The sequence below is a fragment of the Vigna angularis genome, chromosome 11 (genome assembly GCF_016808095.1).
Source record: "Vigna angularis cultivar LongXiaoDou No.4 chromosome 11, ASM1680809v1, whole genome shotgun sequence".
Lineage (NCBI taxonomy): Eukaryota > Viridiplantae > Streptophyta > Magnoliopsida > Fabales > Fabaceae > Vigna > Vigna angularis.
Window position 1 is genome coordinate 10168091 of NC_068980.1, and position 144179 is coordinate 10312269.

The 144179-nt window shown below is 33.0% G+C and overlaps 10 protein-coding genes, 1 non-coding gene and 2 pseudogenes across 12 annotated transcripts in view; 8 read left to right on the forward strand and 5 right to left on the reverse strand.

Moving 5' to 3' along the window:
* The first annotated feature begins 15956 nt into the window (after positions 1-15956).
* On the forward strand, positions 15957-21332 carry LOC108334026 (disease resistance protein RPV1-like; annotated as a pseudogene).
* A 3152-nt stretch (positions 21333-24484) lies between these two features.
* LOC108334027 (cyanidin 3-O-galactoside 2''-O-xylosyltransferase FGGT1) lies at positions 24485-26521 on the forward strand. The gene has a single exon (XM_017569608.2). It carries the CDS (start codon positions 25005-25007, stop codon positions 26403-26405), a length of 1401 nt encoding a protein of 466 aa, XP_017425097.1. The 5' UTR covers positions 24485-25004; the 3' UTR covers positions 26406-26521.
* Positions 26522-30478: 3957 nt separating this feature from the next.
* On the reverse strand, positions 30479-32071 carry LOC108333491 (cyanidin 3-O-galactoside 2''-O-xylosyltransferase FGGT1). The gene has a single exon (XM_017568957.2). It carries the CDS (start codon positions 31927-31929, stop codon positions 30526-30528), a length of 1404 nt encoding a protein of 467 aa, XP_017424446.1. The 5' UTR covers positions 31930-32071; the 3' UTR covers positions 30479-30525.
* A 10841-nt stretch (positions 32072-42912) lies between these two features.
* LOC108332847 (cyanidin 3-O-galactoside 2''-O-xylosyltransferase FGGT1-like) lies at positions 42913-45217 on the forward strand (annotated as a pseudogene).
* Positions 45218-45887: 670 nt separating this feature from the next.
* On the reverse strand, positions 45888-51236 carry LOC108332848 (homeobox-leucine zipper protein PROTODERMAL FACTOR 2). The gene is made up of 8 exons (XM_017568147.2): positions 51171-51236; positions 50392-50904; positions 49142-49240; positions 47206-47406; positions 46922-47093; positions 46559-46824; positions 46361-46456; positions 45888-46265 (listed from the first exon to the last, which is right to left on the reverse strand). Exons 1-8 carry the CDS (start codon positions 51231-51233, stop codon positions 45888-45890), a joined length of 1788 nt encoding a protein of 595 aa, XP_017423636.2. The 5' UTR covers positions 51234-51236.
* Positions 51237-66799: 15563 nt separating this feature from the next.
* On the forward strand, positions 66800-68010 carry LOC108333767 (vascular-related unknown protein 1). The gene is made up of 2 exons (XM_017569242.2): positions 66800-67187; positions 67672-68010. The coding sequence occupies exons 1-2, from the start codon at positions 66879-66881 to the stop codon at positions 67792-67794; spliced, it is 432 nt and encodes a 143-aa protein (XP_017424731.1). The 5' UTR covers positions 66800-66878; the 3' UTR covers positions 67795-68010.
* Positions 68011-77070: 9060 nt separating this feature from the next.
* TRNAG-CCC (transfer RNA glycine (anticodon CCC)) lies at positions 77071-77141 on the forward strand. The gene has a single exon. It is a non-coding gene; the product is annotated as a tRNA-Gly (tRNA).
* A 1288-nt stretch (positions 77142-78429) lies between these two features.
* On the forward strand, positions 78430-86531 carry LOC108333548 (protein disulfide-isomerase 5-4). The gene is made up of 15 exons (XM_017569012.1): positions 78430-78684; positions 80000-80090; positions 80231-80325; positions 80888-80945; positions 81576-81760; positions 81909-81966; positions 82377-82417; positions 82508-82582; positions 83797-83853; positions 84305-84371; positions 84515-84658; positions 84934-85155; positions 85869-86021; positions 86108-86185; positions 86265-86531. The coding sequence occupies exons 1-15, from the start codon at positions 78644-78646 to the stop codon at positions 86340-86342; spliced, it is 1443 nt and encodes a 480-aa protein (XP_017424501.1). The 5' UTR covers positions 78430-78643; the 3' UTR covers positions 86343-86531.
* An 846-nt stretch (positions 86532-87377) lies between these two features.
* On the reverse strand, positions 87378-88967 carry LOC108333339 (early nodulin-like protein 1). Its single transcript, XM_017568752.2, has 2 exons — positions 88698-88967; positions 87378-88187 (listed from the first exon to the last, which is right to left on the reverse strand). The coding sequence occupies exons 1-2, from the start codon at positions 88894-88896 to the stop codon at positions 87664-87666; spliced, it is 723 nt and encodes a 240-aa protein (XP_017424241.1). The 5' UTR covers positions 88897-88967; the 3' UTR covers positions 87378-87663.
* Positions 88968-106518: 17551 nt separating this feature from the next.
* Positions 106519-115043, forward strand: LOC108334447 (uncharacterized). 2 transcript variants are annotated; one of them, XM_052870990.1, is made up of 12 exons: positions 106519-106602; positions 106796-106974; positions 108286-108381; positions 108822-108925; positions 109230-109492; positions 109791-109913; positions 110683-110771; positions 111665-111770; positions 112035-112132; positions 112381-112644; positions 114431-114514; positions 114711-115043. In XM_052870990.1, the coding sequence occupies exons 2-12, from the start codon at positions 106885-106887 to the stop codon at positions 114723-114725; spliced, it is 1332 nt and encodes a 443-aa protein (XP_052726950.1). In that variant the 5' UTR covers positions 106519-106602; positions 106796-106884; the 3' UTR covers positions 114726-115043. The 2 variants fall into 2 exon arrangements, with proteins under 2 accessions (XP_052726950.1, XP_017425790.1); XM_017570301.2 differs by lacking the exon at positions 108286-108381 and having other exon boundaries at positions 106547-106974.
* A 5754-nt stretch (positions 115044-120797) lies between these two features.
* On the forward strand, positions 120798-123544 carry LOC108332849 (COBRA-like protein 10). The gene is made up of 2 exons (XM_052871000.1): positions 120798-121487; positions 121902-123544. The coding sequence occupies exons 1-2, from the start codon at positions 120850-120852 to the stop codon at positions 123292-123294; spliced, it is 2031 nt and encodes a 676-aa protein (XP_052726960.1). The 5' UTR covers positions 120798-120849; the 3' UTR covers positions 123295-123544.
* Positions 123545-135358: 11814 nt separating this feature from the next.
* LOC108334473 (mitochondrial import receptor subunit TOM9-2-like) lies at positions 135359-136018 on the reverse strand. Its single transcript, XM_017570336.2, has one exon. It carries the CDS (start codon positions 135884-135886, stop codon positions 135590-135592), a length of 297 nt encoding a protein of 98 aa, XP_017425825.1. The 5' UTR covers positions 135887-136018; the 3' UTR covers positions 135359-135589.
* A 3880-nt stretch (positions 136019-139898) lies between these two features.
* LOC108334148 (DDRGK domain-containing protein 1) overlaps positions 139899-144179 on the reverse strand; it is a 7674-nt gene continuing 3393 nt past the window's right edge. Inside the window, exons 7-8 of the mRNA XM_017569811.2 lie at positions 141539-141575; positions 139899-140411 (exon numbers count right to left, since the gene is read on the reverse strand). Of these exons, the coding sequence (XP_017425300.1) occupies positions 140206-140411; positions 141539-141575 (243 nt within the window). The 3' untranslated portion in view covers positions 139899-140205. The remainder of the gene's footprint in view (positions 140412-141538; positions 141576-144179) is intronic.

Here is a 144179-nt window from a genome sequence, read left to right on the forward strand (position 1 = left end):
AATGAAATCACTAACATGTGAACTTATATGGGTGAAACAATTCCTTCAAGAGGTTAAATTCTGTGACATCCATATTATGAAGATGTATTTTGACAATCAAGCTGCTCTCCACATTGCATCAAATACAGTGTTTCACGAGATGACTAAACATATAGAAATTGATTGTCATTTTGTTTGTGAAAAGTTGTTGAATAAAGAAATATGTATTGAGTTTATTGGGTCAAACGATCAACTTACAGATGTATTGACCAAGTCATTAAGGGGTCCTCGGATTGAGTTTATTTGTTCCAAGCTTGGTACATACAATTTGTATGCTCTAGCTTGAGGGAGAGTGTTAGGATATTTATCCTAATTTATCATGATTATATTGTGTCTAGGTTACCCTATTTATCATGATTATATTGTATCTAGGATTATCCTATTTATCATGATTATATTGTGTCTAGGGTTACCCTATTTATCATGTACTTTTGTATCAATTTATTCTTATAAATAGAAGATTATGAGAGGGATCAATCAAGTCCTCTAGAATTATTTTTTAGTTTAATTCTCAAGTAAACGCATTCTTCCAATTAACTTTCTTTAAGAAAATAACTTATTTTTAATCAAATCTATAAAACAAATAAACTATACGAGATGACCCCCGGACGGTACATAAAAAATACCGAGAACGAACGGATTGTACCAAATGACCTCTACAAAAGAGGACTTTTGGCTCCTCTTCTGAAATGTTTGAACCGCTCGGAGGCGATCTATGTGTTGGACGAGCTTCACAACGGCGTTTGTGGTTTCCACACCGGCCAGCGTACCTTGAGGGTTTGCGTCATTCGAGCCGGTTACTATTGGCTAACAATGGAGAAAGACGCTAAAAACGTTTTTCAGAAATGTCAAAAATGCCAGGCTCATGCCAATATCCCACAAGCCCTGCCGAGCAAGCTACATACTCTGGTTTTACCCTAGCCATTCGCCTAGTGGGGAATGGACATCGTGGGACCTTTCCTCCCCGACGAGCGCAAAAGAGGTTCCTCCTAGTCGCCATCGATTATTTCACTAAGTGGGTAGAAGCCGAGGCTCTCGCAACCATAACAGCCCAACAAGTACAAAAATTCGTGTGGAAAATAGTATGTCGATTAGGGCATCCACGGACTGTGATGACCGACAATGGCAGACAGTTTATCGATAGGAAGCTGGGGTTGTTTTACCAGAATTTTGTTTGTGTAATCGTGTACAGGGTCCTTGTAATCGATTACAATGGCCAAAAAGGCCTACACTTGATTACCAAGGCATAATTTAAAAGGTCTTTGATCTAGATTCCAACAAAACAAGAATCAACTCATTTGGAGTTCGGTGAAGAAAGTTATGAGCAAAACAACCAACAAAGGTCAGAGGTGGCAAGAATGTATAAAACGTTAACTTTAATGAATTAACTGTACTTATTCAAAAGTCCAAAATTTACAAATTAGTAGTCATTGGAAAGCTTTTTGAGTATAGTTTCTAATAAAAAAGGAATCACATCGTTTGGAGGTCGGTGGGAGAAGTTATCATTAAAATAGCTAGCAAAGGTCAAAGTTGACAGCATGTTATCTCAATCAAATTGCCTTTGGCTACTTATGTGCCCACAACTGGCTCCTGCAGCACAATTTTTTGTACAAAACCAGATTTTTATTCGTGTAATCGTTTACAAGGCCCTTGTAATCGATTACAAGGCACAAAATGGTATGCACTTGTTTCAGGACTTGAAGCAACTTGGTCTTGTCACCAACATTGGGTCTTTCCTTCACCATAGATTGCCCAAACCTCAGTTTCCTCCCTCTACTCACACTTAAACACTAAAAACAACTTGCATCCACTGAAGAAATGTGAAAAAAATAACGTAAAATGTCTTTGGCTACCTATGTGCCCACAGGTGTTTGTACCAAAACCAGAAATTTTTTTTGTGTAATCATTTACAAGGTCCTTGTAATCGATTACAAGGCACATAATGGCCTGCACTTATTTAAGGACTTGAACCAACTTGGCCCTTACACCAAAATTGGGTCTTTCCTTCACCATGGACTGACCAAACCTCAGTTTCCTCTCTTTTGTCACATTTAAACACTAAAAACAACTCTCATTCACGGAAGAAATATGAAAAAATAACGTAAAATGTCTTGGGCTACCTGTGTGGCCACAACTAGCTCCTACAGAACATATTTTTGTACAAAACCACTATTTTGTTCGTGTAATCATTTACAGGCTCATTGTAATCGATTACAAAAGAAAAAATAGGCTACACATGCCATAACTGCAATGAAAATTGGTGATATCATTATTCATGGATGGTACTCAATCCCATTGGCCACTTTTTTTATTCACATTCCAAACAACAACACATTTGACAATGACAATACCAAAGACATTAAAACTTCAATTAACATTAACAATAACCAATTGAAGTAAAGTTTCATCTTTTATTTCATTAAAAAATTTGGCTACAATAAACTTATTTGTTCATCTATGTACAATTTGGTATTCCTTTCTATAACAATTCAATACAAAAATCACTCGTGTTTCGCGATCCGACCCTCACAAACCTCTGCACACTAGGTTGGTTGCTATACATGCCTCCTGGGCTTACAAAGGCAGTGTTCATGTCGGATTCTGCACGAGGCGTACTTTATACATTTCTCCTTTTATTCTCCTCGACAAGTGTAACCGAATCGTATCAAGTAATAAACCTGGTAAGACCAAGTATCGTTCTCGCAAAGGACTCACGACCTAGACAGTTGTGTGATTTGTTGATTAGCTAAGACTTGCAAAACCGATTGATTAAGATTTAAATGCAAATACTCAAAAGTAAATATGAATGCATGGATTGATCAATGGTAAGAAGAAACAAAACACATGAATTGAAATATATGGATGATTATGTTGTTGGGGTTTATCAATTTCATCCTATATACTCTCATGTATTCAGGAATTCATCTTTCTTCATTAATTGTTAATGCCACTTTCTAAATTACCTTAAAAACGATGTCTCGGCGAAGAAAGCCTAATCATAATCACTAGTTTACAATGTCTTGTCTCCCTAGCAATTAATCATGCATTATACTGAATAGAAGCTTAAAGGAAACCAACCATCATACTCCTATGCCTAGGTTTATAGTACTATTGGGAGAGATTCCCAGATCTAGATTTCCCCATATGTGTCCATATCGACAAAATCAATGATCATGACATCGAATGAGTTAAACAATGCATGCTTTGAGTAAAGAGGAAAAACCCTAACAATTAATGAAAGAAATCATGTATCTTAAAGAAGATTTTGAAGAACAAATTCCATACATGAGAGTTTAAAAAGGATTACATTGATTCCCCAACAACAATAAATGTTTAGTTCATCATATTCATGGTGAAACTATATGAATTACAATGAAAGAGTGAAAAGATAAAACCCTAGAAAGTTGAGAAAGGAGTTGTAGCATCCAAAATCCTCCTCCAAGGGGTGAAAGAGTGTGTTTTTGCTTCGTTCCAACCAAAGATACTTGACCTACGTTAACTAAAACCTTATATAATATTCTAAAAATTATAGAAAAGTGAGCCCAAGCCCATCAGAATGCCGCTCAGTGGTAAATACCGCTCAGCGGTAAGTGCGTGAGTTCTATTCTGCCCCTCAGCGGTGACTGCTGGTCTTCAAAGTGTCGGTCAACGGTAAATGGCGTTGAGCGGTACTTGTGGCTTCTTCCTTTTTTGCACGTTTTCTTCCTTTTCTGAATCCAACTCTTAGCTTCTTCACTTCCTTCACTCAATTCATCTCAAAAACCTGCAAAAACAAGGAAATCAAGCATAAAACCTGTCCAATTCTCTTATTTTCAAAAATATAGGCAAAAGCATGATTGCAAGCTAGTTTCTAAGTCATAAAGGTTGTTTTTGATATCAGTTTTAAGTTTAAAAATAACAGTTTTTCAACTGTTATCATCTTCAAAGCATATACTTTGTTGAAAAAGAATGACAAACGCATAACTGCATCAAAGGGACCAAAATAAGAAAAGGCCAAATCCCAAAAATGAAAAAAAAATTATCACAACCCCAAACTTAGAACTTTGCTTGTGCTCAAGCAAACAAGATGTAACTCAATCTTCTTCCAATCCATACAGTGGTTCACCATATTCTAAATCCCTTCTTCCAAGACAAGTAAATACTCAAATTAGCTCTTCACAAAGACTTCAATCAAGATGTGCACATGCTTTAGTGTTCACGCAATCAAATAATATCCAACAAATGCTATTTTCATGAATGATCAATCAACTAAGCATAGATGTTCCTTTGTGTTCATGGAATCTTTCCTCACTAGATAAAGTGTATAAGAGGTATTCACTCATCCACTCTACTATCACAATGTCACATGAATTAACTTTGCCTTCCATTTAACTACAGTCAAACGCATTCACAAGTAAATGTCATCACAAGGACTTTTCTATGGCTTATAATGTGGCTGGGCTAACAAGAAAATTGGTTTTTCTAGGTCACAAAATCCTTGAGTCAAGTGAATCAACTAAACAAAACCATTCTTCCTTCTTCTCAACTTTCTTTTGCATTGAGCCTTTTTCTTTTTCTTTCTTTTCTTCCTTTTTCTTTTGATTTTCACATGCTTAACTCTTGGCTCAATGCTTGTTATTTTCCCTTTCTAGATTTTCCAACAACCCCAAACTTGAACATTTATCAATATCACAAAATATTCTCAACTCAACTTAAGGTAAAGCCTTTCAAAAAGGATTTTCAAATCATGTTCAAAGCTAAAGGTTCAAAGGATAGAACACATAGTGTTCTCTTTTAGTGGGCTTAAAATCATGCATCTTGGCTAAAAAGGGTTACCAACAAATGGCCTTGATCATCTGACACATACAAGCAAGTGATTCAATCATAGAAAACTTGGGCAAAGTCATTCATGCTTTTAATGTAATAACATTCAATCAAAACTCTGGATCTCAAAACCTCACACATAGGCTCATTTTTCCATTCCACATATACATCCTGCTTAGCATCAAAATCACAATCACAACATCATGCATTTGTTCACAAAGCTTGTGAACGACCTGTATCTTAGAATATAATGTGCACATTCTAACCATCAATCAAGATCAAAGCAGCATCAAACATTACTTATCACACATAATCACAAGCAAACCATCATAATAGATAATGTATCTTCCTCCTCTTCATCATCTTCAGCATCCTCAAATGCGTCATCATCATCATCATCATCATCTTCATCTTTCTCCATAGCTGAAGCTTCAGCTGCTCCAGCTCTACTGCCCTGTGCGTTCTCCTCTGGCCATGCCACCACGTTATGGAACTCGTCCATAGTCCACCTTTGTGTTGGGGTGTATCATACATCCCAATGATCATCTCAGCAGTGGCCACCTGCCCTCTGTGGATGGACTACATCTGGGCATCTATAAGAGACATATACATGTCCCTCATCTGGAATGGCTCTGCCTCATGAGTCTCTACAGATGCCTGACTATGTGTTGGTCCTCTCCCTCTGCGAGGATGGCGTGGTGGAACTGACTGAGCTGCCTCCTCACCTCCATAGTACTGTCTATAATAGGCCTCATCAATGGCTTTCCTCGACCTCTCAAATGGTGGAGTAGAGATGTTTACTCCAACTATCTCACACATGTGCGTAATCAAGGAGGGATACCCTAAAGGTGCCTTGTTGTTCATAGTGTTGGCACACACCTGTATCTCATTGGCTATCACCTGAATAATGTTAATGCTCATATTTCTGAGCACACAATAGAGGAGAAATGCCCTGTTGACAGTGATGTCTGAAACATGGGAGCACGGCTGAATGTTGGCATGACAGAATGTCATCCAATACTTTGCCAGAGGAGTTAAATTAGTCCTCCTAATGTTCACCACTGCATCATTTCTGTTTCTCTGGAAGTGTCCTCCAGGTACACATAAAACACTCTCCACATCATCAAAATCAGTTCCTTCCTCCATATAGAGAGCGAACTGACACTGCTCACGAGCCCATTCAGTACCAAAATATTTGTTGATAGAGTCAGGATCATACCGAATAACATGGCCTCTAACATAGCTTAGGTAATCTTCAGCGGGATGATCACCCAACCTCCTTGCGTTAGTGTAAAATTCTTTCACCACTGCTATGTTAGCTGGTGCAGGGTATGTGGCTAATCTCCTCTAGTTTCTGCTCATTAGTTGCTCACCAAAATGTGGAGCAAAGTTAGGAATCAGTCCAGCTTTCCTTTCTATCAAAAGTCTCCTATCTTGGACAATCTTAAAATGCTTCTCATGCTTGCGAGAAAGGAACCTGCTAGAGTGGGTGTGTTCTGGTTCCTTATCCTTTCTCTTGGAAGTTGTAGTCTTGAATCTTTTGCTTGAAGAAGAGGTCATCCCTACATTAAACACAAATCACAAAACCACAAAACATGTTGTTAACCATTAGTAAACCATAAACATCATCCCAAAACCATGCTAAACCACCGCTGAGGGAAAACAGAGCCCCTCAACGCAACCTGCAAGCAAACCAGCAAGCAAAAGAGCCTCAAAAGCACCTCTGCAAGAATTGCGCTCAGCAAAAATTTCCGCTGAGCGACGATTCTGTAGATTTTTCAAAACTCAATTTTAACCCTTCCTAACTCCACCCACATGCAATCTTTCTACTTCCAGACCCAAATCAAGCATGTTAATTAGTTCAAACAACAATTTATTCATCAATTCATGCATAAAAATCAAAATCACTAAAGAATCATGCTTAAACAACCATGTTCATGCTTTCAAGAACCTTAGAATGAAAATTGCTTGACTTACTTGGGTGGAAATGCTAGATAAATGGAAAATGCTTTAGGAATTTGAAGAAAATAGTCCCCCAATTGTTGTGATCTCACTAAACCCCAAACTTGGATGGAACCCTAGTAAGAAAGTGAGGTTTTTGTAAAGGGGGAAGAGGAAAAGTGGAGAGAACACTTAGAAAAGTGCTTGAGAGTGTGTGAGAAGAGTGAGATCTGAAAATAGAACCAAAACCGCACCCTAGGGTATAAAAATACCTAAATGGGCCTAATCCCGCTTAGGGCAAATAGTCCAACCCAAGTCTGCAGTGATACCGCTCAATGGAAATTTGCGCTGAGCGGCACTTGCGTGACTTGCTTTCCCTCTTCCTAGCTTGCCCTAGGTGCCTTGTACTAATGCCCCTCACTCACTCCATGCAATTAATTTCTCACTTCATTCAAACATTCAATCCCTATCATGCAACTAAAGCAAAATCAAAACAAATAACAAAGATAAAATGAATCAATTGGGTTGCCTCCCATGTAGCGCTTGTTTAACGTCACGAGTCTGACCCAAAATCCACCAACACCTATCAATAGGTGTAACAAACCTGTTTAATAAACCTAGTATCCTTCAGTAGATACTTAACCACCTAGCATTTGATGCTATACCCAAAAATTTCAGCATAAAAATAATGTCCAAAGTTTATAAAATTACATCACCAAAATCAACAATAAAATAAGAATTAATGTTCTGAAACCACTAGGGTGCCTCCCAGAAAGCGCTCTTTTAACGTCATTAGCTTGACCCAATAAAGTTCAAGTTCCATATTCAATGTTGGTGTTCATCTTTCTGTCATCACACCAACTCATCAGCTGCTTCCGGTCCACCTCCTTGATTCTTCTCGAATGTGGAGATTCAATCTTTATCACTCCATCCTCTTTATAGTCTTTCACAACCCACAACCTGTTTTTGAATCTCACATGTTTACTAGGTTTGAGTTGTCCTTCCTTTGCCATCTTTTTCTTCTTCCCTAACCTGAAACAAGAAACAGTTTTTACCTTTATAGTCCGACTTTGCATCTTTAGGACTAGTTATGGGTACATCATGACATGTAGCTTTATGACTAGCCTATTCCTTTTTCATCTGCTGCTCTTCTTTGAAGATATTAACAACCACCCTTTCTTCTTGGTCTTGAAGCACCACTATTCCTTCATCTACATCAATGATGACCTTGGCCGTTTTCATAAACGGTTTTCCAAGAATCAAAGGAAGTCTTTCATCCTCCATCTTCATCACCACAAAGTCCACCAAGAATTGTAGTTTGCCTACACAAACCATAACATCTTCCACGACACCATAAGGCTTCTTTGAAGATCCATCCGCTATTAGCAAAGTCATCTCTATTGGCTTGACTTCAAGATCCCCAATTCGCTTAAATATAGATAGAGGCATCAAATTGACACTTGACCCTAAATCAAGTAGGGCTTTCCTTATCTTTTCCTTCCCTATGATGCATGGAATGGTAAAACTTCCTGGATCCTTTAATTTTGGAGGAAATGATCTCTTCTTAGCAGCTTTGCACTTATTAATCTCCTCCTCTATATATCTTTTTCTTTTGGAGATTTGATTCATATGATTTACCTGGGCTGAAAATTGTTGCCATGCTTCATTTACAAGTAGATCAACATCCATTTGATTGAAGATATCTGTACAAAGCCCCTCTTGTCTCTCTTTCTCTATTCTCTTATCATCTCTTTTTTTTCTCTTTTTTTCTCTTTACTCTCTCTTCTTTTTCTTCTATTCTCTCTAACTCAACTTTTTCAACATTCACACTCACTAAAACTTTACACTCTTCCTTAGGGTTAACTTTAGTATTAGTGATAATGTTGAATTTTACCTATATTTCTTTTATGAATAAGAAAACAAAATCAACTCTTTCTTAGATTTCCACCTTCTTTATGCCTCATTTTATTGTGTTTCTAAGTAGTTACATCTTGAGTTGTATTGATTTAATTTCATCACTAATCTCCACTTTTTACTTGGAGATCACCCACATGAAGCTTACGCGCCAATCCAAAGAATCAAAGAACCATAGAAGCAAGAAGAAGTGTGAAAAGAAGAACATTGAACATAAGTGATGTGGCTGGGGTGCAACTGGCGTGCAACTGAGCCCCATTCATCTCGACTTGCTGCCACTAGGGTGTAGTTGGAGTGCAGTTGAGCGCCTGCTCTCCGGACTGCTGCCACTGGGGTGTAGCTAGGGTGCAGCTGAGCGGTCTGTTACTGAAATGCTGCCGCTGGGGTGCAGTTGGGGTGCAGCTGAGCGGTGGCGATGCTGATGTGTCAAATTTTGTCTATTTAGGGTTGAAACTCGAAGGGCTTTGCATCTTTTTTGATCCATACGCGTTTTCTTTCATTTGGAGCACTTGGAGGTGAGCTAGGAGCTGTGGGAACAGTCCATCTTCTTCCTTGGGTCTTCTTTGTTCTTCCATTTTCATCCTTATTGTAAGCTCAAGCTCTCCATTCATGGAGAGCTAGTTTCATTGTTGTTGGGGTATTGATGCAAGCACCAAACTCGTATGTATTGCTACTGATTTGAATGTATTTTATGCTTCTTTCGTGATTACTAGTATTTTGTTCCTTCTCTTAAAGCTTGTTGTGACATTGCTATCCATGGCATGATTTTAGGGTTTGCTTGATGTTGGGAAATATTGTGTGAACCTAGAACTGGAACAAATTACCCAAAGGGAATTGTATCTAGGGATAGAACTTGAACTTTTGGTTGTCTTAGGTCTCAAGTCTTAAAGCGGATTAACTTGTTAGGTTTTCCAAGGAATTGGAGCTTAATAAGGAAGTCTAGGCTCTCTCTACCTAGGGATTGGTTTTGAGTAAATTAGAAGATTGACATTAGTAAGTAAATGAAGAAGGTGTAAATTTGCATGCATCAGAGTGAAGTAACCCCAACAATATCAATTCATATCACTTCTAATCTTATATGTTTTCAAGTGTTTGAGTCATCAAAGATCGCTTTTACTATTTATGTTTCATCGTTACTTTAATTGCATAAAAACCCAAATTATGGAATCATTCTTTAGTCTAAAGTAGTTAGAAATCATACGATTGTTTGGTGACACGAGTCTCTTGGGAAACGATATCCGGTCTTACCGGTTTTATTACTTGAACCATTCGGTACACTTGCCGAAATTTCCTTAACAATTAGCCCCAAAACTCTTATCAGGCATATCTTCCAACTTCTTAGATATTTGGCCAACTTCTATCTTCAAGTTTCTAATAGCCGCTTCAGTGCTTTTTTGAGTGGAAATAGTTACCTGCATAAATTGCTTAAGAGTTTCTTCCAACTTTGTATGTCTTTCATTGAATGTAGACACTTGTTGCCATAGTGTTGGTTATTGCTGTGGCCTATTAAATTTTCCTGATTGCCTAGTTTATCTAGATTGTCCTTGACCTTGACCCATGCTTGGGTAAGGTTTCCACCCTTGGTTGAAATTACCTTGGCGGTATGGAAATTGATTGGCCATGAAACTTACATCTTCTAGGCCTTCAACTTGAAAAGCGCTTTGACCATTGACATGGTCACCACCACATAGTTCACACATCTGTTGTTGAGTGCAACAGTCTTTAATTCCTTTGGAATTGAGCAAGTGTCTTTGTTAGATTCTCCAACTATTGAGTTATAATCTTATTCTGAGCAAGCAAGGCATCATTTGATTGCAATTGTAGAACCCCTTTCTGTCGAATAGGAGTTCCTCTTTAACTGTGCAACTCATTGTCATTAGTAGCCATATTCTCTATCAACTCGGTTGCTTCCTCTAGAGTCTTTCATTTAATATTACCTCCTGCTGAGGCATTTAGCATCAACTTGGTTTGTGAACCAAGACCTCCAAGGAAAAGTAAGACTACTACTGCTTCATCAAAGCCATGCGTAGGAGTTTTTCTCAACAAACTTTTATAACGATCCCATGCTTGACCTAATGTCTCTTCCATCCCTTGTTTGAAAGAAGATATTTCTTACTTCCCTTTATTGACTTTAGATTGTGGGAAGTATTTGTTTAAAAACTTTGCAACCACAGCTTCCCACCCTGTAAAGCTTCCTTCTAGAAAAGAGTTTAACCATAACTTAGCATTGCGTCCCAATGAGAAAGGAAACAAGCTAAGCTTGATTGCTTCATCCGACACCCCATTTATCTTCACGGTGTTACAAATTTCATTAAAGGTAGTGAGATGCTCATATGGACTTTCATGTGATAACCCATTATTGATTACTCTTTACCAGTTGTATCAATGTTGGTTTCACCTCCATGTTTGCAGCATTGACCCTCGACCTTGCTATACTGTTAAAATGTTGAGGGCCAACCACAGTGATGTAATCTACAAGAGTTCGTCTACCCTTATTCTCTTCTGCCATATTTTCAGTGCTTTGGTTAGACCTTTGTGGTGAAGGTTGTAAGAGTGCTTCTAGAAGAGGGAAAAATTCTCTAGATGTACGGATTCTTCTCCTCCATTTACTCTCGTCCAAGCCTTCAAGAAGAGGTTCTGAATTTTTCTTGCTTCTAGTGCGAATTGCTTCATGCATACACAAGAAAACAAAACCCTAGAAAAATTTGTTAGCACAAAAAGATAGAGAAGAAAAATAAAAAGATAGAAGATAGAAAGATAAAACAAATAAACTTAGGAATACAAAAAAATAAAAACAAAAACCAAAAAGATAAACTTAAAGATACAAAAATAAAAAGATAAATAAAAAATATATAAATCAAGTCAAAGTTAATAAAAAATCACACAAATAGACTAGTTAAACCACGAGTCCCCCGCAACGGCGCCAAAAACTTGTTAAACCCTCGGCAAGAGTAACCGAATCATATCAAGTAATAAACCTAGTAAGACCAAGTATCGTTCTCCCAAAGGACTCACGGCCTAGACAGTTGTGTGATTTGTTGATTAGCTAAGACTTGCAAAACCGATTGATTAAGATTTAAATGCAAATACTCAAAAGTAAATATGAATGCATGGATTGATCAATGGTAAGAAGAAACAAAACAGGTGAATTGAAATATATGGATGATTATGTTGTTGGGGTTTATCAATTTCATCCTATCTACTCTCATGTATTCAGGAATTCATCTTTCTTCATTAATTGTTAAACCCGATGGCTCGGCGAAGAAAGCCTAATCATAATCACTAGTTTACAATGTCTTGTCTCCTTGGCAATTAATCATGCATTATACTGAACAGAAGCTTAAAGGCAACCAACCATCATACTCTTGTGTCTAGGTTTATACTACTATTGGGAGAGATTTCCCAAATCTAGATTTCCCCGTATGTGTCCATATTGACAAAATCAATGATCATGACATCGAATGAGTTAAACAATGCATGCTTTGAGCAAAGAGGAAAAACCCTAATAATTAATGAAAGAAAGCATGTATCTTAGAAGATTTTGAAGAACAAATTCCATACATGAGAGTTTAAAAAGGATTACATTGATTCCCCAACAACAATAAATGTTTAGTTCACCATATTCATGGTGAAACTATATGAATTATAATGAAAGAGTGAAAAGATAGAACCCTAGAAAGGTGAGAAAGGAGTTGTAGCATCCACAATCCTCCTTCAAGGGGTGAAAGAGTGTGTTTCTGCTTCGTTCCAGCCAAAGATACTTGACCTAGGTTAACTAAAACCTTATATAATATTCTAAAAATTACAGAAAAGTGAGCCCAAGCCCATCAGAATGCCGCTCAGCAGTAAATATCGCTCAGCGGTAAATACCGCTCACCGATAGTGTGTGACTTCTATTCTACCCCTCAGCTGAAGTTTTGCCCCTCAACGGTGACTGCGGGTCTTCAAAATGCCGCTCAACGGTAAATGGCGCTGAGCGGTACTTGCGGCTTCTTCCCTTTTTGCATTTTTTCTTCGTTTTCTGAATCCAACTCTTAGCTCCTTCATTTCTTTCACTCAATTCATCTCAAAAACCTGCAAAAACAAGGAAATCAAGCATAAAATCTGTCCAACTCTCTTATTTTAAAAAATATAGGCAAAAGCATGATTGCAAGCTAGTTTCTAAGTCATAAAGGTTGTTTTTGATATCAGTTTTAAGTATAAAAATAACAGTTTTTCAACTGTTATCATCTTCAAAGCACATACTTTTTGAAAAAGAATGACAAACGCATAACTGCATCAAAGAGACCAAAATAAGAAAAGGCCAAATCCCAAAAATGAAAAAAAAATTAAACACAACAACGAAAACCCAATGCCAAACCCAAACACTAGTGTAGAAAAGGCTTTTAACGTTTGTTATTTTGGGCCTTTTACGTCTGATTCTGACCCGACATCTTTATGGGTGACGTCAAATGGGAGTCGGTTTGCACAGTCAGATGTCTTTATAGACACCGGACACTATAGATCAGTTGTTTATATAGACGTCTGACCCTATAGATCAAACGTCTAAAATGTCGCCATATTTGATTGGATCTTTTTCCGCTTGAGGTCTCTCGGATTGCTCCTGGCTCATGGTGATTCGAGTTTACAACTTTATATTTTAGTTGAAGAGAATTGATTGTAAGTTTTTTTTTTGTATTGGATGGTTTTAAAAACGTAGTGGAGGGAATTGGAGGAGTTCAAAACACAAGAAATCACCGCCCAAGAATGCCGCCCAAGGACACGAGCAAAACTACACCAAAACCCAACAAAAACGCATTTTAATCGGTTCAAATGAAAGATAATTCATCAAAGAGTAATGTAATCAGAGTATAATTAATTTAAAACGGTGCAAAAGTGAGAAACGAACCTGAATAACGTAGCCCGTGGAGAGAAAACGTGAGGAAGATAATGAACAGTGAGTGCGCGTAACGCATTCGTGGTGTTTTAATGTAGACATTTAGAAGTCGATTCCCCTCATAATAGACATCTAAATTGCTTTAGAAGTCGGAGTGGCGGGATCAAACGTCTAAATGGAGTCAAAAAGTGACTTTTTAAATTTCTGGGCTAAGTATTTAGAAGTCGGTTCCCCCATAACAGACGTCTAAATGGTTTTAGAAGTCGGAGTGGCGGGATCAGACGTCTAAATGGAGTCAAAAGGTGACTTTTTAAATTTCTGGGCTGAGTATTTAGAAGTCGGTTCCCCCATAACATACGTCTAAATAGAATAAAAAAATTAATCTTTTTAAACTTTTTCGTTTAGTTTTGGCGTCCATTCGGGGTAGCCGACGTATATGAGTATTTAGAAGTCGGGGCCCCCCACAACCAACCTCTAAATAATTGTTTTACTTACGGAAAATGCCACCAGTCATTTTTTACGTTGGATATTCTAGGGTCAGACGTCTAAAGGGTGCGTTAAAGACCTTTTCTCTACTAGTGAAAATGCAATGAAGAAAATGGATAAACCCATTTACCTTGCTCGAACCACCATGATCACCGGAGAATGTCATTGCGCACAATTAGGAATATGAGAGTGAACGAAATGGAGGACCAAAATAAGAAGAGCGGACTTCGGGTTCGTCCCACGCAAATGAAGACCTTCGCCAAAGGTTGAAGCTTTGGGTTCGTCCCTCGCAAATCACGAGCTTCACCAAAGGTTCAAGAGAAGACAAAAATGGAGGGAGAACGAAAATGAGGAAAGAGAACCAAAATGAAGAGAGAGAACGAAAATTGGGGAATATGAGAGAATGGAGAGGTCAAACACGGTGAGGAATAATTTTGGAATGAACAATCTCTAAACCCTATGACCTTTTTCACGTCACATTTTCATATTTTAATTTTATTCAAAATGGACCATTGAGGCGCTGACACATGTTAAAAAGTTGTTAAAATATAATTGTCAAAATATCGAAATCCGAAATGGAATACGGGCAACCAATTTTTTTTTCGAAAAATATTGTTTTAATAACTTTTTGACAACAGTTTATGTAGTAGCTTGTGATTATTCCGTTTCAAATATACATACCAATAAAATAAAATGAGACATAATTATTCTAAAAAAATTGTTAAAAAAATCTGTTAAAATATTTGACCAAAGGATTTCCGCACTGTGCTCTCTAGGAAACTCTTGCTTCACTTTTTTTCTCTCAATACTCAAAAGCTGGTCAGAATTGGTTCTAGAAGATTGAATCTCTTTTTAAAACAAACAAAAAATTTATGACTGACAAATACAACTAAAGAAAACACCAAATGAAGAAAGACGTTATTTTAAAATTAATTTTTGTTAAATAATTAGTATTACTAATAAAAATTCTTTTTGAATATAAACAATAAATTAAAGAATTTTATTTAAATTAATATTAAATGTCGTTGCTTAGTTTTACTTTTAATAAAAATTGTTATGTTTAAGAATTATTCATAAAAAGTTTTAATAAAGCACACAAATAAAGAAATTTAAAATTATTTGGTATTTAAATAATTAATTAAATTAGCAAATTATTATCAAAGAAAAAACTTGAAATCAAGAAAATTAAAATTAATTAACAATTTCAATTATACTAGCAATAAATTTAAAATTTTATCAACGATAATGAATTTAAATTAATAATAACAGTCAATTACATTGTTTGTCAACAATTATAATTGAATTACTAAATTACTATTTTAATACACAATAATAATAGTTTTTCAATTACTTATCAGTACTTTAATTTTTTACATTTTAATTTAATATTAATATTTTATATTCACATTAATTATAAATATTAATAATTTTATTTTTTATCTTAATAAATTTTTTTAAGATAACTACTATTTATTATTTTCAATACTACTAATTATAGATCACAACATTTTTCATAATACTAAAAATTTAAATTAAATTTTAATAGCCATTAATTATTTTATATAGTTATATTCATTTTATAATAATATAATTTTTAAAATTGTTTTAGTAGCATTAATTTTATATGTACATGTTTTTTAACAATAAAAAAATCATTACTTAAATAAATAGACAAAAATTTTAAATTTTTATGATATTTATTTAGTATAAAAGAGAATAAAAAACAAAGAGACCTGCACATAAATACAGTAACCAAAATTTCGTAATTCCCTCTCATAGGGTACCTAAAAGTTCATATCACTAAACTTGGTAAAAAATAATAATAAAAAAAGATTAAAAGGTATAAGATGATTAATGGAAGAGGCAGAGCATCTTGAAAAATTTCCTATTCCTTAATTTTGTCTTTAATCCAATGTTAAAATAGGAATATCATATGCCACTTTACCAAGTGATGAAGTTTCTGAATGCTTATCTTTTTCTAGGGATTTCCATTACTGCAACTCATCTCTACTCCATTTGAGTTATGTAATGTGTCTCACATGTTTTTGACCATCTTTTGAAAGAACTCCATGTTCATCCTCTTAATGGTTGTGGTATGAATTTGAAGGAACAGTCACTACCATCCACCGATGCCAAAGAAGAAATCAGGGAGGAGATGGTTTTGGAGCCATTTCTGTGGTCGATCATCTTCTTCCGATGTTATCTCATCAGTATCTACTTCTTCTACCTATCACTCATCCGACACTATCCAAAATCAAGACTACAGATACGATGTGTTCATCAGTTTCAGAGGCCCTGATACCCGCAACTCTTTCGTCGATCATCTCCACTCTCATCTTCTCCGGAAGGGTATTTTTGTCTTTAAAGACGACCGCAAGCTCCGCAAAGGAGAATCCATTTCATCACAGCTTCCACAAGCAATCAGAGGTTCTCGAATTTCTATCATCGTTTTCTCCCAAGATTATCCTTCCTCGTCGTGGTGTTTGGACGAAATGGCCACTATAGCTGATTGCAAATAGCAATCTAACCAAACTGTTTTCCTGTTTTCTATGATGTTGATCCGTCTCACGTACGACATCAGAATGGGGTATACGAGAAGGCCTTCGTTTCGCTCAGACAGAAATTCAAAGGAAAGCCAGATAAAGTTTATCGATGGGAGAGAGCTATGAATTGGTTTGGCACGTTAGCTGGTTGGGATGTCAGAAACAGGTATCTGTTAGCTATGGCTATTGTCTCTGTTTTCTATATTTATGCCTCTTATATATGCATTTTACTATTTTTTTAAAAACATTAGAAGGTTTATCTCCATAGAATTGTTGTTCTAAACATTGGAGTGTGACTGTAATTTAAATTATTTACATCCTTTTTGAGCTGAAAGCAAATAATTATTTTAAGGAATGGGTTCAAAATGGTGAGTGCAAGAAAATAAAGAAAACAATATTAGTCATTTGAGAAACTACGAAGACTAAAAAAACAAACTAATCTTAATTTTTATCATCAAATCGTTTGAAGAGATTGAGAGCATTTTAAGCTTATTTCTTTCTTTATTTTTTTTTTCTTCCAGGTCCGAATCTGAAGTAATTGAAGATATTGTACAAACGGTAATAAAAAATTTGGGTCATAAATTCTCTTGGTTTGTTGATGACCTTATTGGGATACAACCACGGGTACAAGCATTAGAAGATAAACTAAGATTAAGCTCAAACAGTGATGTTGTTCAAGTTTTAGGAATTTGGGGAATGAATGGAATAGGAAAGACGACTCATGCAGCTGTCCTATATGACAAAATCTCTCATAGGTTTGATGCTTCTTGTTTCATTGAGGATGTGAGCAAACTTTATAGGGATGGTGGCCATACTGCTGTACACAAAGAGATCATCAATCAAACTTTACGTGAAAATATAGATATGAGTAGTCCTATTGAAATATCAGGGAACCCTAAAAAATAGGCTTTGCAACATAAAACTCCTCATAGTTCTGGACAATATTAATGAATTAGAGCAATTGGAAAATTTGGCCATAAAGCCCAAATGGCTTTTGAAGGGAAGTTGAATGGTTATTACCACCACAGATGAGCATATTTTGAAAGTGTACGAGGGTTATGTGTTGATACACAAGGTTCCATTATTGAATGATAAGGATGCTGGTGAATTGTTCTATAGAAAGGCTTTCAAAAGTGAAGAGCAAAACAGTAATTGTGCCGCAATGATTCCTGAAGTACTCAAATACGCTCAATGTCTTCCATTGGCAATTAGAGTGTTGGGTTCTTTTTTGTGTACTCGAGATGCTGATGAATGGAGAGATGTGTTGAATAGATTGGAGAATAGTCCAGATGACAAAATTATGAATGTACTTCAAATAAGTGTTGATGGACTACAACGTGAGGAAAAACAAATATTTTTACACATTGCTTGTTTCTTTAAAGGGGAGAGGGTGGATTATGTTAAGCGAATTCTAGACGGTTGTGGGTTACATCCTCGCATTGGAATTTCAAGACTCATTGAGAAATCACTCATCACTATTAGTAATGAAGAAATTCTTATGCATGAATTGTTACGAAAATTAGGAAAGAAAATGGTTCGTGATGAATCACCAGAGGAGCCAGGATCATGGAGTAGAATATGGCTTCATCAAGACTTCTTTCAAGCCTTGACGAGAGAAACGGTAACCACTTACATTTTAAACTTAGTGAGTCTTGTGAAATGTTTTTTTAATATCTAGCAACATAGTTAAGAGCATTGGGTATTCTGTTTAGACTAAAAGTTTATTTCCTTAACATTAACATAATCATTTTATTATTGTAAATATTTAAAGTTTTTGTATATATTTTCAACTCGGTGGAAATCAAGTTTGAACTTTTTGAAGTAATTATTGCATTTTTGTTTCATAGATAGAAAATATGTAATTGAATCTGAAAACTTTTTTATTACAAAAATGTCCTATCGAATATTTTACATAAGTAATATGATTAAAAAAATATACTTCAAATACAGTTATTTAAATTAAAACTTCACTATTTCTTTTTAGAAAGGTGTTTCGTGTTCTAATGACTGAAATGATTCAATTAAGTTTTTCTTATACATGTTTATCTTTGCGTTTCGGGGACAGAGAGGGTGAGAGCCATCGTTTTAAATAAAAAGGAAGAACTGTCAGAGTGTAATGTTAATGGATTGTCAAGAATGAAGGAGCTCACATTGCTGATATTATATCACACAAAACTTTCAGGAAGGTTGGAATTTCTTTCTGACAAATTGCAATATGTTCTATGGCATGATTATCCTTTTGCTTCTCTGCCTCCATATTTTACAGTCTCTAATCTTGTGGAGTTGAATATGCTTAACAGTCACATCACACGTTTATGGGAAGGCCACAAGGTATTATAATTACATTCTTTCCATTTTCTTCTCCGTGATTTGAAGAAATCACGGAAAGATAGACTATCTCCATAACTTCCCAAAAGAAGTGGCGGCAATGCATTAGTTTTTTCTGTGAAAGATAGTTAGGAGAGTATTATTCCATGTGATAATAATTTTAGAATTAAAATCAGAGTAAACATTATTTTAAAAGTGAAAACATTTTAGAGATTATTTTAATTATCTTTCAGTGTATTTTTGTCCAGCATTTAATTATTTAATTGTTGGTTATTATAGAAGTTTTATTAATTTACGTGACTATCATCGTAATTCATCCTTTTGGATGACATTATAATGTTTTTCTTTTTCCACTAAACGAACCTAAATGAAACTTTTCTTTTTAACTCTTTAGTGTGTCTTTAATTTTCAATGCATACCAAAGTAAAAGAGAAATAATAAAATTGAAGTTTTAAGATTAGATGCTAATAGGTGGTTTTTTTTTTCACAGAGCTGCCCCAACTTGAAAAGGATTGGTTTAAGCAACTCCAGTTATCTAATTGAGACTCCAGATTTTTCCAGAATCATAAAACTTGAAAGGCTAGATCTTTCTGGATGTACAAGTTTATCACATGTTCATTCATCAATTGGTCTTCTTAAGAAGCTTGCTTTCTTGAGTTTACGAAATTGTTGCAATCTATTTATCATTGACTTTGGCAGTGTAGGGAACATGAGTTCTCAGAGTCCTACATCTCTCTGGTTGTAGTAGGCGTGAAAGCTCGCCAGATTTTACAAGGACAACACATCTTGAGTACCTTGACATGGATGAATGTACAAGCTTATCCACTATTCATGAATCTATTGGAGTCCTTTCAAGTCTTACTTTCTTGGGTTTGAGAGGTTGCACAAAGCTTATCAGTATACCAAATGATATTAATTCCTTGGTATCTCTTCAAACTCTATATTTATGCCGTTGTTTTAAACTTACAAATCTGCTCCCAAGACAAGCTTCTAAATCTCATTTGGAATGTTTGATTTTTCTAGACCTAAGTTTTTGCAATCTACTAGAAGTACCTGATGCTATTGGAGAGTTAAGATGTCTGGAAAGACTGAATCTACAGGGAAACAATTTTGTTTCTATACCTGACTCCTTCAGGGTGCTTCATTGTCTAGCATATATAAACTTGTCGCACTGTCATGAGCTTAAATCTTTGTCTAACCTTCCATTTGAAGGAGCTGCATCAGGGGGGAAGTATTTTAGAGCAGTATCCGGATCTCGTGATCATAGGTCAGGCTTATATCTTTTTAATTGTATCAAGATGGTTGATATATTGTCCAAACCTTGGGATTGTTGGAGTTTGGAACTTGCATGGCTTTTCAGACTAATTAAGGTTCACATTGTACTACCTTCTCTTTGTCTTTTTGGATGACATATTTGCCTAATTTGTCATTAGGAGTGTCTTTAAATATTGTTTGTAAAAAATGCTTTTATTAACTACCTATTATTTTTGTACAACTAATTATAATAAAATTGTGATTTTCTCTGTGGTGACATCAGGAATCCTGTCATTTTCGATGTGGCTTTGACATTGTTGTTCCTTGGGGTTTGGAAATTCCACGGTGGTTCACCAAAAGATTTGAAGGGGATTCAGTTATAAGGATAGAGGAATTCAATGTGGATGAAAACTGGATGGGCTTTGCATTTTGTGTTATATTTGAGGGAAACATTGCTCCTGTTGTTGGTGATTCTTCATCGCACCCATTATATCTTTCTTTCGTAAGTAAACATATACAGAAGAATACTGTGATATGCCACATTATTTGAACACGCAATATCTTGCTAAATCAAATCATTGTTGGATCATTTATATCTCGAGAGAGCATTGTCATTTTGTGAAAACAGGAGCACGTATCACATTTAAAACCCTATCAAGGGTTAAGATCCATGCATGGGGGATGAGGAGTATATTCAAAAAAGATGTACATGACTTTAAAAGGATGCAACAAGGACAACCTCTTCCATTCCCTCGCAATGAAGTACACCCTTTCAACTTTGTTTTTGTGAAAAAAAGCAAGACCAACTCTGGTCCTATATTCCGGCTGCCCTACAATTGGTTACTCACAAGGGAAGATGAAGTTGAGAAACATGATGCAGAAGTAAAGGAAAGCAACTTGTCTTATGCGGGGTTTTGAATGCGCAACCAAAGATACGAGAGGCTCACGAACATGCATCTTTTGGGACCAAGGTAATCATAATATTTTCTAAAACAGTAGGTCCTAATTAATCATTGATTCATTATTTTTCTTATTAATTGTTCTTAAAATTAATAGTGAAATATACGTGTTGGTGTAGTGCATTGAGAACTTGTGGTCAACTTAGACATGTGTAAAGATGGGCTGTCTGGCTACGTCTAGTCCTTTTATGGTTGGTGTGTTAAATTAATTGGCCTATTTAATTTTTAAAACAATTATAGTTTTTTTAAAAAAGTTCTTCAATTTATTTTTTTATATAAAAATTAGAACGAAATTTTAAATCAATGATTGCTCCGGTGAAAACTCCTCTCCATATGCTCATATTCACAGGGTGATCATCGCAAGGAAGAATATCGAACGAACAACATGACAAGATATGAAATAAGGGTAAGCTAGAGTAATTTAATTAATCCAATAAAACATATAATTCAAACAAATATAAGAGTAAATAAAAACTAACATGTCAATCATGCAACAACCGAACAAACATTTCCAACAACGACCGAACGTATAATACATGCGATGACCGACCACTTGACTTAGATATCCGGATTGTATGAATTGTGTAGCTACGACGTTTGTGCACTTGGATGGTGTAGTAGTTGGGATGCCCTCAACAGTTGTCACCCGGGGTTAGTCCATTATACCTCGTCCAAGTTACCCATATGGACTAGGATCTCCTGTCATTCTCACACATGAGTTACTTCTCTTTACGTGAGAATGAGTAATCACGGAATATTAGGATAAACGCCAGCTAAATAATAACCACATTCATACTTTACAATTCCATAACCATCCATGAGATATTCCTCCTTGGAATTCTCTTTCATATCCATATTACACATATCATACCATACTTCAATACCAACATACTTCCTTATCCATAACACATTTAAGTAAAATCAAACCGAACAGTAAAGCAACCACCACCTTGAGCACGACCGAACGTAAACGATCAACATAACCTATGAACAAGACTGAACGGGAGAACACTCCCAATATGTGAACATGACCGAACGATCATTTAAAGAGTAAAACTCAAGCATGAGCCGAACACGATTTTAGGGTCGAACACTAGAGCAACCAAATACTAAAGTTAAACCGAATAATGGAATCTTAGGCTGAACACTTAAAGCTTAGGCCGAACGCTATTGGCTTAGACCAAACAATATTGGCTTAGGCCGAACATTGGCTGATACCGGATACTACTATAACACCGATCAGACCGAACGCTATACTAGAAGCAATACCAAAACATACCCGAACGCTATATTCAATCGAATACTAACAATAGGACGATCTACAAAAGCAGAACTCAGTTAAGACCGAACACAAAAGTAAGGCCAAACGGTCAACAAAGAGCCTTCAGCGAAACTACTTGTAATGCCCCGACAACTTACCAAAAGGTCACCCATCCCTAAATTACTCTAGGCTAAGCACGCTTAACCATAGAGTTCTTATGGGTTAGGCTACGAAAAGAAAATGCATTTTGGTGATATGAGTAGCCAAATCAATCCCTTTAAACTATCCTTCAACTGTATAGTCCCATACCTATACAGTCTCTAGATCCCCCATTCCGGTGTATGTTTGATTCATCCATGTGTCCCTTCCACTGGAAGCCTGCTAGGAGCCGCTCTTTGTTTGTGTCTCTTGCACTTCGTGCCTCTTGTACTGGCGATCACTCCCCATCCTCGTCAATGCCCGGGTGTCACATGCCCACCAGCTTCTGCTTGGTTTGTCCTCGAACCACACCGTACTTGGAAAGGCTAGGCTCTGATACCTATCTTTACCAATTTCCTTCATTCTTCCTAACTTTTAATCCTCCAACTTGTATTATACAAACCTATACACTTCTCTAAGAACATCTAAACATTCCTCACAATACACTCGTCCATAAACCAGAAATTGTACAAAAAAACATTCAACATGAACACAATACATTCCAATATTGCCGAGCACACAATCATTCAATTTCACATACATGTAGAACCATCAAATAGTATTTTCATACATCATAAACAAATCTATTAAATTAACTAGCTTCCCTTACCTCTTAACTGGACTGCACAACTTCTTTCTTTCCAGACATTTGCTCACAACACCAGAAAATCCTAAGAATATATATAACTCGTCGATTGGTGAGAAGAGACCAAACAAAAGACCAAGAGTGAAGTTAGAAAGGGAAAGAGAAGACTAATGAACACATGCAAACAACAAGGCTTTCTTGCATGTGCCACAAATTCTAGAAAATCACCAGAATCTAAGAAACGAAACTTACCCACTTAAAACCCGAAATTGATCGGTGGAATAGGAAGCTCTTGATCTCAAGATCGCCTTGGGGCTTCTGATCGCGGATTAGATGAACCACTGGTGAGAAATTTTAGAGAGAAAAGAGGAGATCAAAGTTTTGAAGAAAGATGGTGTATTCAGATAATAGAACGAAACTTGAAATTTTCGTTTATATACCACTCTTAAAATCACTTGGTCCTATCCTGTGTATACACCTGTCTTCTCCAACTTCTTTAATTTTCTCAGCTCTTACAACAACAAATTATTTTGATAGTACGCCTACAATAATAACCATGGCATTTATGTTAATGTATTTGAAGAAATTGATGTGAGACGTATGGAGTGTGGACACTAGAGGTGGTAGAGGAAGAAAAACACTTGAATTTAGAGATTTTGATTTTGAGAGAAAAGAACCGTAAGAGAAAGAAAAAGGAAAGCTTTAGTGAATTTTTGTTTATACATACATAAATACAATATATATATATATATGTATATATTTAAGTTCTTATACTAAAATTAAATTTAAAGTTTAAATAAACGATTTAAATTATGATGTAAGATAATTTTAATTATAATGACTACTTTATTAAAATTTTGAAACGGTCAATATGTAAAACATAATAGATTTAAATCATACATGGATTGAAAAGTATAACCTATATCTATATATATTTGTAACTAGATATAAAAGTAATACACTTTTTATATATTTTTTTTCAATTTTACTCTCTTAATTACTATAGTTTAAATTTAAATAATTATTCAACATAAAAAATTGTTTTTTAGTTTTATCATTTTAGTAACTGAATTCAAATAATTACTCTTTAAAAAAATATTTACTTTTTTTATCATTTTAGTAATTATATTTTAAATGTGAATTATTATTTATAATAAAAAATCATTTATAGAATATTACTTATAATATTTTTTATTTCAATTACTAAAATTTATTTTATCTATAACTATATATTTATAATTATATACATATTTTGTTTTTCAATTTTATCCTTTTAATTACTACTTTTAAAATTTAAATAATTTCTATATTTAAAAATTGGGGGATGTTTGTTGTTTATGGTAATATATATAAAAGAAATCCTTTCATACTCATGTATTTTTATATCTTTATATGCAAGTATCACTAACAAATACAAGTTTCCATTTAGTATTATTACCCACCAATATTTGGCAGTGGATTTTTCATCCCTATTTCTCCACTTCCTTTTAGAAACTCCATCAATTGTCCACCGTCCGATGGACCAATCAAGTCAAACTCGCAAATCCTCATTGCCAACTAGTTAAATCCACGTCAACCCCTCATACCCTGTGGACGTGCCACGTCACCACCAACGTCGAGCACGTGGTTTTATGCGAAGATGAGGGCAATTCTTAGGCCGGATTGAAAATACCTTTATCCTTTGGTTCTGTCTGATTTCTTTTACTATTTAATGATATAATGTCTTCATGAAAGACACCAATGAAATAGCTCAGTTGTTGTTTTTCTTATATATATATGGTTCTATTAGTGTAGTAGCAGTCTATCACCACGGCAAATGACTCAAGCAACCATGGATGCTACTGCAAGTGCTGCTCCTTTGCACATAGCAATATTTCCATGGTTTGCTATGGGACACCTCACTCCTAATCTTCACCTCTCCAACAAGTTAGCAGAGAGAGGTCACAGAATATCCTTCATAGTCCCACAAAGAACACAAACCAAACTACACCATCTCAATCTGCACCCTCATCTCATCACCTTTGTCCCCATCAAAATTCCTCATGTTCATGGCCTTCCTCACCATGCTGAGACCACTTCAGACGTCCCCTTCTCTTTAGCCCCACTTATCGCCACCGCCATGGATCGCACACAGAACGACATTCAACTTCTCCTGAGGAATCTCAACCCACACATTGTTTTCTTCGATTTCCAACATTGGCTACCCAGCTTGACTCGGAGCCTAGGCATCAAGAGTGTGATGTACCTCATAGTTCACCCATTATCAGCAGCATACCTTGGAGATGGACCAAGAAGAAGCCAAGGAAGAGAGTTATCTGAACTTGATCTAATGGAACCTCCTCCGGGGTTCCCTGATTCATGCATCAAGTTTCAGCCACATGAACTTCGGTTCCTCGTTGCAGTAAGGAAACTCGAGTTTGGAAGTGGTGTTCTTCTGTACGATCGGTTAGACAATAGTTTCTGCTCGGCGGATGCAATTGGATTCAAAGGTTGCAGAGAAATTGATGGGCCATATGCAGAATATCTAGAAACTGTGTATGGAAAACCTGTTTTGCTTTCAGGGCCTCTTTTACCCGAGCCACCAAACACTACCTTAGATGAAACATGGGTTGCTTGGCTTGGGCAATTCAACCCTGGCTCTGTTGTTTTCTGTACATACGGAAGCGAAAGCGCGTTAGCACAGAATCAGTTTCAAGAGTTGTTGCTTGGTCTTGAACTAACATGTTTTCCATTTTTTGTAGCATTTAAGCCTCCTGATGGATTTGAGTGTATTGAAGAAGCCCTGCCAGAAGGGTTCAGAGAAAGAGTTAAAGGAAGAGGGATTGCATACGAAGGTTGGGTGCCACAACAACTGATATTGGAACACCCTTCAATTGGTTGCTTCATAACACACTGTGGAGCTGCTTCTTTAACAGAGGCCATAGTGAATAAGTGTCAATTGGTGCTGCTGCCAGGACACAGAGGGGGTCATATCATCAATGCAAGAATGCTGAGTAGAAAATTGAAGGTTGGCGTGGAAGTGGAGAAGGGGGAAGAAGATGGTTTGTTCAGCAAAGAAAGTGTATGTAAAGCAGTGAAAAGTGTGATGGATGATGAGAGTGAGGTTGCAAGAGAAGTGAGGCAAAATCATGCCAAACTCAGGAACTTCTTACTGAGCGACAATTTAGAGTCCTCATGTGTTGATCTTTTCTGTCAACAACTTCAAAAGTTACTATAATTTCCAACCTTCCACCATTACCTTTATAGTACATGAATAAGTTGATATGACTTTGTTTTAACTTAATCTGCTCTAAATTTTGGGGGATTTTGTTTATTTACTTTACATTATGGATCCTTTAATTTCTTCTTGTTTACTTTATCTTTTAATTGCTTTCCCTTCATTTTATTTAGATCTGATTTATTAATTACTTTTTAAAATAATTTTACTGTTTCTGGTCGTTTTACTTTTTTCTTTCTAATGTGAATTGGAAAACATTCGGTCAACATTAATTAGGATTGTTTTTTTTTTTTAAATATCAACTAGGGAAAAGTTGTAGTCAATATCAATATAAAAAGTTGGAAGTAAACTTCTCAACCATCAACATTGTAAAAATAGTTTTGATGAGTCATCTTAAATAATTATTGTTGTGAAAAGTTTAGAAAATATCAGTAAAAACAATCTTTACTGGAAACTTCAATTGAAAAAAAAGAAAGTCAGTCAAGATTTTGAGACAAATCATCATTTACAACAATTATGAAACGTTGTTCTACATCATATTTTGGATCTAAACATATATTGGATCGCAAAATCAACTTTTTCACGTGCAAATCATTGTTTATAACAATTAACCTCTGGTCTGCATCACCTTTGCTGTATGCAATATCAACTTTTCCAGCCGCACTTATTGTATATCACTCCTTTCTTGAGTTTTATAACACCTAACAATCTTGTTATTAAGGAAAAATAAAAAGACCATAATTGTGTCATACTCACTTTATTTCAACATGGTTATATTTATGTTTTTTTATTAAATATAATATGTTATATAAATTTATTCACAACTTATTACTATTTGAATTTACCAAACATTGAATTTACTTCATATCCAATAAGGATTGTCAAGAAATTCAAATTATAAAATTCAGTCCATAATAATCTAAATTTATATTAGTTTAAATCTAATTAAATAAATTTATCCCAAATTTAAATTTATATTTTTAGATTTCAAGTTCATTCCATTTATTTGGATTCAAATTAGATCTAGATTTTATTAAGGTGTGTTTAAGTTAATATAAGATAATTGAAGACTAGGTTGAGCCAAATTGGTTCGAGTCCTAGGTTAAGCCAAATTGGTTTGAGTCCAAGGTCGAGCGGAGTTAGCTTGAGTCGAAGGTTAAGTAAAGTCGGTCTAAAACGAATGTTGAGTCAAATCCGCTTAGATAAAGTTGTGTATATTCAAATTAAAGGTCGAGTCAACTAGAATCAAAGAATTGAGTTAAACAATCAAGTTGAGTAGGCCTGTGTTAAATTGTCAAGTTGAGTCAAAGGTATAAACGGATTAACATGTGTTGAAGGTCGAGATGGTATGCTCATAGAGAGGTCAAGACTATGGATAACAATGCAAAGTCGGTCATGTGGGATTACCTGTAGGCTCGTAAGAAAAGTACAGGACGAGTTGAGTATTTTAGTTTGTTGGTTTATTTAAACTCGTCCTACAAAACTTATAGTCCAAGCAGGCCAATGATGAGATGACCTACATAAACCACATTGACTTAAATTTCTAAAACCAATAACACTAGTATTACATGTCATTTGTGTTTCTTCTAAGCAACTTTCACATTCACATTTCTTCTCCAATCCATCTAAAAGTAGCTCACTCATTTATGTTCAATTCATCCAAAAATAACTTCTTCATTCGTGTTTCTTCTCATGTTTCGATGCAGGTCATTTTTATTTATAATAGGCTTGTACTCAAAAGTTAGAAATTATAAAAGTATGAATATTACTTATTTTGAAAAATAGACTTATAGAAATTATTATTTCTACTAATTTAATTAAATATAAATAGTTAATAAAATCCTGATTATAGAAAAGAATTACAAAACAAATTATTTCTTATGCTACCCACAAGTCGGTCTTTAAACCTGTAAGGTGAGCCAAATAAATTACCCTACATTTCTTATGTGGGCCAAAAACGTAGGCCAAAAGGACATAGATTGGCTCACATTGACATCCCTAGTCAAGAAGAGTTGACTCGCATTAAAGGTTGAATTGACTCTAATCGATTCGAAGCTTGACACAAGTCGATAAATTTTGAAAGTCAAGGTGATTCGACCAAGATCGAAGGCCAAGGCTAAGCGGTCCACCAAAAATCGAGGTGAGTCGATCTAGGTCGAAAGTCAAGACAAGTTGACCAAGTTCGAAGGGTTGTGCCGAGTCAAGTTGAGTCGATTGGACTTGGACCCTAAAATTGAGTTGAGTCGGGTTGAACTGAGTCGGCCCAACCGAGGAATTAGGCCAAGTTGGTCTAATTCGAAGAATTGAGCCAAGTCAATCGATATGAAGGTTGAAATGAGTAAGCTAACATTAAAGAATTAAGACAAGTCAATCCATATCAAAAAATTTAGTCTTGTTAACCTAGGTTGAATAATTGAGTTAACCTAGATACTTGAGTTGAGTTAGCCTAGAACAAAGAATTGAGTTGAGGTGACTCGGACCAAAAAATCGACATAGAGTGAAGGTAAAGGCATGTCAGTTTCGAGCTGAACATTGAGACAAGTCAATCAAGTTGAAGGTCAAGTCAAGTCAACCTACGTCGAAAGGTAAAGAAAAGTTGGTCTAGGCAAAAAAATCGAACTAAGTCGACTGAAGCTAAAAAAATCAAGCCAAGTTGACCTGGGTCTAAGGTTGAGACTATTCATGTTAGGCTAAAGGTGCAATTAAGGTGGCCCATACTAAAAATCAAGACAAGTTGGCCTAGGTTAAAAGGTCAAGATTAATTAACCTAGATTAAAGATCAAAACTAGTTGATTTAGGTTAAAATTCTGGATGAGTGGGTCTCTAATGAAGGTTGAGTCGAGTGGGCTTGAGTGAAAGGGTTGAGCTGAGTTGTGATGGGTTCAGTTCAAACCAAGTCAGCTTGGGTCAGTTAGGGGAGCCAAGTGAAGCTAGAACTAGGTGGAGTTGAGTCGACACAAGCTTGAGTTCAGTGAAGTTGGTTTGTGCACATGTTGACTTAAGTCAACTTTGACTGATGTTGAGGTGAGGCGGCATAGATAGGAATGGCAGCGGGTCAGGTTGGGTACAGATAGTGTTTACCCGCAACTCGACCCGACAAGAAAAAATCCAACGCTACTTGACCCGCTACCCACACGGATACCTGCTAAAAAATATTTGCGGGTATTTTAAAACCCGCGGATAACCCCAAATATTTAAAAAAATATCTTTTTATAAATTATTAAAATAAAATTTAAATAAAATTACAAAAAATATATAAAATATACTATAAATTTAATTAAATATAAATTAAAATTTTATTTTAATTAAATTTAACCTTATAAAATAAAAATTAATGTTAATTTTAATTAAATATAACTTAATAAAATATAAATTAATTTTTTATTTTTTGCGGATAGTGGATATCCGCGGATACGAATAATATAATATTTGCATTCGATCCGTTTATAAGCAGATATTAAAATATCCGCTATTTGCAACACATGGTGGTTATAAGTCAGGTCGAGTTAGCCTAACTCATAATTTATAAACCTAATTGTTAGATATATTATATTAATCTTATTGAATTTAATTTGATTAAAAAACTGAATTCAATCTTATTTTAAATTAGAGTTATGAAATTACAAATCTAGTTTGAATTAGTTAAAAAGAAATTTAAATTATAAATTCTATGGTTTACTAAATTATAAATTTAATCTATTTTATAATAGTAGATTAAATCTAGACTGAATTTAAAAAAAATAAAATCTAATCCATAAAGTTCTCAGCATTCACTAAAAAAACAAAAGTTCAAGCAGAAGTAATTGTAAAGTATTATACTTATGCCGGCCTAGACAACATCCTTATTTTGAAAAATAAAAAGAAACAACACCATTTTCTTGAAACGCAGTTACATAACACAAAGATTTCGATCATTTCTCCTATAATTAAGTAAAAACGTATTTAATGTATTAAATACTAATTATTGAATCTCACCATCAAGAAAAACTTATCCAAATTTTTACTTCTAAGAGAGAAATTCAAATTAACGATAACCTATATTTAAAAGAAAATTAGGAGTAATGATTGTGATCTTGGCCTAAATATTTCTTTGGTACATACATATTTATTAGAACAATTTTCAAATTCGGGAATCATTACAAAGATCTCGTAGCTGTTGACAGAAAGTATCAAGACATGAGGATTCCAGATTCTCGCTGAGTAAGAAATTCCTGAGTTTGGCATGATTTTTTCTGACTTCTCTGCCAATCTCATTGCCATCATCATCCATAACAGTTTTCACAGCTTTGCATAAACTTTCTTTTGTGAACAATCCATCTTCTTCACCTTTCTCCACTTCCACTCCAACCTTTAAGATCATACTCATCATCTTTGCATTCATGATATGATCACTACTAAGTCGTGGTAGCAGCACCAACCCACACTTGTTAACAAGCGCTTCTGTCACAGAAGAAGCTCCACAGTGTGTTATGAAGCACCCAACAGAAGGGTGTCCCAAAATCAATTGCTGCTGCACCCAACCTCCATATGCAATCCCTCTTCCTTTAACCCTTTCTCCAAATCCTTCTGGCAGAGCTTCTTCAATACTCTCAAATCCATCAGGGGGCTTAAGTGCTGCAAGAAAAGGAAAACCAGTTAATTCAAGACCAAGCAACAACTCCTGAAGCTGATTTTCTGATAACTGGCTTTCGCTTCCATATGCACAAAAAATAACAGAACCAGGGTTTAATCCCCCAAGCCATGAAATCCATTTTTCCTCTAAACTAGTGTTCGGTGGCTCAGGTAAAAGTGGCCCCGAAAGAAAAACAGGCTTCCCAAACACAGTTTCAAGATAATCCGCATATGGCCCATCAATTTCTCTGCAACCTTTGAATCCAATTGCATCCGCCGAGCAGAAACTATTGTGTACCCGATCGTACAGGAGGACACCACTTCCAAACTCGAGTTTCCTTACTTCAGCGAGGAACCGAAGTTCATGTGACTGAAACTTGATGCATGAATCAGGGAGCCCCGGAGGCGGTTCCATAAGATCAAGTTCAGTTAACTCTCTTCCTTGGCTTCGTCTTGGTCCGTTTCCAAGGTATGCTGCTGATAATGGGTGAACTATGAAGTAGGCGACACTCTTGATGCCTAGGCTCCGAGTCAAGCTGGGTAGCCAATGTTGGAAATCGAAGAAAACAATGTTTGGGTTGAGATCCCTGAGGAGAAGTTGAATGTCCTTTTGTGTGCAATCCATGGCGGTGGCGATAAGTGGAAATAAAGAGAAGGGGACGTCTGAAGTGGTCTCAGCATGGTGGGGAAGGCCATGAACATGAGGAAGTTTGATGGGGACAAAGGTGATGAGATGAGGGTTGAGATTGAGGTGGTGTAGTTTGGTTTGTGTTCTTTGTGGGACTAAGAAGGATATTCTGTGCCCTCTCTCTGCTAGTTTGTTGGAGAGGTGAAGATAAGGGGTGAAGTGTCCCATAGCAAACCATGGAAATATTGCTATGTGCAAAGGAGCAGCACTTGTAGCAGCATCCATGGCGGTTGCCTTTGAATTAGGTATAAATCTGAACCCTTATCTACTCTTGGGTAACTTCCTTATCTACTCTCTCTCTCTCTCTCACACACACACACATGCAGTCAAGCTATTTTCATGGAGAATATTATTACAGATATATCAATATTTCAGCAATATTTCAGCAAAGTGTACAGATAAGTCTGCCAATAGCTTATTATCACCCATTCCTTGAATATGATGTCTTGCACAATGAAACAAGACTACGTCGGATTTGTCATGTTCTCCTCTTGAGATGGACTTTTGAAATTGTTTCTCTCTAACGCTTTGTCTTTAACTTTACCTCTGTCCTATCTAATATTGTTGAATTAAGTATTAGTAAAAAGGTTTCAATACTTGCTCCTCATTTCATCATGCGAAAGAGCATCAATTTCTTTTGATTCTCTATAACACATACGACAAAATTAAATTTGGATGCTAAAGGTCATATAATATTTTCAATACCTTTTGTTTTTTCAATTTAATCTTTTCAATACCTTTTGTTTTTTCAATTTTGTAACCATAAGTGAGCATCGTCATCAAACGTGAAATTCGTGATGATTCTCTATATTTCATCCGGATTGTTTCAAACTCACCACAAAAGCTTGAAACTACTACCTCCTTACTCTTGTAATATTCTTGATACTTTTTCTTCATTGAATCTCATATATCCTTAGATGTTTCTTTATTGAGAAAGGTTTCCATAATACACCGATCAATTGACGAAACAAATAATTTTTGTTTTCAATTGTTTTAGCTTTAGTGCATCCAATTTCTTTTATTGTTGATCAATTATTAATTGTAACTTATTAGAAGTTTCTAGAATATTTTTGTAGAAGAGTATAAGATGTTAGTAGCTTCTAAGAAATTAGAGAAGATGCAAAAAGGTTAAAAAAAATATATCAACTCACTTAATTAACTCAATATTAAGCTAGTTGAAATCATGTGAAGGTTGTAACTTCTTTTACATGTCAATTTCATAACACGTAATATTGTAGTATGTCACTTTTAAGAGTAACTATTATGAATCACCTCTAGCCGTTGATATATTTATAAAAGTTTCGTTCTAAAACTAGATATCTTCTTGTAAGCTTTCTTTCTGGGTTGTATTAAATATCTTTTATACAATATTTTATACAAACTTCTCTTTTTGAAAAAAAAAAGTTATGATAACGTAGCTTAGTTTTATTTCATCTTAATAAAATTCAAGATCGTACGATAATGCAATGATAAAAGATTATCCTTAGAATTCATATTAATTTTATTCTTAAAAGATATATTTCAAGAAGTTAAAAAAAAACGTATATAAACTACTTTTAATCTTAATTATTGATGTGAGATGTGTATACCTCCTTCTATTTGAGTTGAAAAATAATATTAAATAAATATAATTATAATAAATATTTCTTTAATATCTTACAAAATGTCTTTATTATTGTCGAAATAAATAAAATTGTATAGTGTATCACAAAACATTATACCATAATAAATATAACTATGTTACTAATCCCATTAAATATGATAATTGACGCATATATATATATATATATATATATATATATATATAATTGATAAATTAAATAGCATAAACTTTATCAATTAACTTTATTAGTCAATCAGTTACCATTTTTATATGAAGTACGGATTCAATCTCATTTTTTTTTTACTTCTTCATATCTCTTGTATTTTTCTTGACTTGAGTATTGAATTTTTTTTTTACAATTGATTCTTCTTTCAATTTCATTCACATATCAACAATCAGTCTTTTCATATCACTTTAAAAAATTTCACTCTTTCTCAGTATATAACATGGTGTAACTTTGAGTGTTTAAAAATAATTATCGTTTCAAATTAAGAATAGGATTTTAAACCTATTTTATTGATTGAAAACATGCAATTTATTTTTATTAAATTCGTTTAGATAAAAAAGAGAGAGTCAAAAGTCAACTTTCAAATAAAAGCGATATTAAATACAATAAGAATCATATGAAAACTAAGTCTTACATGTGTAAAACAAATAAAAATATAAATTTTTTTTAGGCTCATATTATAAAGTGCAAAATAATTTTATAATTTATTTGTACTGTTTAATTACAAAATTATGTTTATGAATTTGTTCGACAATCATGTGTTACGTATTTATTCATATTTTATATTATTTAAAAGTCATATTGTAGTGACAAACGTTCGTATTAAATAAGGTTAAATATGTTTTTTATCCCTTAAGTATCACACAAATTTGGTTTTAGTCTCTACTCGAAATTTTGATGGTTTTTAGTTCTTGTAGTTTTGAAACTCTTACTATTAGCCCTTAAAATTGGACGACGTTAACTTTTAGTAGATGTGGCAAACGGCAAGGTCACGTTTTATGACAGCTGCCCTCTTCACTCTCTACCACGTTGGTTGTTTAAGTTTTGAAATGAGATTAAGAGTGTTAAGTGTGCATTTGGTTGAAAATAGGTTAAGAGAAGAGAAAAGGGAATCTGAACACTAGAAAGAGGCATCTACGAAAATTTGAAGATTCCTTTGGCCACCGATCTCGATTCCCCTCACTCTCATTTTCCATCATTCAATCTCACACTCCTCTCTATCAACTCAATAGAATCACCCCATCCGAAACCAATCCCTTCATCACGCACACACACACAATCCCCTACCTACTTATTTTTCCCTTCAGCCAAAAACACATCACTCTTCACTCACGTTTATGCTTTCCTGGCACCCAATAACGCTACCTACCAACGGGACATTCCAAAAAAAACTCCAACCTTCATCACCCATTTCTCACCATTTTTTCAATCACCAAGCCAAACTCTCACAATAGGAAACCTGAACCTCTTCTTCTTATTTACCTCCGCAAACATTTATCATTTGGCTTCATCCATCTAAATTCTTGAAGCATCAAATCCTCTCTTCCAGTTCATCACACATACAGTAGAATACATACATCGATCAAACAAAGAAGGAAGCCTCAAATCTCACCATCTTCATTGTCAATATATAATCAAAACAGAGTTAAGAGAGGAAGGAAGGTGGTGTCGCCAACATCTGCTCCATTCCCAGTGGTGGCCTTGGGCGGCGACTAGGGGCGTCGATGGCGGCGACGACGTTGTGGTGTGGCGGTATCGCGACACTGAGCAGTAGCACGGACGAGGATTTTGTGTCTAAGGTAGGTAATTGTAGCGGCCTCGTCGGTGGCGCGAGTGTGGTTTCTAAAAGGAGGTGACACAATCGCTGTAGTTGGTTGTGTTTGCGAGTTCGAGGAAGAGAAGGAGAAGAAGGGGAAACCCCTGCTTTCGAGCCGCGCTGAATCGGAAGTTGATTAGGGAGATCGTTCTCCCTAAGGTTGTCTCCGGAGTAGATGATGGAGTGGCGCGATGTTGAAGAAGAAGGCCTATTTCAAGTGGTTCTAGCAAGCGGCGACCGACGTTGTTCAAGAATGCGGGGGGAAAAGAGACAACCTTGCGCGAAGAGGATAAAGGTTGGTGCGACGACTGGTAGAGTCCATGGCGGCGATTGGCGACGCTGGCAAAGTCTTGGGTCGCAGCTAGCGGCGACCGATTAGGTGGAGAGTGAAGAGAGTGAAGAGGGCACTTAAAACCCTTGGGCCGCAGCTTCAACAACCAAATGCACACTTAACACTCTTATTCTCGTTTCAAAACTTAAACAACCAATGTGACAGAGAGTGAAGAGGGCAACTGGCATAAAACTTGGTCTTGCCGTTTGCCACATCTACTAAAAGTTAACGCCGTCCAATTTTAAGGACTAATAGTAAAAGTTTCAAAACTACGAAGACTAAAAACCATCAAAGTTTCGAGTAGAAACTAAAACCAAATTCGTGTGATACTTAAGGGATGAAAAACATATTTAACCCTATTAAATATTCTTTTATCGAATATATAATTTTTAACTCGTTAAAAATTTACACCAAGCATTTTCTAATTCACATTAGAGTATAAAATGAGTGAATAATTGAAAGAGTTGGAAGGAAAACAATAAAAAGAAAAGCACCCATAAAGATTATGATGACCATTTCCTAATCTTGTCACTTCTGCACATATAAAATACAAATTGAATCAGGGAAAGAAGCATATGAGAAATATGACAAAGAATAAACCTTTCCCCTTTTTGGTATATACCATAATATTTTTATGTTTATCACTTTTCTACACATAATTTATAATATGTTCTAATAAAAAAAATACTCGTTATACATGTCAAAAAATAATACGCCATTATTTAAAAAATTATCAATCTAATGTATTCTCACTCGATTTGAAAGTCTCACCTAATCATTAATAATGGCAAATTAAATATTCATCTTTCTTCTTCGTGCTACGAAATTAAATATGGAAAATTATATTTTGATAATGGAGCATTTACTTGTCAACTTTCCTATAGTGAAGGTATATCCAAAGAAAAAAAATACCACAACAATTGTTTCAAATGAAAAATTGTTTGGAGTCTCAGTCATTTTTTTCACTGCCATTAAACATTTCGTAAAGAAATAAAAGTGCACAATCATAATAAAAAATTAGAAAGCATATGATATACGGATTGTTATGAATATGCATTTATTGGGTTCTGAGATCCACTCAGATTAAGAATTAGGAATTAGGTTAGATTATGATATAAAAGTGAGTTGCAGTTATCATCTTTGTTTTAAGTTCTTGTTAAATTCTATATATGGAAAAAATAAATGGAATTTTGAATGAAAGTCACTGCTAAATTTAGGTGTCCAAACCTCCTGAACGACCAATCTACATAACAGAACATCCATAAGAACACAACCAATATCGTAGTGGAGAGAAAGCAAAAATTGAGCATAGAACATACCGTGTGTAGGTAGGTTTCTGAGTTCTTGGAAAAATCAAAATTAATAACAACATTGACTGCTTGGATGCCTATTTTCCTACTGAACAGATATGTAAATGTTTCAGAACAAGGGAGACAGATGAAAAGTTATACTTATAATTATTAGGGACAATAAGATAAAAAATTTAGCAAATTGTTGGTGGTGTTGGAGCTCACAGTGTTGCTAGCAATTTGGGAAGAAGATGATGTTGCTGGATGTTGGTGGTGATTTGCCCCTTTGGTTGTGGAAGGAGGTTGAACGGCGCCGCTTGCGACGCGAAGAAGGAGCTCTGCATGGTCTCTGCGACGGCATTGACGGTGAAGGACGATGAAGGATGGCTCGCACTCTGAAATCGCGACGACTTGGGGCTTGCTTGCGCGATCTGATGATGGAGGTTGTAGAGGCTCGCGACGGTGGCGAATGGTTGCTCATGGTGGTGGTCTGATGTGAACTTGAAGGATTCGTGATGTTGATGGCAGCTTTTCGGCAATGACACTACAAAAAAATAGGGCATTACCGAAGGTCAAAAGCCCTCGGAAAATGCCATAAGCCGTCGATAAAGGGTGTTTACCGAAGGCTTATCGACGGCCAAAAATCCTTCGGTAAATCTCTTGTCGCTAAATATTACCGAGGGCTTTTGCCCTTCGGTAATTACCGAGGGCCAAAAGCCTTCGGTAATTACCGAGGGCCACTGACCTTCGGTAATTACCGTTCGAAGGGCGAAAGAAGGGAGTAAGCAGTGAGTGAACTCAATTGTAGCAGATTCCATTCTGAATTTTTACTTCAGTGCAGCAATGAAAGCAATGAAATCAGAAGTTACTGTCAAATTCCTAATTCTAACTAAACCAAACAAAGTTCCAAAGATGATATTCTCAACGCTGCATTGAATCGATTCCAAATTATCCAAACGCATAACAAATTCCCAATTCCCAATTCCCAAACCCCAAACTCATTCTCACGCCATGGATCCCAACCCTCGAACCTTTCCGACTCCGACCACTTCAACCTCGAGCAGCCGCGAGCCCCGGAGATCGTGGGCCAAATGCCGCACCTCGCCGACCCAGACATCATGGCCTCCATGGGCCGGGTCGTATCTCAGGTGGCCTAGGCCGGAACGGTCCTGAACCTGATCGGGGAGCTGCCCACGCACGAGGAAGTTGACAGCGCCAGGGCCAGGCTGGCGGAGATCGAGACCCGCGGAGATGGAGATTCACGAGTGGCGGGCCCACCAGGCCGAGAAGGAGAGGGAGGGCTGGGAGCGGGCGGAGACGGAGAAGCGGATCTGGAAGTCGGTGCTGCAGTTGGAGGAGATGCACGAGGCGTACGAGAAGCTTCACGAGGCGTACGGCTTGGGGTTTTCGTAGCGGTGGAGGAATTTCGGAAATTTGGGGGAGGAGAAGGGGAATTTCTGAAATTTGGCCAGAGGAGAGCAAGATTAGGGCTTGGTAACGTTGAAGGAGCAAAGGAAAAGGTTTTGGGCGACGAGAGCATTAGGGCCGGTGGGAAAATGAATTGCAGAGAGGGAACAATTTAAAATTTTTCGAAGACATTACCGAAGGCCTCTCGGCCGTCTGTAATTGAACTCAGGAATGACTTACCGAAGGCTCATAGGCCGCCGGTACAAAGCCGCCGGAAATAAACGCATTTCTTGTATACCTTGCAGCGGCGCGGCATGGCTGACGACAAAAGAGGATTAGGTTTCTGTTTGGAGAAGATAAGCTTTTCTGGGGTTGAGATTGGTGACATTTTCTTTTTAAAAAAAAACGTGACACATAGTAATGAGGGAAGCTAGCATCACACGTGAGCTCGCCGTTTGCCACGTCAAAAAAACTTAACGTCGTTCAATTTTAAGGACTAAACATAAAAGTTTCAAAACTAAGAGGACTAAAATAAACAAACTTTTCGAGAAGGGACTAAACCCAAAATTGTTTGATAGTTTAGGGACTAAATACATATTTATCCCTTTAAACTAATCATCAATACATTGTTTGAATTTCTTTTAGTATAATTTCATCAATTTTAACTTGTTTATTTTAAATAATAATTTAAATTTCATTTTAATATAATTTTTATTAATTACATTTTATTATAATAATTCAAATTTCATTTTAATATAATTTTTATTAATTAAATTTTATTTTAATATTTTTTATGATCAAGAAAAATAATTATTATTTAATTTTATCGATTAAAACCTTTTTTTTAATTTATTAAATTCATCTTATTATTATATAACTTTCACAAATATTTATTCATTTTCTTTCCTTTTTTTCATCTTTTTTTTCTTAATTTAAACAATCTCAATTTTACTTTTCTCTCTCTTCAAATCTAGTTCCTTAAATCTATCTTAAAAAACAAACAAAAAAAATTAACTAAAATTATATCAAAGTATATCTTTAAGCTCCTTCATCTATCCATAAATATTTAATACCTAATCTCTCACGTTGAAAATATTAATTTCCACGTCAACCTAGCATTAGTCAGATTGACTTAGTCATAAACTTACCTATTAAAAACACAACAAGCGGAGTACAGTACTCCGTGCAGACGTGATTTTCCGTGCATCTTTTACTTTCTCTCTTCCTGTATTTCTAAAATTTTAATTTTATTATTTTTTATTAAAAATTAATCGGCTTTTGAAACTTAATTAAAAATTTTAAATATTCAAAAAAGACATGTCTTAATCGAGTTTTAAAAATCACTTAAAAAATTATTTAATCAATTTTTGAAAAGCGATTAAAATTTGTTTTTTTAATATTTATTTTTAAAAATTTTTATTTTAATTTATTATTTTATTCTTTTACTAATAATTATAATAATAATAATAATAATATTTTAATTAATATCAAATTAAGATGTTAACAGATTTTTAATGTCAGTTAACATATTATTTTAATTTTATTTTTTAATTTAATATTTTTAATATAATTTAATATACATTAATATTTAAATTTAAAAAATATAATTTATTAAACAAGAATAAATAATATATATTAAAAGAATTAAAAACAAAAAAATTTAAAAATATATTAACTGTATTTAAAAAACCGGTTAACATATATATTAATTTTTTATGCATTAAAAAATATTAGAATAGATTTTGTAAAATGCTAATTAACATATGTTAACCTGTTTTCCAAACGGTTAACATATTTTTTAAATTTCTTTGTTTTTAATTTTTTTAATATATTTTAGAGTTAAATATGTTTTTAAGTTCCTAAACTATTGACCATTTTTTGTTTTCCTTCCTCTTTCAAAATAAGGTACAATTTGATCTTCATTCTTTTCGAAACGTTGGTTTTAGTCCTCAAAAACTAACACCAAATTTTAGCTTCATTCTTATACGTTTGTTGACTAAATGAGGACTAAATTTTTAACGGTGTTAGTTTTCGATGACTAAAACCAACGTTTCGAGGACTAAAACCAAAGTTTCGAAAAAAATGATGACCAAATTGTATCTTATTTTGAAAGAGGGACAAAAACCAGAAACGGCCAATAGTTTAGGGACTAAAAACATATGTAATCCAATATTTTATTTGTTTTCATTTAACAAATAATATTTTATAAATAAAAATATTAGTGTATATTAAATTATATATAAAATTTAAAAAATAAACATTTATTATATTTTAAATTAAAAAAAATTATAAAAATATGTTAATTTGAAAATCCGATTAACATCTTTATTTGATATATATTAAAATAATATTATTAATACAAATATTATTATTATTATTATTATTATTATTATTAAAAACAAAAAAGTAAATTAAAATAAAAAATTTTAAAAAAATAAAAAAACCTTAACTGAATTTTGAAAGACGATTTTTTTTTAATTTACTTTTTTTGTTATTTGTTTATATTATTATTATTATAAAAATTGTAAATTAAAATAAAAAAAATTTAAAAATAAGAACCTGGCTTTCGAAAATTGGTTAAAAAAATTTTTTAACAAATTTTCAAAAGTCAATTAAAACTTTACTGATTTCAAAAAATTAGTTAAAATTTTAACGATTTTTAAAATATGTAAAACTTTTAATCAATTTTAATTAGTTCTTATAAAATTAAAATTTTAGAAGTCCAGAAAAAAAAATAGAGATACAGGAAGAAATACTCACGTTCAAGACAGCATAGATTCTACCATCGACATAAAGATTAGTACGTATAAGATTATTCTAATTAAATTAATCTCTTAAATCCAAATTCTAAACATAGATTGAATATTATGAGAAAAACTGTCACGTATAATAATAATTGGAACAAACTAGACTTTCATGGAAGAAGGAAGTATCAACTAGAAATACCTACCAAAAGGTGAATCCTACTTATAAGTTAAAGAAAAAAAATTACCCTTTCATGTACAAAACAAGTTGCTTCGTTTGCATTAGTTGAAAATTGAATAAGAAAATAGACTTGCCAGAAATCATGAAGTCAAAGATTTTTTAAATGATTCTTTTGAATATTTTGGTGTCTGTATTAAAAAAGCAAAAGATAATATTTTCACTTTTTTTTTCTGTCTATAAAAGATATTTCAATATTTAAATAAAAAAAAGTTGAATCACTTAATTATTAAATATAACAATAATTATAAGTGCATATATGAATCTTCTATTTATATAAACTCCAATAAACTTTTATTTATCATCGTTTAATTATGACTCGCTTCTTTATTATATTTAGGTTTAATGTTTCAGTAGGTTCATTTTTCTATTCAGAATTTCAAGTAGGTCTCATATTTTTTCGGTGTTTTGATTAGGTCCTTATTTTTTTAAAATTGAAACAATTAGAACAAACGCCGTTTAAGAAACCCTTACGTGCTGACAGTATTTTCGCTTAAGCTAAACCTTCTCGCCTAGGCGAGATATGCACTATAACATTTTCGCTTAAGCTAAAACTAAGTTGCTTGGTCGAGATTTAGGCTAAAACTTGGGATGTCTAGTGGAACATTTAGCTTACGCGAAACTTTGCTCGCCTGGGTAACAATGTCCTACAACTGACTGAGGTTGAGCCACTAGATTTTTTTCGCTTAGGCGAAACTTGGGTCGCCTGGGACAATTCTTGTAAAACTGTTGCCTCGTCAATCTAGGTTAAGCGAAAATGTTTAGCTTAAGTAAGACCACGCGACCCTGTGTTAAAACTCAGGAAAGGAAAGACTGATTCATAACCACTTTCTTTCCAACAGAGTGCTTTCTTTTCTTAAATTATAGGACGCGAGGTATGAAGAGATCAAACACTGATACTTTATCACAAAAAGAAAAGTGGTTTTGCTTCCACAGGAATATGATCCCTTCTTGATTAGGATTTTTACTTTTTGATATACCATTAACATCATTGTTGATATTAAGGTAAGGTAGCTCATTTTCATGGATTATACAACAAAGTATACTTTGATGAAATTCGACCTGAAACAGCTACCAAGAGAGTCAAAGAGTAGATTGAATATAACAGCTTCATTCATTTAAGATAGTCAAATACATTGTTATTTGAATTTTCATTCACAAACTTATTTTAATATCATCTATTGCGTCCTAACAAAACAAATATATCAGCAAAACTTATGTTTCAGTTTTCTGCATATCTCGTCTAGGCGAGAAGGTTTAACTTAGACAAAAATACTCTCAGCATACTATCTTAAATTATGTTTGTCCAATTTGTTGGCAAGCTTTTATTTGTTTCAACTTTTTAAATATAAAGACGATTTAGGGTATACTGATTACGCCTAATCATTGTCATTGCTCTGGTCGTTTTCAAGCATGAGTAAATGATTATATAATTAGTAATAATGATATGTAAAAAAAGATGGAGGTGATAATTAATAATAATGATATATAGAAAAAGTAGATAAAAAATTATTAATAGTGTTAAAACACGCATGTAGTGGATCAAACATCACTGTCATAACAATTTAGCATGGAAATAGTTGGTGTTGCTTTGCAGTTTTATTTACAAATTATTGCCTTCTAAAATAAGAAAAGTAGAAGCAATTCGATGGCCCATTGCATGGTTTTCTTTGTCTTTCCCTACATGCATTCAATTTAATAACTTTTAGTTGCGTATATAGATACTGAATAGGTTTAGTGTTGGTGATTTAGTTTAGTAACTGAGCCTCTGAAATGGATATACCGTCGCACATAGTGATGTTTCCATGGTTTGCCATGGGACACTTAACCCCGTATCTCCATTTCTCCAACAATTTAGCCAGTAGAGGATACAAAATCTCCTTCTTCATCACCAAAACAACACAAACCAAGTTGCAACATCTCAACCTTCACCCACATCTCATCACCTTTTTTCCCATCACAGTTCCTCCTGTTGATGGCCTTCCTCATGGCGCTGAAATCACTTCAGACGTGCCGTTCTCTTTGTTCCCTCTTATTGCCACCGCTATGGGTCACACAGAGAAGGACATAGAACTTCTCCTAATGAATCTGAAGCCACACATTGTTTTTTTCGATTTCCAACATTGGCTATCCAACTTGGCACGAAAGTTGGGCATCAAGTGCATGCAATACTTCATAGTTAATCCGTTATCAATAGCTTACTTTTGGAATGGACCAAGGAAGAGCCAAGGAGGAGAATTAACTGATGTTGATCTCATGAAGCCACCAGAGGGGTTCCCTGATTCATCCATCAAGCTTCGTGCGCATGAAGTTCGATTCCTTGCTGCCACAAGAAAGCTAGAGTTTGGAAGGGGATGTTCTTTTGTACGATCGTTGGGGCAAAGGTACAAGCTTAGCAGATGCAATTGGATTCAAAGGCTGCAGAGAAATTGATGGGCCATATGCAGAATATCTAGAAACTGTGTATGGAAAACCTGTGTTGCTTTCAGGGCCTCTTTATCTGAGCCACCGAACTCTACATTGGAGGAAAAATGGATTGCATGGCTTAGTGGTTTCAACCATGGTTCTGTTGTGTTCTCTGCATTTGGAAGCGAAGCCCCTTACCACAAAATCAGTTTCAAGAGTTGTTGCTTGGTCTTGAACTAACAGGTTTTCCATTTTTCTAACACCCAATTTCTGGGCAAATAAATAAATAAAAGAATACTGAAACTAAAAAGGTATGTCACATATACACCATTTTTTTTCTCTTTTTATTGTACTTTGAAGTTTTTTTTCTCTAAAAGGTTTTGTTTTTTCCTACACATAAATAGTGTTTTTTTTAAATCATAATTTTTTTATAAGTTTGTGTCGGCCTATGGTGGTTTATTTCTTTTTCCCACCATTTTTAAATAAAAAAATACAAGATCTTTAAAACCAAAAAAATGTCAATCTTGTTAAACCAAATCTTTGTCAAGTTCACTTTTCAAAAATTTAAATCAATCTATAACAATTTTTAAACAAACTCACAAACCTTTTTCTACATAAAGAACTATGTGATCCCTCATTGTCCATTATAAATGGATATACGTAGGAGCAAGGTCAATCCTTGTCGGGTTCATAAAACAAAAAATATTTTTTTGGTTTCTTGCAGGCGCGATAGGGTGCTAACACCTTCCTTACGCGTAACCGATTCCCAAACTTAAAATCTAGTTTCGCAGACCATGTCTTTATTTTTTGGTTTTCCATACTTTTGTCCATAATAAATTATGGTGGCGACTCCACAAATTTATTTCTCAAACCCGTTTGTTTTTTCGACTCGCCGTCCCGTCACGATCCCGATTGCGACACCATTTCTTGCCGCATTTAAGCCTCCCAATGGATTTGAGTCTGTTAAAGAAGCTATCCCAGATGGGTTCGGAGAAAGGGTTAAAGGAAGGGGAATTGCATATGGAGGTTGGGTGCCACAACAATTGATCTTGGAACATCCTTTTGTTGGATGCTTCATAACACACTGTGGAGCTGCTTTTCTAAGGCCTTATTCTTTTGAGTGGATTTGAGGGGATTTGAAGATAAACTTTTTTGTCGTTTATTTGAGTGAATTTGGAGGTAAATGAGAGTGAATTTGGAAATATTTTTTTTTTTAATTTGTCACGTCAATACAATTCTATACTAATTCTTATAAATTTTATTTCCAAATTCACTCTCATTTACCTCTAAATTCACTCAAATAAACGACAAAAAAATTTATTTTTAAATCCTCTCAAATCCCCTCAAATCCACTTAAAAAAAGAGGGCCTAACCGAGACTCTTGTGAATAAGTGTGGATTAGTGTTTTTACCTCGGTTGGGTGCTGATCACGTCATCAATGCAAGAATGCGAGTAGAAAATTGAAGGTTGGGATGGAAGTGGAGAAAGGTGAAGAAGATGGTTTGTTCACCAAAGAAAGTGTATGTAAACCAGTGAAAAAAGTGTGATGAATGATGAGAGTGAGGTTGCAAGAGAAGTGAGACAAAATCATGCCAAACTCGGGATCTTTTCTGTCAACAACTTCAAAATTTACTATAATTTTCAAGCTTCAACCACTAATTGTATTACATGAATAATAACTTGACGTCACTTTGTTTTAACTTAATCCACTATAAATTTCAAAACCTATGATAACAAGTTGGACGTCGCACATTTTATGTGAATTTGTAAAAAAATTTCCACAAAACAAATTTAAATCCATTCATTTCCTTGTGAAGCACTTCATATATATTTACAAAAGTAACTGACGATACAATTTTTGTTAGAAAGAATATATATAACCAAAAAGTACTTTTAATTCACATGTTAACTTTTTTATGAATGAGAAAAATGAGGTAAGTGATTTGTGTCCCGTTTTATGAGTATAAATCAACACTATCATCCTTAACAGAGATAAGTCATTGGTCTATATGTGTGAGGACTTTTGTGGTAACCATAGTACTCTGCATTTACGTTAGTCACACTTAGGGGAAAAAGAAAAGTATCTCTTATGGTTAGAAAAGGATGGAGGAAAATTTTACATTTATAACTCTCAATTTTCCACACCTTTCTAATCACTAATAAAAAAAAAACCATCATTTGCTAACCAAATAACCAATAATAATTCATATCACAGCAAAATATACTAAAAGTGAGAAAAGTATATACCTGTACGTGAAAGAGCGAAAACAGTCATAAATACTGCATTAAATATTTTCTCACATCAAATGCAAAGCTCCAAAGCAAAGTCACTTAGGAAGTAACTAGAAATTTGAATCATCCATCCAATTATTGCGATGATTATGATACAGCACTGAGTTTGTTATAGAGTAAACAGTATCTGAAATGACTTTGTATATGGTTTCGATTGATTCAGGAGCGAGATATGGCTTACTAGTGGTACTTTCAACTATGTGGAATGCAATAGTTAGAAGACTTCGACTGTTTCTATCTTCATCTCCTTGCAACCTTTCAGGAAGAATGCTAAACCCTGATGGTAGGATCATCACTTTGTCAGGGTTGGCTCCGTGTACAAGAGCTGCCACAGCTGACGCATCCAGTGGAGCATACACTATATACGAACCTGTTGAGTCTGTGTAACTCTCTTGCAGAAAACAGATTACAAGCTTGCCCTGTGAATTCTAAGAACATTGCAAACAAAGGGTTGTTCAGGTTTAACGTTAAGTTTGAAGAAATTGATGAAAATGAAATTTAATAATCAATGATGTTGACTTACATGGGCTCTCATCAGGGAAACACGATTTCCTGGATTTTCACCCTTCAGCATTGAAGCAAACTCTCGAATAGTATGTCTATGTGAAAGTAAATCCCACTGCAATCATTCATCAAAATGAAAAAAATACAACAAGATGTTAACTTTTTCTTATGATAATTTATAATATCTGAAATGCTTGAAAGAAATTATGGAGAAAACCTTGGTTCTGGAATTCTCATGGCGGAGGAAGTTGAACAGTCGATTCCGGGAGACATCAAGCCAAACAGAAGTTGTGAAAACGACGGATGTACCTGGAGGCTTTCCAGCTTCTTCCATGTTATTCTTCACCATGATTCTTACGTATGGGGAATGAGCCATTTGGGTCCATGGATTGTCTGCGGTGGAACTCATGTTTCCACAAAATGTTTTCATCATTCTATCTGCCAGTTGCAGCAAACTGGTCCTCCCCATTTGGGCTATAAAAACTGTTCACATCAAAAGAAACAAGCAAGTTTAATGGAAGCAGTTAAACACACTATAAACTAATGTCAGTTAAAATAGAAGATATCAGAACATGTATACCTCCTTCTTCAGCAACCAACGGTGTTACGAATAGTCTTTGTAACCATTCACCATATCGAATTAAGGAATTAATCCAACGGCTTGCGCCAAAAGCTAGAGTGGAGGTGAATAGAGACTGGAAATATTGGTCCACTTGACTATCTTCTACATCTACATGCTCCACCCATGTGACCTAAAAATGGAAAACAAAGTAAAACCAGTTTTTACGGCTTCCCAAAATGAACACAAAAGGAAAAAATGGTTAACTTCATGATGCAATCATTTGAATCCTATAAAAAATCAACCTTAGAGTGTCCATTAGGCATTAACTTAATTAAACATCCAGATGGTTTTTTCCGAAAATTGGTGGTCGGGGAAGGAAGAAATTTCTCCAATGATACATCTACAACCCCCCATGTGTTATGAGATAACTGCTTGCTGTACCTTCCAAAATAACACTCCCTGGTCAATAAAACAGGCGTAGGCAAATGAAGTTCTGCGCTCATCTGTGAAAAGGAAAGAGTATACATCGAAATGAGGACAATATTCACATTAGTTTCGAAATTCTAATGATGTATAGAATATTTAACAACGATAAGAACATAACAGTTAGCTTAACTTAAACTAATAAAACATAAGTTTCTAATATGTTCTGCAATAGCAACCATTATAGGAAGACCTTACACTGCAGCTACGATCGGAGTCAACTGTTTGCTGTGTAATTTTAAGGAAAAGCAGAAACATTTTTTCCGTTTCTTGTGTTTTAATTCAGCTGAGAACAGAACTTTCACAGAAATCTGTTACAAAAATTATTGAATTCGTTGTTAATTCCAACCATAAATCTTTAGAAATGCAAATGGGTTCCCGAGAAAGTGAATCATCCCTTGTGGAGTTACTGTCCGCATGCACAATTTCTTCATCTCATAAGCTTAGGACTAAAGACTGTGTACTCTTATGCAGTCATGGTCGACTTGCAGAAACACAGGGACTTAATATGCAGACCTCCATGTGTGTACTTGAACATAATAGAAACATTACACTTTATTACACCTTTGGGAATCAAGCGCAACCAAAATCATGTTCCACTTTATGAAAATTCACTCTAGAGTCAAGTTCAAAACATCTCATAGTACTTTTAATTACAATTACAATTTTTTGACACCTGCCTTACGAAAAAGACTGTATCATATGCAAACTGCAACATAGTGACCCTAACCTCATTTCTTCCCACTGTTATTTCCTCTAACATTATTGCTTTTTAATAACTCGTCTAACTATAATTGGCATCCTTCCACAACCTATGAATTACAGAGGAACCACTGGAATTGTCTAAGAAGAAATAGTGGGCAATTAGCAAAGATCAAGACCACCTTGAAGATACTTTGCTTAGTAACACAATTAAGGTAGTGTAAGATATTGACACATGTTGAGTGTTTTTGGTTTAATAATTGTTGATGAGTATGATTTTAGTGTGTAACAAACAGATAACAAGAAACCTTGTCGACTTATGTAACATTTTCTGTCATGACTACTCAAAAAAAAATGTTATCGTGTATAATGTATGCTCTCACCATTCTAATTCATTGAGTTCTTTTGTATTGTCTTATTTTATCTTTCATTTTTCTTGATATGTTTTAATCAGCAATATAGAATATATGTACATAGAGTCTTTATTCCTCAATCAACACTTCTATTAATGTTCAACATGACCTCTAATCTATAACATAAGAAGCATATTTAGTAATGCTAAACAACCCATGACTCACTCATTTTCTAAGCAACACAAGCAAATTACCCTCAAAAAGAAACATAAGATTGTTGTTCTTATATTCCAAAGTCTTTTACTTCATCTTTAATCTAAATTATTTTTATTTCAGGTTATCTAGATTTAGGTGTACATTGCTAGTTAAAATTCTCATTGAACTGTTCTAATTTTGTGTATATTTTCTTTAAATTATTTCTTTTCACATTAATTATTAATTACTAATTATTATGTACATTTTCTTCAAAGCATTGTGTCTACAGTCTTAACAGAAACTGTAAGCAAGGTGTGAAAGTGAAGACAGATATTCAACATATTAATAACAGGTTTCTCAAGCCAATTGCCAAATAAAATGGACTTTTAATATAATATTTCATTAGTTGAATGTACTATTTTTAAGTCAAAGAAAATACACTTTTAATTTCTAACTTAAAAACAGAATTCTAACCTTACAAGAAGGGGTAACATTCTGAACTTACCACCTGCAATCTGTTATCATAGCTTCCATCCCCTCCTAACAAAGTTCCTACTATTGTCGCTTTTGAGACAATATTGTAAAACACTTCAGACCATTGATTCTGGTTAATATCCAACAAAAAGAGATCAAATATATCAAAGAATGAGAAATGAGAGAGAAATCGATTTCCTATACAGAACAATTTTTGGCACAAAAAATATCATGCATGTGGTACTTCAACTCATATGTGGATATAACCCATCATTTATCATAAATATATAGAAAATGATTCATGGACCCTTTTATCTTATTTGCTACTATTTCATACTACTTATAATTTATAATAACTACACTTTTCCACAAATTTGTCATAAAACTTATCTACTAATAAAAGTCTGTGATTTCTATTGTTATTTTTTACAACAAATTGTCACAAATCCCATATTCAATAAAAATAAAATAAATTACTGCCACTTTAAATTTTGTCTTGGATTTGACTCTGTCCCACTATAGTTAAGTTTTAAAAGTTGATTTCTTTTTATCAAATGGTGAAGATATAAATATAAATTGTAGGTTGGATTAAGATGCAAATAGGATTCATTAACAGATGAATTGTCAGAAGAAAAGTCCTAAATTGAATAAGTATTGAGACTCCTGTTCAGAAAAAGTTAATCATTCCTCCTTTGGATTGGACTTGGATTGGACTTTTGTAATAGTGATATTACAAAATATATTAAAGCAGAGGAATGTTCAAAATATATCACCTGACCATGCTTTGGAATAACATATCTAAATGTCAACTTGGATAAAAGAGCTTAGGTGATAAGACTTCTCTCATTAGATTTACAGTATAAACAAATGAATATACTATATATATATATATATATATATATATATATATATATATATATTGCACAATTTTATATATATATGTATTTGTATATGAACAGAACAAACAAATTAGTGTAAAAAATAGTTTAATATAAAAAATAAAAATAAAAACAGAAACAGTGTAAAAGAATGAGTTTATGTATGTAGAAGATAGAAAACAGTCTAAATTTTTATGCATACTTTAACTAATTACTTATATATTATTTTTCAAATTTGATTTTTAATTAATATAATCTAGTTTTAACTTAATGAAAATATTATTTTTACTTATTTAAGAAAAAAACAAAATCCCTGAGTGCAAGTGCCCACCAATTGAGAAAAAGTAAAATTAAACCCTGAGTTGTATTCATGAAAAAGAAAAAGGAAGAAGAAATAACTGACCACATCCATGAGTAATTCAACAATGCAGATTGGTGCCATGTTTATATAGGTCATAGCTCTTGAACCTTCAGAGTGTGAAGTTACAGTGGGAGTCACAGTAGTTGTTATTGGATGCTCAGTTTGATATGTGTCAAAACTAGGTAAATTTTGAGACTCTCCAACCTCCATCAACTTAACAATCTCGCTTAGCATGGTATCAACCTCACCAAACTGCTTCAAATATTCAGTATCATTCAAAATCTCACAGCCACTGTTTCCCTGCTGTCGCTGCCATAAAGGTTGCTCTGCAATGCCAATCTTTGCCAACTCATCCATGCCACGAAATGCATGCTCAATGATTTCACTTCTCATAGTATATATAGAAAATCCTAAAAGAAGGTCGCTGGCTCGGTCTTCTTTGGAACTAGAATCCAATAAAGGAATATTAGCATCTGCAAACTGTGCAGAATCAGCAAACTGTGCAGAATCAAATGCCGATGATCCACACCCATTATTGTTTTGCAAGGTATCCATCTGAGAACATGAATAAAGCATTATCTTAGGTTGTTGAAACAATTTAAAATCATGTTCAATGTATGATAAAATAAAAAGCTTTTAATCAGATCATCAAGCTACGTGCAATTTTTTTATTCTGTTCAGCAACTAAATCACCAAATTTTTAAGAATTTTATTAAATTCAAATTCTTACTTCTCCTGATTTTAAAATCTTGATGAGAATATATTGCATCTCAAACATTGCAAATTAGATCCAGATTTTATAAATTTCAAAATTAGTTTACCTCATAAATCACTTCCAAATCCTTGAGTCCTAACTGATTATCAGACATTTCTTTCTCCTCCATAGTGATAAGCTGTCATATTATACATAAACAATGTTACCAGGAAAGAACTATCTTCATAGTAAAACCCTATTTCATAAAAAAGAATGAACTTGAAATTATTATACTTACATCTGAAATGAGATGTGACGATAGAAGACGAAAGGAATGTGATCAGTAATATTGTGATGGAGACTCAAAACTATGATTCTTAACTACATTTAAAATATCTTCTGATAATGGAAACATGATATCAAAATCTTAACAGAAAACCTTCTGATAGGATACATTAATTATGACTATATGAGTGGTTACAGAAACTAATTTTATTAAATAATGAAATAATATGTAATTATTAAAATAAAAAATGAAAAATATTAATAAACAATAATTTTTTTAAATAATTAAAAAATAATAATTTTATAATTTTTTATTGTGTAAATTGTTTTTTACTATCAATAATCATTTGAATTAAAAAGGTAGTTAATAAAAGATTTTTATTTTTATTTTAAATAATTATTTAAATTTGAAAAGTTATTTATTAAAAGGATAAAATTCATATATACATGTATATATATATATATATATATATAAATTAAAATTTTAAAACATAGTTATTTAAAAGATAAAAGGTTGTAGACAAAAGAATATGTAAATCTCTTTTATATAATTATTTCAATTTAAAAAAATAATTAAAAGATAAAATTGAAAAATAATTTTTTATTGTAAGTAATTATTTAATTTTAAAAGAAATATTTATCAAGTGTGAAATTTAAAAAAAAAATGTTTATTTAAATTTGAAAAAATAATTATTAGAAAGATAAACTTTGAAAGAGCAACCAATGAATTCTTATAACATCCCAAAAACAATATTGAAACCATAAAAAAAATATTACATAGTTAATACTCAATAAGATAGATTAGTTAACAAGCTGATAAAGAAATATAAAGTCATTTTTACAATCATTTAAAATAATCATAAAACTAACTTTGTATAACTTTATATACAAGTAAAAGTATCAAAACTATGTATAAGAATAATGTCTCAAAAATCACTAAGAAAAGGATAACTAAGGAAATAAAATACTAAATCTACTACACGTCAAAACCCTCACCGCCTAGTGCTTGCTCAATCATCACATCATCAAGCTTTGTTCACACCCACCGGATAATCATCACCCAAGAAAAATAACACATATAACAAACAACCAAGAAACATACAAGAAGGATAAGCTAATTGTAAAATGATTATTCATATTAAGGTAAACATACAATTTTCAAGCACACAAAAAGTAGAACATCATTCCCATTCACACTTACTGACTCAAACTTGGCCAAACCCTTTACTATATAATATAAATGTCGAGCTATGGAAGGTTTTACACGTGTCTAGTGGAACAACTAACTCACTCAAAGATGCAACACAAGGTTAGTCCTTAAAACGCCTTTTGCTATCATGAAGAAAGGCCCCCGGGATAGGACCCCCTACTCCTCTCACGACATGAGTCATTACTCTCTAATTAAGCATGGATGATCATTAGAGTATCAAGATAACCTCCATATCAACTTCTTACAATTTATACTAATCCCACATAAAACCACTCACAAGAGATTCCTCCTTGGAATTCCCATTCCCAATATTTCATTCACGCATTGATAACCTCATGACAGATTGCATCCAAACATAGGAAATCATGCAACATCCACAAAAGAATAAAAAAAAAACAAATCAAGTATCACAACACACTTAAAAATCAACTTGGAAAAACATGTTGACTGGCGTCCAAGCGCCCAAGACCGGCGCTCAGCGTCGTAAAGACAGTGTGTTGGTGCTTAGGCGCCCCCTAGACTGACACTCAGCGCCCTACAACCGGAGAACTGGCGCTCAGCGCCATGACAAATGTAGTACCTCTTTTTCTTTGACCTTGGATACTTCACTCCCAACTTTTAATACTCCCTAGAACCCTATAAACAATAAGAATCCCCTAGAAACACCTCTGTAACTCCAATTTGCCACTCCAAACCTAATCTAAGCTCTTTAAGTTATCAGAACCCATTTATTCCTCTTTTAACATTAATTCCATTGCATAAGCTGCATAAACTAGTTTTAAATTACTTAATAACAAACCCTAAACCCTCCAATTCAACCCAGAATCACTCCCTTAGAAATTCACTACCCAAAACCCCCTCATTTGGACAAAAATTATGCAAAACACACCCTCACAACTCTCTACTGCATAATACAAGAGAATTTTACTGGTTTAAAGTCTCAACAAGTCCTAAATGACCTTAAATCAGTCTCCATACTTATACCTTTCTCAAATCAGCATTCCCTCACTCACCTATTAAAACCCAAATATCACTCTAAAATAGTAGAAAAATGAACTCAAGTGCTCTTTCTCAATCTAACTTCATAATATAACTATTTTAGAACTTAAACTAATTATACTAGACCCTATGACCTTTACTAAACTGCAGATTTCTCTTTAAACTCATTATTCCAAAATTTGACATATCAACACCCATCAATTTAAACCACCAAGTAGTACCTCAACCATTTCTTTTCATTAATATAATCTCCAATACAGTTTTGCATTTACTACCATACTAATTTCAATATACATGCACTCGCACAACATACATGCACATACATATAACGTAGACACACATCATAAAGCACAGCAATCACTTATTCACCCAATTTATAATATCCAAGTTATCATAAACCAGATTAAACACATCAATAATAGATTTCCAACTTCCTACTACATATATGAAATACAAAATTAGCTTCCTTACCTTAGTTAGAACTAACTCGAGTCTCTAACACTCGATCGTTGCTTCTGTCGCAAGAAAATTCTAAAAAAGCCTACAAATCACCAATTGATGATTGAAAATGGACCTTAGAACCTCAAATTGACTAAGAATTAAAGGAGAAACAGTTTTGGTACATACAAAAACAAATTTACATGTATGATCAAAGACCGAGAATAGAAGGAGAAAAATGGATAGAAACTTACTTGCGCTCTATTGCAAAAATTGATTGGTGGCTACAATTTAGCAGTGATCTCCTAGGAACTTCCTGATCGTCAAATAGATGATCCAAGTGTAAGAAAACTTAAAGAGAATGTAGAGAAAGTTTAGAGAGTTCTAGAGAGATGAAGTGTGTTTTAAGTAATAAGACGACTATATGAAATTCTATTTATATTATCCACTTATTTTAAAATAAAATAATCGGTCTCATTATTTTAAAACATCTATCTACTCTAATACTCTATTTTCTAAGTTCTTATAATTTTATTAGAAATATACCAAGATTTTTTTTATAGATAATTAATTTAATTTAAAAAAAATAAAAAAATGTATAAAATGTATAAAATGTATAAAATAATTATTTCATTTTTAAAAAGAAGTTAAATTTAAACTAACAAGTGGTAAACTAATTATTTAAGTTTAAAAAATATTACTTAAACAAAGTAAAATTAGAAAAAAAAATAGTTAAATTTAAATTAAAGGAGTATAAAATTTAGTTTACAGAAAGCACAGACTTTAAAGTAAAGTATAAGTAAGGTATAATGCAATCTCTTCCTAATTACCTTTTCTTATACCAATGGTTTATAATTTTGTCAATGACTATTTTCTTATCCATCCACAATAAATTAAATATATAAAAAGTACCAAGATTGGTTTTTGTAACAGTTTTTTAGTAATTTCTTATTACCACTTTTATTCTCATTTATATACCAATTAATAGAGATGATTGATTTTGTAACCACTTATACATAATTACTTTTTTAATGTAAAACTTCTTATAATTTTGTCCGTAATTATTTTTTAAACTAAATAACTGTAAAATAAATATCTAAAAGATACCAATAACATAATAAAAGAGATTATTTTTTTCAACAGTCTTATTTGTGTAATATTTCATCAAGAATTTTACCCTTATTTATATTTATTAGTAAAGTGGATGCAGAATAAGACTGTTGAAAAAAAAATCAGTAAGATAAAATTAGAAAGTAATTTATATCATCTTGCGTTTTGTGAGTTCATAGTTGAGGAATTAAGTTTCACTTTTCCTAATATATGTATAGGATTTTTTCTTAAAGCAAAACCTGAACATCTATTTAATACTAGTACCATGAAGTAATTGTTTGAATAAAAGAGATTGTTTTTTTCAACAGTCTTATTTGTGTAATACTTCATCACCAATTTTACCCTTATTTATATTTATTAGTAAAGTGGATGTAACCATTTTATCATATTACTTTCTAATTTTACTCTTACTTATATAAATTACTCTTATTATTTTATTTTTAAATTTTATAATTAATTTTTAAAACATAATTAATTAACTATAAAAGAAATTACCTTCAATAAAAATTCACCTATTATCAAAATTATTTATTTTATATTATATGATAAAAATAATTTTTCTTTGTTATTATAATATAAACAATAAACAAACGTTGAGTCGAAAAGACAGGGTTCCATTATTATTTATATAATAGTGAAAATGACAATAACACATAATAAATATTCCTCATAATATTCTATCATCATGATATCGTGAAAAATACTATGCCTATAAATGTATAAAGGTATACATTTAGATAATTATATTTAGGATGAGTTATATTAGAAAGCAATTTAAAACTGATAGTTATAGAAAATATTTTAAAGAGGATATGTAATCAAATAAATAAAATAAAATAATTATTTTAGTGATTCTTAAAATAAAAATATTATTAAATTATTAAAAGTTTAAAGAGGATTGATTTCTATAACCCCTCGTAAATAAATATTTTTTTTCTTTATGAACAAAGTTTTATAATTTTTTCTGTAACTATTCTTTTAACTCAAATAACTAACAACAATAAAATAAATATCTAAAACATACCTGTAATAAAAATGATTGTTTTTTTTGCAACGTCTTTATTGTGTAACATTTATTTGTGTAATATTAAATTACCAATTTGATCTTTATTAATACTTATTAAGGATGATTGGTTTATGTAACCATTCATAATTATTTTTTATGTACACATTATTACTTACTAATTTTACTCTAATTAGTATAAATTATTTTATTTTTAAAATTTTATCTCTTATAAACTCTTTTTTTTTCATTTCACTATCAAATCTCTTAAAATAAATAACAAAATTTATGTCAAATTCCTAAAATCCATTCACTCGTTACAGAAGTGAACAGTTAAATAAATGATTTTTTTTTACTGTTAAAATCTTTTTTTTAATTTGTTTGAATTATTCAATTAGATCTTAATTTTTATTTAATTTAATTATTTTTTTATTTGTAAAAATGATTAAATTATGTCTCTTCTCTTAAAATTTCTAAATAAATTATTTTTATAAATACAATTAACTAAAGAAAAAAAGTAGAAATTGAATAATTCAAAGAAATTGAACTAGAATGGGAGGGGACAAAAAAGGATTGTCCTCTTTTTTTAATTCATAAGTAGAAACAAATATACTGAAAATAAGCATGTATATTGTTTTTAAGACTCTGTAATGTCCCTAGATCATATCTACTTGAAAAGCTTTAACCTTCACTGATCCATATAAGTGCATCTATTACCAAAGACTCTTTTTCTATATACGAGTTAGTCACATTTTGTTCCAAAGGACCCTGTAGATGTTGAATCTCTGTTTTCCACTTCATGCATTTCATCAGCTTTCATAATGGACTTCCTTCCATGAATGAGTTGGTTTTTTCGATGTGAGTCATTTGCATTGTCACTTATACAAAAAAGTGTTAACCACAAACCATATACAGTTATAGTTACAATTTTTCTATAGTCTTTTTCCTTGTCTGGTCACTTTCTTCTTACTCAACTGGTCTTATTCCAGTCTTAATTAAATTCAGACTAAAACCTTGCAGCTGTGTATAACAGATTCAGTGTAATCTGATTCCAAAAAAACGCACAACAAACATACCCAACAGTTCACTTGAAAATTAGTACTCGTCCATCTTCAATTATCCGAAAGAAGTCTATTTATTACTTCGTGTTAGTAACCAAAATCACTCAAACTAAAGGGGTGTGTCGACTTATATGAATCATTGACACTATACAAAAAGTGGAAATCTCAATCACAAAACTAAACAAGCTATAACATATGAAACTACTACTATTGCAAAGGAGCATCAGAAACATATCCATCAAGGCTTGCTCAACTGACATCTCATCACCTTCTGCTCACATCCACTAGATAATCATAGCCAAACCAAACCAAAGAAACATAATAACAAACACAACAAAAACAAAAGGATAAGCTAGATTGAAAAACAATACATCATATATGTTAAAACATTTCACATAATAATCATATATATAATATAGACCAACTCAAGCATCTTAGCATACAAAGACCTAAATCGAGTATCCAGACTTAAAATGAATGTCGAGCTATGACGAGTTATGCACTTGTGGTGGTCACTACTGTTTTGCAAAGCCCTTGCCAATTAAGTTTCACCCTATCACGCATCACAAGCACCTAGACTAAGACCTCTTGTTACTCTTACTACATGCATCAAATCTCTCTATATGAGAATGTATGACCATTAGAGTGTTAGGAAAATCTCCAAGACTGAGCTACCTGCATTCATTCTAACACACTTGAACCAAACTAAGAAGTTCCACCTTGGAACTAACCATCCAAACCTTGAAACCATTTGAAGCTATATATATATATATGTCCACATACTTTCATAATTGAATATCACCATATATTATCATTGATCATGCATCAAAGTGCAATAAACAACCCAATAAGTCATCACAAAACATTTAAAACATAAACATTTAAGTACCCAGGGTGGCACTCAGGCGCCTAGAAGCTGGCGCCCAGCGCCCTAGCTTCTCTTTTTCTGGTGCTCAACTCCCTGGTCCATGGAATGGGTTGCTTAGCGCCCAGTTTGGACACTCAGGCACTATCAGAAAGATTTTACTCTTTTTAGATTGTTTCTCCCACTTACCCCACAACTTCTAAAGATCCCTAGAACCCTCCAAACTTTGAAAAAATTCTGAAAACACAGCTGTAACTCAAAATGACCCATTAAAACCCAATTTCACTCCTATAAGCTACCTAAACTCAATTCTACACTTTCCAACTCTCATATTAGTTTACCAACTACCTAACCAAGTCCAATTACACTCATTAGCACACCCTAACACCTTAGAATATTCACAGCCTTTCTGTTTTAAGTTTTTACCATAGCAAACCTTTAATTTGTGCTAGCAACACCTAATAACTCACCCTAAAATGACCCTAACAATTCTAAACCGAATTTTTCCTCATTTAACATTCTAGACAAGTCCTAATAGGTCTAATAACATATCTCTAACTATCAAAAACATTTTACACTCTTTATTTCAAAATCTCACCACTCAAAACTCCCTTTTTACACTAAACACTTCAAATAGGAACTACCTTTACATTACACATCAGATTTCAATCACAATATCCCTCCAACAAGTCCTAAATTACCCCATGACAACACCTAGACAATAGTTTCCTTACCTCTACCCCAAATTCTCAAACTCACACATGCAAAACCCTTATTTTTAGTCTTAAAACTCAAGAATTTAACTCATTCCACATCACAACCACTTTAAATTCATTTTTAATCACCAAAACTACTTTATCAACCCAAATCATGATAGTACATACAATGGTAACACACCATACCAAACATACAAACATCATACCATCAGTTATCTTCATTTAATCAAAAATAGTATTAGCAACAACATACAATTCTTCTCAAATCATCTATCAATCATAACATATTCTAAATTCAAGCTCCAAAACGGATAATTAAGACAAGGTCTAACTTCCTTTACCTCATAATAAACTGTCTGACTCTAAAACGCTCCACCACATGCTTAAAACGCAAGGAATTTATAGATGAATCTACGAAACACCAAATTGGAAGCGGACAAAGTCTTTAGAACTTTAGATGAACCAAGAATGAGTAGAAGAAACAAGATTACACATACAACGACACTTGCTTCTTCCAAAAATAGATTAGGAAAGAGAGAGAGAAAAATGAGTGAAGACTTACTTGTTCTATGATAGAAATTGATGGCTAGAAATGTAGACCTCTTCGTCGTGATCAATTAGACACCTTCTAATCATCAAAGAAATGACTCGGTAGTCAGAATTCATAGAGAGAAGTGAATGGAAACAAGGAGAAAGGATTTTAGAGAGATAAACATTGTTTTAAGTAATGTGACTAGTTTAGAAAATTCTATTTATATTATTCAATTATTTTAAAATAAAATAACTTGTCTCATTATTTTAAAATACCTGCCAACTGTAATACTTTATTTTCTAGATTTTTACAAAAGAAATAAATATTTAAATACTTATAAAAAGAATAAAAAAGAGGATTAAATAAATCGAAAACTAAAAAAAAATTAATATAAAATGAGTAATATATAATTTAAATGACTTTTATTAATATCATAATTGAAAAAAAACTAAAATTACCTTATTTTTTATAAAAAATTGTCTTTTTATCATTTTTTAAATTATTCAAGTGATTTTGAAAATATGTTTTTTTTAAGTTTACGTAGCTATTTAAAATCTTATAAACACATATAGAAAGGATCTTATATATTAAAATTTCAACCTCTTATTATATGAAATCAATCTAAATATTTTCGAAATTCATACAACTTTTATGCGATAAAATACTCCCTTAAAATCTCATTTTATTCACTTGTTGGACTATATGACAAAAGCAACAGATGGAGCACGCGGATGTATTTTTTTTACGTCTGGAATGACATGTTAGATTACAGTGAAAAGGAAATAAAGAGTATTTGCCTAAATGTAATACTTTTCTACTTTAGTTTGGTCCCACTAATTAGTATTGGATTCAACTCAATTAATGTTCATGTTTGCCACTAGATTAGTCTAGTTATTTTTTTTTCTTATAAGAATTTCCAACTAAACCATATAAAGGATATTATTGTGTAACGTATTGATGATTAATAACAGCATCTCCCACGCTCTCACAAGAATAACAAAACTTATTATGTTTTTTTGTTTTTTTTTCGGCAAATATTGTTATGGAAAAAGTTAGACTCACAGCTTCATTAGCTTCCTTTCAAATTTTATCAATAAGTTAATTTTATAGCTCCTAAAAGAATAGATATTCACGGCCTTAAATATCTAAGTAATAATCGATAAATATTTGTTGGTAATTATGAATAGGTATGGTTGGTTGTTAAACTTCATCGATGAATTTTATAATTTGGTTTTCTTTTTTTTTTTTTCTTCTCTTCTCCTCCTCTATCATTATTTGATAATTTTAATTTTTACCATTATCTTAGTTATATTTTATTAACAAAATTAACTCTTCTTTAGCTTGTAACCTTAATCTTCATTTTTTATATTTAATTTAGTGATAAGAAGTTTTTGCATCAAACTAAAGAGTTTGACAACCTAGAGAAGCAAGAAGATAAAAAATATATGAGATCATGAAGTTCATTTGGCATTGGATGTCACCTCCTTGTTGAGGATAAATACAACCACTAATCTCTATTGTATTAGAGGTTTGCTAACATACTTAATCTTTTTTTTAAGTTGATATATTTTAGCAAAGTGTATCGAGTTTTAGTAGATAAAAATACTCTTATATTATGAATTTTAATAAGGTCAAGGTAATTGAATAATTTTCATTCTCAAAACTAAAAAAAACAAAAAACCCTAAATCCTTACTTATCCCTCTCTCATCCCTCATTCCTCTCAACCCTTTTTGTGTCATCTTTCTCACTCTAACATTTTCTCTATCATCTCTATGATAGTTCTAATTGAAAAAAAATCAGAAACACTTACCTACAAAATCAACATTTAAAATATATGTGAATTTAGTTTTAATAGTTATTGACATGATAGTTATAGGTTAATGTTAATACGATTTCTTTTAGGAGTAATAAAATCAATATTAATCCTAAATTTGTATTTTATTAAATATTGAGTATTAAAAATACCGAAAATTTAAATATACCAATTTCGTTATGGACCAATTTTATGTCAAAATAGTTATTTAATGTTATCAATTAATATTATGATAGTGATGATTCGTATAGAATAAATATTCTAGTATATACATGACTGGTCACAACACATATATATTTGAAAACAAAATTGCTACGTGCTGAATGCATTGTTTGCTAGAGAGTTCTTTGAGGGTGAAGTAGATTTTAATAAGTCAAATTATTCGTGAGGTTTAGCATGAGTCACGTATGGGGGTGGTGGAAGACAAATCTACATTTCCACTGAGACGAAAAGTTCAACGACACAGAGACATCGTGGTATAGGCTCATGTGTGTTTTGTCCTCATAAAACAGTCACCCAGGTTGAACTTTTGCAAATTTCGCATGTGTTGTGTGGTCCATATACATCTTTTTCGGTCAAATCGTTTTCTCCTTTTCGATTCCAAGTGATATATCATCAGTTTGATTAGTTCAAGATTGTCTTCCATGAATTTTATCAAAGGTTAATTTTCCATGGCATTGGATTCTTCATAACCATGTACCAGTACTTTCATTTTGTCAGCGAACTAATACTTCTGCAGTTGAAGGAGAAGAACTTCATACTTTCAAATATGGATGCTACTTCTGTTAAAATCCACAGCTGAAAGGTGTAATTTTGATTTAATTTGGTTGAAATTTCAACTGAATCCGGTTTTAGTTTCCAAATTATTTTAATTTCTCAAATTAAAATAATACAGTTTCAATCTTTTAAATTTATTGTTTCGAGATTAAAATTAGTTTTGAAAGAATAATTGTAGCGTTTAAAGTTTAATATTTAGAAAATCCTTTTTTTTTTTAATTCATGGACTTTTATTTTAATTTTGAAAATAAAAAATATATATTTTTAGTTTAAAAATATTATAAGGTTTGCAATTTTTTATTGAGTTATATACTGAATATTTTTTTAACTATACTTACACTTCAATTTAAAAAGAATTCATAAATCTCTCGTTTACGTTAAACGTACACCCTTAACTTACTGGAAACTAGAAAGTTAGTTAAAAGCTGAAAAACGAACTATAGTAACTAAAACTTGTTGAACTGGTTTAGAAAATAATTAATAGTTGACAAAAGTATATATACACTAGTACAGGAAAAGGATACGGCACCGGTTAATTTCACTGATAGGCCTCGGTTTTTGAACCGAGGCATATTCAGGCGAGACAAAAAGTAGTAACCTTTCTGCCTCGGTTCTAAATCGCGTTATTTTTTCTGTCTCTACGGCCTCGGTTAGAACCTAAACCGAGGTAGTAGGATTTTTTTTTATTCTATTTCCAAACCCAGAATCCCAGATTGAAAACGTTAAAAATGAAAGAAGTCAGATAATTCATTCATTCTGTCACGCCAAACAAACCAAAGATTTCTTCCCATTACAGTTCAAAAATCTAAAACAATCAAGAATTTCATAACAGAATCAGCAAAATTACAACATCCAATGTCAAAATTCTCTCCACAGATGCAGCAAAATTACATACTCAGAAGCAATATTACAAAACTCAGAGATGGATGAAACAGAAAGTTAGAGAAGCCAAATTTCTTCCTCTTCGCACATGGTGAAACAGAAAGCCAAGTTTCTCTATTCTTCCCCAACGGCGTGGCCCGCCGTCCCTCCACCTCCTGCCCCGCCACCCCGACGAAGCCTTCACCGGCTTCTGTCCCGCATGCCTCTGCAAACGCCTCTGTAACGGTGAAAACAAGGTTTTAATCGGTGGAATCGAAGGGAAATGGTGAAAAGGAGAAGAAACCCTAACGGAGGGTTTAGATCTATGAATGTTTGAGTGCAGAAGGCTTACCGTGACGATGAAAGCCTTGCGATGAGGAGATCCCTCTCTCGAGCACTGTGGAACGGCAGCGGCCGACGGCGTGGTTGAACGGCGACTTGCGGCGAGAGGGGAGAGGGCGGGAGGGGAGAGGGCGAGAGGGCGAGAGGGCGAGAGGGCAGAGGGCGAGAGGGCGAGAGGGCGAGAGGGCAGAGGGCGAGAGGCGAGAGGCGAGAGGCGAGAGGCGAGAGGCGAGAGGGCGAGAGGGCGAGAGGGCGAGAGGGCGAGAGGCGAGAGGCGAGAGGGCGAGAGGCGAGAGGCGAGAGGGCGAGAGGGCAGAGGGCAGAGGGCGAGAGTGCAGAGTGCGAGAGAGCGAGAGTGCAGAGTGCGAGAGAGCGAGAGTGAAATTCGTGATTTTAACCTAGGGTACGGCCTCGGTTAAATTTCAACCGGGGCCTAATTTCAGAGTATTACCTCGGTCAAATTTGAACCAGTGCCTAAAGCCTTTCGGTCACAGGGAATTACCTCGGTTCGCCTTTTACTCGAGACAGTAAAGTTTATACGCATCGGTTAATATACAACCGAGGCATATAACTACTCAATATTTACGAAAAAACCATCGCGTTTTTATATGCTTCGGTTTCAGTAAAACCGAGGTATATATGGCGCGTTAAAAAAGGCTTTTTTTACTAGTGATAGTAGAGTAGTTAGAGATATAAAATCACAAATATATACATATCTATATAATATTTTTATATAATTTTTATTTTATTTTATGGTTAAAATGTTTATAATAGTTGTTTTCAATTTCTTTTTAACTCTTTAAATGTTTTTCTTTGTAAACGGATTATTTTATTTACATTTTAGTTTCAATTATTATATTTTTTTCATGTTATATATATTCCACTATCAATCTTACATTACAGCTTTAAAATATTTTAATCAAGTTTGAACTTAAGTAAAACAATATATACGTAAGTAGATGCCAATTATATTTTCGTAATATTAATTATCCCATTGATTAAAATAAAAACTTAAATATTAAAAAATAATAATAGTAGAAAAAAAATTGTCTTCCAGTGTAGTTTTCAATCTATCCGTATACCCCGTCAACTTTGTGAATCTGAAAACTAAAACGTAGCAATAAAACGGATTGTCACACTTACCAAACTTAGTTTAAAAAAATCCATTTTTTTCTAAATTTTTTAATTGGATATATAGTATAATCAGATAAACATTTTTAAAATTTTAAAACCTGTTTAAAAACCAGAGAGGAAAAAAAATGGATTATCTTTTTAATTTAGGAGTTTTGAATAGTAGGTTTTTTGTGGGGCACGGCAATAGTAAACTCTTGAGAATTAAAATTAATATCCTTTAATAGGATCTTTGGTGACGTAGTTTAACAGGTGAAGAAGATAAAAAAATCATGAAGCAACATCATCAGCAAAACAATGAAAAAAAAAAAGTGGTTAAAGAAATGGGCAACAAAAAACGCAAAGTCACCATCTATCTTTATTCTTTTCAAAACCATCGTGTGTTTGTTTATGATTTAAGTCAACAAAATTAAACTCTCAATACATCATTCCACCCAATCATCATGCCTTACTTCTTTATCTTTTTCAACCATCACTACCTTTAAATTATGAAACCAAGAAACTTAAATAAAGTCACCATTAAAAAAATGCAGGCCCTTTTAATTCTCTTTACCTCCTCAATTATATCGTGAGATTTTCAAGACTCTATGGCATGAAGAGATGGATGATGCCCAGCTTTTTACAAATTTAAACTCACACTTATATTTTTAATCATTTTTATAAACTCAGCGAGTTATAAATATAATAGTTTAATTTCCAAATCAATTAATGTCTCGTCTGTAAAAGAAGAAATTTAATTTGAAGTTTTTTAAATATTTTGATGAATATGGGTTCAAATCAGATAAATTGACTGAAGATGGAGTAATCGTTTCTTCCATTTTCTATTTCTTATCTTCTTTTTAAGGTTTTCCTCTTCTTTTAAAATTTTTAAATTCTTTTCATACATTTTTCCCAATAAACTTATGTTAAAAAACACGTACGTAACTTAATTGAAGATAAAACTATTTACATAAATATAAGTACGATAAATTTGTTTAAGATCATAACTTTATAATGTTTTAGAAGTGATTTTCTAAAAACAATTAAAACACAAACTTAAATATTGAAATTAATTAAAGTATTAACCATTTTTCTACAAATCTACTTTTATATCAAATAATATGCTAAATGAATCGGAAGATTCTAAAAAAATTCAATTATATTTCTAGTTAGCTTCAATTTTCAGTAAGAACAAAGGTGGGACACAAAAGAAAGTCAAGTGAACTTGCTTTATATCCAAATAGTCTACACATTTATACTAACACGTGGAACTTAGGAAATTCATTTTTGTAAATATTATATTATATATATATATATATATATATATATATATATATATATATATATATATATATATATATAAAAGAAAGGTAATGATGATAATGTATATAATAGGTATCTGATGGAGTAATACAAATCGATCTGGTCGATTACACTTTTGTGAGTCTAGTCTGATTCATCTGAGCATTGAGGACAGTGATGAAAACTCATAACAAATTCTTATATATAAAGATCGATCGGAGAATAGAATAACCAATCAGATAACAACTAGTATGGTATGTCTATATAATAAATTAATTAATTATCATTATATTTTTCCACAATAAATACATAATTACACACTTCCTCACAATAGATGTCATCTTGCGTTCTTCCACTGTCTACATCTTGTTTTTTATTTGATAATTTTTTTTCCATTTTGATTTTCTTTTCTTGTAAACATTCTTATTCTGTAAGTGAGAGACTGATGATTAATAGAAATATAGATTAACTCAAAAAATTTTAAGCAAACTATATAAATATGTTTATAATTGGATACGTTTGAATTGAATTATATATCCATCAATTCTTCTCTCAAATATTTATTATACATTCAACTAAAACTATTCCATTGATACATCCCCATATATGTGAGAAAGACATTCTATCTAACCATCTATATAAAATCAACATTCCTTCATATTAAGTTTTTATAATTTATCATATAAATTACTAAAATATTATTAATAAGTTAGAATCTATCTTTCTTAGTAAAGTTTATTAATGGTTGAGTCTATTATTGTATCTATTGTCAAACGAATTACTTATTAATTTAATTTCATATACAAAATGTATACTTTTCAATATAAGAAAGATGTGTTAAAAATCTAACTTAAATGGATACAAATTTAACTAGTTGCCTGTTTTTTAATTGAAACTTAAAACAAGATTTGTGATGTTTTGCATTATAAAGAAAGAAGTTAAGTGAACTGTAAATATAAAAGCAGCAAAAAGAAAAAGAGAGAAATTGATTACGATATATTGTGAGAAAGATATGAGATTAGCTTGGCGAGAGTTTGAGATTAGAGAATGAATGAGTTAAGTTAAGCCGAAAGAAGATTTCCAAGGTTCTATAGGTAGGGCGAAGCAATGACTAATTCAAAGCAATAGTGGAAAGTTAACTCCGGCATGAAGAAAATTTTGCAAACCTCTTCCCACATACCACAAAGGTCAAACACTCACACATAATGACACATACCTTAGTTTAACTTCCCCTACTCTATGCCCCACCCCAAGATTCCAAACTCCTCTATATTTTATCATATTTCTTCATTCTTTATTGCATATATGTTATAACTATACTCTTCGTTTCTTCTTTAAAACTTCTCACCACCCAACCCCAATAATATTTTCATCATCGTTCCTTCATCTTATCTTCTTGGTGCAGCTTCTATGAGTTCTGCCATAACCAAACCTCCTACAAGTGAGTGCGACTCCTCCGAGGAGAGTGGTTGGACTAAGTACTTTGAGGATTTCCTTAACGACCATCGTATTGATGATCACAAATGTTGTTCTGTGTCTTTCTCTGGTGTTGATAGCGACTCCACCCTCTTTTCCTGTGCTGCTCATAAAACCTTAACTGATGATGACACCACGCAACCTCAGGATTCATGTTTCAGGAAGAGAAAGAAGATCAAAACTGCTTTAGGGGTTGATGATGCTTTGGAAGATACTGCAACTTCTCCGGTCAAAGGTTCCAAGGTTCATTATTTTTCTTCTTTTCTTCTTCATCTTATATATGCATTCGTGTTTTCTCTTTTCATTTAGTGAAATTGATGGGTCTTTTGGATTCCCAACATATTATAATTATTTAATTTATTGAAAATATTGTATGAGAACCAGTTTAACAAAGCAAAAGGGAAAGGAAAAAATGGAGAATTTTCAGGCTAATTTGATAAACTCAATGCACTTTTTATTGATCATATATGTATAATTATTTGTTACATTCTTACTGTTTGGAAGAAAAGAAAAGATATTTGAGAAAAATTTCTTCATTAATTGAAGGTTGGAATTATTATCGTATCTTTTTCCTTATTAGCTTTCCCTAGATTGAAATGGTGTCCTTCTTCCGACTCAGCAAAAGCTTGCAATGCATATACATGTTGATTATGGAACTAAGTTGATGAACAATTTAAGTTTTTTTTTTAAAAAAACTAACAAAAGTTGTTCCTTTTTGTTTTTGTAGGGAAAAAAAACTACCCCAAGAGAGAGAGATGAAAGTCTTAGAAGTGACAACGACCAGACAGAACTGAAGAAGAAAGGTCTTTGCTTAGTTCCTATGTCGATGATAGCGAAATATATTGGTTGATTAATTCCATGAAAAACCACTCAATATATATGCATTTGAGAAAATATATCCATTGACACCCACAGGAAAAGAAAATGAATATGGATGTGCAACAAGAAAAAGGAAAATGAGAAAATTGTGAATTCTTGAGTGTTGAAAATACTTATGAATTTCTCTCTCTCTTAATTAGTGCACATAATGGATAATCGTTTTTTAAGGCAAAATAGAATCATGCCAGACAGCTAGAACATGTTCTATATATATAATGAATCAATCATTGTTTTCAAATTTATAAAGTCGTTTTATTTGTTTCCAATGGCATCATTTAATCCTTTACACTATATCAGTAGCACTTTTATATATTTATTTATGGAACATAAATCTATTATGAAGCAAAGACTACCCATTATAGAAACTATATTTGAATTCTAACAAAAGAATTCAGCCCTTAAGACTGTATAAAACTAATCACCCAAAACTAGAATCAAAGAAGAAACATGTGAAAAGAGTGATAATAAGCTATACTTAACTATTTTATTTTATTTTATTTTCACTAAAAAATTATTTTGAGAGAACTTAATTGTTCATCAACTATTACTTTTTTTTACATAAGTATTCATTAAACTATCACTAATAAAAAATAATATAAAAATTAAAATTTGATTTAATTGGTTTCATCAAAACTCAATAAATATTGAATGAGATAATTTAAAAAGATAACTCAAGTATTTTAAGAATTTAAAATTCTTAAAATCAAAATAACTTAAATTAATTAAAAATAATTAATTTCTTTTAAAATGTATTTTAAATTAATAAAAATATATTTTTAAATATCCTAAAAGATATAATAAATTTGTAAATTTGTAATTTTACTCTTTTTCACTCTTCTCATTTCACCCACGAATATTGAACTAAGTTCATCCAAACTGAAGGCATAATCGAGTTGACTTAAGCAAAAGACTCATTTGAGTTAACTTGGATTGAAGGTCGAGTTAAGTCGGTTTAGTCGAGTTGGGTAGGCCAAGACGAGAGATCTTGCTAAGTTGGCCTAAGCCGTAGGTCTTGTCTAATCGGCTAGGCCGAAGTTCAACGAGTCAGTCTAGGTTAAAGGACGAAACGATTTGGTCTGGCCTAAAATTTGAGACGAGTCATAATGAGCTGAAAGAAGAAACAATTCGGATCAAAATTAAGGTCAAGTTGGCTCGGTCTGGGCCAAAGGTCAAGCCTACTCGGCCTAGGTTAAAGGACAAGTCGACTCGACTAAGGTCGAAGGTCGAGTCGACTTTACCTAAGTTGAAGGTCAAGATGAATCAGCCTAGGCCGGAGGACAAAAAGATTTGACATTGAAAGTCAAGACGAGTTGGTCTGGGTTGAAGGACAAAATTGTTCAACCTCGACCGAAGGTTGAATGCATTTGGCTTAGATCAAAGGTTGAGCATATTTGGCTCAAGCAGAAGGTTGAATCAATTCGGCACGAGTCAAAGGTCTAGTTGATCCCACACGGACCAAAAGTCAGGCATGATTCCACTCAAGACAAAGGTTGAGTCAATTTGGCCTAGGCCAAAGGTTAAGCTGATTTAGGACAAGTTGAAGGTAAACCAGATTTAGTCTAGACCGAAGGTCAAGCTGATTTGGTCTAGGGAGAAAGTCAAGTCGATTTACTCTAGGGCGAAAGGTTGAGAAATTTTGGCCTGATCCAAAGGTTGAAACAAATCATCATAGTCGGAAATCGATCCGATCTTTCCCAGACTAACGGTCAACCCAATTTTGCCCAGACTGAAGGTCAACTTGATTCTTCCCTAAACGAAGGTTGATTCGATTTGACCTACGCCAAAGGTCAACCCGATTTGTCCCTCGCCAAAGGACAACCCGATTTGTCCCTAGTTGAAGGTTGAGCCGAGTTAGCTCGGTTCAAATGTCGAGATAAGTTGATTCATATCAAAGGTCGAGATGTGTTTATTAGGTCAAAGGTTGTGTGACAAGTCGTGACGAATTGTATCAGATCATAAGTAGTCATAACTAGACTCGGACCAAAAGTCAAGGCAGGTCAATCTATGTCGAAGGTTAGCTCGAGTTATCCTAGTCGAAGGTTGAGACGAGTCAACTCAAATCAAAGGTTGAGATGACTTGTCCCAATCCTAAGAGCAAGGTGACTCAAGATGAGTTTCCCTACGCTGAATGTTAACCTAAGTCTACTTGGGCTTAAGGGTAAAGTTAACTTATTAACATATTTTTAAAGTAGAATTAAAAAAATTTTATCCAAAAAATAAAATTAAAATCTAAAATATTTCAATTACTCCATCAAAACAAACTATTTTTTAAATAAAGAAAATTCAATCAAAAGTATTTCAAATATAATGTATTTCAAATTTTTATAATTAAATTTGTTTTATCCAAACACAAGGTTCAGTTTTTATCTTTATAAATCTGCATAAAATTTTTATAAAATTTGTGAGAGGATTTACAACTTTATTCTAATAAAAATTATAATTTAATTGTATGCTCTTATTTGTATTTTTTTTATGTGAGTGCGCTTATACTAAAAATGATTATGTTTTATTATGATGATCAAAGACAATGTTATATAGCAGGATAAAAGTTGGTGTTGAATATTTTTATTTGTACAATAATATCAATATGTTTCACTTATGTCTCTTCGACCTCATAAGTGCGTTATAGTTTGAATGTTTTGTTGTTTGTGCTCCGTGTTTGTAAGGGAGGATTTTACCCTTGTAACAATGTTGTCATCTCCTTTTGGTTTAAGACAAAATCTCTCTAATTTTTGCTTGAGAACACTCAATGAAAAATGTTTTTAAATGATAGATACATTGTTTACAATGCTTGGAATTGTTTGAAGTGAAAAAAAAGAATGTTTTCATTGGTTCCTTCCTAAATTGATGTAAAATTTCGCTCTCAACTTGTTGTGACACTACCTCTAATCAAGAATCTTAATGGGTTTATGAGTTTTCTTTCATATATGTTGCAACTCCTCTTTAACATCGTGTTCACTTCGAGGGAAAGTATTGTTTACGCAGTTTTAACAGCGATGATTTGAAGTGAATTACGTGTTCACATGAAGAGAAATGCGCGGACAGATTTGAAGGGAAACGCGAGATCACGAAATATTCACTCACTCGCGAATGTGGTGAGATTTGGAGGGATGGAATCCAAAAAGTCTGAAGTGTCCCTATATCTGAAAATAATTCCAGTTGCAATTTGTTGTTTTTTCATTGCAAGGTTGGTTGTAGATGAAGAAGATAATGTTGATGGAAGATGAAGAAGAAAGTGGTTGATGAAGAGAACGAGTGTTTGAAGCTGGAGAAGATGAAGAAGAGGAAAGCGTATTTGGTTCCAAGGAACCCGTATTCGGTTTCAACCCCATGAAAAACAACAATGCCAAGTTGTATTCGGTTCCTATTGCCTAGTATTCGATTCCACGAATATGAAGAAGGAGAACTGAAGCTGTATTCGATTCCAATGGTTGGTCTTCAGTTCCAATGCTATTAAGAAGAAGAAGGGAGTGAGGCATAGGGGATATGCTCTTCTCCAAGGACTCCATCCTCCTCCATTTGATTTCCTTGGCGCGAGATTCACTCACCCCATTATCCAAATTAACCATCAAAACGGTCACAACACTGGAAGAACTCATGTGGAGGGACTCCAACTCAACCTGAGAACAAAAACTGAACTTGAAAGAGGAGTGAACTAATTGAGGGTCAGCATTGGACAATTATGCTCCACACCCACCAGACCCCGCGAGCAACCACGCCTTATTGTGTTCCAAATTCGTCTTCTTGCCATCACTCAGTCCCCTCTCGGAGTCCCTCCAGCGCCGGGAAGGTTGGCCACACAAGAAAGACTGAATTCCCAAATCATTTTTCTGAGCAAGGTTCTGAATTTGAGCTTGTTGTAGTCACAATAGTGATCTACGGAGAAAGAGGTTTGGGCACTGGTAAGGTCCCTGAAATCAGTGCAGGGGCCTTGGGATAAACCCATTATGAAATAGATCCCAACAACAAGCACAAAAACCCATAAAAGCAAAATGGGGTAGAGAGAAAGAAAAAATAAGAAGCAATGAAAAATAAAAAATTGAAGCGAAAAAGGTTGAGGGTGCTTTGCTTGTGGGGTGAGGGAGAATTTTTACAAAATTCATTTTACTAAATTATAATTTTTTTACATTTTAAAAATTAATTTTAATAATTATTTTTAATTTTTTACTCTTTATAAACATTTTTACAATTAAATATAACTTTAACAATTATCATTTTATTACTTTAATTACTAGAGGCATTTTGATAATCTTTAATTTCTACCAATTAAACAATTTTTTTTAAATTTGTCACATCAATCAAATCCTACATTAATTCTCACAAACTTTATTTCCAAATTCATTCTCATCTACCTCCAAATCCACTCAAATAAATAACAAAAAATTTACCTTCAAATCTCCTCAAATTCATTCAATCACTCTCCCCCAAATCGTCTCCTCCAAACTCCCTCAAGTGAACAAAACGTAAGTGTGAGAGTCTTTTCACATTTGGTTCACTCTCTCTTAATTCTGACTTTGACCTTTAGTTGAATCGTCATTTTATCTTAAGAGAACACACTTTCCTGAAACACTTACTAAAATTACTTTCAATACAGAAAAATCACAAATTAAAATTCTTCATTTTTTGGATAGACTGGATACTAATAATGAGATAATCCATATAAGAGGTTATAATGTTAGATTCTATCTAAAATCTTAAAATAATAAATTTATAGGTTTTCTTCTTTTTATTTATCAAATCTTCTCTTTTATACGAAGTACCTTCCTCATATCTTTTATTAAACCAATACAAATAAGTTATTTTCTATCTAAGACAAAAATGATTAATTTATTTAAAATAATTAATCATAAAAATGTCAATTTTTCATTAATTAAATAAGTTAACTCGAAATTTGAATAAAGATATAAAATGTAAAGATATATGAAAAATGAAACAAAAGTGAATAATACCTTGTGTCTAAAAAACTGAATATATATAAATTAAAAAAAAAATCTTTTTCAAGTTAAACTCCTCAGAGCTCAACAACTATAAAGAAAAAGAATTAAATAGAAAAATAACTATATTTTTTTTAGGTAATAGATGTATCAAAATTATAAAGAAAACATATACTATTTTTCTTTCTTTAATGGTTTAATTGATTTCTTTGTCCCTAGTTTGGGTGTAGTGTGTCAAGTTCGTCCACCCTTTTAAAAAAAAATTCAATTTCGTTCAAACGTGGTTTAAAAGTAACGGGGTTAACTTTTTTTCTCTCTCCTTTACTTTTCTGTGCAAAGCAGTTCTTTATCAGTACTTTATCCTCTGCACCTCTAGATAAATAATAAAAAATAAATGATTGTATCCTATTTAAACTTTTAATATTATATAAATATATACTACTTGTTTTCTAAGTTTATATATAAAATTGCACGGTCAATTTTGTTTATAATATAGATTTATTTAATTATTAAAACAATATTTTAGAGATTAATTATTTTATGATAATGAAAGGTGTTTTAAAACTTGCACTGCAGTAATGTTATTAATTATTTTATTATAGAGTAATTTAAAATTTAATTGAATTCATTAGATTATATTATAAATACGAAGGAAATTAAAGTTTTAATTTAAAATTTAATTGAATTCATTAGATTATATTATAAATACGAAGGAAAATACACAATTTAACATCTACTTGATTGTAAGACGAAAAAAAAATATATTTTGTTATATTTTGTGATACAATTTTCTTAAATGTTTTTTAAAAGATAAAATTCATTTCAACTGATGTTTTATCATACAATTTTTTTAATTATATTTGAAAAATATTTTATAAATAAAAACTTATATATTTTTATTTTTTATTTTATATGATTTCATTTGTTATGTAAAATAGTATCATCTAAAGTTAAATTAGAATAAAAAATGTTTAATTATATAAAATTAATCATTTTAAATTAAAGTTTAATTATAATAGAATGTCCACTATTACTTTTAATTTTAAATTAATTTCTTTTTAACGGGATGAATGATGATGAGAAAGCCATAGCCAAGGGTTGGTTGGTTCACCCAGTGCTTCGAGCTTGAAGACGATGAATGAGGTTTGGATTTGAAATCAAATAAAAAAATTATTTGATGAATTCAATTAAATTTTAAATTACTCTATAATAAAATAATTAATAACGTTACTGCAGTGCAAGTTTTAAAACACCTTTCATTATCATAAAATAATTAATCTCTAAAATATTGTTTTAATAATTAAATAAATCTATGTTATAAACAAAATTGACCGTGCAATTTTATATATAAACTTAGAAAACAAGTAGTATATATTTATATAATATTAAAAGTTTAAATAGGATACAATCATTTATTTTTTATTATTTATCCAGAGGTGCAGAGGATAAAGTACTGATAAAGAACTGCTTTGCACAGAAAAGTAAAGGAGAGAGAAAAAAAGTTAACCCCGTTAGTCTGTATTTAACGGAAAGGACTTGATTGAAGCAAATTTTACCACGTGGACGAAATTGAAACTTTTAAACCACGTTTGAACGAAATTGAAATTTTTTTAAAAGGGTGGACGAACTTGACACACTACACCCAAACTAGGGACAAAGAAAGCAATTAAACCTTCTTTAATCTTCTATATTTTTTCCCTTTCTCCGAAGGTTTTCTCTTCCTCTTTCATTTCGCTCAATTACCAGTGTAGGTTAAGAACGTATGTAATAAAACTTAATAATGCAAATTATATTTGTTATATATATATATATAATTTATTTATCTATTGGAGATTAAGAAAAAAAAGCATAAAATTTTAAATTTAAAAGTAAATTTAAATTGCTTAGAATTCACTTTTTACATCAAATACTATCACAATCATATTTAAACTAATGTTATACCAAAATAAACTTTTAGGATAACATTTCAAGATTTAAATATTAAATTTAATAAACCTATGTTCTTTTAAAATTTTATTATTAAGAAAATAGTCATATTTCAAGTTTATTTGTTACGTACGCTGGTTCCTTGACTGACAATTATTGTAGTAAGACAAATCGTCATTAAATCTGCAATCTACAATATTAATTTTATATTTTAGATGGTATAATTTGAAATATAAAAATATAACATTTTCTAAATAATAGTATTTTTAAACTTCTAACACTAGAAATATTTAATCAGTATAAATTAAAAAAAAAAAACTTAACTTTCGACTACTTCTATATTTTTCTTACTGCTAGTGGTTTGATTACTTTTAACTATATATAGGTGTATTGTTGAAAAAAAATGGCTTAAAAAATTGAAATAACTACTTTTGGAGAAAAGAAATAAAATGTTAAAAACTATTTTGGATTCAGATGATAATTTATTGGTTGAAATATTCCGTTGATTTTTATATTTATTAGAAAATCTCATATTTTCATATTCCTACATCTCAATTTATTCTTATTTTTTAAAATATGTAAAAATTAAACCTATTTTCATATATTTTATGAAACTGCATTTAGACATAATAAGATAAAAATATGTATGAAAGAACATGTTATTTCTTTTCTAAAAGTAGTATAAATTATGTGTTTATTGTTCTTTTTATTTTTATTATAAAAAAATTATATTAGAAATTTCACGTATCAATTAAAAATAAAATCAATTTATATAATATAAATCAATACAAACATTTTATATTTTAGAAAATTGAGTTAGACTTAAAAAAAAAATTTATTAAGAAATCACAATTACATAAACCATCTTTCAACACCTCCGTAAAAATAATTTTTCTTTACATCATCTTCACGTATCTTCATCTTATCACCCAACATCACATTCAACACAACTATTTAAAAATCTCATCACTTACAGTGTGTTCACTTAAATGGAAAACTCTGTTCAAGAGAAATTTCGAGCGACAATTTACGAGATATTCGTGTTCGTTTCGAATGATTAACGAGGAAGAAATTGAGATGATTTGTGAGATTGATGCCTTTTTGATATCTCGCTGAAATGCGATGATTTGAGCTGATTTATTGAGAAATGACATCCTTACCCTCAGCTTTTTCGTCATATGCCATCACTTTTTGTTTGAAATAACTCATGCCAAATTAAAGTATTCGATTCCAAGTAATCTATTTCAGCGTGTAGAAGATATAAAAGTGGAAGCTGTATTTGATTCTGTGTGGATGGATTCGGTTCCATCATGTTTTGTGTTGCAGCATATTTGGTTCCAGCTTGGGATTGGGTTCCATAGCCTTGAAAATTGCTTCAGCACCTCGTATTCGGTTACGAGACTGGGTGTAACCGAATACACTGCTTCATACTTGATTGCACTGTCCAGTGCAAGAGATCTTCGTTTTGATGGCTATCTCACTTGTTTCTTTGGTTTTGCAGGTGAAAGAAGGACCAGTGCGCGTTGTGGAGGGGGTTAACCGTAGAGGATTTAATCAAGAAGAGAAAACCTAGTTACTCTGTATTACGGTTATTAAAAAAGAAAAGAGATTGGGGAAATATTTTGCCCTACGCGACCCTAATCTAGGTTTGTTTCTGAAGGAGAAGAGTGTGCGAAGACAAAGGAAAGTGAAAGAAACACTGCCGTAAGCTTCATCAAGCCAACCCAAATATGATGCGTGAAAAGAAAAGAAAACCCCAATGAAAAAAGGAAATTAAATTTAGGGTTTCCTCCTAACATATTCAATTAGGATAAAAAAAATAACAAAAAAAATAACAAAAAATAATTATTAAACGAAATCCTAAATGCTATTGCTAAATTATATAAATCTCTTTCTCGCTCTCTTTCTCCATAATTGTAAAGAAACTAAAATAAAATAAAAAAACAATCAGTGACATGCTAAATTATTTTTGTACAACATTAGAATTATTTTTAATAATTAATGTTAATTTTTACTCTTTATAAACTCATTTTATAATTAAATATAACATTAACAAATATAATTTTATATTACATTAATATCTAGAGGTATTTTGGTAATTTTCAAGTTCTATCTATTAAACAAATTTTTTTTATCTATCACATCAATCAAATCTTATTCTAATTCTCATAAATTTTATTTCCAAATTCACTCTCAATTATCTCCAAATCCACTCAAAAAACAACAAAAAAAAAATTACTCTTAAATCCATTTAATCACTCTTTCATAAATCATTTCAAGTGAACATTTTACTTCTTACACTGCTCTTTCTTCTTCCATTCACCGAACAAATCACGCTCCTTCAGTTTTAATGTCTTTACTATAAAACCTCGATTACATTTTCAAAAGCGCATCTGGTGTAGTGGTATCATAGTACCCTCCCACGGTACTGACCGGGGTTCGATTCCCCGGATGCGCAATTTAGTATATTTTGTCTTTTTTAATTTAATTTTACTCTAAGCATGCCTATGATCGAACTACTCCTGTGTCACCACGGAGAGACATCCTAGCTCCAGACATGTAATGGATTTTAATATTTCATATGTTTTTTCACTAAATAATTCGCATCTCTCTCATATAGTAAAACTATTTATTAAAAAATTATGAGGAATGTGAGTGATATTCATTAAAATAAGTGAATTGCTTAAAATTATAGAGATATGAATGCGACTTTACGAAAAAAAAATATTAAAATTAGAAGAAATATGATTGATATTTATTATAATTTTAATCATAGTTTTAAATAAGATTAGATTTTCTAAACTATTTTTGGTATATTTATCTAAAATAAAATCCATTCGATCAGTTGAGTATATTTTGTCAATGTTTTTTTCTGTTTCTCTTCATTAGCTTCTTTTTTTTTAACTTTGTCAACACACGTGATAGAATAAAAAAAAAACATTTATGAATAGAGTATAATAAAATAAACGCAACATAATATGGTAAATTAAGATTGTTTTTTTTTGTTTTAAAAATAAGTCAAATTTTGTTTCCTCTTCTCCTTTTCCTTTATCTTCTTCCTCTCTTTGATTTTCTTCTTCCTTGTGTCTCATAGTTATAACTATGCATAGCATTATAGATCATATGAAAAAGATTGCAAAATAAAAAGTCTCTCTCTCACTAAAATCCCAATCTTAATAATGTTGACTGAAAACAGTAGTTGACCCTTAATCTTTTATACTTTTTGCACATATCTTAATGATGATAGTGCAAACCTCCACCCTTTGCCTGATTGGCTGAATAAAAAGGAGGCTATTAAAGAACAATTATGCCAATGATAATTACAATACTCCTTTGTAATAAATCCACCATCAATAGTTTTAGAAATTAAAATATTCAATAATCAAACTATAATGAAAGTATAAATTAGGATATTAAAATTATAACAATGTGTTTATTTAAGAAATTATATATATATGCATATAAATAAATACATGCGTATAAAAATAGTAAGGCATTCTAAAGTTTCAACTACTACACACCATTACAAAGGAAAAAAGGAAACGTATAAGATTTTGAAGTTTGTTACAAGGTATTCCAAATTTAGTCATCTTTTATTTTGTGAATTTTTATACTTTTTTTTGTAAAGGTGTTTCCTTATACTATTTTATTCGTGAAAAGTACTGAACGTAGTATTATCACTGATTTAAAATAAAAATGAAAATAAAATATAATTTTTTTTGTGCGCAAACTGAGTGAGAGAGACAGAGTGCGCGGAGTTTTAGTTAGTATTGAACGAAAACTCAACGGAAAAGCTAACAGTTGAAGCTCCTTCTCCTTCGATCTATTACCAATACATTTCCATTTGCAATCTCAAATCTCAATCCTTTGGGATTTGAGCTTTCTTCTATTCTCCTCTTCATCTATCCTCCTCTTTCATTTTCCTTTCCATTTTCAGTGAAATTTCGCTTTCTCGCAACCATGATTTCCTCCAGCAAACTCAAATCAGTGGATTTTTACAGGTTAGAATCTCCCTCTCTACGTATCTATCTCTCTTTTCTTTTCTTCCACAATCGTGCATTTCGTGTTTTTGGATCACCTTGTTTGTTCAATCTATCTATACGTTGAATGCACGTGAAAATCTTCAGCTGCAATGCCGGTGGCTCCGTTAATTTGACCGTAAACTTGTAGTTACCGACTGATTCATATAATGATTATTACTCTTTCTGTTATTCCCTCAATCATCTCTATGTGTGTTTTTTTTTTCGTGGCATTTAACTCTGTTTTTGGTGTAGCGGTAAATCAATTCAATTCGTTTTGCTTCTGTTATGCATTTGGAAAATGTTTTAGAAGCTGTTGCAATCGCAGTTTCGTCGTTTTCCTTGATATATGGAATATTATTGATAAATGTGACAGATGCGGCCTCAATTGTGGTTGTGGACACTCCGGAAACCTTACATTGCGGTTAACATGGTCGCGGACTTATTTGTGAGTTGTGTGTGATTCAGGGAAATTTACAGCATAAGAGAACGTTGATGCGGTATTTAATCAGTGTGTGTATATGCAAAAATGGATATTAGTGAATGGGGATTTAGTTTTGAATCTTGTTTGGAATGTGCAGTGACCACTTCCAAGATGTTGAGGATATGGATAGTCCAAATGGATATGTCTTTATTAATAAAGACTTTTTATATGCATGAACCTTGTCAACATGTTTCACTTCATATACACGTATAAGGAATCAAGTGTTTTTAATTTTTATTAGCAAAGCTTCTGGATTTTATTGGTGAGTTTAATTTTGAGATATTATACTATGAACCATGTGCTATCATCTCCGAGAAAATATTGAATGTTTTTACCGGTAGGGAGAAGCCTTTTGAAGTACTGTGATGTGATACATCGATGCCTACTGAAAGTGCTAAATGTTTTATTTACGAGAAATGGTGGTATATGTAGTCCACTTAGTGTTTTTATTTCTTTCTTGTTTTTACAAACATTTAGAAAATAGTCATTTTGCTTTCTAAGTTCAATCCTATTTTCAAATATGTGTACAAAACGCTGAAAACAAGATTTTTTTTTGTTTTCGTTGTTTCTTATGTAAATCTTTGGAAACATAAAATAAAGTAAAAACAAAGTGTTAATGTTGTGATTATTTGTTGAAAACTTGGAAGCAATAAACAAGAAAAAATGGCATGTTATTCTTTGAGAGAGAGTGGAATAAGAAATTAAATTACTCAAGTAAAAGCATTCAAATTATATAGGGGAAGATTTGTGAATGCACGTAACATTGTCCTTTTGCTGATAAATATGTGCCTACTGTTTGTCTTCTGTCTGCAGAAAAATCCCTAGAGATTTAACCGAGGCTTCAGTATCAGGAGCAGGGTTATCCATAATAGCAGCTCTCTGCATGGTGTTTTTGTTTGGAATGGTTTGTAGCTTTTACCACTAATGTTTATGTTTATCACATGTGAAGCCTTCATGCATGTGTTCTAGGATTGATATTAGGTCTCATGCTTCAATTTGGTTGTCAAAATTCATATTGATTTATTACATGCAACTGTGTTGCAGGAACTTAATAGTTATTTGTCTGTCAGCACCGCTACATCTGTTATTGTTGACAAGAGTAGTGATGGGGACTATTTACGTATAGATTTCAATATGAGGTAAAAGGCTAAATAGGCTTTTTCTATGTTTGTATATATAGCTTCATTTTTTCTCCCACATGGACTTCGTACAGCGTAGAACTTGTGCTGCATGATATTTGTACCATCACTCTTGTTATCAAGAATGCGTGTAACTCTCCACTTAAAAATCTACAAAGGGCACCTCTTAGGAGTTTGATAACTTAATCATTAAAAATTTGGTTAATTTGTTAAAGAAAATGAATTGTAATTTGACTTCTTAATAGAAAGAAATTATTTCCTTCGACAGGTTTACTTACCTATTATTTTTCATATAGTATACCTCTTTCTTCCTTTCAAACTGGATTTGAAGCTGTAAAACTGGGACCCTGTTTTAATTATTTTTATACATTTGAAATCAAAGATTGCCGTTGTGATAATTGTGTTTTATATGTTTCATGATTTTTCTGAGTTTGTATTACTTGTTCAATTCATATAGCAACTATAGCTATTTATCGTATTCTTCTTACTATGTATGACTGTTTATGAACTTTTCTGCTCTCTATATATTGTTTCTTGCTGATGGCTTCAATTTATATTGTAGTTTTCCTGCCCTTTCTTGTGAGTTTGCAGCGGTTGATGTGAGTGATGTGCTGGGCACAGTAAGTTTCTATTATTTTCTTTTGATCATCTCTTACAAAAAAACTTTTATGCTTCTGGTTTTAGAAATTTTACTTTGGTTTTTGATTAGTTAATTAAATGTGTCATAGTCTCCCTGAGTTTACCATAGTACTGTAGCAAAAAAAAAAATTAAAATCTCCAAGTATTTATTAGTTCCATTTGTTTAACGTAATAAGTTCATATGTATTCATTAAAATTGAGTAGCAAAGAATTGGCTAAACATGAGTATGCTATTCACGGAAGATACATTGTATAATTTTGTGAATTCAGACCTAAGGAACCTGTAATTAACCACTAGAAAAAGTTCATTGAATCTTGTAGAAATTTCAGTGTTATTAAATGAAGATGCCTTTAACCTTCAGAACATTTGTTCATCAATAGATTTTCAAAATTCTATATGCCATGTTTTCCCTTTAAATGTGAATCCAGTGCACTGAAATATAACAAGTACTTCAAATAGATCTATTACTTCTTTTCGCACTATTCCTTATATTCCGAATGACAAAATCCTCATCTTTTTATGAATTGTATGTGAAACCTGTGCTTTAATTCCTTCTTGTCTCTGTTTGTTGATATTTCCTTGTCCTTAATTTTCGACCTCTTGTTTTCAGAACAGGCTGAATCTAACAAAAACAATTCGCAAGTTTTCTATTGATTCAAATTTAAGAACCACTGGTCACGAGTACCATTCAGAACCAGCTACTACCAACATAAAGCACGATAATGAAGTACATGAAGAATCCATTGGAGGTTCTCTTGAACTCACAACAGATAATTTTGATAAATATGCTCACCAGTAAGTGGGTTAATCAAGAAATTCATTCATTTTTTGTTGTTTTTTGTAGTTTCAGCTATACTAGAGATGAATAGTTCTTTCTCTCTGGTGTCTGGGACTGAACAATATTTTTGTACCATTAACCCCATTCTGAATAACCTTTTGGCAGGTTTCCAGTTACAGTTGTTAATTTTTATGCTCCTTGGTGTTATTGGAGTCAAAGATTGGTAATTATTTTATCTTCATTTATTGTTCCTCATTAGTTCAACAAATAAGGGGTTCCTCGTTTCTTTATTGTTGCCTAAATACATTAACTTTTCTATTTCTATTATCAATAACTTTTATCCCTTAAGAAATAATCGTTCGGTTAAGTAAGTAGGGGTAAGGGCTAATTTGAATGTTTACTGCAATGCAACCTCATCATCAAATACACTTTAACGGTGACTAATGCAACTTCATGCTGCAGAAACCTAAATGATATGCCATTCAAAGGGTGTAAGTGTTGCATAGTGCATGTAATTTGCATATATAAGATGATTGATGAATTACTAAATTGTGATAAAAAAAATCATGTAGAAGTTGTTCTGTTTAACGTTTAAGTTTTTGTGTGACACTTTCGTCATCTATTTCCTTTCAGAAACCTTCATGGGAAAAAGCATCTAAAATAATTAGAGAGAGGTACTTCAATTTTTACAGTGCTTTCCTCGGTCCTAGAGATTAGACTTTTATAATTTGATGTCTTATCTGTACGATTGCTTTTTTGTGAAGATATGATCCAGAAACGGATGGTCGTATTGTTATGGGGAGGGTAGATTGCACTCAAAATGGAGAATTGTGCCGGAGGTACCCCTTTTTTAAGAACGTTTCTTACTTGCAGCTGATTATCTCCTTGATTTTTATGTAGTGTTTATTGATAATTTAGGTTTTCTATCGTTCATAATTTGACTGAATCGTATGTAAATGATTTTTTAAGTTTTACCGTGGCTGAAAGTACAGAGATAATATATTTGTAATAAAGGGATTACGCTGATGGATTGGGGAAAACGATGACTATAGATTAAACTTTCCGCCGAAGAAAATAGGGAATAACTCATTGTTTGAAAACTCACGTAAATTAGAGATACAATAAAAAAAATATAGTATATAAATGTGAGATAAGTTCCACGTTACAAAAAGTTTTATAAGATTGAATTAAAATTAAATTATAAATAAATTAAATATTTTTATGTCCAAATTTTTGCTGAAAAAGATGTTATCTAAATATATATCCAAAATATGATATATTACAAGCTGATTTTCTATAGTTAAATTAAGTTTAAAGCTCAAAATTTAAGACTAGACATCTCGCATTGTTCCCCTAGGGTTTGAGTACTGTGGACGATGTGCAAAAAAATTATGTGTAGGCATTGATTTTTCAATTTTACCAAACTTAAAATGTGCTTTTCATCGATTAGTCTTACCCATCACTCATACTTGCTATTACTTAGGGGGCAATTAAGGCAGTGGGATGGATTTTTAAAAATCGATGAAATAGAGAGCAATAGAAGGATTTGAAAAAATTAAATATCAAACATTGAATTGAAATTAGATGAATTATGAGTCTACCAACCACAATAGAGAGCGGGGACAGGGAAAAAAGAGAGGGGACAATAATCTCTTTAAATCTTAACTATTTGATGTGTTACATGTCTTGATATGATCACAAATCCTAGAGCTCTATCCCTTAGTTAGACTAATCATATTCCTACTATGTGAGAACCAATTCTAAAAGACTATCAAAGATATGATCAGGATAGCGTTGGATATTTCCATATAGTGTAACAAAGATATTCGTTCTTTTGTCATATTATGTAATGTATTCTTTCGTTGCATCCGGGAGATTAGAGAATCATGTTAAGTTCGTGGATTATGACCAGAAAATCTTATGATATAGGTTTATAGATATGAGCTTAGCTTACTATAATGATGGAGATGAGCTTTGACCAGAAAAGCGTTTGTTATTTTTGCTGACTTTTCTATTTTTCCTTGTCTATTTTGGTATTCATTCCAATATCCAGCCATCATGTACAAGGGTATCCTTCAATTCGTATCTTTCGAAAAGGAAGTGATGTGAGGTAATAATGCAAGATCTCTTTTTACAGTTTTCTTTTTGGGAAACATACTTCATGCGATTTTTGAGGTATTATATGCTTGTTTATTTGCTCAAATCTTGTCTAGAACGAGAATAATGATCAAATGCCAACAATGGTAATGATAGAAAATTTGGGAGAATGCAGGGATGTTTGTTTGGAATAGGTGGACCAGCTTAACTATAGAAGGAAGATCATATGGTAATTTGTGATGTGAGTCATGTCCTATATAGTAATGATGAAAGGTAGCTTGGTGCTGCTGCTGACACTTTCCTTCTTGAAAGTCGTAGCAGTGAATAATTCTATCTGTAGGCAATCTCAATTCAACGAAATCTACACGATTGAACATTTGGAATATTGAACCTCTTTGGTCTGTGATTTGGGTTTTAAAGTTTTAGTTTCTGATCATATCTAGTCATCTTTTCTCCTATTTCAGGAGTGACCATGGACATCATGAGCACGAGTCCTATTACGGTGATCGCGACACAGATAGCCTAGTCAAGGTAAACATATATAGTTTAAAAATTAGCATTATATGCTTTGAGTTTAACATGAAAGAGTCCAGACAAAGCCTTTTAATGTAATTGAACATCACCTCTTTACCATTAGAGTGAAACATACCTGATATGAAGTATCTCACCTGCAGACCATGGACAATTTAGTGGCGTCTCTTCCTTCAGAATCTCAGAAGTTAAGTTTGGGGGATAAATCCACTTTTGCGTCACATACAAAAAGACCAGCACCATCAGCTGGGGGATGTAGAATTGAAGGATATGTGCGTGTTAAGAAGGTATACTTCTGTATGGTTAAATTAACCTACTGCAATGTAAAAAAACTCCAGTACTTTCGTGTTTTAAGTGCGAGGATGAACTAACATTCACAATGCTCTGGAAATAACTGACACATTAGGTCCTACCTAGTTTTTAAATTGTCTTTTTGCCTTTAATAGAAGCTATTGTTTTTAATATTGAAATAATAAAAAATTGTACAGGGGATATGACCTCCTGTTCTTTTAAAAAATATACATATATTATGCTGAAACATAAGCTATTTTGCTCTCTGCAGGTTCCTGGAAACTTAATCATCTCAGCTAGATCCGATGCCCATTCCTTTGATGCTTCCCAAATGAACATGTCACATGTCATAAACCACTTATCTTTTGGAAGGAAAGTGTCACCTAGGGTTATGAGTGATGTGAAGCGCTTGATACCTTACGTAGGTAGCAGTCATGACAGGCTGAATGGCCTGTCATTTATCAACACACGGGATTTAGGAGCAAATGTTACTGTAAGTTAATAGTTAAATAAAAATCCCTACCTCGTTAACTTTTTTATTTGAGAATGTGACTTTTTATGGTTTGTATCAGCATATTTGATTATTAATGTAGAAGTTATATAGACCTGCATCTGCCAGAGTAAGATGCGGTAGATATAGGTTGCCCAGGGCGTGATGAAGTTCTATTCATTTTTTAGACTATAATACATATTGTTCCCTATAAATTGCATTCCAGCATTTCTCCTTCACTCATAATCTGGAATTTTTTTATACACTACTGACTGCTGCTAGACTTCTAGAATAAAATATACAGAAATAAATAAAAGCTTTACTCTCCTATGCATGGTGAAGTTATATCATTGATTTCTAAAGGGCTCTAATCTTTAACCTTCTTAACTCTTTGTTTTGCTATCTAAAATGTGGGAACTTGTTGAACGTATATGTGTTTGAATTTTTGCATGCATCTGTAATCTGTGAAGCATCCAAAAGGATAACAAATGAAAAAAAAAAGCAATATGGAGGTGGAGGCAATAAATCCATTTACAAGTTCCTTCATTAGTTGTTAATATCCTCAGAGATAACACAACTTCTAATAGAATCTAATCTTTTGGTGACTTTAGACATGGTTATTACCTTCATGGATGTTTGATAACTACAGAAAATATGAGCGCATTTCCGATGCTTGGAGATTGATTTACACATTTATCTGATATCTGTGGCTACAGATGGAGCATTACCTTCAGGTAGTTAAAACAGAGGTGATAACAAGAAAAGATTATAAATTAGTTGAGGAGTATGAGTATACAGCGCACAGCAGTGTTGCACAGAGTTTACACATTCCTGTTGCCAAGTTCCATCTTGAGCTCTCCCCCATGCAGGTCTGCAAATGGAGATTATGGATTTGATTAAGTTTCCGCTTTCTTTACAAGTTTAGTTGGTTTACATGATATTTTTTTGTGAGCAGGTCTTAATAACAGAAAATCCGAAGTCCTTTTCTCACTTCCTTACGAATGTCTGTGCTATTATTGGGGGTGTTTTCACGGTTTGTATCTCATATTGTGGTTCAGCCCCTGTATTGTGCTCTATTGGTATGGTTGACGAGTCTTCTCTGTGGTTTTCAGGTTGCTGGAATTTTGGACTCCATTTTGCACAACACTATTAGACTAATGAAAAAAGTTGAGCTTGGCAAAAATTTTTGATAGATAGCTGTTGACAATTTATTATAGCATAGGACTGTTGATTTCGCCAGATCCACTTTAGCGAGGAGGTTTTTTGGCAGATTGTTATCTATGGATCCACCGTAAAGCATACAAATATAATATTGTTTAGTTTTTTATTCAGTTAAACGATAATTACATGGATTGGGAACTCCATAAATACATCATGTATTTGCCTCCACTAATTTTTTGTACTGTTATGATGATAACTTAATGTTGCTATGATATTAGATTATTAATGATTTTGAATGTGAAATTGGGACTAAATTGATCAAATGTTTACCTAAATGGTTAAAATGAACAATTTGACTTGCACCCTGTGCCACCTAAGGGCGTGTTTTGGTTCTACAATATTAGAATACCTAATCTGAAGTTATGAAAAAATGTAATACTTATCCAAAAGTTCCATGCAAGACTACACACAGGACAGGCATAAATTTACGACAGGGATTAATACATTATGTATTAACAATGTTATCACTTAAATGTTCTTTACTGTTTTCGAATGTTAAAATCTTGAGTAAACAGATATATTTCATATTTTATCAAATTATAGAAATTCCATTTTTTTTAAATTTCAATAATTTTCTTTATTTTCAAAAACATTTCATTGTCATTCTCTTTTACATTACATAGGTCTTTAAGTTTATAAAAGAAATCAGTATAATGGTGAAAAAGAAAAGTGGAAGGGTGTGGAAGTCTGATTTGAAAAAATATTATAATATCATTATAATTTATCTACAGTTTTTATCATTTTTCTTTAAATTTTTATTAGTTATTTTAAATAAAATTTAATTTAGCTATTTTTTTATTTATTTTGTATTTATTTTTATGAAATAGTACTATAAATAAGTCTTTTAACTTTTATACTTTATTTATTCAAAATAAAACAACGTTAACTTAATAAATAAATTAATGAAAAAATATAAAGATGTGTTCTTTTAGGATCTCTTAAAACTCCAAAATAAACATCTCCATTAGATACAAACATAGCTATTCTTTATGACTACATTACAATTAAAAATAGCTATACTTTATTTCAAGATCAACATGTATACATCATACTTTTACAACCATCAAATACAAGCACACAAAAGGGTACATGTTTTGTCAGCTTATTTTTCAGTTTTCACAAACAAATATCAAATAGCATCCCAACTTTGGAACAAAGTTCAGTTTAATAACACTGGACTCAAAGTATATAGGAATCCATAAAAGAAAAAAAAAAGAATTTGTGGAAGAAAAAAAAAAGTACAACTAAAAAAATTATACTCAACCACTCATACAACATCATACACTCCACTTACAAAGAAAAAAACAGAACCGAGGCCATGAATAATGCTCCAACAGAACCAGCAAAACTGACCAGGATTGAGGAAGCATCATTGTGAGGAGGAGAAGGAGGAGAAGGCTGATCAGAAACAGGAGCTGGAGCTGGAGCTGGTGTTTGGTTAGAGGGTGGAGATGGTGGAGAAGCAGCCTCTTGCTGAGGAGGTGCTGCCACCGGAGATGGAACTTGTTGCTGAGAAGGTGCTGGGGATGGAGCTACTGATTGTGTTGTAAACTGAGAAGGAGAAGGTGAAGGACTTGTTTGGTTGGTGTATGTGTTTTTGTTGTTCCTGTCGGCCAACACAATCACCACCAGTTTCTCATTTTTGAGACAGTTGTTTTTGTTTCCACTGATGAAGTAGTGAGGCCCTGATTGGCTGAGCTTGATGACTGTGTGGCCGTCTGAGAATTTTTCAGCGTATGCATCAGTGTTGCAACTCTCATAGTCTTTGCTGCTTACTTGAATCACTGAATCTTTGCCAGAAGGGTAATTGAACACTGCAATTGTAATTTGTGTAGTTGAAATATATAACTTCACCCTTTTCAATAACCAGCTACACCATATTTTTTAACTGAAATGATTGATTGTGTCATTTTACTTGTTGCAATCATTTTAGTGTTGAAAAGGGATAGGTAGAACACAATGTTTGAATCCTTTGGATTAGTATAGCATTGTGGTTTAAAAGGCTTTTAAACTTCCAACAGGCAAAGTACAGTTTTATTTATCATAACAGAACTAGGAAGAAAGAAATTTATTGAAAATCATAACTTTTAGTAGGTCTCGTCTCATATTTAACAAGTCTCTCTTAAATGGTAGTTTTCAATAAACTTTAAGCAATATTAAAGTATGTGTTAACAAGATTACGTCACAAAAAGATAGTTTTTTTATCTCATTTGTATCAAAATTTCATTTAATTTAGACCTAGTTAAAAATGCTTCACTTGTTTCCCCTGCCTTCTTGGATTAAAGTTAAAACCAATGAAGACATGCATAAGATTAGAAACTTACCTAAGGAGTCTCCTATTTGAAATCTGCTCTTTTGTGCCCATTGACTATAAGGGTTAGAATTGGGATCACTTGGCAGACTCCAACCCTTTTGGCCTCCGACAATGAATTCATAGGCACGACAGTTGTGCAGCATCAGGAAGAGACAGAACAAGAGCAAGGCATGAAGCACTTCATTTGACCTTAAAATGATGGTAGCCATTGAGAACAGGCAAGTGGGTATTGCACAGCAAATGGTGGAAATGTTGGAGATAGAGGGATGCAATAAACTGGACCAACATCACGGTTTTTGTAGGCATCAGATGCATGTAAACTTTACAAAATGTGGCAGTGAAGCTTTTGAAACTTTTTCTTATTCTCTGCCTCTTTGGGTTACTTTGATTCTGGAGCAAAGCATCAGTTCTCTTTCCTTGTTACGAGTTATTTCTTTCAATCTTTCATGTTAATGTATGAACGTGCATCCATTTATACTTTGCTTATTGGCATCCTACTTTTTTATGTATAAAAATTCTAGAAAAGCTCCCATCATATGTCTTATTTCAATATAACAACTTCACGGAAATTATAATACAGTAATTAAGAGGATTATTGGCTAAGATTTGGTATTAATGAGTAATCAGGAACTTCTAAGATCATGTCTTTTTCAAAATAGTTAGAGGAAGAATGTGTAGCCTTTCAATTTTGGCAAAATTATCTAATTAGTACAAATTTTTGTTTAAAATTATTGAAATTGTATAATTACCAATTTAATTCCCTAATATTACAATATTATCCTATGAATTTTAGAAAAAATGTACTTATTTTTATCATTCAATTTCAAACTATTATGTATGATAATTACCTTTTATTTTATAATAACACATAATCAATAATTAGTTAATTATTTAAAAAATATAAAAAAAAGTACATAAAAGTATATTTTATTTATATTTCTTAAATTAATATACTTTAAAAATAATATACACTTTTATAATACTAATATTTTATACACTACCATTTTATAAAATCATAGTATAGTTTCTGTCTTAGAAAGAATTGTCATAAAAGTTATATCAATACTTTTTATAATTAAATGATTATATAAATATGTGTAAAAATTAAACAGATATTATATATAGTTTTACATAATTATACTTGTAAACAAATTAAATAATTACTCTTAATATTTTATTTCAAAGTTATAAAATATATAAGTGGACAAAATTAAAGATTTTTGACATGTTTTAATATTATTAATAAATATTACGATCAAAGTTCTCAATATTATAAAAAAATATTGCAAACAAATATAATTGATACAACTATAATTATAGTTCCTAACGTACACTAAAGAAACTTCGACTATATGATCATAAACTATTTTTAAAATCTTACTTGAGTTAAAATAGTTTATTTATGTTTCTACTTTTTACATTATAATTTTTATCACTCAATATATAATATTCAATGTGTAGGATGACAAAAGAAAAATCGTAAGTATTGTAGATAAAATTTGTGATATATTTTATTTAATTTAATTTAATTTAAAATAAAATTAATTTATATTTTATTAAATTTTAATTTATATTTAATTTAATTTAAATTAATTTTTGTAATTTTATTTCAATTTTATTTTTACAATGTATAAAAACTATATTTTTTAATATTTGCGGATATTCACTTATACATGCGGATTTTAAAATATTCGTGGATTCTTTTAAATAGGTACCCACATAAGTAGTGGACAAGTTACGGGTTGAATATTTATTTTGTAAGTCGAATTACGAATAGACACTATCCATATTTGATCCGATCCATTGTCATTCCTAATGTTTAGACTTAATAATATCATATATTTTCTTTTTTAAGAAATTTTGCCATTATAGAATCATAACAATTTGGTTAGCATATTTCCATAATAACACATTTTCATCCAAAGTAATTGTGTTATTAGAGAAAAAAAAATCTAATTCACATTAATATATTCTTCATTAATCTTAAAAATTGTACATAAAAAATGTCTTAACTATTAAACATTAAATGAAGATAAAAACATAACATTTAACTTAAATAAATAATCACAAACATATCTTTTAACAACAAATATACCATGTTTAGAAATAATAACCTTATTGCACTAAAAAACAACTATATAACCTTGTTGAACAATAAGAAAGTACTTATAAGATTTTTTTAAGAAAAAATAAAAAACATGAAAATAAGACAATTTCTAAAAAAATAACTGTAATTTCACTTGACTTTCTCTTAAAACATGTGTCATGCACCTATTTCCTATATTTACGATATATTAGCTTGTTTTATGATATAGAAAAAAATTATATATATATATATATATATATATATATATATATATATATATATATATATATATATATATATATATTAATTATCGGTATACATATGAACATTAGTCTTATAATTTATAAATTAATCATTTGAATTAAAAACAAAATTTAATATAGAACTAGTGACATTCTACTTTTCAGATGAAAAATTAAAGGACTTAACACAATTAAACCATTAAGGAAACAATTTTTAAATTATAAAATTTATAAACATGATGTGGACTAAAATAATTCCTTTCAAACTCATAAATATGATAAAATTTAGATTTATTATCAATCATTTAAAATTAAATTATTTTTCCACATAAAATATCGAGATAAACTTCTTGTTTTTTTTTTTTTGCAAATGCATATTTTATTGCAAGGATTTTCCATAACTCAATAACCCTTCTAGTTATAACGAATCATTTTATAAATGTTATCATACATAAACACTTAAAATATGTTCATATAAAATATCTTAACCAAAAACATGTTCATATCACTTCATATAATAGAAAAATCAATAATTTTAGATATATCAAAAAATAATCTATTTTAGTGAGTCAAAATTTCATTTATTGTTGTTAGCGAGAAAAAGAATTCATTCATAAATTTCTTAGACTTAAATGAATTGTGACTTAAACATATCTATGACATATATTATATAATATTGTCTCTGACTAATAAGATAAGTACATGAATAAAAGAAGATTATCAAGTCTAACAAACAATAAATATAGATAAAATTATAAATGAAATTTTTTTTAGAAAGAACAAGGATTAAAATATGCAAAGTGTTGTTCTTAGAGAGAAAATGTTTCCACTACATAAGACAAAACAAAATAATATGTGTTTGTCTATCAAAATACAATAACCCATCGGATCGATAGAGTGTAACGAATAATATGTGAATCTTATAAATACTAATATTTTTATAATAGGAGTGAAAAACATTTTTTATGAGTTATTGAATTTATAGGTTAAAGAGAGTAAATAATAATAAATTAAAATAAAATAGTATTAAATCTTATTAGACTAAAATAAATGTCATAAAGTTAAAAACTGTTTATCCATAAATAACATTTATCCATAAAATTAAAAATTAATAGTTCTTGAAAATATGAGATAAAATTAATAGTTCATAAAAATATAAGTTTTCTTATAGATTTAGATTGAAAATATTAATTGGAAGTATTATGTTAGTGGACAAAGTTAAACCCACGATCTCTTCGACCTTTTCTTATGACTTTACAATCTTACAACTCCTTCATAATATGAGTATCAGGGTAGGATAATTTATTTATTTTTAAATTATATTAAATATTACCAATATATAATTCATTTCATTATTATTAATATTTCCTTAATTTCTCTTGTTTAGAACTTTTTGCTATATTAGGTTTTGCTTTTGTGATTTTAGAAAAAAAAATTGTTTGTGGAATAAACTATTATTAGATGAAATGGAACATAAGTTTGGCTATGTGATTAAGGCAATTTTGGTGCCCGTAAAAAGCTTAAGAAAGAGTTGTCTTTTTTTAAAAGACTTAAACTTGATTCAACGGGTATCATGAAGATAATTGTTTTTCAACTTTAAAATGGTGTTGTTTTGTTTGGAGGACATGGATGTTAAATTCAATTAATTATTACAAAATTGTATTGGTTTTGTAATAATTAATTTATAAGTTGTTGAGTGTTGTATATTATATAAGGAGTCATTTAATCAAGAGTGAGACATTATACTTACTAATTTGATAACTTTAGTAGATTCTAATATGCCAGATATGAAATTATAATTACATTTGAGAGTACTCTCAAAACACTAAAATAAAGAACATAACTTATAAAAAATCAACGGTAGTAAATTGAGTGAAGAGAAAGTTCAATCTCAACACCTTAATCAACATCACTTATCTTCATCTTTATTCAAACTTGTTTTAAAAAATGTCAAACCTTTATTATTGAGTTATTACTAACACTAGTAAAAAAAGTAGATTTAACTTCGCCCATTACGCTTCGGTTTTGTCAAAACCGAAGCGTATTCCAACGCGGTGGCATTTCTGTAATTCTGAATGATCTTATATGCCTCGGTTCGAACATAACCGAAGCCTACTCTCCATACTGCCTCGGTTCGTCGAGGCAACCGAAGCATATACGTTTAAGAAAATTACACATTTAGACGTTTCAACTGCTCACTTTTTTAGGACAACGATACTGCCTCGGTTAGCACTTCCAACCGAGGCAGTATACCCTGCTTTTCCTGCCACGTTGCCCTCCTGCCACTGACAACCTTTTCGAAACAGTGCTATGGCCTCGGTTAGTACTAAGAACCGAGGTCGTATCGATGTCTGATCATCTGACTTCTTCTGACCACTTCTGACCACTGTGAACTGCTTCTTCTGAATGTCCCTTCAGTTTATCAGGCTACTGCCTCGGTTGCTAGAAACCGAAGCCGTAGAGGACTTTCCGCCTCGGGTTGGCGGAAAACCGAGGCATATAGCCAAATTTATTTTCAAAAATTGAATTTATTGGAATGTTTATGCCGCGGTCTGGCATATAACTGAAGCCGTAGAGTCCTTTCTGACTCGGTTTTTTGGTTAACCGAGGTAAATTCCGTTTTATATTTTCCCAGGCAACGCTTCTTCTTCTTCACGCGAGTTTCGTTCTTCACTCACTGTTCCTCTTCCACTGCGATTTCGTTGCCGCCACTCCCCCTCCGCGGTCTTGCTTTCGTTTGCTCTCCTTCTCCGGCCTCAACCGTCCACGACAGTGTCCTCTCACTGTGCGCTACCTCCGACAACGCTGCCACCTCCGAGAACGCTGCTGCCTCCGACGACGTTGCCGCCTCCCTGCTGCCTCCGACGACGCTGCTGCCTGCGCCGGTCACACTCCGTCACTGCAGCCGCCACCGGTCACAGTTTGCCACCGTGCCTCAATCGTCCGCTTGCATTTCTTACGCGCATTTCACAGTTAGTTGAATATATTCGACTTTGGTAGTAAATTTACTATTTGATTGATAATAATGGATGAGAGATTGATATATTGGCCATAGTAGCAATTATAGAATTATTTGATAATAAAATTTTGGTATTTGTTTGATAATAATTGTTGTGAGATGTTATAGTGGTGATGAATAGAATTAGAATTAGAATTATTAATAAAATTAGAAATAGAATTATATAGTTATTTGATTATAAAGTTTTGATATTTGTTTGATAATTGTTGTTGGGATATTGATATATTTGTTATTGTTATTTGATGATTACATTGGTATAATGGTTATTGTATTAAATTGGTTGATTTGTTGATTAGATAAAGTTTAAGGTTGGAAATCATGAGTTGTTTGCTTCAATATATTGTTTGTTGTTGTAATTTAGCCTTAGTTTCCCGTTTGAGATTCAATACAAAAATTATTTACTATCTCCAGACTTTTTGAACAAATGTACTTTTTACAAATGAAAATAAAGGAGATGGTAATAATAATTTACAAGTATTGAATCTTGAATTGTCCGGTTGGACAGTTTAAGAAGAGTAATAACTTTTTCATAGTTTATTATAACATATCAATTTTAATATACATGTCTTAAATTTCATGAAAATTTGTCGTTGTGTTTTGTATTGATCTTCGGGTGCATATTTGATTGTGACTTATAATCACTTTCATTTCGTGTAACCTGAAGACCAATGCGAAATGCTGGCAAAATTTCGTGAAATTTAAGATATGTTGTTTAAAATTGATATGTTTAATAAACTAAAAAAAGTGAATCTTCTTGAATGGGATAGGGTCGAACCTTGAATACAAACACGATCAAAGTGATCATTCAAGATTATTGAAATTGTGTAAACAATTTCAGTAAACATGGGTACGGATAGAGGGTGGATTAATTTACCCCGCATCAGCACTGAGTACGAGAAAGGGGTAGAAGACTTTATAGAGTTTGCGCAACGTAATGCGAGTACAAGTGGTGATGATGAAGTCAAGTTCAGATGTCCGTGTGTGAACTGTTTAAATGGGAGGAAGTTGAACGCAACTGATATTAGGGAACATCTTATCTGTGATGGTTTCATACGAAGTTATACAACATGGATATGGCACGGCGAATTAACAGACTTTCCAACTGTCTCTCCAACTGAAAATGTTTATGATTCCACAATGGATATGGTAGATGAAGCAGAACAAGACAACTTAGAGGACATGATCCGCGATGTTGGCGCAGAAGCTTTTTCCCAAGCGCATGTGTATGAAACGATGTCCACTGATGCGGAGACTCCTTTGTATACGGGTTCAACTAAGTTCACACGGTTGTCAGCAGTGTTAAGGCTGATGAATTTAAAGGCGAGCAATGGATGGAGTGATAAGAGTTTTACAGAATTGTTGTCGTTGTTGAATGAAATGCTGCCAGATGGAAATACGTTACCTAATCGTAATTATGATGCCAAAAAAATTCTTTGTCCGATGGGTATGGAATATAAACGGATACATGCATGTCCGAATGATTGCATATTATATAGGAATGAGAATGAAGTTTTGATAAAGTGTCCAAAATGTGGGTTATCACGATACAAGTCGAAAAACGGTGAAGAAGGTGGCATCACAGAAAAGAATGGTTCTGCTTTGAAAGTAGTTTGGTACCTTCCACTAGTTGCTAGACTTAAGCGTTTGTTTGCAAATCCCAAAGACGCTAAAAACCTAAGATGGCATGCAGATGAGAGAACAACTGATGGGATGCTTCGTCATCCGGCTGATTCCAAGCAATGGAAAATTATTGATCAAGAATTCCCCCAATTTGGTGAAGAATGTAGAAATCTTAGGTTTGGCTTAGCTACTGATGGAATGAATCCATTTGGTAATTTAAGTACCAATCACAGTTGTTGGCCCGTTATCCTGATAATTTACAACTTATCTCCTGGATTGTGCATGAAAAGAAAGTACATGATGTTGTCAATGTTGATATCTGGTCCAAAGCAGCCTGGAAATGACATCGATGTTTATCTAAGGCCACTAGTTGAAGACTTGAAGTTGTTGTGGGTTGATGGGGTTGAAATATTTGATGCCTTTGCTTCAGAAACTTTCATGATGCATGCCATGTTATTTTGCACCATTAATGACTTCCCAGCTTATGGTAATTTGTCGGGGTACAGTGTGAAGGGTCATAAAGCATGTCCTATTTGTGAAGAAAACACTGCAGCTCAACAATTAAAACACGGAAGGAAGACAGTGTATATGCGTCATCGGCAATTTTTACAATCTAATCATCCATATCGAAGGTTAAAGAAAGCATTCAATGGAGAACAAGAGAAAGACAATGCACCCATTCCACTTACTGGACTTGAAGTTGTTGAGAAAGTTAATAAAGTACATCATCAATTTGGGAAAACGTCGAAGAAGTCTTCTGTAGCGACCCCTTGGAAGAAGAAATCAATATTCTTTGATCTTCCATATTGGTCAAAGTTAGATGTTAGACATTGCATAGATGTCATGCATGTTGAGAAAAATGTTTGTGATAGCTTGATTGGTACACTACTAAACATCCAGGGAAAAACAAAAGATGGAGTGAATGCACGTTTGGATTTGGTTGACATGAAGATCCGAGAAGAATTGGCACCAAGAGAGATTGGTAAACGTACTTATTTGCCCCCTGCATGTTACACAATGTCCAAACAAGAGAAGATAAGTTTTTGTCTTTGTTTAAAGAGTATCAAGGTACCACAAGGATACTCTTCAAATATCAAGAGCTTAGTGTCAATGCAGGACTTAAAGCTTGTTGGACTGAAGTCTCACGATTGCCACGTCTTAATGCAACAGTTGTTACCAGTGGCAATTCGTGGAATTTTGCCCAAAAAAGTTAGGCTGACGATAACTCGATTGTGCTCATTTTTCTCATCAATTTGTAGTAAAGTCATCGATCCTACAAAGTTAGATGAACTTCAAAACGAAATTATCATCATCTTGTGTCAACTAGAAATGTTTTTCCCTCCATCCTTTTTTGACATCATGGTGCATTTACTTGTTCATTTGGTCAGAGAAATAAAGTTGTGTGGACCAGTATACTTAAGATGGATGTACCCTATTGAGCGTTATATGAAGATTTTGAAAGGGTACGTCAAAAATCAATATCGTCCAGAAGGTTCGATGATTGAAAGATATATTGCTGAAGAAAGTATTGAGTTTTGCTCTGAGTATATGGCTAAAGCAAATCCGATAGGAGTCCCTCGGACATCATGGTTGAGTAGATATTCTACAAGTAAAAGCATCCGAGGTGTGAATGTGGTGACGAAAAGTCGTGAAGAATTGATGCAAGCACATCTATACATATTAAACAACACAGATGAAGTAATCCCATTTTTGGAAGCTCACAAAGTCGTTGTAAGGGACAAGTATCCACGACAATCAGAGAAATGGCAGTTGATGGAGCATAACAGAACATTCTTGTCCTGGTTCAAATCTGAAGTTTCGAAAGAATCACGGTCCTCTGAGACTTTGTTCTGGTTAGCAAATGGCTTGAAGTTTGATGTTGTATGTTGTACAGGATATGAAATTAATAATTGCACATTCTATACGAAAACTTTGGATGATAAAAGCACAGTTCAAAATAGTGGCGTCAGTCTAGAAGCTGAGTCGCTGCAGTTTTCCACATCCAAAGATCAAAATCCTGTAGTTGGTTCCATGAGATACTATGGTAGAATTGAAGAGATATTTGAAGTTGATTACACTAAGTTTTCCGTTGCACTCTTCAAATGTAAGTGGGTAGACAATAAGAGTGGTGTCAAAATAGATGAATCTGGTATGACACTTGTTGATTTTCGAAAGGTTGGTTATAGAGAGGAACCGTTCATCATGGCATATCAAGCAAGTCAGGTTTTTTATGTCAAAGATCCTGCATCTGACCATTGGTATGTTGCTCTCCAAGGAAAAAGGCAAATTGAAGATAAAGAAGAGAATTTAAGTTATATTCATATCGCTGACAACCATCCATTTAAAACGACAATAAATTTGGATGACGACCCTCTAATTGATGATATACAAGCAATACGAGAAGATCACAATGAGGGAATATATATATGACCAATCCATATGATTATGTATGAATTTCATGTTTGTTTAAATTTTTATGGCTTTTGTTAAGTAATATATGTAAGTCTTTTATTTATATTTCATCTTATTTATTGTGACAGATATATGGCTGAGTCACCTCATTTGTCGGGCGATGAAGTCCCCACCACTTCTAGACGGACGAGAGGAGCAACGAAGGTTACGACAGCTTATACTTAGAAGAAATGCAGGTGAGAGGACACCTGTTATTATTGACGTGGTCACTGGAGTTGCATCTGGCCCAAATGCAGATGTATTTAGGTCTTACCTTGGAGTATTGGCACGTGATCGTATCTCTATACTTACTCCATCGTTTGACCATGTTTCTGAGGCTGATCGGAATCTCATCTGGCAAGATCTATTGGTAAGTTAAGCAATATTGCTCAATCTTCTATATTCAGTATATTGATGAATCTGTAGATATATGAGGTTATTACTTTCTTTGTTGCAGATAACATTTGATATGCCAAACGTCGAGAGCTTAAGGAATAGGTGTTTATCTGCAATTGCAGAATGCTTTCGAGGGTTTAAGACAAAATTGACGTCTAGATATATATTTGGACCAAAAAGTGATGAAAATCCATGTTCCAAATATTCAGCAATTGACGAAGAAACATGGCGTCAGTTTGTAGAGCTTCGTTCTTCTGAGGCGTGGCAGGTAACTGTAGTAAAATCATTCAATTTTTCCTTCGTAATTATTTACCATGACAATTGTTTAATTTTGTCACAGGAAAAAAGGTCAAAAGCACAAGGAATAAGCGCTCAGAATAAAAATCCACACCTCCTGTCTCGTGGTGGATATAGGAAGCTTGAAGAGAAAATAATGAAGCAGAAGTCAGATAGTAGACTTCCACTTTCTGAGTGTGATGACCCTCTTCCTCCTCCTTCACCACCATCTCGGCACGACAAGTGGAAGTTAGCCCGTATGAGACCATCGGGCTCCTACACTTTCGAGTCTGCTAGAGAAATATCTGAAAGAATTGTAAGATGTAATTTCTTATTATATTACATTAATTTTGTTATATATCTAACATGTATATTAAAAATCCATTGAACTGTTGTTATGTGACAGGACTCCTTGGTTGAGAAGAGCTCCCAAGGTCAATTCACACAAGAAGGTCGTCAAGATATTCTTACCACAGCTATTGGACGACCTGAGCACCCAGGACGGGTGCGTGCTGCTGGGACTGGCATAGGCATACGACATTTTTTTGGGTCTTCCTCGCGTCCATATTCATATGAAAAGATGAAGGACGAAATAAGAAAAGAGATGACGCAGGAGATCACAAAGAAGGTTCGAGCAGAGTTATATGATGAAGTTGCTGAAATGGTTGCGCGCCAGTTCCAGCAGCATTATGAGGATTATGGCAATCGTCCTCCACCATCTCCTATAGCGGAACATGCTGTGCCCCCTACAGGTAAGGTTATTTATTTTTGCTTACTAATTTACTTTATGCATAAACTAACATTTAATTTGACAGGTAGAAGCGGTAAAGGAAGTTGCTCAGCTGCCGGTGCCCCAGGGGACGACTTGGATGACACTCGTCCATGTGAGTTATATATTCTCTCTGATACTGGGACCATGCTAGTGGCTCGTGGTACAGTGTATGAGACAGCCACTGTAGTGCATGGGGTACAGCTTGCAGAAGATGAGGTCAAGGTCACGGTCGATGAAGTTGTCATAGCGGATGCCGTTCTTCCTGTGCCTACAGATGAGTTCTTCACTGTGGAAGAAGCATTTAGGTCCTTTGTCGCCTGGCCTAGACATTTGGTTGGTCATGTATCTAATCCCCCGGTAAACACTCGTACTATATACTTCTCAATTTTAATATTTACTTCTAATTGACGTTATAACAACCAATTTTGCATTTAACAGCAGATAGGTCAAGAGGGAAGTCCTAGACCGAAGAAGACTCATTTATCTGAGGATGACCCTCTTGGTGCGTTAGATGACCTTGCTAAACTCATTTCAGAAGTGCCGATGAATGTACATTGGGATCCTACTACATTTGGAAGAGAATCTCATATCCCATTGTACTTGCATCAGCAAGATGTTAGGGAGCTTGCGTCGGGGAGAGATGAAATTAATATTACACTCATTCAGCTGTGGATGATGTAAGTTTATGAAAACTTTTATATATATTGGTATTTTATGAACTTACTTACATCATATTATTTCTTCATTTTAGGTATCTGTTTGATGTTAGTAACAAGAAGGGGTTCAACGATGTATATGGGTTCATTGACCCTTCTATGACTCATGAGAGAAATAAATTTGATGATATCCAGACATACATCACCACCTGCTTTGGAACGGGGAAGGAGATATATTTTCTCCCTTATATACATGGGTAAGTGAAGTTTGTTAACTTCAACACATTCATTTATTAATTTTGGTATATCATTCATAAGTTATTACCAATTTCAGGTGTCATTGGCAGCTACTTGTGATCTCCGTACCGGAGAACACGGCTGTTTGGTTTTGTTCGTTGCATAAGTCTCCTCCCAGCCCTCTTAGACATGCAGTAGATTGGTAAGAATCTCAATGTCTGGTCCTTTTTTTTATATAAATGTATGCTAAAAGAATTTCTTTTGATAGTTCCCTTGCAGCACATATGATGTTATCTGGGAGATCTACTGCTACAGCTAAAAAGCTTGCATGGGTTTCTCTTAAGGTTTGGTATTTTAGTCCATACTTTGTTACATTTGCTTCCATTCAAATGATGTTACTTAACATTTTATAATTATGATGATATATTGTAGTGTAATAGACAAATGGGGTCATACGAATGTGGTTACTACGTTATGTTTTGGATGATGACCATCATTCGTGCACATTACACCACTGGATGGGAAACGGTAATATTTAGGTTTGAATTTTATGTTCTCTATATTTGGATTTCATATACACTAATTGAAATCATTGTACTTTATGCAGAGATTTAATAGGACTGCTACAATTCCAGAGAAGTCAATCCAACTTGTGAGGAAAACACTTGCAAGATATGTAATTCGTTTATATAATAGTATGTAGTAGTAGATATTAGGATATACTAAGTTTTAAGTTTATGTTTCTAAGTTGTTTTATGCTTTTCTACGTTACTATAAATTGAACATGTACATTGCATTGATTTATGCTTGGTCCCTTGATTTATGATTGCATTGGATTTATTTATGCTTCTAATAATTTGATTTATGATTTGATTCAATAAATTTATGTTTTAATATAGATTTCATTTAAAATATATGTTTCTGCAACATTCTGGACTGTTCTGGTTATTGAAAAATATGCAGGTCTGTTTTTGTGAATGGGAATGTTGCAGAAACAGACACCATTTTTAAAAAAAAAACGTACTTATATGCCTCGGTTCTGGTCAAAACCGATGTCGAAAGACCACTTACAGCCTCGGGTGTGGTCAAACCCGAAGCAGAATGTGTAGCGAAGGAGCAAAAAAAAATTGAATCTACTGCCTCGGTTCAGGACACACCCGAGGCAGTAAAGCGGAACGTACGGCCTCGGTTGAGAAGAACCGAGGCCTAATGTGCTACGAACAAATAAATTAAAAAAACGTAAATCTTTTATGCTTCGGGTGGGGCTCAACCGAGGCCGTAGGGTGGGACTTTATGCCTCGGTTGACTCAACCGAGGCCGTAGAGTGGGACTTTATGCCTCGGTTGCCAACCGAGACCAAAAGTGTCTGACTTTTTACCTCGCCTGAATATGCCTCGGTTTGTAAACCGCTGCGTATAGCCAAAAATAACCGCTGTCGTATCCCCTTATTGTACTAGTGTAACTTGAATAGATTATAAATATTGTTTATCAAACCAAATCCCTCTATACATGACCATGTTGTGCTACAATCGAACTGGTACAATTGTTAGATGAATTTACTCCCTTAATTGGAGTGCTAATTCAAGTTCGAAAAATAGTAGCCAAACAAAGGACAACCGAATGAACTCAGAAATATATCTAAGATATCAAACTTAGTGAGATAGTCATATAAGAAAAGTAATGACTAAACAAAATAACAACCCATTGTTACAATACTTGGGTTCAAGAAAGAACGTTCCAGAAGATAGATCCAATTTGGAGAAAGTCCAGCAATGTTCGAGACTTTAAGTAAAAAGAAAATGTGTACCCAACTAGGACAAACCATTTTACGGGCTCCCTCTAGAATAGAGCCTACGATCGAAGAACTTAATCGAAAGCTAATATCTGATGTCACCTCAAGACAAATCCTAAGAGAAATTAAGTACAAAGACAAACGTCCAAGATATAAACAAACACTTTATCCTCAAAAGAACTCTGTTTACTTGGGATATTTTATCTTCCCTTATTTGTTTGTTATTCATTTATGCTTTTTTATAGTAAGAATGGCTTCAACTAGCGTTGCCACAACTATGACCACACATCACATAACTTTGCAGAAAATAACCATAAAGAGAGAAAGCAAAGAAAGTTGAAGGACGAAAAGACTTGCAAAAGCAAAGAAGGTAATAAGCGCAAGAGGGGGGTTAAATCCTACTGATAAAGTTAATTCTTACCATTATTTGAACCTCATTTTATTGACAAAATCAACTTTTCTATAACTTATAACTTGCCTAAATCCTCTATTTTATCTTGTTTTCATAAATATCTACATTTTGGGCTACACTTATGTAAGTATATATCTAATCCTCTCTTTTTGTAGTTAATTTTGTGTTAAGAAGAACCTTCACCAAATCGAAGAAGCTTGGCAACTAGAAGTAAGAAGAACATAAGAAAGGGGAGTCTTAAAGTCCAGGGGCATTGGGCGCCACCTTCTTGTTGTTGGGTGAGAGCACTCTAGAGAAGACTTGCGTTGAGCGCCCAAAAACACCATTGAGCAAGCACATTCTAGAGAGCAACTCTGATGTTTTATGAAGATCTACGCTGAGTGGTAATTCTCGTGCATTGAGCGGTGTTTTGTTGATGTAGCAAGTTGAACCTTATATTTTCTTGAAGCTCGAAGGGAATCGGGCCTTCGGTGGCTTTGAGGCACGACTACATTGTTTGGAGCTCATGGAGGCTGCTTGGGGCTTGTAGGAACATCCTATTCTTTCACCTTGTGTCTCCTTCTTCTTTCACCTTCCATTTTGTAAGCTCAAGGCTCTCCACAGAAATGGAAAGCCAAACCCATCTTGTTAGAGGTGTTTGTAGTCATTGAACTTTCGCCTACTTTGTAAATGCTATGATTATATATATGTCTCTTTTATTAAATGTTAATTTCTTGTTTCTACCCTTAGTGCTTGCTTGAAATGGGGATGTGGATAGTTTGATTTGTGCTTCATTAGGTTTTGGGAAGAATCTAGTGAAACCTAAACCTGAAACAAGAAATCTAATGGAGCTTGTATCTAGGAGTGGAACTTGAGTTATTAGTTGTCTTAAACCTTAGATCTTAATACATGTTAGCTTGTTAATTGTCCACGGGATTGGTTCTTAGTAGAAAACCTAGATTCTTTCACCTAAGGGATTAAGGTTGAAGTGTTTTAGTGGGTTGACTTTAATGTTTGGTTGAGAGGAGATGATTGTGTGTGTGCACGAGAGTGAAGCCGATGAATTCTACCCTTAGCAATGCCCTTCCATTCCATTTCTTACCTTTCCCCTCTTTTAAGTGCCTCCAACTATCAAAGTTCACCTTTTATTTTTTTTTTAATTTATCTTCTTGCGCATAATCTTCTATTCTTTAGTCTAGATGAGTTATTAATCATACAATTCTTTAGTATTACACGAGTCTCTTGGAAAACGATATCTGGACTTACCATTTTATATTACTTGAGTGATTCCTAGATGACTGTTAACACCTACCTCAACAACACATGAGCCTACCTAAGGTAATAACACAAGTTAAAACCTACTTTGACAATATATGAGCCTACCTAAGTTAGTCGTGTGTTAAAACCTGCTTCGATAGGGTGTAAGCGTACGTAAGTTGGTAGTATAAAACTTGCCTAAGATAACAATCTAAGCCTGACCAACTAATATAATGAATTTTTCGAGTATAGGTTATGCATGCATCTAGAAGTCAACATCAAGTTTAGCATGGTTAAAGACTATCACATACAATCCAGCCAAACGACCAATCCACCTATAAACATAAGGTAACTACAAGAGTTAGTTACAATTGTAATAAGTTCACTCCATATGCTAAAGAACGTAGTTCAACAAAGCTCATTCAATATTGTTGACATAAAGTGATTAAATAATATTTAAAGATATTTGTTGGAGTCGTTATAGTATATTAATAGAATATATAGTCAAATTTTAATAGTTAGACTACATTATAAATATTCTTTTATACCATATATCAATAAATATATCACTTGAGATGGAAGAAGAAAGAGCGTGATTTGTTCGGTGAATGGAAGAAGAAAGAGCCGTGTAAGAAGTAAAATGTTCACTTGAGATGATTTGTGAAAGAGTGATTAAATGAATGAGAGTAATTTTTTGTTGTTTTTTGAGTGGATTTGGAGGTAATTGAGAGTGGATTTGGAAATAAAATTTATGAGAATTAGAATAAGATTTGATTGATGTGACAGATAAAAAAAAATTGTTTAATAGATAAAACTTGAAAATTACCAAAATGTAAGATAACAATCTAAGCCTGACCAACTAATATAATGAATTTTTCGAGTATAGGTTATGCATGCATCTAGAAGTCAACATCAAGTTTAGCATGGTTAAAGACTATCACATACAATCCAGCCAAACGACCAATCCACCTATAAACATAAGGTAACTACAAGAGTTAGTTACAATTGTAATAAGTTCACTCCATATGCTAAAGAACGTAGTTCAACAAAGCTCATTCAATATTGTTGACATAAAGTGATTAAATAATATTTAAAGATATTTGTTGGAGTCGTTATAGTATATTAATAGAATATATAGTCAAATTTTAATAGTTAGACTACATTATAAATATTCTTTTATACCATATATCAATAAATATATCAATAAATATATATATATATATATATATATATATATATAATTAACGTGGTTAAATAATATATTATTGTTATTATCATATTGATTTATTATAAATGAGATAAATTTTTATTTTCTTTTATTTTATAACAATTTTGATAGGACATACAAAATTATAAATATATGTGATAGAATACAAATCATAATTCATACTCGTTATTTTACTAATATAAATTCTAAAATTTTCTTACTAACTTAAGTTTTATCAAAAGCTTTAAAACCGTCACTTAAATCTTGTAATCTATTTAAAAGTTCACATGTTGATTTATGATAAAAACAAAAAGTCATCACGTGCTTTAGCTTTTTAACATCTACTTGAACTTTAATTAAAATACCAGTTTAAAGTCATCATACAAAATTATCTATTCTTTATGTTTCAAACTATTGCTTGTAGTAGTTTCTTATATTGCCAAGTTTATAAAATTTATCTATAATTACATAAGCATGTTTTAATTAAGAACGTTAATTCCTCATCTTCCATTCGTAAATGTATTTTCAGGACTTATAATCTAAATTTAACTATTATTGTTACTGTATGATTCGAAAATTCTAAAATTGTGTACAGGAAATTGATTTGATTTAGATTATCTAAAACCTTATAGAAAAATGGATCCAATGTGAATGTGAAAGTTGTTTGGTTGATTTACACAAAAATCCAATTTGTGACTGCTCCTTCTTCTATTGACGTATTGACTCTGCTCAATTAAAGACCAATTCAACTTATTAGCCACCAACTTTCATAATGCACCTCTCACTTAACTTTTAACCCCACAAAAATTCCAATGCAAACCCTTATAATCAAAACTTCCAATTGCAAAGTGACATCATAAATGAGTAACCAAAAAGTGTATCTAGCAACTAAACAAAAATTTAATTTTTATATAATATGTTATTTTACTAGTCTTTTTTATTTATTGAATAAAGGAATAAAGAAATAAAGAAATCATGAAATTATTCCATATACATGGGTTATTTTTGAAAGTGAAATTATAACTTGGTAAATATTATTTTTAACTAAATGAGTGCCATATATTCACACACACTCACTCATTTTTTAATTATACTATTAAAATTAAAATATAATTATACATTATAAATTATTCCTTTTTTACAAAGTTTTAAGTCTATTTTATTTTATATATTTTCTTATCATAAAACACTGAGAAACATTAAGTATTACACGTTTCTCAGAAAACATACAGAAGAGTAAAAGCAAAACTGAACGGTAAAGGCAGGTAAAAGAGGATGAGAAAAAAAGAAAAAAGAAAAGGTAAGATTACTCAACGTTTCTCAGAAAACATATACAAACAAAAGAGTAAAAGCAAAAATGAGGTAAAAGCAGGTAAAAAATAATGAGAAAAAAATAAAATACAAAAGGTAATATTATCTGGTGTAAATTTACGCATTAAACGGGGAGAATGCGGAAAAGGGTTGATGAAACTTTGGGAATCTTCAGTTCTTCCTATTCCACCCTTTTGACAGGGTATTGCTACCTTCCTCTAACACCAAGCCCACCACCAACAACCAACCCAGAATGCCATAACATTCCAACAATTAAATAAACACAAAATAAAAAAGTCATTTTTTTTGTTCCGTGTAGCTTTTTGGAGCTGGATTCTCCTTGAATTCTTCGTTTGACTAGTTTTTGTTTCTGGGTTTGTTTGATCTTTTCAAAGGTTTCCAGCTCTTGCCTGCTGCCAATAATTGTTCATACCAAAAACTGCCTTCTTGCTGCTCGTGTTTACCTTTTGCTCGGTTAAGTGGGATGTGGAGAGATCCGGGAGTTTCAGCTGATTCTTTCTATGAAATCCGCCCGGAATGTACCGATGTTCCTATTTCTCGATTTAAAATCAAGGTTTGTTTTTGTTTTTAATCTTATTCTTTTTTCTTTTTCTTTTCCCCCCATTATTTGGTTTGGTCTTGTGTAATTTGTTAAGGGTATCTTTGTTTGTTTGTGAATGAGAAGTCTTTGGTTGATGGGAATTGATGTTGGTCTAATGTGAGCAATGCATGTGAATTTGAGGTTTTGTGAATGGTTTTGGTCGTTTAAGAATGTCAGCTATACACACATATGGCTTGACTTCCTCTGTAAGCTATACGAGCTTGTTAAGTGAATATCTGGAAAACAAATTTGTTCATCTGAGGGATGGGGAATTGTTGACCTTTACGAAGTCGTCGACAGTGGTTTTGATGTTGGTATTTTATCAATGGGAAAGGAGTTTTCTTTTTACATCTTTCAGCAGGATAGTGTTTCTTTTTGTTTTTTATGTATTTCAAATAAGTGATGTTAAGTATCCGTTTTAATCAATGAAACTTGGTTCAGTTAGAAGAATTTATTGTACATAATTACATATATATATATATATATATATATATATATAAATGTTATTGGTTATATTATTATCCCAATGGATACAATCCTGATTCTTAAACTAGTTGCATGAAAAAGAAACACTTAACAATTCAGATGATCAATAAGAGTTTGATTAAGTGAAACACTCATTGTATCAATATTTCCATATTGCTTTTGCTGCAATAAACAATGCAGCGTTTGGGCTTGTTATTCACTGCTTGATTGCGAAGTACACATATAACTTAAATGAGAATTAAATTTGAGTATGGATAAAATACACTTTTTATTTTATAACGGGTCATGACTAATGCCACCTGAGTAATTGTCCTTGTTGTCCTTTGTATCATATGAGACATTAAACAAAATAAATCAGTTAGATGGTTCTATACCTCAATGCAAAAGTCATGTGTCTTATTGTGGTTCTATGGTGTATTTGGCTGGAAAGAAACACGATAATCTTCTAGACATTGTTTGTCCCGATTCAAGTTTGGATCAGCTAGTTTTTCTCACTTCTTCATTTCGTTCTGCCCATGGCCATTTTTTGTTTTATTCTTTAATTTTTTTATTTGGGGGTGGGTCAGGGGTCTCTTTTAGATCTATAGAGAGATTGACATGTTTGTGTTGTATATTACTTGTTTTTAGTTTTTGTCTTTTTTCCTTTTATGCTTGGTTGCAATTTTTTTATCAAAAAAGAAGAAAAAAGGGTAATCATTCCCCTTCAACTGAGAACTAGTACAGTTAGTTCAATTTCTAATCTAGTGATACTTATACAATGTTCATTTATTTTGAACTTATTTTTGTTATGTGGTTCAGGCTGGTAAAACACTAAGTGCAAGAAAGTGGCATGCTGCATTTACTCCTGAAGGGTATCTAGATATAGGCAAGACTCTAAGCCGAATCTACCGTGGGGTAATTGTTTTTTATAGTTAAATGCTGCTTCAATATGTTTAAGGATATGGAATTTAGTCTGTCTCCTACATTCCGTAATGGTGTAGTCAGTGCCACGGGGAACTCTGGCTGGCTGGAAAACATAAGGTTATCTGTTTTGAATGGTTGAACTGACTCTTGGAATCTAACAGAACTTTTTGGTATTGTTATAATTTGGTTCTCTTTAGAGCATGAGATTCCATTAACTTGGCTGAGATTGAAGTATACAGACCACTAATTATCAGAAATAAATTAAGCTGGCCAAGTACTGCCAACTACAGATTTCAAGATATTGTTGATTGGAATAAAATTGAAATTCCTTTTTCCACATATTTTCATATGCATTTTTCTTGTGAAACATCTTCCACCTTTTTTTTCTGTGCTGTGGGTTGATGGTTGCTTTGTTAAAATTTTTGAATCAGGGAGTCCATCCATCTATTAGGGGAGAAGTTTGGGAATTTCTACTTGGTTGCTATGACCCCAAAAGTACATTTGAGGAAAGAGATCAGATAAGACACCGCAGAAGGTTATGAGTTTTCTTGTTTAATGGTTTTTGTTTTTTTCTTCTATAAGAATCCTTGTTTTTTTTCTTTCTATAAGAATCCTCTTTTTCAACCTTATCACTGTCACAGCATCCTAAAAAATTTAAATATTTTATGGTGTTTCACTTCTCTGCACCACATACTTGAGATGAGCCTTAAAAATTGTGACAGTAATTGCTTCCTCGTCCTTTATAATATCAGTACTTTTTGTGGTATAAACTTCAGTTGCTGAATTCCAAATCTAATAGATCCTTACTTGACTATCACTTTTACTTTTTATGTTATCAGAATGCAATATGCTACACTTAAAGAAGAATGCCGCCAATTGTTTCCTCTTATTGGAAGTGGTAGATTTGTCACAGCACCTGTTGTTACTGAAGATGGTCTTCCAATTCAAGATCCATTGGTTCTGAAAGAAACAAATTCAGCCAAGGGATTGGATGTACATCATCAAGATAATAATAATCATTCAAGTAGGATTGCTACAAATAGTTTACAGAAGGTGACAGACAAGATAGTAGTCCAGTGGCTGTTAACTCTTCATCAAATAGGTTTGTAAATAATTTTTTCCTTAATACAGTCTGTCATATTTCGTATATTATATTTTATCTATTTTTTCTGCATGTAATCTTTAAGTTTTAGGCAGAACCCTGCCCCACAATTATTTTCTTCACATGTCCATTATGCCTGAAATGATTTGTTGTACAGATTCAATTTGATTTGCTTGGCATATGGGTGGAATGTACAATCTATTATGTTGTGAAAGTTTTCTCATGCAATAATATAAGACCCAATTGCTAAAATATAATTGACACAGCAAATGACATTTCTATTGTACTTACATTTCAGGTCTTGATGTGGTTCGCACTGATAGGACATTAGTTTTTTATGAGAAGCAAGAAAACCTGTCAAAATTATGGGATGTACTAGCTGTTTATGCTTGGGTAGATAAAGACGTTGGCTATGGTCAAGGTGGGTCATACATATTTGGTATATTTTGGACATTCTGTTTACAACATTTTCTACATATGAACTTCTAGAACATAAAAAAAGCGAAATTGGTTTTCTATAAGTTAAAATTAACTTGTGCACAAATTAAGTTGTATATGTTTTATCATATAGCTTTTTTAATTTTAACTTGTGATGAACTAATTTTGAATTATGTAGAAATCAAATTTATTTTTTCTTATTAATCTCTTCTAAAAGTGCTTATAAAGAACCTTGTTCAAATAGACCCAAGGACCAATAATAATATTTAGATATTCCTATCTGAGATCATTCCTTAATACTCATGATAATTCTATGCAACAAGCTTGCACTGTTCTATGATATATTTACTAGTTGTTGAGACTTATTTTAACCTCAACAAACCTGGTCCTCAAGGGGAGGCCAACATTCATGGAATAGTTAATTGGTAGTTAATGCATGGTAACTTTCTGTGTTCGTGTATTTTTAGTTTTTGAAATAGCTTATCAATTCCCCTGTGTATTTAGACAACTGTTTTTAAGTGGTCGGTCAGATTAAAGCCTCTTCATTTTAAATATTGAAAAAACGAGCAGATAAATCTGTACTCTGCGAGAAGAAAACACCAACTTGGTTTATGGAAAGAATTTAATAAGCGAGGCATATTGCTTTATATATAGTTTATCTTCTGTTTCTCTTGCGATCAAGCAAGAAATATTTGCTAGCCACCATTTGCAACAAAAAGCTTCCAGTTTTAACATTTTACAATTCTGGGCAGGAATGTGTGACCTATGCTCCCCTATGATAATTCTTCTTGATGATGAAGCAGATGCATTTTGGTGCTTTGAGCGTCTGATGCGCAGGCTTGTAAACATCTTGTCTCTTAGACTCTATTTTATTATTAACTTTCTTCAACACTCTTTTATTCTATTACTTATTAACAAGATTGGAGGGAGGGTTCTAGTATTTGATTATTGAATTTTCTTGGTATTTCCTGGAAATGTTATATATATTGGATTTGTTCACTTCTAAATATAATCTCTTTCTTAAGTTGCACAATGCATAGAGGTCAGTTAAAATTTTGCTTAAGTTCCTCTAGGTTTGACACTAATGTTTTAAGTATGCTGTTTCAGAAATCCATTCGTTATAATGTTGAAAACTCACTGGTTTACTATTTTCTTGTGCATACTTGGTTAGATTAGATATTTCTATCACAATTTTGCCAATGTCACCTTTACTCTTCCTTGCACAGTTGGAGCTATCCCAATTTTGTAAGATGTACTTCTGTTAATAAAATTACAATTGAGCTTTCATGTTTTCAGATATACAACTTGAAAGAGAAGAATTGCAATGTATTTGTAACTTTGTACATGTTAGAGATGTAAATGTAATTAAACCATTCTCGAGTCTTCACCTAACAGCATAAGCTTTTAGGAGAGTTGGTTGCATAGATGGTATTTGAGCTTCAACACATGGTATGCCCCCATGTATTATTCGTTTTTGAAGTCGTATTGGGTCTTGTGTAATGGGGTGGGTTAAGGATGTACTCACGTAATAAACCATTCTTGAGCATTCACCCAACAACTTAAACTTTTAGGTGAGTTGGTCATCGATGCTTGAAATTTTATTAAAGAAGTAGGTGCACAAAGATTCCATGAGAATAGTTAGTGCTTTGTGGTTACACAGAAAGTTGTTTTGTTAGTTGTATTTCGTAGGTTGAATCTCAGTTTCTTATTATTTGTGTTCTTGAATTTGTAAAGCGCGGCAATTTTAGATGCACTGAGAGCTCTGTTGGGGTGACATCTCAACTAAATGTGTTGGCTTCAGTTACTCAAGTAATTGATCCAAAACTTCATAACCATTTAGGTATTTTCTTGCATATATGCTTTTGTCTTTTAGTTATGGTCAAAGAAGGATTTTTAACTTAAATTATATTGTTTTTATGTGATCTTTGTTTCAAGAAATGAAGATTGCAAGAAAATGAGTTGTTATGATCAGCTCTTGTATTGTCATTCAAAGTTGTTGAATAAATCAATCTCCTTTCAATTAAATTTAATTTCACTGCTCTCAACTAATGTTGAAGAAACAGAATGTACTAATAATGTGCTGTCTTTTGATTTTGGAGCACAGACAATCTTGGTGGAGGTGACTATCTGTTTGCTTTTCGAATGCTAATGGTTTTGTTTCGTCGAGAATTCTCCTTTTGTGATTCATTGTATCTTTGGGAGGTATGTTTGGCTTCTTTTGTGCTTTGTGATATATTTTGTTACATGTATTGAACCAAGGAATCTCTTAAGTTTGCTTGTATATAACAGATGTATCATGTACCTAATCATGATCTGATATGTTACATTATTTTTGTATTAGAAGTTTTTGGATCAATAAATTTATGATTTATCTCATGAGATTAGTTTAGTGTTCCCTTTGTGTGTATGCATTGGGATGATGAGTAAGTAATGACTTAAACTTTGAACAGATGATGTGGGCCTTGGAATATGATCCTGACTTGTTCTTGATGTATGAAATGCCTGAATCAGCTTCTGAAAAAGCTGTGGGCTCAAAAGGGAAATCAAAGTCAATACGTCAATGTGGAAAGTATGAGAGAGAATTTTTGAAGAGTGGATCAAAGAATGCTTCTCAAGCTCCTCTTCCTATATCTGTTTTCCTTGTTGCTAGTGTTTTGAAAGATAAAAGTTCAAAACTACTCCAAGAAGCACGGGGTTTGGATGATGTTGTCAAGGTTAGTCTTGTCACATTTAACTTTGCATTGAATAAGATGGATCAATCAGATGGAGAGAAACTATATATATTAAAATGGTTGAAATGCACTTTTTTCCTACGTTTTAATTGCAATTAAGTTTTTATTTTTATGAAAATACTCAATGTGGTCTTGACTCAATTGAGTTCCTATTTTTATGAGAAAACTCTGGTCCCGTCCATTAAATTGAAGTTAACACCTTTTAAAAGTTATGTATCAAAATCTATAGTATGTCAAAATCTAAATCATCTTTTACGTTAGAACTCTTTTGATTTTGATACATGACACCTTTTAAGTAAAAGATGAATCAAATTTTGATTCACAGTAGACCCAGATTTTGACACATGATATTTCCAAATGACAATACCAATTTAAAAGAATGGACCATCTTGAGTTTTTTTTGTTCAAAATTAGGGATTCAATTGATTTTTTTTTTTTTAAATAAGCACTTAGCTGACTCAAAAAGAATATATGAATCAAAACAAATCAAAAACCTAAATATTGATATCAAATTACTCATTAAACCATTAAATAATTTTAGTCCACTTTTAATATTTTTTCTCATTTCTAACATAATTTTGATGTGTTGTTAACTGATGACAATATTAATTATTTACTTACATAAAATTTTAAAATTAATTGGAAAATCACATTGACTAAACTAGGAGGACAAAAATGAATCTGCCTTAAATTATTTCTTATTGAACAGTGTCTTAAGTTTTTTTTATGTATTATATAAAAAACAATATATTTGTATGAATTTGAATTTAATTAAATACTAACATTAATGTAGGTTTTTATACTATATCCAATCATAAACAGTCATATATATATATATATATATATATATATATATATATATATATATATATATATATATATATATATATATATAAATTGTTAAAGACGTATACAATGTGATTTTTGTATTGGTTGACTGTGTACAAAATTTTAAAATTCAATACTTGAAAATCAAACACTTCTTATATTCTTTAAAAAATATAATTTACATTAGTTGTCAAAATAAAACATTTATATATGGGATATAATTCACCTTATTCATTTATGAAATTAATTTATATACATTGTAAAACATTTCTCATAGATATGCAATTAGAATTTGCCCGATTGTCTCACTATTAACAAATATTATAATGTAGTAAAATGATTAAATTTCATTGCACATCTATGTGAACATAATTTACACTAACCTTGCATATAGATTTAGTTATTTATTATTTATTAATAAAATGTAGTGATAGGGAGAATTCCTATTGAAAGTCTATGTAAAAAGTTTTATATTGACAGTGTATATAAATTAAACTATTCTTTTTTAACAAATTTTGCTTTACTTTATTGCTCCATCATTCAGTATGATTGTCAATACAAAAGTTTAATATGTTAACTATAAGAAATAATTCTTGGAATAATTTTTTAGGTGATTATTATTAAAGTCAACACTGTTAATCCTTTTTATAAGACTCAATTGATAATATCAAATTCATTAATTTATTTAGGCTAAAATACCTCTAATTAAAATAGAGAAGTTATATGGCCAAACAATTAGAGGACAGAAAAGAGTGTGAACGACAAGGGTAGTTTTGAAAAAAAAAAATACATTGAAAATGTTTTTTATTATCAATGAAATTAACCACTCTTTTAACCTTAATGAATTAAGTAATTGAAAATTATTAGCAAGAAGGGAGAGACTATTATTTTTCTTGTATCTACTAACTTGTTTTTTCTCCTTTGATGTAATTATTCTCAGATCTTGAACGACATAACTGGGAATCTAGACGCCAAAAAAGCTTGCAATGGGGCTATGAAACTTCATAAGAAATATTTGAAAAAGGTACTGTTTTACTCTGCAACTCTTCCTTGCTTTTCATACCTTAGAATTTCCATATTATTATAGGAGGAAATGCAAACTGCATTGTAGGCACGTACCAAATAGTTTCTTTGGTATTTGTGTTTCTGTTCTTTGTTTTCCAACATAATCTTGTTTATTTATCTCCTAAACTATTAAAGTAATGTTGTAATTTCTGCAGGCCAAGAAACCCTAGCACCAAATACATCTATATATTCACTGATTCTTTGTAATGTGTTGTATGATACATTTGTCTCATTCGCCACGAGGGAGGTAATAATGGAGAACATTAGGAGTTTACAGAATTGGAAAAAGGGATTCAAATATCCAACCATCAAAATCCCTGAGCAACTGTTGTATGTGAAATCAATTTGATTTTTCTTTTTTCTTGTGTATCCGAAAGAAGTGAGATTGTATATGAAAATAGAATTTTTCTGTAGAACTGTCTATTTTGTTGGACTTAGTTATTGCATATGGGAAAACAAGGTATATGAAACAGCCATTCTTTCTACTATTTATGTGATCGTATTCTAGAAAATTGAATACAAATGTATTTATAATGTAGCAAAAATTGATAAACATGGACATAAACAATTCTCCTTAACAAGTTCGGTTGAATAAAAGGATTTATTGTCTGCTTAAAACCCTATTGTTCAACCAAGGAAAAACCAAAAGCATCTAAAATACATATAAACTCATTTTGCAAATATTTTAGTATTAATGGCACCAAAGAAAAGATATAATTGCATGTTTATGATGATGACTAATAATTTTATACTCTACAAATAATTTTTTTTTCGCTAAAATTTTCAAAGTGCTAAAACTTTGTCTTTTGTAAGCTCTGTCCCACCAACTGTTTGAGTAAAATAGCAATGGAAGTTAAAGGAAAAAATAATGATAGAATAACATATATTTATATTCATTTCAAGCATAACTTTTATATTTAAAAAGAAAGAATATAAAATAAATAAAAATAGTATCAAATAAATGTAAAAAATTTATATATATTAAATTATTATTTGTGTAAAGAAAAATATTGAGCTAGGTTTAGAAGGAAAGTTATTTACGTACAAGAGTCACATTACATGTCTGAATCGATCAGAGCGGTCAAAGGAAAAACACAATAGAAAAGAAAGAAAAATATTTTTTTACATTAACAATAAAAATATTACTTGACAATTCACCTTTATGTATAATATAATTATAAAAACAAAATTAAAATTTTGTATTTATAAATAGAAAGAAAGATTGAAGAGTAAAATAAATAATATTATTATAAAAAAATTAAAAAAAATTGTATTTAGAAATAAAATGAAAGATTGAAGAGTAAAATAATAAATGTAAATTAGGTGTAAAAATTATTCAGTATGAAAGTAATAGTGTTAAAAGAGAAATAATGTCTTATTGAAAGATTACGTGTAACTAGGGGTTTATGTGAGTGCTACGTTTATTTGTAAATATTCTCTGTTTTTTAAGAATATTTCCTCTTCTATTGATAATTCTCAGCCTTATTTTTTTCTCATTCAGGTTTTGCTGCTTATAAGATTCAAGAAAACTGCATCTCAATTCTGTTTTTCAGACTCTATTCTTCAATTACAACAACTTTTTATTCCATAAACCATTATAATACTATACATGAATTTACATTATTCTTTGGTTGAATTCATTTGGTTTATTAATACACAGTTTTCCTTTTATAATTTGTGTTAGTCTCAAATTTTTATGAAGGTGACACTCACCTAAAATAAGAAGCATATACGAGAAACTTTCAATCTTTGTGCTAACAAAAAAGACATACAGAGAACTATTACCAATTCTTTTGCCTCAAAAGACATGAAAAGAACCAAAAGAAAGGTAATAAAGGACGACATGAACATATACTCCAAACCATGGTTATCAAATTGACCTCGCTGCTAGACCTCTGGGCTCAGTTGTCATCTAAAATGCTGATATACAAATTTGTATTAATCCAATAAGATTAGTATAAAACCGGTCAAATCTGATGCAGAAAATGGTTAAAAATCCTCTAATATATTGGTTATTTCATTTTTATTTTATATATACAATTTAAATATTGATGTATATTATTGAAATTTAAATTTAAGTACAATACTTATATTTTGTTTAAACTTTTATATGTATTTAAATGTTAAGAACTTGTATATTTATATTTTATTTTGGTTTTAAAACTTTTATGTATTTTGGTTTTAGTTACAAATAAACATAACTAAATTGAAAGTAATTAGAAATAAATTGAAATTTAAGAAATTGTGAAAGATATTTTAAATAAATAAAATAGAAGACTTTTATATATTTAAAAAATATAAGATATTTGAAATTTTATTTTTTTCACTCAGCTTTCACTTTACTCACAAAAGTAAACCTAAGTTGACTTATATTGAAGGTCTAGTTGAGTCAGTTCGAGTAGAAGGCTTAGCCTAGTCGATCTAGATCAAATTGACTCAATTTTTGATCCAAATCAAAGTTCAAGATGAGTTGATTAGGGTCGAAGATTAACACAAATTGGAATAAGCCAAAGGTTGAGACAAGTCAAGTCAGGTCAAAGGTCGAGACGATTTAACCTAGGTGGAAGGTCGAGACAATGGCCTAACTTGAAAGCAAAGTTGATTCACCCAAGGACGAAGGAAAAACCGATTAAACCTCAAGACAAACGACAAATCGAATTGGTCATGGTCAAATGTTGAGATGATTTGATTGGACCAAAGGTCGAGATGGACTGGTACAGGTCGAAGGTCAAGACAACGTTGGCACTGGTTAAAGGCCAAGACAACGTTGGCACTGGTTAAAGGCCAAGACATGTTAGTCAAGCCAAAGGTCAAGATGAATCTGTCCAATCAAAGTTCGAGGCGAGTTAGTTGGACCGAAAGTAAAGACATTTTTATGTAGGTCGAATGCCAAGTTGATTTGGCATATGCATACGATTGAGTTGATTTGTCCCGAGATGAATGATGAGTCAAGTCGATCATGGCTAAAGGTCGAGATGAGTCAGTTGAACCGTAGGTTGAAACAACTAGAACTAGGTTGAAGGTCGATATAAATCGACATAGGCCAAAGTTAAAGACAAGTCAGTTAGGCCAAAGGTCAATAATTGGCTCAAGCCCAGGATCAAAATGAGTTAGCCTAGGCCGAAGTTTGAGGTGAGTCAACCTAGGTCGAAGGTAGAGCCGATTCAACATGGACCGAAGGTTGAGTTGAGTCGAATTAAGCTGAAGGTCAGGCTAAGTCGATCCATACTCAAGGTCGAGTTGAGTCAACCCGGATCGAAGTCAGGTCGAGTCAACTCGAACCAAAGGTCGTGTCAAGTCATCCTAGGCTAAAGGTTAAGCCGAATCAGTTTTTGTAAGACCCCTTTCAGGATGCTACTTGTAATTTATAAAATATCTATTTCTTAAAGAAAAAAAAATCTTTGATACCATCATTATACAGTGAATTTAAAAAAGAGAGTTTATTTACTCATCATAAACAATGTTACAACCATTCACAAACAAAGCTTTATTGCAATTCCAAAACTTTAGGTGTTGTTCGAAAATTACAATTTAAAATAAATTATTGCTCTAAATACATTTTGAAAACTCCTAAAAGATTCCCTAGCACGCCTCCTCACTCTAAACATCTCCAATATCATCTATAACAACATTTACTCATGTATAACAACACAAGTTATACAATCATAAAAAAAATAAACAAATAAAAAGGATAACTTCCCTTACATCAGAATGGTTGATTTGAGCAGTGTGGATGAGTATGTTATTATATTGTATCACGTTTTTTTTATGATTAACTCACCTTTACTTATTTGTGTTTGTGCGATGATCGTATAAATCGTATTGTTATACAAGAGCATATATTATTACATATGAGGCTATAGATGCTTAGAGTGAGGAGGCGTGTTGGGAAATATTTTGAGAATATTCAAAATGTATTTACAAAAAAAAAATTATTTTAAATTATAATTTTTGAATAGTGGTAACATTTTTTATGACGAGTTAATAAAGTTTTTTTTTTCTAAATTCACTATATAGTGACGTATCAAAGATTGTTTTTCTCTAAGAAATGAATATTTTATAAATTACAAATAACATCCTAAAAGAAGTGTTCAAACTTTGATCAAAAGATCGAGTTTATTTAGTCCCGAACCAAATGTTAAGTCGAGCCAACTTAGATTAAAGGTTAAAATGAATTTGTTAAAGGTCAGGATGAGTTAGTCAAGCCAAAAGCCAAAACAAATTCTCTCAAACCGAATGTTAAGTTAACTTGAAAGTTATAACTAGTTATCCAAATATTTTTAAAATTGAATTTTACCTTAATAAAAAAATTAAATTATTTTATCCATAAAAAAAAACTAAAATTTAAGATATTTCAATTACTGCATCCAAACAAATTATTTAAGATATAAAATAATTCAAATACAATATATTTTAACTTTTTTATATTACTAAAATTTCTTAGTATTGCTTAAGTTCCTTGTCTAAACATAATGATATTTATATAAAAATCACAATAGTTGTTTTTCTTTTTCAAAATGTGACTAATTAATTCACACAATTATTTGGAGATTATAACATTTACATTAAACTTTACTAATACCTCACTTATAAATTATGTAGCAATAATAAACAATATTTATTATTATTAACTTTTAATCTAGATAATTGGACTCTTTATTAAAAATTTATTTACAATAATAAATTTTTATTAAAGTTTACAATAGACTTTTTAAAGGAGTTAAATTTAATTTATTGTATGTGTCAATTAATAATTTCCAAACTCCATGTTATTTAAATAAAAAACAAAAGACATTCATTCATTTCATAATAAATAAACTCAAATCAATTAAATTTAACTTAATAAAAAAATAACTAACTTCCATGGATAAAGTAAAGGTTAAAAACTAATCTCCTAAAAATAATACATAATATAAATTTAAATTAACTCTTCTATAGGATCACCAAGCCTTGGTAGAGGCCGAGTGGTCATCAACATGCCTGTGAGGGACCGGTATATATTAATGTTAGGATAATTTAAGACTAATCATTAAATATAAGAGCCATTAATGATTAACTAATGTTAGATAAGTAACATTCATTAATGATCAATTATCAGATTTATTAAACTGTCGTTTTAAGGTTTATAAATATAGATTTAAGTGTTCAGAGAAAGGATACTTATTATCATGATATAATTTTAATAAAATTCTTCTAAGAAACATATCTAATGTGTTAAAGTATTTGTCACAGGTTAACCATTGTACTAGACGATTGATAGAAAAAGTGTCAACCGACCGGGTAAGTGAGACTTGATCAACTCCCACACAACATAAACATTAACATTATTAATGATTTTTCTTAAAATATTTTTTATGTAGTGTTAAAAAATCATTAACTCCATCTTCTATAATAATATCCCAATTATCTAGAAAAAAAAATCTATCCAAATTTTAACACTCAAAGAAGCACAACAACACAATTTCGACTCTAAATTTTTTATAAACCTTATCATTACTAAAATTAAATTGAGTTATTACGTTTTCAAATGATAACTTATCCATTTCTCTTTGTGGAAAAGTAAAAATTGGTTTTCTAACTCTTTCCACGGTTCCAAATAACTTTTATAGTAAGTTTTTGTTTTTCTTCAAACCCGAAAAATAGCTTGACCCCTATCTTAAAATCACTTTAAAAACAGTAAATGAAACCCAAAATTAGCTTATGATACATACAAGAAAATTTGAGGGATCATTTTGGTTTGAAAGGAAAAGAAGTATACTACTACCAAATGACATACAACCCTAAACACACGCACCCTTCAATTCTCCCTCCCAATATAGCTAAATGACACAGAAATTTGTTTAAGGATTATGCATGAAAATGAACTTCAAATTAAAAACAAGAATTATTTGGACGTAAACCAAAACACCACCACGTGTTATTTCCAAGGCGTTTTGGTCAACAAAGTTCTTAGTATCTAGTAAATTTCTAAGGACTATTGTTCCAGAATTAACGAATACTGCTCTTCCCATTCCAAAAATGGCTTCCAAACATTCTCTGTCCTCCGAAACCATCGCTAAAACTAACGGAACATAACTCCCTTCTCCTATTTTTCTTACATTATAGAAACCTTCTCCTTCTCCACCCTCTCTTATTTTCGCTCTTCTAGCCCGCCGCCGCGTCGCCGCGCGGCCACGACCCTCGTTTTCCCTCGTACAACACATACACACATAAAAAAAAGCACAAACACAAAAAGAAAACAGACAAAAACGTAGGAGGAGTTAGCTAGGTATACATTGAAGAAAGAGAACAAAAATGCTTTCGACAATGGAAGAAACCACCTATTCAATAGCCTCCTCCTCCTACCCAACAAAAAAAGCAATAATAAAACTACTAACAATCCATCTCTTCCTTTTCTTGAGCCTCCATGTCTCCGACGTCGGAGCACAGAAACAAGCATCGTCATCTTCGCTCGAACTCGAAAGCTGCGATGGAGTTTTTATCTCGTACACCCTTGTGTCGCGGCAGAAGGAGTATCCGCACGTGAAGAACGCATCGAAGCAGGCGTGGGCGTTCAAGGCGGAAGCTACGCTGACGAACGTGGGAGATGAGGAGGTGCAGGGGTGGAAGATGTTTGTGGGGTTCCAGCACCGCGAGATTCTGGTCTCCGCAGACGGCGCCATTCTCATCGACGCCGGCGACTTTCCTGCGGAGGTGGGAAATGGGACGACGATGGTGGGGTCCACCGTGGCGGACTTGAAGACCGCCATTGGCACCGCCGGGGATCTGAACCAGATGAGTGCGAAGATCGATATTGTTGGGACGCAGTTTGGGTTGGGTGTCGGAGCTACCCCCATGCCCAAAACCATTACTCTCCAGAATGATGGATTCAAATGCCCTGCACCTACTCGAAAAGGTAATATACGTATCCATGCTTTTTTCTCTTCTCTCACGTCGTCGATTTCATGCAAAATCTGTGATCACATGCTTCCAAATTATAATAGTTTTTCTTCTACAACGTAATTATCTTCCATATATTATAATAGAAAAAACAGTTATCTCCGTAAATGTTGATCACATGTTTTTTATTGATTTGTATATTTGAAACGGGTTACGACATAGGTTTTGTTGTTAAAAAGTTGTAAAAAAAAAAATTATTAAAGAGAGATTTTCCTTAAGAATAATGTCATTATATACGCATGATGATGGTATTGTATATGACGGTCTTTGGTGATCATGAGATGATAGGATTTGGAACAAACAATTTCTGCATATATATAGAACTTGAAAACGATATACTGTAACTTTGATTACAATGCATGGAGAGTGATAAGATTGTTTTTATGAATGAATGGTGCAGCCTCGAGAATGTTCGCATGTTGCAGAAAGGACCCGAAAGTGAAGGCAAAGCCAGTGACGAAAACCAAGTACCCTCCTCGTCGCTCTGGGGATCTCACCATAGAATACGACGTGCTTCAAGCTTTTCAGAACAACTACTATGTCCAAGTGACAATCGAGAACAAACACCCATTGGGTCGTCTTGATCATTGGAACTTGACATGGGAATGGCCAAAGGGAGAGTTCATATATTCCCTTAAAGGAGCTTATGCTCGCAGAAAAGACCCTTCTGACTGCTTGTATGGTTCAGCTGGAAAATTCTACGGTGACATGGATTTCTCGCAAGTTGCAACCTGTCAGAAGAAGCCAATAATCTCTGACCTTCCAGCAGAAAGATCAGAAGATGAAAAAGTTGGGAAACTCCCTTGGTGCTGCAGGAACGGGACCGTTTTGCCTCCACTCATGGACAAGAACAAAGCTAAATCAATGTTCCAGATGCAAGTGTTCAAAATGCCACCAGATACTGATAACAGAACGGCCATCACACCCCCTATGAAGTGGAACATCGATGGTGTCATCAATCCACATTACCAATGCGGTGCACCGGTTAGGGTTGATCCTTCGGTTTTCCCTGACCCCAGTGGACTAAGCGCAATCTCCACAGCTGTAGCAACTTGGCAAATAGTTTGCAACATCACCAAACCCAAGCCTCAGCAAAACCGTTGCTGTGTCTCCTTCTCAGCGTTCTACAACGAATCAGCAATCCCTTGCAACACGTGTGCATGTGGCTGTACTGACACAAGGAAGTGCAACTCTCAGGCCTCTCCATTGCTTCTTCCACCAGAGGCTCTTCTTGTGCCGTTTGCAAACAGAACCGTGAAGGCACGAGCATGGGCCAAACTCAAGCACTTGCACGTTCCTAGCAGGCTCCCTTGTGCAGATAACTGCCCCGTGAGCATCAACTGGCACGTGAATTCGGATCACAAGGAGGGATGGACTGCTAGGATAACAATTTTCAACTGGGAGGATTACTCATTTGATGATTGGTTCACTGCGATTCAGTTGACGAAGACTTTCGACGATTTTGAAGATGTTTATTCCTTCAACGGGACAAGAATTCCTGGTCTGAAAACCATTTTCTTAGAAGGCCTGAAGGGTTTGAACTACTTGGCTGGAGAAACCAATGGAACATACGCTAAAGACCCTAGGGTTCCAGGGAAACAACAATCTGTGCTTTCTTTCACCAAAAAGCACGTAAAACACTTTGATATCACAAAAGATGGGTTCCCCTCTAAGGTTTACTTCAATGGAATGGAGTGTTCACTTCCCCCGATCAGACCACACAAAAGTTCGGGGCATAAATCTTCCATCAGTGTCATTGCACTCATATTGACAGCGTTTCTGACTCTCTTGCTGATATAAATTAAACAATAGAGAACGAAGGGTTGACATTGGCAATTGAAGATGATCTGAATCCAAATTAAGGGTTTATTTTTCTTCTCTTCGGGGCTGCTTTTAGATATATATATATATACGTATATGTGTGTGAAGGTCACTCTCTCTCATCAACGACGGGGGCTCATACAAACTGAGCAGAGAGATAAGGATACATGATGAGGGTTGCAGCCTTTTTGTGTAAAAGTACATAACTGTGTATCTGGTACAAGATGTATCTAGCTCATATTAAAATTAGATGGCCTTTTTGATTCACGTACGTTGCTAGTGTATGGATTGTTAGCTTCATGTAGATACGTTTCTCAAACAGAGTTTTAACCTTCTCATTCACAGGTTCTTCCTTTTCCTTTAGATTGAGATTACTTTGGGATGGATGGAAGATTTTCATTTCCAAAGTTGGTGCAATTAACATATAAATGAACAAGTTTGAATGAAAACAGATTAAAAAATACACCTAGCAGACACCACGTATCAAACCATCGGGCATGAGACAACAATGAAGTACAGCTCAAGGTCCAACACAACCAATTTGCCTTTAAATGATTGTGTGTGGAAGGAAAATATCAGTATATAACTTTCTCTTGTAAAGAGAGGGTAGAAAGGGGTGTAAATGGAAGTTCTTCTTTTAGCTTACATACATAAATGATATTTGACAAACATAACACTAATTTTTCTTATTTTTTATTTGTTTTCTAAAAAAAATACAAAAATTTATTCTTTCATATCTATTTTATCTTTATACTATGTATCAAATGAATATATAAAAATGTATAACCGTATCATTACTCAACAATATAGTCTGAGAACAATTTAGCTAGAAAGTTTTGTTTCAGCAAACCGTTAGAATAATTACTGTTACATATCATCATTAAGGCTAGTCTGCTAGACCAGTAATGAGTAGTACCTAGTTCTGTACCTAGAGGTCCAGTACAGACTTTTGGTGTTCCATGTACTCTTGCTTTTTCAATATATATATATAGAAGATAATGAGAGAGATCTGTTAAGCCCTCAAGAATATATTTTTATCAGTTTTTAATCTCAAGTTCGTATCAGAGCAGGTTCATCCTGCTCTGGTTTCTGTCCTGGATTGTCTACCAGCATTGTCATTATCGTTCGCATCTGTCTGGTGCCCTTTGCTATTGTCTGCGGTTGTCTTGTCACTACTTGCAGTTGTCAACTGTAGTTTAAAGCTCTTCAACTTGGTTCTCTGCCATCTCACATATGTCCGCTCTCGTCCGCCGTCACTGTTTCGTCCGACGACCACGGGATTTGGTTCGTCTCTTCACGCGACGACCAACCCCACCGGTGCTGGAGTCCGATTCTCCTCCACGCTCCGCCACGCGCCGCTTCTTTGTGCGCTGCGAACATGCACGTACTATTCACGCGCCGCCCTCTGCCCGTCGGAAGGTCACCGCGACACCTCCATAGCTGTCGCCTGAGTCTCCTCTCTCTGTTCTGACCCTCAAAACCCTACTTCAGTGATGTCCAGAAGCTTCCATTGAAGAAAACCCTAAGAAACCCTCTCGGTTTTTTTGTTCCTCACTGCCGCATTTTTCTTTCTCCTATTTTTATCAAGAATGGCGTATGGAAGTGTTCTTTCTTTCTCTGGAAGTCCCTCCATTACTTCCGAAAAGCTAAAAGGAAAGAATTATCTGTCTTGGTCTGCTGCAATGGAAATGTGGTTCCTCAGTCAAGGACATTATGACCACCTTGAGCAGGATGGAAGCCAAGTACCTTCTGAAAAGGCTGAACAATGGAAACAAGCAGATTTCCAATTGTGTGCCCTATTGTGGCAATCTGTGGAACCCCGACTTTTGATATCTCTTAGAGCCTTCAAAACATGTCACTCTTTTTGGAAGAAAGCTCAAAGCATTTATGTTAATGATATTCAACGTCTTTATGATACAGCAAACAAACTTGCATGTCTCAAAATGACAGACCATGATATGGTCTCCTTCATGACTGAAGCCCAAGCAGTTGTGGAAGAGTTGAGAATGTTCTTGGAAGTGGAATCTTTGGAAGACATCAAGAAGAAGCTTGACAAGTATTATATGGTGATGATCCTCCGTGCTTTACATCCAGATTTGAATCATATCAGAGATCAACTTCTGACAATTCATGAGGTCTCTTCCTTGGAAGCCTTGACCACACGTCTTCTTCGTGTTCCAGTGCCTCAATCTCAGGAAGCTCATGAAACAATGGAACCATCTGTCATGGTTGCCACGCGAGGAAGAGGAGGACGTGGCACTAGAGGAGGAGGACGTGGAGATCGGGGACGTCCACAGTGCACTTACTGTAAGAGGGTGGGTCACACTTAAGAAAATTGCTACTCCTTGCATGGTTTTCCTTCAAAAACCGCCAATATCTCTAAGGCTGAAACTCCCATTTCTGACTCCAAGTTCACTGAGGAAGAGTATCAAGAGTATCTGCGATTAAAGTCTAACAGCTTGGCCCAATCATCTCAATCCCCAAGTACATCCACAGCTTGCATTTCTCAATCCATGGAAGGTCAAAATTCATGGGTAATTGAATCGGGTGTTTCTGATCACATCTCTGGTAATACCTCATTGTTCTCAACCCTTTCCCTCCAAGAAAAACCCCATTTCATTACCCTTGCAAATGGCTCTAAAACTTGTTCAAAGGGAGTCGGTCAAGTCTCCCTGTCTCCCTCTCTCACTCTAAAATCTGTTCTTTTTGTCCCTAATTGTCCATTCAATTTACTTTCCTTAAGTCAGTTAACCAAAATGTTACATTGTTCAATAACTTTTGATTCAAAATCTTTTGATATAAAGGAGCGTGGCTCGGGGAGACAGATTGGAGAAGGATATGAAGCTGAAGGTTTATATCATTTTGGATCTCGTCCACGTGTATCCTGTGTTGCAACTCTTCCCCCTAAAGTGTTACATGACCGATTTGGCCATCCTCACTTGTCAAAGTTAAAAAAGATGTGTCCTGAACTTAGTGGTCTTCAGACTTTAGAATGTGAGTCTTGTCAACTAGGAAAACATGTTAGATCTATCTTTCCTAAAAGGTCTCAATCAATGTGTAATTCTAGTTTTTCTATTATTCATTCTGATGTCTGGGGATCTAGTCGCATCTCTTCTTTTGGTTTTAGGTATTTTGTTACATTTATTGATGAATATTCTAGATGTACTTGGGTTTATCTAATGAAAGATCGCTCTGAATTGTTACCCATCTTCACATCCTTTTTTAATGAAATCAAGAACCAATTTGGTCAAGTAATTAAAATCTTAAGAAGTGATAATGCTAAAGAGTATTTCTCCTCCACTTTTTCTGTAATCCTTAGCTCCCATGGTATTTTGCATCAGTCCACTTGTCCTCATACACCCCAGCAAAATGGTATAGCCGAAAGAAAAAATAGACACTTGGTTAAAATTGCTCGTACCCTTTTGCTTGGTGCCCATACTCCTATTCATCACTAGGGGGATGCCATCTTAACTGCATGTTTTCTTATTAATAGGATGTCTTCCTCCTCTCTCAATAATAAAGTCCATTTCTTCATTCTCTTTCCCAATGATCCTCTCTTTCACACCCCTCCTCGAGTTTTTGGTTGTGTCTGTTTTGTTCACGACATGTCTCTGGGGCTAGACAAGCTCTCCGCTCGTGCGATCAAATGTGTCTTTTTAGGTTATTCTCGGCTTCAAAAAGGGTACCGGTGTTACTCCCCTGAAACCAAGAAGTACTACATGTATGCCAATGTTACATTCTTTGAACAAACACCTTTCTTCTCTCCATCTCTTCAAGATGTTCATATCCTCCAACAAGTCCTTCCTCTTCTAGTGGTTGAGTCCAATATCTCCAATGTCTCAGTCAATCCAAGTCATGCTCAAGGTCCTCCCGAACCTTCCTCTCCACATATTGATATCTTCCGCCACAGTACCCCGATGGGTAGTCCTCTTCCAGAAAATGGTGGATCTCCTCCTTCAGATTCTTTTCCCTCACCGCCTCCTGCCACGCCTCTTGGTGAAAATGATTCTGGTTGGCCCATTGCTCTCAAAAAAGGTACTCGTTCCACTCGAAACCCTCATTCCATTTATAATTTTCTTAGCTATCACAGACTGTCGCCCTCCTTTTATTCCCTTTTATCCTCAGTGTCTTCTGTGGTTATACCCAAAAATGTGGAAGAAGCACTTGATCATCCTGGATGGCGACAAGTCATGATTGTAGAAATGCAAGCTCTTGACCACAGTAATACTTGGGAGCTTGTGTCACTTCCCCCGGGCAAAAAGGTTGTTGGTTGTCGATGGGTATATGCAGTTAAAATCGACCCTAATGGTAACATTTATAGGCTAAAAGCCCGGCTAGTTGCAAAAGGGTACACTCAGGTTTATGGCCTTGATTATTGTGACACCTTTTCTCCCGTGGCCAAGATGACTACCATTCGTCTTTTCTTCACAATGGCAGTCATTCGTCATTGGCCACTTCATCAATTGGATATCAAAAATGCCTTTCTCCATAGTGATCTTGAGGAAGAAGTTTATATGGAGCAACCTACTAGGTTTGTTGCTCAGGGGGAGTTTGGTATGGTTTGCAAATTGCATCGATCTCTATATGGGCTCAAGCAATCACCACGTGCTTGATTTGGAAAATTCAGCTCCATTGTTCAAAAATTTGGGCTAAAACGCAGTGAAGCAGATCACTCAGTCTTTTATTATCATTCGTCTCTCGGGAAATGTGTTTACTTAATAGTATATGTTGATGATATAGTCATTACAGGAAATGATACTACTGGAATATCTCAATTGAAGGAGTACTTGTGTAGACATTTCCAAACCAAGGATCTTGGAAGCCTCAAATACTTCTTAGGCATTGAAGTAGCTCAGTCAAAAGATGGAGTTGTAATCTCTCAAAGGAAGTATGCTCTGGATATTTTGCAAGAAACAGGCATTATTGATTGTAGACCGGTTGACAGTCCTATGGACCCAAATAAAAAATTAATAGCAGAAGAATGTGAGTTATTCTCTGACCCGGAGAGATATAGGAGGCTAGTTGGAAAACTAATTTATCTCACTATTACAAGGCCAGATCTATCTTTTACAGTTGGAGTGGTTAGTCAGTTCATGCAAGCTCCATGTGTTGGCCATTGGAATGCTATCATTCGCATTCTAAGGTATGTGAAAAAGGCTCCCGGGTAAGGGCTGTTATATGAAGAAAACGGAAGCCTTCAGGTATCAGGATATTGTGATGCCGATTGGGCAGGTTCTCCTATTGATAGACGATCTACTACTGGATATTGTGTTTTCCTTGGAGGAAACATTATCTCATGGAAAGGTAAGAAACAGAATGTAGTGGCTCGACCAACAGCTGGAGCTGAATATAGGGCAATGGCGTCACTAACATGTGAACTTATATGGGTGAAGCAGTTCCTTCAAGAGCTTAGCTTCTGTGACATCCAGAGTATGAAGATGTATTGTGATAACCAAGTTGTTCTTCACATTGCATCAAATCCAGTGTTTCACGAGAGAACTAAACATATAGAAATTGATTGTTATTTTGTTCGGGAAAAGTTATTGTCAAAAGAAATATGTACCGAGTTTGTTGGATCAAATGACCAACTTGCAGATGTGTTGACCAAGTCATTAAGGGGACCTCGGATTGAGTTTATTTGTTCCAAGCTTGGTACATACAATCTGTATGCTCCAGCTTGAGGGGGAGTGTTAGAATAATTACTGTTGCATATCATCATTAAGGCTAGTCTACTAGACTAATAATGAGTAGTACCTAGTTCTGTACCTAGAGGTCTAGTGCAGACTCTTGGTGTTCCATGTACTCTTGCTTTTTCAATATATATATATAGAAGATAATGAGAGGGATCTGTTAAGCCCTCAATAATATATTTTTATCAGTTTTTAATCTCGCAAACATTTAAATGTTTAAAAGAATAGAAATGATATCATGACACACTTTTACATTCCTTTGACAGAGTATAAGGGTAAAATAGTCTTAAAAGTGTAAAATTTTGTATTTTTTCAAGAAAGAAGAGAGTAAAAAGTAAGTAAGGATAGTGTCAAATGAATGTAAAAATTTTAGGTGTGTCAAATAATCATTTCTCTTAAAAGAAGTCGTGAGACAATAAAATGACTTTTTTTTTCTGAAATTAAATGTCGTGGCTATGAAACAAGATTTCAGGCCTAATCAGGGGTGAAAAAGTCGTAACTATGGAGAACGACTTTTGGCACTGACATTCTCTAAAAGAATAATAATAAGGTTATACACTTTTACATTCATTTCACACACAATAAAAAAATAAAATGATAATAAAAGAGTAAACTTTTATATTTTTCAAAAAAAATAAATAAAAATAAGAAAAAATAGTGTTAAATAAATATAAAAAATTTATATGTCAAAGTATCATATTTTCTTTTTGTAAAAATCATGGCTGACTAGTTTAATTTGAATTCAAAGTATTTTCTCTACACTATACTTGATAATCCATTATGTGTATGTGGTAGTTAACATGGACGATTGCATTGTTTATTTTTTTTTTCTTTTTACAATTCTAGGCAAAAGAGTTTGTGATATTACACATACGGGAAAAAATTTGAATATTACTAATATGGGTAAGTCGTGTAGCTCTCATACGATTTCAAATGAAGAAATCGTATAGGAGGTGCACGACTTCAATTCTAACATAAGTTAAAAGGTGGAATCGTGCATTTCCACACGTTTTCTGGTTCTGGTATTTAATACTGAAATAATTTAGCGGATACGCAACTTCACTGGTAATTCAAATTACATACCACTATAATCAATTACCGTAATGTTGTAATCGATTACCAGAGAAAAAAATGAATAAAACACATGAGGTTAATCAATTATCAAAGAGATTTGGCCATATAAAACTTGTAATGTTTGTTGTATACTCTTCATAATTTGGATAAAATGTATAAAATAGAAAACAAGATACAATATAAGACAAAAGTGTAATTTATTAATATTAAAAAATGATAAATACAAATATGTAAGAATTATTGATGATATTGTTTTCTCTGCGGTGTAACCATCTTTCTTCCTTCCTTTCTTGTAGCTACCATATTCCCAACAGACTTAATTTCTTTTTTTTTTTCATTTTAATTGTTTTATATGCAAAGTAATTAATGTAATTAATTTTGTTTCAATTGATAATGACGTTTAAAAATAATCTTTCCGACGATATATCCCTTCTACGTAATCAAGACAAGCACATTACGAAAGAAATTTGGGAGTTGTTCGTTCCCATAAAAAACATGCAATCTAGATTTTGAAACATTTAGGCCAAGTTGATCCAAGGGTCACAAATTTAGTTGATCCAGTTGGATTTGGGTATATATTAAGATTAGAGAATATGGAACTGAATCACCTCTTGGTGACTACTCTTGTTGAAAGGTGGAGAACTAAAACTCACCTTCCATTTGTCAATCAGGAAAACCACCATAACCCTACAAGACGTGGTATTGCAATTGGGTCTTCCAATTGTCATCAGTAGTGACGCACTATTGCAGGAATGTTTCAAACTATTGAGGGATGTTCCCCTGAGACATTATCCATAAGAAAAAACATAATCAAACTACCCTAGTTGAACAACAGATTAGCTTTGTCATGCTCCCTAGTTGAACAACAGATTAGCTTTGTCATGGTATATCATGGTATAAAATTTGACCAAGACAACATAGGATGATACATGCTTTTATTACAGTTTTAGGTTTGGAAAAGAATAACATGCATTTCTCCTTATATTAATTCATTGACCGACGAAGATATTGTTGCGGGTGTAGGTTTGGTTTCCCCCTTGACAGAAGGTGGTGTCGTATGATGTAATTGACTTTCATTAGACCACCACCATTACTAAATTTTGTCAGAAGTTTGACGACCTCCAACTTAGACATGCATGAAAATTACTTTTTAAAGTATTTAGTTTCAATACATCTGAATTTTATTGTAATGGTTTGAAAAATCTTAGTTCCTCTAGACTATGTACATGCGACAAAAGATTCATCGACGGATTATAATTAATGTTTATCCTGTTAATCGGGCAATAATTTCTCTTATATGTTTTCCAACAGCTGAACATCAAAAAGTCGATCGTATGATGCATCAATTTAAGTTTTGACAAACATTCCATCAGACCCAATAAATCTCGATGACGCTTATAAAGAGAACATAAGAGGAAGAACGGATAAAAACTAGGAAGAATACCATCAATGATGAATCGCAATGTGTAATGACCAACACAATTATGTTGTTCATGGGATACAATTTCAAAGAAATTGTCATCTGCGTAACAACACATCGTACATACAATGATATATAAGTCATATTATTCAGTATCTTGCATCTGTAGAAGATTCTTCAGATGATGAGGTACATTGTTTTAATTTTATTTCCACTCCATTAATGATTTTATTATAACAATTTCACTTTTTTTCAGTACGATACGTCACATCAACCTGCAACACATCCATACCATCTCTCACAATCCTACCTTTACCCTCATAGGTTTTCGTCTGAACACCTGCAATATCCACACCACATGTTTCCACATGGGCACTTGGAACAACTTCTCACCGCAATCATCCTATCAGCAAGTTCTAAGTTCTTATGGATACTTTCCACCAACATCAACCTTCAATGTAGGTCTTTCAACATTTAGTTCTGGTCCTTCAAACATGTTTGCCACATCTACCATGACTCCACCATCTGCATATCCAGGAAGTCCTTCATCACACCATTTTTATCGACCGATGATGCCTTATCAACCATTAAAAGGTCAAAGTTAGTCCATTGAAATTGAAATATCTGATGAAACATCAAACCTCCCTCACAATAAGATAGACGGCCACAATGACAAATAAATCAACCAACTTATGACACTGGAGGACATATATGAATTATATGATTATTAGACAATGTTTTATAAATGAGTTTTGTAGTTTTCTTTTAATAAATAAATAGAAATATTTTTCTTTATAATTAATTTGTGTACACTATTACTTATCTTTTGTCCCTTCTGCATCATTGCATCTAGATTGCATTATAAATACCCTTATTGACTTCATTTCCTCACACCTTTCTTCAATCCTTTGCCAAATCTTTTGTGAACTCCTTTCTCAACACCTTTCTCAAGTCCTTCTGCCAAGTTCCTTTCTCAACTCCTTTCTTAAGTCCTTCTGCAGCACAACATGACCAACTTTGACGGTGATATAATTGTCATAACCAACACATAAAACATATATAATTCATTCCTGGCAACCTTATTTCAAGATGACAAAATCAAAGATGGTGAACATGGTATGAAATTTATCTGTCAGAGACCAAAATTGTTTCGCATATCATACAGTTGCACATTCAACCTCTTTAAAGAAAAAGTTTGCAAGAGTTTTGCCAAACCAACACATCCATCAACAACTTATACTTCCGTAAACACAATTAATGCAAATCATACTATAATGTATGATGCTCTTCAAATAGTAAGAGATGAAGATGTGTTTAAATTCTTGAATTATAAGTTTCAATTTTCGATTAACATGATTATAGAATTGTATATTACCTTATTCAAATCTACCTATGAAATACTCAATCTTATAACTCCAACAACCACATCGAGTTCCACTTCCACCACCACAACCCCCATTCCAAGATCACCAACAAAAATATATCACCGACAAGCTATGTTATTATTTTTTTCAGCCCATTGTACATATGGTTGGTGCAGCACCTTGAGTTGAATTGCGAGCTGTGTTATTTCCATTAACCTTTCCATGAAACTGGCAGCAGCTTTGGAGGTCATCTTTACTCCCCACTGTCACTTTTTCATAATGCTATTAATTTTTTATATTACGATATAGCTTTCAACCAATTTGGAATGTGCAAATATTTTGAAGTTCCCAGTTTTTGTCAAACACTTTGAGGAGTTTCTTTAACGCTGATTTCACTTTCGACTCATCAATTCCAAGAGTTCCCATTGCACGATAGGCCGTTACCACTCTTTCATTGGGTGTCTTTCATTGGGTGTCATTTGTAATCAGCTAGTAATTACTTTTCCCACAGGTTCCTAAAATGTAGAACGCCCCTAAATTTCAAAGATTTTTGAAAAGAGAAATACAACCACACAATTTATGAGAAATGAGCTATTTGATCAAAACATTCTTTTGACAGTGACTTCGAAAGAAAAAGCTTGGATAACGCTTAAATATTAGCTATTCAGCTTTTCAATAATTAAAAACAAAGTAGGTACATTAGCAAAATTTCAGACAACAATTAATAAAAGAAATTAAATGATAAGAAAACTGCCTATCCTGACATAGAAATACAATATTCCACACCATCGATATTTTTTCTCATAAGAAAGCCCACAGTATGTAGTAGAATATGAACATTTCTAGGTCACTGTGCTTACAATAAAATACCCAAGGAATCAATAAGTCAAGTGAATTTTTCAACTTCCCCATCTCCGTAATATTTCAATTCTAGACGTGAAGTTCATAGAGAGAAACAATGAAGATGATTCGAGCTCCTCAGGCAAAATGAGGAGAGAAAAAAGGACAAGGGACACAGGCTTGTTAAATTTTGAAAAACCACCATGTACATTACACATGCCGTTACACGAAAACCCTAAGTAAAACCTCCCAATGAACATGCAACAGAGTATTTGACCACATCAGATGTTGATGATCTTACAAGCTGAAACTAAAACACTTGCTCGAACAATCAAACATGAAAGCGAGACAAAACCATTTAGAAACAAACAAAAAAAAATTTTCACCGAAAAAAAAATGCAAACAGACCTGGTGCACTGGTGCTGATAAACTGATAAATTTCAGTTATTGCATTGCATGAGATGAGAAATCAAGTTAGTCTTTTAGAGAACAGCAGAACCATATTCTGTGAAATACTCCAACCATGGTGGGAGGGTGCATAAGGTTTGCTCTCCACCATTTTCTCATATTCCAAAACATATATGAACCAACATGAATAAACACAGGTGATAGGATTCATCAATCAATGCACGATCAGTGTCTGCTCGTTGGCACTTAGAGGTGCTAGTCACAACCAACTGGACCATCAGAATGCATCAACCAAACAGTGTGCTACAGATCTCGTGGACAAGATCTTCCAGATAACAAAAAGGCAATGGGTTTGGGTAGCACCGAGCCTATAGAGAGGAATGAAGTGATAGAACAGTAGAAGATGACATAGCTTCTTTGAATCAGAGGAAGCAGCTTAAACTTTGACAGGACATCATGAATGAAACTCGAATTAGGATAATGTCAAAAAACACAAAATACTAAGAGTGTGTTTAGATACAAAACCAGAAATGTTTTTGAAAAAAACTTTTCTACTAGAAAAAGCTCTGTATTTCCAACGGAGAAGCTTTCAGATGCACTTCTAGCTTGTGTTCAACCAGACCATAAAAACAGAACCACCCCATCCAAGAAAAGGTAGAACCACCTTGTCTGAGAGTAAGCCAAGGTTACTTAAAGCAAGACACAAAACTAGGGTGTTTCTACATGCTGAGTTCTGAGGAACTCACCAAGAAGCTAAGAAGCCACCAAAGATAATACCATGTTCAGGCACAGGCACAGCGTGGGTCAAATTAAACAATAAGCACTCAGTAATTATAGTATTGACCATCGGTTTCCAAATTATCATAACTTCAAGTTATTGATTTAACTCAACCCAACCCTTTGTTTTATGTTTTATTTTTGTGTCTAGTGAAAGAATTTAGCAGCGCCCAACAATCAGCAGAATAATTCAGGATCCTCATGCATCCGAGCACCTTCCCTTCCCGTAGTAATCCTCAATGTGAAGAATTTGAAGCCAAAACTACTCATAAAGTTGCAAAAAGTATGATAACAAGCACAACCATCATAAGCTACAGAAACCTTGTTTCAAAAACAATACTCAAAGAAAATATAAGAACAGTAACTAAGTTTGATCTTCAATACGAAACTAGTCTAAGACTAAACCTATGAAATGCGATCGTAATTATACCCAGATATCACTATATTCAGCATAGGAAGCCCTTCTCAAGTTCATCACAAAAAATAACTCAGCTCAATGCATAGTGAAACAGAATCATTCTACTAGAAACAGCAGGTAAATTACAATTGGAACAACTAATGACAATATCAATCCTACACAAAAAATTCTTACAGAAAGTGTTTCTTTTTATCAAAATCTAGAAAGGTAAAATTATTGAAAGCGGGAACTCTAGAAGGAAAAGCGCATGCAGGTTTCAAATGGAAGGAAGAAAACCTCGCTTTTATTTGGGGGCAGGGGTGCCAAGGAGACTGGCCTGTTGGAGCTCAAGGTCGTTGAGCTGCTGCTCGCGGTCCATCTCCACGATGAGAGGGACAACGAGGACGAGGAAGGTGGTGCCGGCGATCCAGGCCGCCTTGCCGGTGCTCCGCAGGAGCTTCTTCGCCACAAAGATGGCGTCACCGGCGGCCTCCTTGCCCCGGACGACGATGGAGGAGCGCGAGATCTTGGCGAGTACGGAGCTGGAATAGCTGGACCTGTCAGGAAGCGACACTCCGCCTCTCTTGCCTTGGGACGCCATGGAAAAGGGAAACGAAGGAATTAGGGTTCGCAAATTTGTTCTCACATCCTAATTCTGAAGCACTCGTTAGTTAGCAGTGTTTCCTTCTCCTTACACCCGTATACCCTGGTTACCTATATGTGTGTGTCATTGTTCTTCTAAAATCTCTATATACTATTTCAATTTGTTTTTAGTGTCATTTTTCTTTAACATCGTACCCTATATATTTTTTGTTACAATAAAATATATTTGTTTCGGTGGAAATTTTCTGGGACTGAGACACTAACCTGCTGACTTGTCTGAAACTGTGTTATGGCTGTCATCCTCAAAGAGATGGTCAATTAGAGAGGATAATTCAATCTTTGAAAAAGTTGTTAAGGACCTGTGTTTTTTATCATCTGGCGAGTTAGGATGAAGTGCTACCTTTAGTGGAGTTCACCTATAACAACAATTTTTAGGCGAGTATACACTAGTACAAAAACAGTGTATAATGTCACATGTTCAACGTTCAACCAGTGAATAGCCAACGTCAATGATATTTTTATAAATAAATGCATTTATTAGACTTCGTTTAGAACTGTAATTCGACGTCAATTTAAGACGTCGAATATTTTAGAAGTCCAACGTCCTATTGGGTAAATTTTGTAAAAAAGTTTGGCCCAAAAGTGAAAATATATTTACGTATGACGTCGAATGCCCTAGAATTATACGTCAAAAGGTTATAAAACATCGAATGCTCTAACGTTAGATGTTAAAAGGTTAGTGAATTCAATAAAAATTTGAGCGGGAGATTGAAAATTCATTTCCTTTATCTTAGCGCGCGAGACCCTTTTCTCTGCTCAAACTTTTCTCGAATGAAATTTGACGGCCATCAAATGTAATCTTTCTTTCATTTGATACAAATGCATGTTAATTAACTACTTTAAGTATGATTTTTGTTTGTTTTGACCAATTATTTTCGTTTCTTGTCTTTCATAGGCGCATTCTGCTTTCTCTCTCACAAGTGACAACACTTTATTTCGACGAATCCACCTTTTGAAGGTTAGTTTTCATTTTCGTTTTGAAGAACTTATTTGTTAAACTTGTTTGTTGTTGTTGTTTGATTGAACTTGTTTGTTGTTGTTGTTTGGTTGAACTTGTTTGTTGTTTGTTTCTTATACTATACTGCACGTTCATAGTTCATACTTTATAAAATATTTGTTTTTCTGTTTTTCAGGTCTTCGTAGAATTGTAAAAAATGATCACAATTAATTAAAAACACAAAAAAATTTATTAACGTCGTATATTGACAAAATTTGACGTTAATTAATGTAACGTTAATTTTTTAAACTTGACGTCAATTTAACGTCTCTTAATATGACGTTGGCCTTGAATTCGATGTGAAAGGGAAAAAAACACCAACGTTATATGGTGTTTTTGTACTAGTAATAGGTATGACACATTATGGGATGTTATAGAACTCCTTTGTGCTGGTACCATGATGTCGAAGTTGTGTTCGTAGGACCTGAGTTGTTGCAATAAACCATAAAGAAGGTGAAGTTTATACAAGAGAGAATGAAGGCCTCACAAAGTAAGCAAAAGTCTTACCTTGATCAAAGGACAAAGTAAGAAGAAGTCTTACCTTGATCAAAGGGAAAGACCGTTGGAGTTTGCATTTCGGGGTCATGTTTTATTATGGGTAACTTCAACCACTGTTGTGGGAAGGGCTATTCGTTCAAGAAAGATTTATCCTAGGTTTATTGGTCCATATCAAATTTTGAGATGAATTGTACCAGTGGCTTATGAGATTGTCATGCCACCTGAGTTGGCCAATCTTCATTCGGTGTTTCATATCTCACAACTAAGAAAGTATGTGTTTGATCTTTCCCATGTGCTTGAAGTGGAGGATGTTCAAGTTAGAGAAGATCTATTAATGGAGGTGCGGCCTATTGGAATAAAGGATTGTCAAACGAAGCAACTTAGAAGAAAGACTATCAGTCTAGTCAAAGTTGTTTAGGATAAGAGGACTTTACGTGGGGATATACAGGATATGAGAAAGTCATACCAACATTTGTTCTCTAGTAAGTCCAATTTTTGAGGTAAAAACTTTTTGTTGTTGAAGAGAATGTAAAAGCCTAGAAAATTGTGTTTTAAAATTGATAAAGTATTTATAGTAATGAGACTAAGTTCTTTTAGAAATAAAAGTTTAAAATATAAATAGAATTCTTATAAACAAGTTTTATTATCCTAAATCACATAATCTCTTTAAAAAACCTCTTTCTCTAGAGCTTTCCCTTTTCTCTAAACCTTCTCACAACATGTTCATTTGTTTGAAGATCAGAGAATTCTAGAATAACTCTTGTGGCGAGATTTTTAATTCTATCCGATTAGTTTCTCAAAAATAGAGTAAGTTGGTTTTCTACTCTTCTATTTAGTGTGTTTTGTCTTCTTTTGCATGTGGAGTATTTGGGGTTGCATGTGATGTTTAAGTATTCTATAAGACTATCTACTGATTAGTAGTCATAATAGTGTGTCATAATCATGTTTCTATTGTTTGTGGGAATATATAGAGTTTCCTATGCTTTTTTAGTTGTTTTAGAACCTCTAAAGTTGTTTAGTCATCTATCATGTAAAGGGAGCTAACTATCTTGTTTTAGAAGTTGTTATGTTTAGAGACTATGAAATTGCATATTTGATTTGTGTGAGATTGATTGATTATGATATTTGTGGTTGAATTGCTGAGTAATCTGAATGTGTTGCATTGATCGTGTGTTGTTTGACATTGTTTGAATTAGTTTTAAGTTGAGGAACTGGAGATCTAACCATTTGAGCAAGTTGGCATTCATTTTGAGATTGAAAATTGTTTTGGAACCAAACATTAAGTTAGGAATGCCAATTATGTTATCTAAATAGGTCCCTAGTTCCCTAAATCAAGAATTGAGTTAATCATTTTCTAATATGGTATTGAGCGATATTGGTGTGCCACTTTTTACTATAGGTTTGAAATAAACTAACTTCTTTTCGCTGAACAAAAGATTTGTGTTGTTGAGTGCGACTTTTTGTGAAAGGAATGGGGTTGAATGGTGAACCTATCGCTGAGCACCACCCTTTGAAAAGGTCTGACCCTGAGCATTAGTTTTGAGTGCTAGTTTTGAGCATCAGTGTGCATTTTATGACTTTTTCTAAATATTCTAACTTGCTCAAGATTGATTATGGTGTTTAGGTATGTTTAAGATGTATAATGTTGTTTATATTAATGAAGAAAATGATTTAAGATGTTGAAAGAATTTCAAAGAGAAATTATATGATTTGGTAAAGCTTAGTGTATGCATTAACATATGGAAATAAAAAAAAAATATTCTCGACTCTAATAACTATTCATGTTTAAATAGAATAAAATAAGTTATGTAGTAAGAGTGACAATAGGTGTTAGCCATTGAATAATTGGTCCTAAACCGATAGATACTAACTTTGTATATAAAACTCTTGTAGAATATAAATATCACTATAAGTAAACGTCTATATTGAAACTTGTGTAAAATATCTAAATAATTAAGTTTAATATTACAAACGTATGTATATGTGATGATATATATGTGATATGTTTAATATTCGTTGTTGATAAATTAGTAAATTGTGAATATTTTAAATCAAATATTTTGATACATTAAATTACCTTTTCTTATCTTTGTTTGTAAGTTTGTCTCTTATTTACAAAAATCACCTTAACGATGTTATTAAATAAGGATGTTATGATAGATCCAATGCAAGATAGAAGTAATACTGAAACTTAAAGTTGAACTATTTGTTTTATTGTCTATTTCAGTTTTTGAAAAATAGAATTATATTTTTGTAACGGTGTAACAATTCATATTAGTGATATAAAACCTTGTTTATATGTATAATTAATATTAGTTATATCTAGAAAAACTTTAATAACATTTTATATATATTTCTTTGAATTATAGATTTTTTCTTCATATTGAATGTGATGTTTTTTTTAGTAATTGAATATTAATTAAATATTAGTAATTAAATAGGAATAAAAATAGGATGAAAGAAGACAAATCCTAGTGTTGAGTCTGCAGGTAATGCTAAAATTGTTACAAAGTCAAACAAAATGTAATATAATTTCCAAAGTTGGGGAGAATTTCATCTTCAGACACGTAGATCTGCCTCTTGAAATACGACCTTTCTATATTATATGGTTTACTTTCGGCACGAAAAAAAAAACTCTGAAATTGCCGTTATACTAAAGCTGTTCAAAGTCATGTAATCAAACCCTAGGCTAACCGGATCATTGCTGCTTTTTTCTTATGTACATAACCAGTTTCCCCACACTCGTTAAGTAAAAAAATACCTCAGTTGACAGTTATCTCCTCCCCAATATTAATGTCGTCAGTGTACTGAACTTTAGGCTCTAAATCAATGAACTGGTTTGATTTACTTGCTAAGTGGGAAATGCTGACCCTCCCTTGCCGCTTAATATAATCAGCAACCGCTTTCATCTCTTCTTGGGAGATGTAAATAAATTTCCCTCTGTCATCCATAACACCTGAAAGCCGATCTGATGCACAAAAATAACTCATTATATCCCATTCACCTTGGCAGCTGAAAGGCAGTGTGTAAGGTATCATAACCTTAAAAAGGGCAATAACATTTGAACGTATAATAATTTTAAGTTTATCAAAGTTGTAACCAGTAAAAAAACGGAGACAACAACAGAATACTTATTAATGGTGGGGAAGGAGGTGGGGAAGAACACAATTTAAGGCCCATTTGTTTAATCTCTTGAAAAAAGTAATACGAGTGTAATAAAAAGAGTTTTTTGGGAAATTTTATAAAGAGCCAAAAGTTATATTTTGTTTGGATAAGAATTATATAAAAAACACACTTTATTTCAAAACAATAGTCATAATTACAGTTTTTTTTTTCAAAATGAGACTAAAACTAGCTTCTTGAAATAATTAGAATCTGGCTTTTTATCAAATGCTACTTAAAAGTTATCCCTTGGAAAAACACGAAACAAACTTAATCCTCCTATACAAATGCCTACAGAGGGAATCATGTAAAGACAATGTTCAAAAGATATATAACACATCCTCTTACACGATATTCCAATACTCTAAATTATTGGTTGAAACTTGAAACTAGTTGGAAAACACAAATTAATGTGAATCTCTCTTCTTATTTAACAAACCTTCCTCGTGACTTTATCAGATAACTCGAACACTATGACACAATAAAATGCACGTACCTTGATTGCACAAAGAAAAAACATACTGTTCGTTCAACAACCCACAAAAAGAATAACTAGATTGAGTAGCAATGCTAAGAAAAGGGCACGTTATCCTTTGGTATTTGACAATAATAATAAAAAGTTGGTCACTCTTTGTAGGAAGGTTTTAATATAAGGACAACTAATGAGTATGGACAACTAATGAGTATGGACAACCTGTTACTCGTGAAAATGGGGTATAAATTAAAATATACATAAGGAATCCGCATTGAGTATAATATTTCCTCCACATTGAACCTTGCCAATGAATTACCATAGAAAATGGGAAATTGGCTATATATATGAATTCCAGTGGGGGTGTAGGTGATGTAAAGACAAAACTCTAAGTAATAAAAATGGGAAAGATAATAGATACTTGTTATGATGGAAGACAATTTAAATAGCAAGGTCCTTACCCATGCTTTCCAGGGATGTGATACGATTGATACATTCCTGCATTGGTACAAAAAAAATAAAAGGCCAGTGAATGAAAAAAATACCACTCAGACAGTACGAACTATAACAATCTTCATCCTTAAAAAAAGAAAGTACAATATAGGGCTTCATTACTTAGAAACTATCACCACTTGGCCTAAAACCCATAAAAGTGTAGAGAGAGTAAATTACAAAAAGCTAAAGTGCCAACTAGAACTATAATTCAACTTAAAGGCCCGTATCTCTTGTCCAGGAAATGGGAACAAGAAATATTTTACGGACCTTCATCCAAAAGGGAGTGGTTTGTAATGCAAAATATTTGATAATGAAACGAATTTGTACTCAAAGGGGAGTGGCACATTTTGATTGATTGTTACTTGTAGTGCACCCAAATTACTGTGTTCCAGAATTAGTATAAATAACAAGGTTACTGATACGACAGTTTGTGATGGGCCTTGAGACAGTAATTTAGGAAGCAATGTATCTGAATTATCATTTTTTTGTGTGTCAAGATAGTCATTTGGACAATGCTGGATTTGCAACAGTTATCAGGAGGTGTTCCACATATAGTGTCAAATATCACATTATCGAGAGATATGACCAAGTTATAGTATATAAGCAGATTTAAACCTCAGCTTACAAGTTAGTATTCTGAAGTTAAGTGAGATTTAGTCCACTTTTTAAGATAGTATAAGAGTTTATCCTAGTAAGGTTTGTTAAGTTATCATGTCTCATGCTATCAAATCATTATAAGACCATCCATGACATGAGGGTGTGTTAGAAATCTTACATTGTAGAGGTATGGTTAGATTATAAGATATAAGTGGATAGAAACACCATCTTGCGAGTTGGTTTTATGAGGTTAAGTTGGTTTTCATGAGTAATTGGTATTGAATGTGTTTGAGAGAGAACAAACATCATTTTACAAGTTGGTTTTATGAGATTAAGTTTAAAACTCACTTTTGAAGATATTTCATGAAAGTCTATATTTCATGAGTAATTGGTATTGAATGTGTTTGAGAGAGAACAAACACTATAGGGGCTTAGGCCTTTGTATTGCATGTTGAGAGATGTTGCTCTTGATGAGGGACTTTGTTTTGTGATCTTCCTCCGCTCATAAATTTAGGTATTTACAATTGAGTTCAATTGAGTCCCTGATAAATTTTCTTGATAAATTTTCTTGGTCAATTGAGTACTCAATTTTGAAATTTTTCTTAATTGAGCCCCTGCTGTTTAGTTTTCCAATATGTAGGTAACATGAGCATTATTTTGCCTCGTAGTCTTACTTATTTGTTGTCATATGTTAAGAAATGTGATGTTTTATGATTAATATAATATTACGATTAATATAAAACGAGTGATTTTATGCTCCTGGATGGCTTCCACATCATCACCTAGAGCAACCAAGGGATTGTCTCTGTCACAACCATTGATGAGACATTCCTGTTGTCCAACACATTTTAATGAAAACAATAAAAATTACTTATTTTTTCTACATTAACTGCAATATTGCTTGGAGGATATACACCATATGGAGATGAGGAGGAGGGTCAGGAGATGCAACCGTCGAATGGAGGCCTGGAGGCCTTGACGATGATTAGATGATTATTTTTGTTTTGCTATCTTTGCTTTACGTTTAAGAACGTTTAAGATGACTATTATTTTGCTTTGTGGTCTTTATTATTTGTCGTCATGTGTTGAGAAATGTGATGTTTTATGATTAATATAAAATTAATATTGCAATTAATATAAAACGAGTGATTTTATGCGCTCACTCAAAATGTGTTGGATAATAAAGTCATCATGTTCCTCGTTGGCTTCCACATCATCACCTAGAGCAACCAAGGGATTGTCTCGGTCACAACCATTGATGAGATGTTCCTGTTATCCAACACGTTTTTAATGAAAGTAATAAAAATTACTTGTATTTTTACATTAACTACAATATTTCTTGGAGGAAATACATCATATGGAGATGAGGAGAGGGATCAGGAGATGCAACCGTTGAATGGAGGCCTTGACGATGATTAGATGATTATTTGTGTTTTGATATCTTTGCTTTACGTTTAGCATTTTATATTCTATTGGAACTCGATCTTTCGTTCTTTACTTAGTTTCAGTTGAACTTTATATTCTTTTGGAAGTCTGTTTCTTTAGTTTTTCTGGATTTTAGTTGCAAATAATAGTAGGATGTTTTGTTTGACCCGCTGTCTTTTTGGATGTTATTTTTAGGGGTCAGGTAATTCTTATTGGTTGAGAGACAGGGAATTTAGGGGTTTCATGTTCTCAAATCAGCAGCTGTAGGTTGTATGATCAGACTAGAAAGAACAGAAAATCTCACGAAAATGGGTTCATATATAACCCTGCTTGTAATAAAGAACAGAAACGAAGAAAACTAGGATCCAACAATCTTCTCTCACTGCGCAGTGATGCTAATTGTAAATTGTAATTGAGCTCTAAGGCAAAAGAAAACTAATAGGATTATGCAACATTAACATCCTAGATGAATAGAAATATATGATCACTCATGTATTTCTCCCTTCTTAGGGGCATTTGTTTCACGGTATAATTTTTTATTCCTAGGAAACATTCTTTAGAATATTATGCCCAGCAATGATATTT

Bases quoted from the DNA above. Each gene is read 5' to 3' on its own strand.
- LOC108334027 (XM_017569608.2), top strand. From the start codon at position 25,005: ATGACTCAAGCAACCATGGATGCTACTGCAAGTGCTGCTCCTTTGCAC.
- LOC108333491 (XM_017568957.2), bottom strand. From the start codon at position 31,929: ATGGATGCTGCTACAAGTGCTGCTCCTTTGCACATAGCAATATTTCCA.
- LOC108332848 (XM_017568147.2), bottom strand. From the start codon at position 51,233: ATGGAGGAGAAAGAAATGTCTGATAATCAGTTAGGACTCAAGGATTTG. The intron at 50,905-51,170 runs GTAAACTAATTT...TCATGTTCTCAG, and splicing joins ATTTGGAAGTGATTTATGAG to ATGGATACCTTGCAAAACAA. The intron at 46,825-46,921 runs GTATACATGTTC...TGATGTGAACAG, and splicing joins GTTGGTTGCTGAAGAAGGAG to TTTTTATAGCCCAAATGGGG.
- LOC108333767 (XM_017569242.2), top strand. From the start codon at position 66,879: ATGAGTTCTGCCATAACCAAACCTCCTACAAGTGAGTGCGACTCCTCC. The intron at 67,188-67,671 runs GTTCATTATTTT...TTGTTTTTGTAG, and splicing joins CTCCGGTCAAAGGTTCCAAG to GGAAAAAAAACTACCCCAAG.
- LOC108333548 (XM_017569012.1), top strand. From the start codon at position 78,644: ATGATTTCCTCCAGCAAACTCAAATCAGTGGATTTTTACAG. The intron at 80,326-80,887 runs GTAAAAGGCTAA...TTTATATTGTAG, and splicing joins CGTATAGATTTCAATATGAG to TTTTCCTGCCCTTTCTTGTG. The intron at 84,659-84,933 runs GTATACTTCTGT...TGCTCTCTGCAG, and splicing joins GATATGTGCGTGTTAAGAAG to GTTCCTGGAAACTTAATCAT.
- LOC108333339 (XM_017568752.2), bottom strand. From the start codon at position 88,896: ATGGCTACCATCATTTTAAGGTCAAATGAAGTGCTTCATGCCTTGCTC. The intron at 88,188-88,697 runs GTAAGTTTCTAA...TTACAATTGCAG, and splicing joins TCAAATAGGAGACTCCTTAG to TGTTCAATTACCCTTCTGGC.
- LOC108334447 (XM_052870990.1), top strand. From the start codon at position 106,885: ATGTGGAGAGATCCGGGAGTTTCAGCTGATTCTTTCTATGAAATCCGC. The intron at 109,914-110,682 runs GTGGGTCATACA...AATTCTGGGCAG, and splicing joins AGACGTTGGCTATGGTCAAG to GAATGTGTGACCTATGCTCC. The intron at 111,771-112,034 runs GTATTTTCTTGC...TTTGGAGCACAG, and splicing joins AAAACTTCATAACCATTTAG to ACAATCTTGGTGGAGGTGAC.
- LOC108332849 (XM_052871000.1), top strand. From the start codon at position 120,850: ATGCTTTCGACAATGGAAGAAACCACCTATTCAATAGCCTCCTCCTCC. The intron at 121,488-121,901 runs GTCGTCGATTTC...TGCAGCCTCGAG, and splicing joins GCTTTTTTCTCTTCTCTCAC to AATGTTCGCATGTTGCAGAA.
- LOC108334473 (XM_017570336.2), bottom strand. From the start codon at position 135,886: ATGGCGTCCCAAGGCAAGAGAGGCGGAGTGTCGCTTCCTGACAGGTCC.